This window comes from Lethenteron reissneri, chromosome 58 (genome assembly GCF_015708825.2).
Source record: "Lethenteron reissneri isolate LAM-NWPU_2019-01 chromosome 58, ASM1570882v1, whole genome shotgun sequence".
Taxonomy (NCBI): Eukaryota; Metazoa; Chordata; class Hyperoartia; order Petromyzontiformes; family Petromyzontidae; genus Lethenteron; species Lethenteron reissneri.
In genome coordinates this window covers 8,093,777-8,215,672 of record NC_083836.1, presented here as the reverse complement: position 1 = coordinate 8,215,672, position 121,896 = coordinate 8,093,777, and the positions used below count along the sequence as shown (strand labels likewise).

General features: G+C 51.8%; 2 protein-coding genes across 4 annotated transcripts in view; both read right to left on the bottom strand.

Annotated features, from left to right (window-relative positions):
• Positions 1-946: 946 nt before the first annotated feature.
• KLHL24 (kelch like family member 24) lies at positions 947-61,939 on the bottom strand. Of its 3 annotated transcripts, none has more exons than XM_061575660.1 (10): positions 61,915-61,939; positions 44,290-44,572; positions 40,612-40,869; positions 39,533-39,784; positions 38,270-38,496; positions 20,202-20,386; positions 11,519-11,637; positions 3,920-4,108; positions 2,886-3,074; positions 947-2,704 (listed from the first exon to the last, which is right to left on the bottom strand). In XM_061575660.1, exons 2-10 carry the CDS (start codon positions 44,488-44,490, stop codon positions 2,516-2,518), a joined length of 1,809 nt encoding a protein of 602 aa, XP_061431644.1. In that variant the 5' UTR covers positions 44,491-44,572; positions 61,915-61,939; the 3' UTR covers positions 947-2,515. The 3 variants fall into 3 exon arrangements, with proteins under 3 accessions (XP_061431644.1, XP_061431642.1, XP_061431643.1); XM_061575658.1 differs by lacking the exon at positions 61,915-61,939 and adding an exon at positions 61,409-61,872; XM_061575659.1 differs by lacking the exon at positions 61,915-61,939 and adding an exon at positions 57,806-57,855.
• Positions 61,940-77,436: 15,497 nt separating this feature from the next.
• LOC133357617 (schwannomin-interacting protein 1-like) overlaps positions 77,437-121,896 on the bottom strand; it is a 275,402-nt gene continuing 230,942 nt past the window's right edge. The window contains 6 exon segments of the mRNA XM_061575655.1: positions 77,437-77,703; positions 85,857-85,981; positions 90,286-90,409; positions 96,445-96,660; positions 102,901-103,021; positions 107,699-107,817. Of these exon segments, the coding sequence (XP_061431639.1) occupies positions 85,878-85,981; positions 90,286-90,409; positions 96,445-96,660; positions 102,901-103,021; positions 107,699-107,817 (684 nt within the window). The 3' untranslated portion in view covers positions 77,437-77,703; positions 85,857-85,877.

The following is a 121,896-nucleotide window of genomic DNA, read 5'->3' as shown; positions in this document are numbered from 1 at the left end:
TTGTCTCCCTGGTAGCGATGTTTATGCACCGGCTCCAGGTGCTCATTTGAGGCCGAGTCAACCGAGGGGAGGCCCAGGACCGGTTCAGATAATCATCACCGGTGTTGGCCGTGAGCGGGAATCGAACTCGGGTCCATAGCACAGCATGCTAACCACTGCACCACCGCTCCCCCCAGCTATACACAAACACAAGACAAAGATCCCCCGTATAGCCTGAACAGACTGTAGGGGCAAGTGCTGTTAGCGAGCACCTATGAAGACACACACAGACACACACACATTATAGCTTGTTATCGGTGACATTTGTCAGAGCGTGGCAATAGGAATCGCCGGGTTCGCAATGCAGTATGTGTGTATGTACACTGAACTTCTTTCGTGCCGTACGTAGCCAACCACACTAATCAGAGGTGCGGGGAAGGACCACAAAAACTTGACACAAAAAGCCGTTCTCAAGAAACTAGGTTTCAATAAAAAAATTCGATTTCAGTGCGCCAACTGCTCCCACGCCATCAAAATAGAATCCACTAATTGAATCAATCCTCTTCAACTATAAAAACAATGGGTTATTGTCGATGTTGAAAGGGGCCTTCGACCCCAGCACATGTCCGCTCAGAGAAGCCCACAGCGTACCTCGGACCAAGGGCGTACGTAACTGCTGCACGAGATCTCTCCGCGAGCACATCAACGGCCTCCGTTCTCATCCCCAGCGATAAATCTAAACCCTTTCCCGTTCCGAGAGGACTGCAAGTTGCAGGGTGGGGTGTCCCGTTCACCGTTGAATCTCGGAACACGCAAGCGGTTCAGCGTTTTAATTTTATTTAGAGCGGCGTAGCACCGTGGCTTTTAAAGAAATTTCACTCACCGCAGAGAACTGTCACGTCACGAACGCACTCTACGATAGCTGGTGCCAAACTCTGTCACACACCTTGTGGGAGCTTCGGTACCGATTATAGTATTTGTATGCATGTTGAACTAGTTTCGCACCGTACGTAGCAAACCGTGTTAATCATACGTCATCAGAACGGAATCAAAAGAAAAACTGATGACATACGTGGACGTACACGCACGTCATCGGAACGGGAAAGGGTTGATGGCCCATTGCCAGAAGCGATTTTTGAAAAATGCTGAACGCAGGCGATCAGAAAGAGCATTGCCTTCAAGTGCATCAAGTGACAGTAAAAGGCATGTTCGTGGATGGTATTGTTTTTGATCCGCTATCGTTGACTGCTTATTTAGTTCTTGGTGGTACATGTTAATACATACTTGGTGGTATATTTTTCTTTTCAAATATTTTTTTCAACAAATAGAAATGTTCAAGAATTCGGGTTTGTTTTGGGGTAGAAACTAAAATGAAAAAAATCTCCATATCGACCGTCGTTTTTCGAACGCAACATTTTCCCCAACTTAAATATACACAGGGATTTTTATATTATAAATGCGTTATAAATACGCATTTGACTAATGCCCACCCAAAAACCAGCCACAGAAACGATTCCCAGACCTAAGGCCACGCGCTAACGGGAGAACCTGACACGCACGCACACACAGCAGAGAGCTCGCAGCTCCTGCCACGTGGCGCTCACACGACCTGACAGCAGGATGCTAATGCCAGGCAATTAAGGCAGCCCCGCAGGGACGTGGCACAGCACCCCCCCACAGCGCCACTGGACTGCATAATCAGGTTAACGTGAGAGCGGCGCTCAGAGCTGCCGTCAAACGCAACGGCCACGGTTCACAGACTCGCAGGGGAGAGAGAGAGAGCCTGGCTCTCCGGCGTCGCCCGACACGTGCGTAATTGTCCGTGCCAAAACAACAGCACGGCATCTCCACGTGCAGCCGAGTTTTGTTTGTTTGTTTGCGTGGTCTAGGCGTTAAGTTACCGGTGCGGCCGCCGCAGCGCTCGCTCAGTGACGATCGTCTCCAGGCGCGCGCGTGTCGTGTGTGCGCGGTGTGTTTTTTTAATCGGGCTGCTTCTCCATTGAGTGTGCCGCCCATTGATGGACTTCGCCTCGGCAGCGTCCGCTCGGTGTGCGCGCAGCTTGGCCTCACTTGGCTGACCGATGAGCGGATGCGACAAGTTGCGCGGAAGAACTTCGCCCTTGCTGCCCTGGTCCTCCAAATGGAGCCGCGCCAATGACGTGCACGGCTTGAGGCCGCGCGTAGAAGGCGTGGCGACGCTGCGTTTGATTTATACCAACTCGAGTCACGTGCAACGGGGGGGTCATTAACCCCGCACCTGGCCCTGCTTACCCCCCCCCTCCCCCGAGTCAGTCCCACGAGGGCTCCGTGCAGTACCCCCTGCTCGGATGCACCAGCGGAAGAGGGGCGCTCGTAAGCGGCCGCACACTGAGATCGACGGCCGTTGGGTCGCGACGCGCGGTGACGCTGGCGGCGCCGGATAGAGGAGAGGGGCGGCAGCAGGGGCTGCGGTGATGGGGCCGGGCGGCAGCAGCCACGCGTCGGGAAGGCGAGGGAGGGCGGGGGGGCGGGGGGCGGGGCGTGTGGGGTGGGGGCCTCAGTGCTTATGGTGGCGGTGGATGGAGACGCAACCGTGGTAGCAGATGGGCCGCGGCATGGCGGCCACGCCGGTCAGGATGCCCGAGCCGGGGTCGTAGCACAGCACCGTGTCCATGGCCTCCCCGCTCTCGCTCTTCCCGCCCAGGATGAAGATCTTGCCGTTGCACACCGTCATGCCGCAGCTCTCCTGTGGGTGGGGCGGGGAGCAGGGAGGGAGGGAGGCGACTCGTGTCAGAGCCATCCCCTGTAGCAGGCCCGCGGGTGAACAAAAATGAGAACGCCAACCGTTCCGTCCTGCGCGGGATCGAGCGTTTCCCCCTCTTCTGGGCGCTCCGGGTTAGGCGGGGGTGGGGGGGGGGTCACCCTACCTGCTTGCTGAAGGTGGTGGCCACGTTCATCCAGTAGTCCTCCAGGGGGTCGTAGCAGAAGATGTTGTTGGTGAGCCCTCCGGAGACGTAGATGAGGTTGTTGAGGCACACGGCGCTGATGCAGCGCTTGGCGATGGGGATGGAGGAGCGCAGTAGCCAGGTATTGGTCGCCGGGTCGTAGCACTGCACCTAGATTTAACAGCGAGGAGGAGGAGACGGGTGATGCAGGTGATGCGCCGTGCTGGGGCCGCGGAACATCAGGAGGAGCGAGCCGGCTTCACTTTGTATCCGTACACGTGTTGCCTACTACGGTGCAGTGAAATTCAAGGGGAGTTTATGGGTCTCTCTGTAAACCTATGGGTCTCTATAGGAGTCTAGAGGTTTCTGTGTGAGTCTATGGGGTCTGTGCAAGTCTATGGGTCTCAATACGAGTCTCCGGGTTCTCTCTGCACGAGTCAAAAATTGGCAAACCATTAGGATAGCATTTGCATTAACTTTATGTGTCTCTCTCTCACTCTCGTGTTCGCGTGGATTTTTCTCCGGGTCCTCCGGTTTTTACCTCCACATTTAGAATCAACATCACACGTTTAGAGTATTTTGCTGCTATACAATTCCACGCGAAAAGCCACTTAGTAGAAATATCATTTGCCAGGTCACTTATGAAAAATACCTATATATAAGTCGTGGCAGTCCGTGTGCAAACAAAACTATTTTTATTTTACCAGGTAAGATCCACTGAGCTGTATAGCTCTTTTTAAGAAGCGACCTGGCCACAAATAATAGCTCAACGAAGTGGCTTATCACGTGAAAATTTAGAGCAGCAAAATTATCTAAACAATCAATATGCATTTTTCCTAAATGTGTAGGGAAAAATCCCCTCCACCATGGTGAGAGAAGACACTGCAAACTCCAAATATACAGCAGGCGTCAGGGTCGGGACCGAACCCACGACCTCCTGCACACCTAGGAGAGGTAGGTCACGTCTCCTAGCCACCGCGGCACAAAACGCACGCCCGCGGCGTTCGGCGGCCCACCTTGTCGGAGCAGGTGTTGTCGTCGGGGCCTCCGCCGATGACGTAGAGGCGGTTAGAGCAGCTGGCCACGGCCGGCGAGCTCACGGCCTCCTTGAGCGGCGCCACGTCCGTCCAGCGGTTGGCGAACGAGTCGTAGCACTCGACGCTGCTCAGGCGCGTCTGCCCGTCGTAGCCGCCCACGGCGTACACCTGCAAGCGTGTGAGCGCAAGTCAAACACAACGGGTCGCTGACCCCGCAGTCGCCTTCTAACAGGCTGCTGGGAAGCGTGCCGAGTAGCGCCGGCGAGTAGCGCGGTTGGATACGTACGGTGTGAAAGAAGTCCAATATACATACGCACACATACATCACACGAACTCCAGTCATGCTCGGTAGCGGCTTTTGGCTGGCCATCGAACAAAGGCGGTCACCGGCATTGCGCGTGTTCAGATGCGTCACTGCGGCCGTCTGGAACGCTCTTCTTTCCGCTAATAGGAAGCCACTGGAGCTATGCCAACTCCATCTTTCCACTGTTAAGGCTAGTCATTTGTTGAGGCTAGTTATATGTTGAGGCTAGTTATATGTTGAGGATAGTCATCTGTTGATGCTAGTTATAAAATGAATGCGATTGCAGGGCTAAACCTTTACCTTTTACACAAAAGGGGAATTCCAACGCTCGGTTTCGGGGTTTTGCAAATATCAAGCACTTGACCAATGCAGGCTTTGATGCAAAAACACACACAATTCCGGATTCTTCCGGAGCACCTCAGATAACGATCGATCAGGGTTGCGCCACCGTGCCAACAACAAACGCGTGGCAGGAGTGAGAGTGGCGCGTGCCCGCCGGTATTCGGCGTGTCCGGTGATGCCACGGGCATCCACGCCGCATGAGGCTCGAGGCGCTCGTTTGTTTGCTTGGTGCGACCGCGACCTCCTGTCATCCTCCGTGCCTTCACTCAAATATCCTCTCACAGCAGCCACCTGTGAGAATTCCTTTATGCGAATTATTATTCGAAGTAATATCCTGGATGATCAAACTCAAAATATCCACCCCTACTCCCGTACTTAACCCTTTCCCGTTTCGGAGACGTCTGCAAGTTGCAGGGTGGTGGGTCCCGTTCACCGCTGAATCTCGGGAAGCGCGAGCGCTTACGGTTAATTTTATTTATATAAGCGTAGCGCCGCTGTTTCTAAGAACATTGTACTGTGCTCGCCGCAGAGAATCGTAGTGCCACGGCCACACTCTACTATAGCTGGCGGCCAAACTGTGCCACACGTTCGCCTTCCCGCATGGCCTTTTACTAACCATACCGTTTGAGAATCGTACGTGACGTACACGTCCGATGACGTAGGTACACGTACGTCATCGGTACGGAATCGGAAGAAGAATCTATGACGTACACGTAAATACGTCATCAGAACGGGAAAGGGGTTAAGTTCTTCTTCCCTCACCTTCCCCTTCCCACATCAAAGTCCACACACCCCGCTCGCGGTCCCCACTCAGCGGGGCAGCAGTGAGCTCCTCTAAACTCACGTGCACATCGTTCGGGACCGATGTCCTGCGGAGTTTCTGTACCCCACCCCTACGTCGCGGTTTGTGCTCTGTACTGGGCTCCGACTGAAATATAATAAAAACATGAAAAAAACAGAACTCAAAATATTAATTCACGTTGTTGTGGAGAATGAGAAATAACAAAGCAGATGAGAAGACATCTCCTTCCTATGTTTATCTCTCCACGTAAAAAAAAATGGTCTGTAAACAACGGCCTTCCAGGAGTGGGCAATTTCAGCAAGCATTGATTCAAGTACAAGCAAATTTTGGATTGCTTGACACAGAGTGTCTCATCAGCCTTGCTTGACCGATATGTTCATGGCAAGGACCCTCAAATGTGAAACTAATTTGGTGGCAGACCCTATCACAATCTGAAAGAGTAGTGGCGGTGCCGAGGGGAGAGGTCAGCACTGCACAGCCCACACCGTGGCTGTCGCGAGTGATCTCCCTGCGCTGACCGATGTCCGTACCCACACGGACGACGCCGTCTCATCGCGACCTCGGGCACGCCGCCACGTGCCGGAGGCAGCGCAAGTCGTGGCACGAATTCAGACCCAGGACGCGCCATCGCCTCGAGTGGTCTCCTGGCCGCTGACAACCCTGACGGCGCCCACAATAAGTCCCGTGCCCCGGCTGGCCAGCCTCGTTGTTTGCGAGCATTTTTTTACGGGCGTCTCAAGCGGACTGAGCCGTGGGGTCCATTCCTGAAATTCCCCGTTAAGTTTAACGGTGGCGCGCAGCGCTACAAGACGCTGACGCGGTTTAACGGTCTGCACGCTGAGCTTGCAACCCGGAGGTTGCCGGTTCTTTACCGTCCCTCGCCGCGGCAGTCGAAGCAACGCGAGTTTCTTGAACCCCCCCCCCCGCCTCTGTCCATCAGAACTGTATAAGTTAGATGATTGATAAGGCACGCTGTGGTCGGCTAAAGTGTAGGTGTCCCACCTCTAATAAGGACATCTGGCCAGCGTGGATGCATCGTCCGAAATACCACCTGGAGCGGTGGTTCTCAAGAGAGTAGTAGTCCTGGACCACCAGGTGGTGAACCCCAGGTGGGTCCACGGGCTGTGATGTCAATGCAGGCCGATCCGGACAATAATGACAACGCTTGTACCTCTCGTTATGGACATTAATTAATATTTTATGTCGTGATATTTAATTTAAAGACTAAGTTAGGTAAACTACCCTGATGAGACTACCCTAATCATTTTAATAACGTAGATATTTGGGTTAGGTCGCATAAATATGAATGCGTCGTTAAAACCACCACCACCCGACACAGCCCATCAGTAAGGTCTGTCACGTACACAGAACGTGCCAATCCGTTACTAGCACAGCACATCGATGTGTAGAGAGAGAAGTGAATGATTTTCATCACCAGGGCGGTTGGTGGGTGGGCTGGGTGGTCCGTGGAAATGTTTACATCGGCCGAATGGGTCCGCGGGCCCAAACAAGTTTGAGAATCACCGCTGTAGAGGGACGCTCTCTCAAAGCTCCAGTCCCGTCCGTCAGCGGTGGCGTGGCCAAGCAAATTCAAGGGCTGCACCTTCACGTTTTAAATCCCCACAAATAAAGCTGCAGCATCAGAGCTTATCCCAGGCAGCCCGAAAAATTCCCGGACAATAAAAAAAAACTAAAAAAAAATAATAATTCCACGGCCGTGCAAATTTATTTTGGGAAACAACAGCCGGGCGGGTGGTGACAGCGGTGAGGGGGAGGAGAGTGGGAAAAAGGCCGTCGCGCGACGTGGCTGGGGAGGCGTTTGCTGCGTCGCTACCAGCACCGCCGGCTTGGCAAACATCTGCCAAACGCGAGCGTCGTTCGGCTGCACAAGCCGCCACTTGTTCGTTGGGGAAAAAAATTAATGAAATAAAGAGCGATTGCGTGAGATCGCACGCAGGGAGCTTGTCTGCGACGCGGCCGAATCCCCATGCCAACGAATGAGTGCGGCACTACCACCACCGTTAGCCGCTCGTCGCGCTTGCAAGCCCGAGCCCCCGAAATCCGCACGCTCGAATGTCCGTGGTCACCGAAATTTTAGTTCCTTGCAGACTTTAGTAAAAAAAAAAAATCCTCACGTGTCTTCTCGATTGCGCTATTAACGTCACGTTACGAGAGGAGGAACCCGATTTCTCGCAGAACGGCCGCAACCCTTCCCCTCTTGCAGAGCGGTCCACGGAAATGGATATCACTCAACTACTTCAGCGATTGCCCTTGAATAACCTCTAGTGCCCACAGTAGGGGGCAGCACTTTCTTTGGCGTTTGTTGCCGTGGGAGGGGGGAACAGAAAATCCGCAAGAATTCAGATTTGGCTTGACGAGACTGGACGTAGTGGCAGGGGGGGGGGTGTGGGGCCCACAGCCCCAGCCAATGTACATGGGTTGAGGGGGAAAAGGGGGGTGGTGGGGAGGGGGGCAAGATAACTAACACACTAAGGGGAAACAGCCTGACGCGTGGACTTTAAAGCGGTGAACTGGAGCCGCGGCAAGTTTTCAAACGGCCCCGGAGGCACCTCGGGGGAGACGCCGACGCTGCGTCCAGCTGATGTCTGTGGAGCGGGCTTCTCTGCCGGGAGTTTAGGAGTTTTTCCACGCGCGCTGCGAGGAGCCGGCTCCGCGCTCTATCGCACGCGGGCTACCGGCTGCGGGGCTCGTTGGACATATCACGATGGGCACGTGACCCCCGCGCGTGCTGGCGTGTGCGTGCGTGCAGCGCGTGAGCTCCTCTGCGACAACAGGATGCGCGTAATCGGCGTGCGAGTGGGAGAGAGTGGGTGTCAGAAAATGCGTGTATTTTTACATTTGACGGACTGTGCGTGCGTAGGTACATATATATGCATGTCTTTTGAAAAAAATAAATCAGATGTGTCCTTGGTTTACGTCGTTTTTAAAATGAAGACGCCGCCGTTTAACGCTCAGCGGCGCCCTGGACTTGCAATCCGGAGGTCGCCGGTTAAATTCAATCTCCCGGCGCGGCACTTCTACAACAACAGGGGACGACTTATATTAAACCCCTCCCGCCCATGCCTCCGTTCACCCAGCATGATGAATGGGTTCACCACAATCGACGGATCGGCAGGTCCCGTGTGGTGGGGGAAAGTGTGGGTACTTGCGCCTGTTTCAAGATTTCCGGCCAGCGAGGAAGAGTAGGCCAAAAACACCCTCGAGCGGGCAGGGGGGGGGGCTCTTTAGAGCTCCCTCTGGTGGAGGCCCTTACACTGAAAGTGGTGTGAGGACGCAATCGCAGGGCTGCGCCTTTAACCTATATTTACACTTGCCGGAGTGTGCGCACGCAAGTGTGTGTGTGTGTCTTTTTTTAGATTAGGTTTTAAAATAACTGTTAGAGCCACCCCTACCGCTCAATCTCCCCCTTTCCCCTCTCCTGCTCTCCGCAATCTTTAGTCCTACAGATCCAGTTTCCATATTCAATCCACCTGTACACGAAACAGTCTAACCGTGGCATTGCCTAATTCTTCTTCTTCTTCTTGCTGCTGATGTAGACGTAGAGCAGCAACTACAATGTCACATTCAGGTGGTCAGGCCCACATAACGGCGTCAGGGGCATCGCTGCGATGTCTCCTTCTGGTTTGTGGATCGGCGGGCATTGCGTCGTTATATACGCTGTACTGCGCGGTGTGTTTTTGGTGACCACAGTTGCACATTGCTGGAAAGTTAAACATTTTACATCAGGTAGCTGCATCATCTGCTGTGGATGCGGTTGAGGGTGGACCATGAGCTTCTGCGTTGGGTATTTTACAAGGTGTTTGTTTTCGAGTTCTTTTGAACTCCATTCAGCTCTCGAAGCAATTGACAGGGTGTTAAAATATGCTGCTTTCGCCTGAGGTCCACACATGCCAACGATAACATCCACTCGCAATGCTCAACTTTGAAACCAAATGCTTGCTATTAAAGTGTGAGGTGCATCTTGGCTCATCTTACTGGTGACGCTGTATGCCGCTGTGCCCCGCTGTGTGGCTCTGTGTCGCCCTGTCTCCCCGTGTGTCCCCGTGTGTCTCACTGTGTTCCCCTGTGTCCTGCTGTGTCTCCATGTCCCACTGTGTCCCGCTGTGCAATAGACAAGGAACGATTCACCGCTCATTCCGATTCAATGCATTGTGGGATATTATCCGGCATCCACGGGGAATAGGGGGTGTCAAACATTCCGGTTATCTGAGAGTTATACTGAGAGTTCACCACATTCTCCGAGCACATACAACTTTTCGAGAAATAAACTTAAGCCTACATTTTAACTAAGATATACGAAACGATCTACAAAAAAATGTGGGATTTTTGTTTTTACTAAATTTCCCTGTACAAGATTACGGGTAAACCATATGGGTTGACAGATATGGGATAACAACAGAGCTTTTTTCTGTCAAAATATATTTTATGTTCTGAATGCCTCGACTTGTGTGACACAAATACACGAAGCAGATACCAAGGGCAGAATCGATTCCCACGCGAGGCATTCGATGCACGCATCGCGAGCGTACGAATCCATGTTATTCGATTAATTGCCGCACCACTGCAATGCTTTTGCTGGCCCACAAACGCATACCGTGTCAACCCATACAGTTTACCCCGTATTCCTGTACAGGGAAATTGAGTTTTAAAGTCAATACAGCGTACAGCCGTTTCGATACGGGCAAAAAAAAATTGTGTCTATTAGTTTGTGTGTCTCCCTTGCGATGGGACTTTGTAGGATGAACGTTGAAATGTATAAGGGGCACGGGGTGACCAACAAGAGTTGATTTGGTCTGTATTAAGGTAGGGCACTGATCAGGGGTTCACAGGGATGACAACGCTACGGCCGGGTTCATGCAGAATGGCTTTACGTGCATGATGAAATGTCATGGCCGCCCACAGCAACGATCGAGAGACTGTACGTGCGGAGTGGGCGCTGACGTGCAGCTACGTTCGCGAGGTCGCTCCTTCTCCTCCGAATCCGAATATGTAGATATACTGGAGGAATCGGATGAGCGATAAAGCTCTATTTTTTTTTACAGATGTCCATTAGTTTTCACTGACGTCCAGTATTTTTCACAGATGTCCCCGATAGCCTGGATCTGCCTTCCCCCCAGCCGTCTGTGCTGTCAACTCGTTGCCTCTGATCAAGTCTGGGCTCAAGTCGTCCTCAATTCCACTGCCTATGGGACCAGCTTCCTCGTTCTCGATACAAAATAAATGTGCCCCCATAAATGTGTTTTTGCCGCACGTGTCTTCAGATCCGTACTCTTAGGTTTTTTCGGTAAAGTCACGTAGGTAAAAAATAAAATTAAAAGTCAATAATGGAAATAAAATAAAACAATAAATCACGACGTTTCGGAGGCAACACAAGTCTCCGTCATCAGGTGGGACCGTCACAGCTAAAATTACTTCTGTGACGGTCCCACCTGATGATGGAGACTTGTGTTGCCTCCGAAACGTCGTGATTTATTATTTTATTTTATTTCCATTATTCACTTTTAATTTTATTTTTTACCTACGTGACTTTACCGAAAAAACCTAAGAGTATGAATCCTTGCAGTCACGAAAACTTCAAATCTAGAATCTTCAGATCCGGTCTCATCGTATTGCAAATAGATAAATGAGCAAGACAAAATGCTTCTTTCCCATATCTGTCTCCTCTCACGTAAAAAAATATTAATGTTTGACATAACCCATTGGAACATACAGCCTTTGGGGGGGGGGGGGGGGGCGCGTAATTTCAACAGCGTGGTTCAGCACAAGCAAGACTCTGGACCGGTTTCACCAGCAGAGCCAGGCTCGCTTGAACCAGCGGTGGCAAACTGCCAGACGTTCATCGGCAAGGAGCCCTTTCTTGTTAAGACACGGGCCCCAATTCAACACAAAACCGACAGAATATACGTAACACACAACAATCATTGGCGCCGCCTCGGAGACTTTACAGGAGGCATAATGGCTGCTCATTTGTTCTCTTGCCTACGTCATCACAGACGACTCGGCGGAGGCCTTCATCCAGCAGCGGGACGATCACTGGCCGATCAATCCACCGCTGGATGAGGAACTACGATTCCAAACGGCGTCGCGACGATCGCGGAGAGCAGCTCACCTTTCCGTGCAGCACGGCCATCTTGTGCCGCCACCTTCCCTTTGCGAGCGACGCCACGCGCACCCACACGTTGAGCTGCGAGTTGTACATCCAGACGTCGCGGCTGTTGATTCGTCCACCTGCACAGAGGCATGGGGGGGGGGGGGGCGAGGGGGGGGAGCAGGAGCAACACACGAGGGACAGTCACACGGAATTCAAGCAGAATACGGGGCCCACCTTGGGGGCGACCGGAGCATCGAGCGGCAATGTACAGACCAGGACACCCACCTGCAAAGGAGAATCGGGAGGAATCCGATGAGCTATGAAGCTATTTTTCACAGATGTCAAGTTCAAGTTAATTTATTAGGTATAGCCCTGTGAGCCATTCGGCTCTTGAATCGGGTGCAACCGCAACAAACAAAAAAACATGAACAAAAACATCTTAAAGTGAATATGTAACTGAGTGCAAACAGAAAATCCAAGAAAAGACAGCAAAATATTTCAGAAAAAAGCACCGTACACCAACGCTGTGTGCAAAAATCCCAGTGGGATGCAAGTCAAACAACCAACAACAACCACAAGACAACTTAGATTAAGGCCATCAGTCTAACTCTGTACTACAACAAACATGGCTAAACCAATACACTTTTAGAAATCACCAAAATAAAGCCATGCCACCAATGAAACAGTGATCATAGGAACTGTGACGGAATTTTCACAATAAATGGCATAAACAACATGTACTACCAAAACCCTGCAGCCATAGCTGTCTGCATGAGTCACTCCACAACAGTAGGAGCATCACGTTACAACAACAAACAGTACAACACACGATAGGAGTGCAAAGTATAGGAAATGTACATTTCATGTTATATATATTTTTGGTATATTACCAGGTAAAGCCCACTGAGCTACGAAATTATTTAACTATTGAGTTCCGGATGCGATTCGCGAACAGCCAAAATTGCGGATAGCAAGTTCGTGAATAGTGAGGGAATTGTGTCGAGCGATGGATTGAATCCCTCTGTGCAGAGCTTGCAGTGTGACCCCCTCTGCGGACTTTCTCTGCACTCCGGTTTCCTCTCACATGCCTGACATTCAACAATGAGCATGCTCCATCATCTCAATGGGGAACCCTCCCGCTGAGAAGAGTCCCGGACAAACCAGTGGTAGCCTCATTGGAGAGGCGGTAGACACAGAGAGAGACAGAGAAGAGGAGACAGAGGAAGACACAGAGAGAGACATAGACACAGAGGGAGACAAAATGAGACAGAGAGAGAGAGCTAGACACTGAGAGACAGAGAAGAGGAAACAGAGGAAGACACAGAGAGACCATGGGAGACGAGAGACACTGAGAAACAGCGAAATGGAGAGTGTCTTTCGATATAACGGGTTTTACCATTCCCGGCAATAAAACTGGTGTCAAGATGCCAAACAGAATCCTTATTCAAAGAGTCCTGGTCTGCATTAACCACACACAGTACTTGTGGTGAACATGCAAACAAAAAACATGCTCTGGTAGTATATGATGATGCATTGTCTTTGAAACCGATTGATTATCAGGGCATGCTTTTTTGTTTGTATGTTTGCCACAAGTACGTAATGCAGACCGGACTCCTTGAATAAGGATTCTGTTTTGGTGTTTTAACATCTGGACACAATTGTTTTATTGCTGGAAAGGGTAAAACCTGTTGTTATATTTTAACGCTGGCAAGAAAGGTCAGCATATTGTCTGTCGAGTTTACCCAAAATATCATCTCAAAATATACGTTATCATTAGATTTGGCCAAATAATGAAATAGGCTTCCGATATTCGGAACAGGAATGACATTTTATTAACGTACCCCCCCTCCCCCTCATAACCATGACAAAAAAAACCCCTCTCTCATTCCACTTATTCACGTTGACAACAACAAAAACCCCCCGCTCGCTTTTCCTCCAGTCACGGTCTCGAATGGTCCGTTGCCAGGCAACGCAGAGCGAGGCGCAACTGAGAGGCTGGGGGGGAACGTGAATAATGCACGCGGGGACGCGTGCCTTGCGCCCGGCGGTCAAGCGATGCCGGGGCGTGCAAAACGATTAACCCTCTCCCCATTGCGATGACACACGCGTACGACGCGTACATCGCACGTGTGTACGTCATCGTACACGTCCACGTACGCGTACGTTATCGGAACCGAATCGGAAGTAAAAGGCTACGCGGGAGGGCGCGTGGCGCAGTTTGGCGCCGGCCATCGTAGAGTGCGGTCGTGCCGCTGCGGTTCCCTGCGGCGAGTACGGCGTCCTTAAAACAGCAGCGCTACGACGCCTCGCTGAATCAAATTAAAGCCGCGCCGCTCGCGCGTTCTGAGATTCGGCGGTGAACGGGACACCCCCACGCTGCAACTTGAAAGACGTACTCGGAACGGGAAAGGAGTCAGCGATCGATGTTTTTCACACTCCTGGTTTAGGAGCGGCAAAAACAACAGTTTCCTATTTAAGAAAGGGTTACGAGGTGGCTGATAGCCGGGGATGCCGCAGCACCATGACAAGATCCCGTGAGTCGCCGGCTCGGGAGCCGGCACGGTGGCTAGGAGATGTTAACTACCTCGCCTGGTATGCAGGAGGTCGTGGGTTCGATCCCGACCCTGACGCCTGCTGCTGTATACTTGGAGTTTGCGTGTCTCTCTCGCCGTGGTGGTGTGGATTTTTCTCCGGTTCCTCTGGTTTAAGAGTATTTGGCTGCTAGAAATGTCCACGTGATAAGCCACTTCGTTGAGTTACCTTATGTGGCCAGGTTGCTCCTGAAAAAAATATACGCATAGCTCAGTGGGTCCTACCTGGTAAAATAAAAATTTGTTTAGTTTATGAGGAACCCTCCAGCGGACCGCGCACGAAACAAAACCTGCACCCCGAAGGCTGAGCGGTCAAATCCTAACTTGGGGGGCGGGGGGTGGGGGGGTTGACTCGGCTCGCCATGGACAAAACCAGAACCACGTTGTGAGCAAGTCGACAGTGGGTGCACTAATCATGCTGCCAATAAAAAGGCTGTTACTGGTGTATGGGTTGTGTGTTAAAAAAAAATGTTTTACATGGAAACTATGGGAGAGGGGTGGCGTTGTTATTCACCTACTTCTCTCAATAGGTCAACATGTCAATAAACACAGTCCCTGCTGGATCGATAGGCGACGTATGTATGTTGTATGTTGAACTTCTTTCGCACCGTGCGCAATTAACCGTGCTAATCGGAGGTGCCGGTGGGGGGGGGGGGGGGGGAGGACAACAAACTAAACACAAAAAAATAGAAAGAAATAAAATTTTCAATCGAGATGATTTAAAAGTGCACAGATCCATTGGCTTTCAAATATCGGAAGGAAGGTGCGTTCCAGACGGTCGTAGAAGTGCGTCCGAAAGCGTCGCGATGCGGTGACCGCCGCCTTTGTTCGATGACGAGCAGCCGAAAGCCGCTGCTGCAGGGGCCGCTGCCGCCACGAGAACGACCGGAGTCCGCGTGGCGATGGTTTACGCTCCTCGCCGAGATCGGCACGACCGCTTCGCAGCCTTCACACAAAGCACAGCGGCGCGTGCCCATGCTCCGCGCACGCTGCTAAATAGGGCTTCATTATACAGCAATAATTGGGCTCCGGCAAACACAACAATTTATAGCAGCAGTGGCGGAAGGCTCGGGGGGGGGGGGGGGAAGGGTCGGAGAGAAATGGGGCGAGCGAATTGAACGCTCCGAAAGTTGCCGGTCACGACGCCTCCTCGCGGCTCGGCTCAGTAACGGGGGGGGGGGGGGGGTGAGCAGCAGCAGCACGCACGACGACTACACACGGCTCGAGCGATTGACCCATTTCTCCTTGTCCCCGCTGCGATCAGCAGGGCTCGTGCGTACGCGTCGCGGTTGCAGAGCGAGCCGGAGGACGGCCTAGGGGGCGGTAGCCTCGTGGGTGAAAGCGACCGCTGGCAAACGATCGCAGTGGCACTTGCGCCGGGCTAGGTGCAACTGCGTGGCCACGTCAAGCGTCGAGGGCTCCCTGGCGGGGGGTCACGGGACAGATTGTTGGGGCGAGTGCTGTTAGCAAGCACCTATGAAGGCCGACACGGCACATTGAGGGGGTGAGTGGCCACAGCACCACGCCTACCGCAACGGGTACTCATAATTTGGGGCCGAGTCGACCTAGGGGAGGCCCAGGACCGGCTCAGATATTTGTTACTGGTGTTGGCCGTGAGCGGGAATCGAACTCGGGCCGCCGGGTTCGTAGCGTGAACCGCTACACCACCGCTTTGGCAGCAAACACACACGCACGCACACGCACGCGCACACACGCACAACGCACACGACACGCCGCCATGAAAGCGGGCAGGGGAAGGCGGCCAAGCTTCATCGCGGCCGGATCAGGAGCAGCCAATTATTCCTCTGCACGCATTTGCATCGAGTATGCAGCGCGCGGCATACTCCATGCAGATACGTAAGCGCGGCACGGCACGAGCAGCGCGAGCAGCGTGGCAGAGGTCTACCGGCGGTGGCTGCGGCCGCACGTGCGGAACTCTGGGCCTCCTGGCGGACCGAGATAAGGACGCTGACAAAAGAGGCCTTGCAGACGCAGCTGGTGCGGGCATGATAGCGGCAGCAGTCACGGCCTCAACGCGCCCCTTTCCGACTCTGCTGCAAGAGGAACCCTCAGCCAGGGATGGGGGCGGGGGGAGGAATGTAATCAGCTACACAGTCCAGAAAAATAATTACGCTGGGTTCTTATTCTGTTGCAAAAATAAATAAAAATTTCAACGTATTGTGTTGGCAGTGGGAGCAAATCCATGGTGGAACAAAAGCCAAAAGGTAACAGTGCAGCTCTGAAACTTCCTGCTCATGCCACTGCAGGCAGAAGGGCCTCCATGAGAGGGGGAGGGGCTCGTAAAGAGCCCCTCGAGAGGGTGGATCGAGGAACACTTTGATAAGAGAACGCACGCAGGTTGACGGTGGTAAGATGTTAACTCCTTCGCCTGGCATGCAGGAGGTCGTGGGTTCAATCCTAACCCTGACGCCTGCTGTACATTTGCGCGTTCTCCCCGTGGATTTTTTTTGTTATCCAGGTCCTCTGGATTGTCCCTCCACATTCAGAAACATGCGTTTGGAGTATTTGGTTTCTATGAATTTCCACATAAGCCACTTCATTGAGCTGTCATTTGTGGCCACGTCGCTTCTGAAAAACAGCTCCATGGCTGAGTGGGCCTAGCCTGGTAAAATAAAACCTAGTTCATGGATTAGTTTCTATTTCAGCCACGGTCTCGGTCTGACCGACGACCACTGTCGAATTCCGGTTCAGTCCGTTTCTGTGGATTTCATGTGGTCATTCTCCTCGTCTGATCGACTGAAGCAGTCAGACATTTAGTCACGCCCCCTTAGTTATTCAATATCATCAGGTCAGCCAATTGGTGAACCCAGTGCATCTTTTTATAGCCAATGATGGTTGCTATAATTGGTCTTGGTCGACACCCCTGCTGTCAGACAGTTATGTTAAGTGGGTTTGGGCAGGACAAGTCTCTAGCTCTAGATGGCACGAGAGCAGATGTCGATAATAATTACAGAGGCAGTTAAGGAGCAGAACGCGTCCGAGAGCGATGAGATCAGTTTGTGTGCACGGTCGCTACGTGGGACAATGCAACGCAGGAACACGAGAGTTGGTGGCAGTTTTGTGGGAGAGGGAGGGATGGAGGCCTTCATCCAGCAGTGGATTGACCACGGCGCGTCAAACCGTGCATCCAAGAAGACCCGATCGTTCACCAATCATGCCAATTTGGCGCCCCATGTTACATTGCGATGACAAAAGTCCATTCGGGAATAGACTCTACCTCCCCCTGCCCCCGAACGCAGGATCGCGACCAGCTGCCGGGGAACGGCGTGGCGAGTGAGCACGGGGCCGGCAGTTGCACGGCCACTGACCATCGCCTTCACTGCGGCCGATGCCCGGCCACTCCGGTCAGGCGACGCTCGCGCTCTGTTGGAGTCGCCGGAGCTGGCCGAGCGGGCGTCCGCCACCACGGACTAGCGCGTAGATCTCATTCACTGAAGCTCTCAGTTTGCAACAGTCGGGCCCCCCCCCCCTTTGTCTCTTCTGCTTAAAGAAGGGCCATCCCCCCCCCTTCAGTTGCATGCGTTTTTGGTCCCGCCCTGGAACGAACAAAAACTGCACGCGTGTAATAACAGAATTCGGGGAAATGATGGTGCGCAATCATCATCGGCCACGATCAAACCGCTGCCGCATCAGAATGTTTTTTATCGACCGGAGGAATACGATGAGCTCACGACACTCGTTTCCACAGACGCCTCCACGATGCGACGATCCCGTCCGGCGCCGAGCCACGGCGTACGAGCCGATCTGACCGCTCCATCTCCGCGGTGGACGCAGCTTTCCCTTCGACTGCCATTCAGTAGTTACTCTCGCCCGCATCGGTCGCTCTTCTCTGGTGGTGTTGTTGTTGTTGTTTTGTTGCTCGTCGGATTTTCTCATTCTCCAGCGTTCGGAGCCACACATCAGTGTCGGCACAACTGCAGTTTCATTACAGCATCACTTTTGTTTTTGTCTAAAAACAAGTGCCATATAAATTTATAAATTCCTCACTTCATCCTCGGTCGTATACATTTTTAGCCACGTGTTCAAGTGCGATTGCTTTCATGACAAATCACAACACAATTGCACATTCATTCATCACCGCCAGGATCTTTAAAAACAATGGAGGGATGGATGTACGCGACAGCTAAAAATAAAAACCGCGCTCTTATTCCGCATCCAGGTTCCACGCTGGCCTCGCCCGCGCGATCCATCATCGATCGCTCCCCGCTCGCGACGCCGCAGGGAGCGCCTCTCTCCCCGCGGAGCCGTCGCGCTCGCTGCGCTGTCCTCGGTGACACAGATCGACAATTTGCATCACGCCTCGGCAAGCACCGACGCCACCACCACCACCACCCTAATCCCACTCCCGGCTCTCACGGCCACTGCACCCGGCCCCCACCACCACCCCCACACCCCGCAGGGCTAAGAGCTGCTCCCCCCACCGCGGCCAGACAGATGCGAATTATGGCCCCAGTGCCCCCTGGGTAACGAGGAGCCGTGTTATGGAAATTGTCAGCAAGTCGCTCGCGGCCGGCGTTTTTTGAGTTCTGCCACGCGTCGTTCGGCGCGATGTCCGATGATTCGCTCCACATGCCGGGAGCTTCTTAGACAAAACTGAATTCAAGAACCGACTGGGTTCCATTTTGCGCCAAATTATGTCCCTTCCGCTATTTAAGTCCCAGTTAAAAAAAAAACCTTTGATGACTACGGCTTTTGAGTCAGACCTTGGTTTTGAGTGTGCTATGTGTCTTGCGAGGGGCAATAGAGATATTGTTGGCTGTTGTCTTGTACAGCGTTGTGAGATGCAGTCTTGCAACGACGCTATGAGCGGCACGACCAGAAAACACGCCGGAGAGTTAAGAATAAAATAATTATTAATAATTGGGGCCACTGCCGTGCCTGCCAGCTGTGCCCCAAACCGAACGTTGATAGAAAAGATGAATCTGGGTATCAGATCTATTGTCATTTAGGAAATATTGTGCACATTCTAAATTGCATTAGCATCACTATTGTCATTCTCACCGAATTTTTTTCTGGGTCGCTGGTGAACCGGAGAAGGGCACGTGGTGACTCATAGCCACAGCCATAGTGAGATGCATACTGCATGTGGTGTGTGTCGGGTGCAGACATATATTCCGGGCCACTGACCCGGGACCGATCCGACTGCAATTAAGCCCAGGATGCATCTCATTATAACAAACGGACACAAAACGCTTCAACGTAGAGGGGCGTTTGATCATTTTTTCACGTGGGCCACATGACTGTACGCTTAATCGCACGTCGGAAATCGCCAAACGCGCGCGATCCAGGCGTTCGCCTTCAATCGGCGCCCCTGCACGGACATTAATCTGCACAGATAGGCCGGGGGTCAGCCGGGGTCGTTTAAAACACCCCGCGGAAATCATTTACGCCCCAACGCCCGCCTGCCCGCTCGCTCGCTGCCTGCCGTGTCCCACCCACCGCCCTGGGACGGCGCGGCGAGCCGGCTACAGCAGCAGCAACGACAACAACAGCCTGCGGCAAAGCGGTAGCCAGATGGGTGGCAGCAGGACCACCGCCGCCGCCGCTACCGCCGCCGCCGCGGGTAACAATCGGCAGATGGGATGCACAGATCCCACGTGACACTCGGCCCCTGGGGGCACTGGAACTGCGCCAGGCTCGAGGGGGCCTCTTTTAAAGAGGTCGTCCGTGCACGTTTAACTTATTTTGCACCTACGGTTTAGCATGGTTGGTTGCGTACGGCGCGAAAAGAAGTTCCAACATACGCACGCACATATGCGGCCAACTGTACTAATCGGAGGTGCGGACGATCACGACAATGATAATGATGAGAGATAACGATTCACAGCGCTGTGTCTAGCCACTCAAAAGAAAGGAAAAGGTGCAGCCCTGCAAGGGCTTGCACACATCACTGCTGGCAGTGGCGTGACACATGTGAGAGCACCCACATTTTACCCCACCACCACCACCACCCACGCTTTACCCCAACACCACACGCGCTGCCATTCCCGATCACAACCACCACGCCCGTCATCAGCATCACCGCCAACACCACCACCACCACCCCCAACATCACCACCACCAACACTGCCGCCACCATCGCCACGTACCGGAGACGAGGATGTCGTTACGGAGTGCGCACACGGCGTACTCGGACTTGGTGAACTCGGGCAGCTTGGAGAGCGACGTCCACTCCCCGGTGATGGGGTCGTAGCACTCCGTGTAGGGCAGGTTGAAGCCACCCACCCGCTCGCAGCCGCCCACGATCACGATCACCTCCGAGCAGCCCGTCGACCTGCGGCATGCGCGTGGCAAACACGGTCAAGGCGGGCGCGTGCGACGGCCAAACTAAATCTAAACTATTTTTAGTTTCAGTTTAGTTTTTAGTTTTTCCGCAGCAACGTTATGCATGTGTGTTGAACTTCTTTCGCACCGTAGAAACAGCGGGGCGCCGACGAAAACCAATGATAGCAACTGTCATTGGCTACGTGTTGGTTATAAAAAGATGTCCTGGGCTCACCGATTGGCGGCCCTGATGATATTGGATAACTAGGAGCGTGTGAAATGTCTAACTGCTTTAGTCGATCAGACAAGGAGAAGGACCACATGAAATCCACAGGCACAGACTTGACCTGGAAGTCGACATCTGTCGTCGATCAGATCGGGACCGAGGCTTAAATAGAAACGAAAATGAATTTTAATTTTACCAGGTCAGGCCCACGAAGCTCTATGGTTCCGTTTCAGAAGAGACCTGACCATCACAAATGAAAGTTCAACGAAATGGCTTACCATCATCGCGTCGAAATGTACAGCAGCTGCCAAACACCTAACGCGTGATCTTGATTATAAAGTGGAGGGGGAAAAACCGGAGGAACCGGAGAAAAATTCCACGTGACCACGGAGGGAGAGATTTGGAGAACAAATCCCGCGGCTGTGGATTTTAGTGAAGCCATCATGGAGGTGGCTCAGTGGCTCAGATACCCAATTTTCCACTCGCACCAAGCCAAGCCGGTGCAGGGCTAGCATGGTACGGGTGGTTTTCCACTGGCTATTTGCGGAGCCGAACTGGAAGCAAACCGTGCTTCGTTGGCATCATAAAACACCTGAATCTGGCTTGGTGCGATTCATCACTTGAGCTCTCGTCACTTTATTTCTCTCACTCTCTCTCAATGCAGTCGTGTAGAATTCCCAATGCGATTCATGGATAGCCAAGAACGCGGATGGGCAAGTTCGTGAATAACGAGGAATACCATATACATGTCGATAAACGCGTATGCACGTGTGTTTGTTGAACTTCACACCGTATGTAGCCAACCGCCCTAATCGCAAGCGCGGGAGAAGGACAACAAACTAAACACCAAAAACTTTTAAAGATATGAGTTTCCATTCCAGATGATTTTAAAGTGCATAGCTGCAGTGGCTTCCTATTATCGGAAGGAAGAGCGTTCCAGACGGCCGCAGAAGTGCATCCGAAAGCCCGCGATGCGGCGACCGCCTTTGTTCGATGCAGAGCCAATAGCCGTTGCTGCACGGTAACTGGAGTTTGCATGACGGTTTATGCTCCGTGATGAGATCAGCTATCTTGAACCTATATCCCTGCACTGTGAAGTGCCAGAAGTTCCATGATGGACATTCTAATAATTATAATCATTTTAGTAGATTTGGTATTCGCAGCATTATTTTGGCGCAAGGTGCTGATCAAAATGGGTCGTGTCTGCCAATCGGGGTCATTGGCTCGGCTACATTACCAAAGTAAGCAATTTGCACCCATCCACACTTGGCAAATTTGGACCGTGACTCCTGCACACACGTCCGGCTCCGTGCGAAACAAGATCGCGGAGATCTTCAAACGTCCGCCATGAAGCAGACGGCGCGTAATCACGGGCAACGAGCCGCATGGTATTAACCGGGGTGGCGGCTGGGACCGAAACCGAGAACCCCTGCAACAATTAGAAAATTGCGCTCCAATTCGGACCCATTGCCCCACACGCCACCTATGCCCTGACACGCGTTCCACACACGTGTGACCCTCACGGGGTCACCTCCATCGACACGACGAGGCGGAGTCCCCCACGTCCCATGGGGAGTCGCTCACTGAGAGCTGCTGCGACGATTGAGCAACAAAAAATATTTATATGATAAACCGGCCAACGTGGAGCTGAAACCTCTGCCCTTTGACACTGCCCTGCGCAGCGATAAATTACTGATAACGCACACCGGCCACGTCCCCAGGGCATCTCACTGGCTCTGACACTCTCAGTGCCTGGCTCTGGCTTGACGGACACGTTCGACGAAATTCTAAACTAAACTAAAACAATTTATTTTGTATTTATTTTATTTTACCAGGTAAGGCCCCCTGAGCTACATTGCTCTTTTCAGAAGCGACCTGGCCAAAATGAGAGTCCAATGAAGTGGCTTATCATGTGGACATTTATAGCAGCCAAATACTCTAAGCGCATGATGTTGATTATAAATGGAAGGAAAAACCGCAGGACCCAAAGAAAATCCACGCGACTACGGGGAGAGAGAGAGAAAAAACATGCAAACTAAAATATACAGCAGGTGTCAGGGTCGGGATGGAACCCACGACCTCCTGCATACCGGGCGATGTAGTCAACATATCCTAGCCACCGTGGTGGCCCGTTCGAAACGAATCGGCCACTGCGTGCCGACGTCACAGTCCAAATTTTTACCACATTCTAAAATTACTCCGCACACTACTTGATCGGGGTCACAAACAGTGATCACCGCCCCCCCCCCCCCATACTGGCAGACTTAACGCCCGGCTGCGGGCCAAGTGTTGAATCAACTTTGTTGCCGCACTGGGACAGCTGCCAATGGGTGTGCCCTCTGATGAGATGTTTAGGATGAGATACGGTGTCCGTCGCTCATCACGTCCAGGGCATTGTCGAGACGCCCGGGCGGAAAGGAGGGCGCGCGCTCTTATCAAAAAACTAAATGACGATCATTACCATCGTCGTCGTTAATGACAAAACTTTAATTTTATACTTAGCGTCATTCATGCCAACAGCATCCCACAACGCTATACATATATACAGTGAGGGAAAAGAGTATTTGATCCCCTGCTGATTTTGTACGTTTGCCCACTGACAAAAAAATGATCAGTCTATAATTTTAATGGTAGGTTTATTTGAACAGTGAGAGACAGAATATCAACAACAAAATCCAGAAAAACGCATGTCAAAAATGTTATAAATTGATTTGCATTTTAAGGAGGGAAATAAGCATTTGATCCCCTCTCAATCAGAAAGATTTCTGGCTCCCAGGTGTCTTTTATACAGGTAACCAGCTGAGATTATGAGCACACTCTTAAAGGGAGTGCTCCTAATCTAAGCTTGTTACCTGTATAAAAGACACCTGTTCACAGAAGCAATCAATCAATCAGATTCCAAACTCTCCACCATGACCAAGACCAAAGAGCTCTCCAAGGATGTCAGGGACAAGATTGTAGACTTACACAAGGCTGGAATGGGCTACAAGACCATCGCCAAGCAGCTTGGTGAAAAGGTGACAACAGTTGGTGCGATTATTCGCAAATGGAAGAAACACAAAAGAACTGTCAATCTCCCTCGGCCTGGGGCTCCATGCAAGATCTCACCTCGTGGAGTTGCAATGATCATGAGAACGGTGAGGAATCAGCCCAGAACTACACGGGAGGATCTTGTCAATGATCTCAAGGCAGCTGGGACCATAGTCACCAAGAAAACAGTTGGTAACGCACTACGCCGTGAAGGACTGAAATCCTGCAGCACCCGCAAGGTCCCCCTGCTCAAGAAAGCACATATACATGCCCGTCTGAAGTTTGCCAATGGACATTTGAATGATTCAGAGGACAACTGGGTGAAAGTGTTGTGGTTAGATGAGACCAAAATGGAGCTCTTTGGCATCAACTCAACTCGCCGTGTTTGGAGGAGGAGAAATGCTGCCTATGACCCCAAGAACACCATTCCCACCGTCAAACATGGAGGTGGAAACATTATGCTTTGGGGGTGTTTTCTGCTAAGGGGACAGGACAACTTCACTGCATCAAAGGGACGATGGACGGGGCCATGTACCGTCAAATCTTGGGTGAGAACCTCCTTCCCTCTGCCAGGGCATTGAAAATGGGTCGTGGATGGGTATTCCAGCATGACAATGACCCAAAACACACGGCCAAGGCAACAAAGGAGTGGCTCAAGAAGAAGCACATTAAGGTCCTGGAGTGGCCTAGCCAGTCTCCAGACCTTAATCCCATAGAAAATCTGTGGAGGGAGCGGAAGGTTCGAGTTGCCAAACGTCAGCCTCGAAACCTTAATGACTTGGAGAAGATCTGCAAAGAGGAGTGGGACAAAATCCCTCCTGAGATGTGTGCAAACCTGGTGGCCAACTACAAGAAACGTCTGACCTCTGTGATTGCCAACAAGGGTTTTGCCACCAAGTACTAAGTCATGTTTTGCAGAGGGGTCAAATACTTTTTTCCCTCATTAAAATGCAAATAAATTTCTAACATTTTTGACATGCGTTTTTGTGGATTTTGTTGTTGTTATTCTGTCTCTCACTGTTCAAATAAACCTACCATTAAAATTATAGACTGATCATTTCTTTGTCAGTGGGCAAACGTACAAAATCAGCAGGGGATCAAATACTTTTTTCCCTCACTGTATATAAAGGAAATTTGTGAATATGTGTGTCTGTTTGAAATGTTCAGCATACTTCCCAACATGCAACAAACTTGAAATTTGGCATGTGGGTTGCTTCCAGACTGTACACAATGCAAAAAGTATAAAAATAGACTTTTGGGGGGGCGGGGGGTGGAATAATGGATATAATAAAGTGAGCGGTGACGTCACATTTGTGATGTCATCTGCATGCGGCAGCGTCACGCAGCGTGCCTGCTGACGTCACGCATCCCCCCCACCCTCCGCCTACGCCGTGTATTCATCCAAGACAAGAATCCAAGTCTCGGGTGAAGCTAAGCTAGTTAATTATACGTACAAGGACCAAATCCCATATACGTGGTTGGTTATGCATGGCGCGAAAGAAGCCCAACACACACACATACACACCAAGCATTTGGAAACCCTACTACCAAAACTAAATAAATAAATATAAGAAATGGTATTGTGGTCTATGCAAACATGACTCCAGATAAAAGGGTAAACAACTAATTATCATAATTTTTACTGGCAAATGAGGTTCCAATGGTGTAAATGCTTACCCCGAGCTCTCATACTCTGATGGTGCATTGTCTTTGAGTTGTGCGCCTTTTGGCGTCATCTGGTCCAACACCATGTGAGACTAGGCTCTAAGGAAAGCTGTCTCGGGTGTGGACCAATCAACTTCAAGGACAGTGCATACATTATCAGAGTTATGTTTTTTGTTTGCATTATGACTGCAGGTATTGTGGTCTATGCAAACATGACTCCTCGTAAAAAAAAGGTGTCAGTTTTGTTGCCAGATAAAAGGGTAAAAAAACAATTATCATATTTTTTACTGGCAAATGAGGTTCCAATGGGACAAAAAAGTTATCAAAACGAGTCCATGGGGTCGACTACACATCCCAGAAAACAAACATCCCAACCAAGCCAGCAAACCATTACCTGCCGTAAGAGGGTCACGAGAGTCCCTCCTCCCCCCCCTCCTCCTTCCACCGAGGTTCTACAACAATGACGACGGCTCTACAGATTGGTTCTGCAACAATGACGACGACTCTACCGATTGGCAAATACTACGAGCTCCCCGCCATTCACAATGCGCACCGACCGCGTCTCCACAATCCATCGGCGGCTGCATCCAATTACCGCAAGTTTGCAATGAATTCAGTAATTCCTGAGAAATGCAATCATGCAATCCATCAGCCGAGGCCGGCGCCTTCTGAAGCAACGTGCATTTCAGCAGCAATTTGCTTAAATGGGCAAACTCTGGGAATGTTTGCGACTTTCCGAAGCACTTACTCAACTTTGTGCCGCTGCATTGGCTCGGCTGCATATTTTTACAACTCGTGACAAACGCTGCGAATGGTTTTCCATCGGAGGTTGAAAGTCTTTAAGTTTCAGCTACGTCCGTCCGTCCGTCGGTCTGTAACAGGAGGGGGCACGACAGTTCTCGTAGAGACGACGCAATACAAACCGAGCCGCCGTCTAAAGCCGCGCCGCTATTAGGAAGAGACCCTGGAAAAAACCGGGCACGTTGATAAAAGTTCTCACGTCCGCAACACAAGCCGGAACGATGTACGCGCGTACGCACGTCGAACTCCTTTGGAAACGTACGTAGCCAGACCATTGTTAATTGTACAGGAGGCGCGGGCTCGTTTATAAACGCGCGCGCAAATTGTTGCCCTCGACAGCGACGCGGCAGCTCCCCGTGGCTGCGAACGAATCGAATCGCTTCCCGGAGAAGACCGAAGGGGGCAGAAAGAGCTCATTAGAGAGCCCCCCTCGTGTGGGTGCATGGCGCCTTCAAACGTTCACATACTGAGAGGTCTGGGGGCATGGAGGTCGAACGCATTTAATTATTTTAATATATTTTCTCCACGATTATCATTTTCTTCTCATGCGCATTTTTTCTCTCGTTGTTGTTCACGTATTCATCTTTTAGTTTTGTATTTGTCAAGTGGCGTTTTTTTTTTTGTATCTGCGTAAGGGACTAGTTCACTGATGTGCAGCGTTGTGGGATGCGTTTGCATGAATGACGTGATATAAAATTAAATTATTACAACGGCAGCTCGGGCACGAAGCAACGTGACCGGCCGCGCCCCCCCCCCCCCCACTAATGGCCCCGCGGAAAAACCACAAAACAGATTTGGAGCCACACGCGCCCGAGCCCGCTCTCTCCAAGACGCGTTCCTGCGATGGGCCCGCTCGGCCTTCCTTGGCAACCGCATTTATTTGTTGGCTGTCCAAACGTTGCTGCCCCCCAAACAGATCTGACAAGAGCCAAACCCGTGGCAGCGGGCCCGATCGGGGCTTTTCTTTGCTGGTATATTCCAAAACAACGCCAACAATGTCATCTTCTCATGTTTTTTTTTAACTGCTGCTGACAAGGGCTGGGTTAATTTGGCACCCACCCACTCCCCCCACCTCCCCCCGCTTATGCCATGCCTGATGGGGGTTTAGGAGGCAAGCGAGGGGGTAGAACTGTACAGCGCTAGGGACCCGAAGCCCAGCGGGACCCCACAACACACGTTTTGGGATTTATTTAAAGTGACATTTTTGGTGATCTAGCACTGCCTAATTCACCACGGCCACTCGCTCACTCACCAGCGGTCAGTCCCCTCCCTATCACTCCTCTACCGCTACTACTACTAATGCTACCATGGCCACTGTGCCTGTGAACTTCACTCCTTGATCCCTCCACTCATGCTGAGGACTCGGTCTCTACCAGACACTCACCGTTTCGTCTCATCCATCACACTGTGTTCAATCACCACAACAACACGCACCAATTCACTCACCCATTAACTCACCAACTCGCCACATTGCATGTCACAACACTCATCTTTCTGCTTATTCCCGAAGCAAACTTTTTCTTTTATCTATGACAACTTAGATTGTGGCCGTTTGTTGCTGGCACACTTTGCATTTTGGGTGATTGGGCTTGTGCTCGGAAACTGTGTTCAGAACAAAACGTGGTCATTTCACGGGTAAATACGGCGTCGGTGTGAACTACACAGCAGGACCTCTTGAAACTGGTTTTGAAAATGTAGTCATACACTAAGAGACCCCTTTGCCAACAACCGTGTTACATTCATTTTAGCTCGAGTCAAGCTGACTAAAACTGTGATGATATATGTATGTATGTTGAACTTCTTTCGCACCGTACGTAGTCAACTGTGCTATTCAGAGGGGCGGGAGAAGGACAAGAAACTTAACACAAAAAGCAGTTATAAAGAAATCAGTTTTCAATCTAAATTTTAAAGTGTATATAGCTCCGGTGGCTTCCTAATATCGGAAGGAAAAGCGTTCCAGACGGCCACAGAAGCGTGTCTAAAAGCTCGCGATGTGGTGACCGTCTTTGTTTGACGGTTAGCCAGAAGCCGCTGCTGCTGCGAGGTTGACTGGAGTTTGCGTGACGGTTTACGCTGCTTGACGAGATCTTTGGTGAGCGGTGCACAATGTTTCCCCTCCACAGAAGGTTATCCGGTCAGCCAATCGGCGAGCTAGATCAATCATTTGGCATGCATTAAAGCAACCAATCACCATGTTCGGTCCTCCGGGGTGCACTGCTGCCTCGTACCATCACGTGACGAGACGACCTTAAGACTGTGTCTCCATTGGGACTCGACTCCTTAGTTTCGTCTCAGCCACGTTCTGGTCACAGGTGGGCACGGAGGGCCATCGGCGTAGCCATCGCCTCTCGCTCGAAGACTGTCATTAGCACGGTTGGGCTACTTACGGTGCGAAAAAAATTCCAACATGCATGCGTAAATACATTTTAAAAAAACCCACTCTGTCGACGAATATTTTAGTCATCGTGAACACAATGCTGCAAATCCCCCCGCCCCGTGTACAGTTTTACACTGGGGCACCCCACCAAACCTCTCTCTCTCTCGACGGGGACATTCCCTGATCAGCGACGGGCATGGCGGATTGCGAGCGCGTGCCACGGGCGAGCGCTCCGATTTGGCGCGTCGCTGTGTTAACCACGCGGGGCCGGCTCAACAAGGCCCGCGGGCAGAGACGAAACGGGGCAGAGACGACACGCGGCGCTCTCGGCAAACGCAACGTCGCTGCGTCGCGTGGATTTTTCTCCACTGGTGGCGAGATGTTAACTACCTCGCCTGGTGTGTAGGAGGTTGCGAGTTCAACCCCGACCCCGACGCCTGTCCTATATTTGGACATTGCATGTGTGTCTCTCTCTCTCTCTCTGTGGTCGCGTGGATTTTTCTCCACACTTACAATCAATGCCACGTGTTGGAAGCATGTGGCTGCTGCTATACATTTCTACGTTGAGCTGTCACTCGTGACAGCCAGGTTGCTGTAGCTAAGGGTGGCCTTTTCATGCTAAAATAACAAATAGTTTAGCTTTGAGTTTATACTGGTAAGAACCTCCTGGTTCCACCAGCCCACAGGGGATTATTGTGTCCGTCCATCCTGCATTCAAAAATGGGAGGGGTTGGGTGGAGAGGGGAGGGTGGGGAGGGGCTGGGTGGGGAGGGCTGGGTGGGGAGGGCTGGGTAGGGAGGGGCTGGGTGGAGAGGGTGGGGCTGGGTGGGGAGGAGAGGGTGGGGAGGGGCTGGGTGGGGAGGATGGGGCTGGGTTGGGGGTGGAGGGTGGAAGGGGTGGGGCTGGGTGGGGAGGGGCTGGTCACCCCGTGGTGCCCTTATAAAACTCAATGTTTAACCTACTCACGCCGGCTTGTGCCCGCCCTCACAGTCGGCCATATTTGCGGAATACACCACGCCGCCGTTGACCCTGGCCATTGACCAAGCAACTCAACGTTCCTACCAGCTCCCTCCACAGGAATGTGTTTGCCAGCGAGAATGAGCATTTTCACAAACTGCTCATCCTGGCACACACTGGGCAGGACAAACAAAGAAGGGCAATCACGTGCGTGGTCATGGAATTTGGAACGCTCTGCAGCATGCGTTCATCATCGGAAATAATTCATCAGCAGCAGCAGCATTGGCAGCCGTGATCAATCCACCGCTGGATGAAGGCCTCCTTCCGCAAGCTGCAGTCTCCCACGATCCCGCAATGCAATGATCCATCCCACCAGCGGCACACGAGATGATCTCATCGCACCGCCTCTTAGGTGGATGCCCCCTCGGTACTTCCAGTCGCGTAAGAATACGGCACTGCGATGATCAATTCCATAATACTGAGAATGCAGTCGACTGTCAATTATCCGCACTAATGAGGTGGAGATGCCCGCGGATAATTAAAACTCGCGGATAATCCAAAAATAGAACCATTTTCCACGGATCTCTATGCCAAAAACCACTAATATAGGTACAGATTATAAATTAAGAAAATTGAGTTGCTGAGTGATAACACTTTCCTGCTCCCGCGAAGAAGACTGGGCCCACTAAGTGGACAGCAGAGCCACGCCAATCAACATCAACCAAACTCCGCCCACTGCTGTGAAGATATGCAACTACTGTGCTGTAGAGGCGATCACGTGGATTTCGGATTAACCGGAGCATATATTTGTTTTGTTTCAGCACGTGACATTTCCAAGAACAACAATGCATAACTGTTTTTAGATTATTGATTTGGGCTTCAGAGAAAATCCATGAGTTATTCATTTATGTAAAAATATCAGGTGCGCGGTTAATCCGCAAATCGGATAAACCGCATGCGGATAATTAATCGAGTCTACTGTAACATTCTTCAATTGCTTCGCAAAAATGCACCAAATAAAAGCACAGATAAATTTGATAATGGTTCAACTCTTTTAATTTTACCAGGTAAGGTCCACTGAGCTGTATAGTTCTTTTTCAGAAGCAACCTGGCCATAAATTATAGCTCAACGAAGTGGCTTATCACGTGGACGTTAATAGCAGTAAAATACTCTAAAGGCACGTTTCTAAATGTGGAGGGGAAAAAGCGGAGGACCCGGAGAAAAATCCACGCGACCATGGGGAGAGAGAGACAAGCAAACTCCAAACACACACAGGTGTCAGAGTCGGGATCGAGGTAGTTAACATCTCCTAGTCACAGTGGCGCCCCTCTCTGGTATCCGCGCCATTCTGATGGTGCGAGCGTATCACGTGGGAAGGTGCGAGCGTATCACGTGGGAAGGCGTTATGTTCGACGGCCTTGAGGCTGTTTCGCAGCACGAGGCGGCGTTGCGATCCGTCATCCCTGCGGAGCAATGCGAGGGATGATATTCAAATTTGGACAAGGTCGATGGGAAAGGAGTGGGAAGAGGAGGAGGCGGGTACGGTCGTGTGGCTACATTATTAAATCTCTATTTGGAAAACTAATTTCTTTAAAATAGATTTTTTTCCTGTTTATTTTGTTGTCCTTCCCCCGCACCACCAATCGGCATGGGCACACACGTACATCCATCTCTCCTTCTCTCTCTAAATACCGCACCACCGAGCGAGGGCGCCTGTCGAATGCTTTACTCGTTATCGGGAAAAATAAACCTCCCCGGGTCTTGATCACGATCCAGGTGGGCTGGTCAGGGGGAGGTGGTCAACAACCATCCACCCTGACCACGTGGTGACCAGGGGGTGGGGGGGTTGTTTGTACCGACCACCAGCTCCCATGCGGCTCTGACAATGTCCTGCCTGACTGAGCCGGGCACACGTGTTTCAGATTACGCTGCCCGTTGTAAACAATCCGCGTGGCACGCGGGGTGCTTGAGTTACGACGCTAACTCCTCCTCGCGCCCTTGTTGGGTTCCGCGTGCGCACCGATGGGGAGCGGTGGCGCGGCGGTCGGCGCTGTGCTGCGCTACGAACCCAGGCGACGACGAGTTCGATTCCCGCTCATGGCCACCAACACCGGTGACGATTATCTGAACCGGTCCTGGGACTCCACGAGGTCGACTCGGCCTCAAATGAGTACCCGGTGCGGTGTGTAGTAGAACGTCGCCACTTAAGGAGACAAAGGCGGCCGGGCGTGGTGCTGGCCGACCAAACCCTCGTGTGCCGTGACGGCCGTCGCAGGTGCCGCTCGCTAACAGCACTTGCCCCGACAGGCTGTCACAGGCTACACGGGGTGGGGGGGATCTTTGTCTTTGTGTGCCTCTGAGAGGGGGAGGGATGGGGAGGAGGATTGTTTTGAACGTTTAAAAGGATTTTAAAAACGTGTTGTCAATAAGCGGCGGCGCTCGCTGAGCGAGGACCGCAAACGCACGAGAGGCTGAACACAAACTGCGCTCTTCTTTAGCCCGCTTGACGTTGTGTTTACATTTTCAGGGGTGCCGGAGGGGTTGACCTGATTGTAAACGGTCCCCCCGCCCCCCTGCGCATCGCTGGAAATCAAAACCGAGAGCGCCGAACGCACGGCCTAATTTTCTCAAAGAGCATTCTCCGGGTCGAGGGTCGACTGGAGTGAGTGGCCCGCGACTGCTCGTAGCCGCAGCCGCAGCGAGATGTGTACTGGACGTGGTGCGCTGGGGTGTGCAAATGTTTTTTTCCGGAGCCATCGACCCAGACAGAACCAAGCTCAGAATAATCTCCGATGTCGCGCTTTCACGCTGTGAACACAAACAGTGGCGGGGGGGGGGGGGGGCATGGCGATCGCGCTCCCGTCTCTCTCTCTCTGGCTCTCTCTCTCTCTCTCTGGTTCGCTCCTCGTGCCGCGTTGCTATAGGCTCCTGAAACGCAATGGCGGAACGTGACTCCTGGGAAGACAAAGGCGGCCGGGCGCCGTGCTGGCCACACCCAGTCTCAATAGGTGCTCACCAACAGGCCCTTACTTGCCAGCAGTCTGTTGCGGCTACGGGGGGGGGGGGGGGGTAGAATCTTTGTTTTTCACGGTCGTGCCGAGAGCTCAGCTGTGCGGTTTCCTTCGCAGCAATGATATCAGCGTGAAAGTATTGGCATGGGGGGAGTTAGCAAAAAAAAATCAGACCTTGGCAAAACAACATTCTTTCGTGCGTTCATTTCCTCTATCTACAAAGCAATACGTTCATTTCCTCTATATACAAAGCAATACGTGCAAATGCACGACATTATCACGGGTATGGAAAGGCCTAACGTGTAAAGGATGCAGCCCCAGCAATTTCTTACTGCTCGCAGCGCCGTTGGTGGAAGGGTCTCCACGAAGAGGGAGCGCTAAGGCGGGCCCCCCCTGTAGTGGGGCGGTCTTGCCGGCTCTTCCAGGCTGGGCAGACGTGGACGTCTGTGGATAGAGAGCTGCTTCATAGCTCGTCGAATTCCACCAGCCTAAAATAAAGATTCTGACGTCTCGGGAAGAGGTTGGTACAACCCACAGCTGTTACGTATGTGCAGTATGTACGTTGAACTTCTTTCACACAGTACATAGCCAACCGGGTGAGGCCTACCATCCCTCCCCCCCGCAGCGCATCTATGCAAGTGCTGCAAATTATTTCACGCCGTCTAAACTTCTGTCGACTAAAAGGCAATGGGGTGTTCACTCGAAGTGTAAACACACGGTCGGGAAAACTCACGTCCCGTGGCTAGGAAAACAATTTGCCCCCCTAGGAAAACAATTTGCCCCCCTAGGAAAACAATTTGCCCCCCTAGGAAAACAATTTGCCCCCCCTCCCCCTTTGAAGGCGTGCAAGTCGGGTGCTCCCCCCCACCCACCATCGCATGGGAGACGCGCGCATGTGTGCTTGTGCACGTGTGTGCGTGCGTGCGTGTGTGTGTGCGTGTGATCCCGCAGCACCCCAACCGAGTTTACAAACACAAAGTGGCAGCCAGCAAAGCGGGCACATTTGGGTTATTTGTTTACAAGCGCTCCATCCTCCTCCCCGCGGCAAGCGCGCGCTGGCAAACTGCGAGCGGTAAACAACGAGCTGTGTGATCCTCCCAGTTTGAGGCAGCAAACGGCCTCCCATTTTGTAGCTGCTCACCCCGAGCTATAAATGTCCTGATAGTGGCATTGTCTTTGCGGGACAACCAATGCATGTTCACCGTCCCTCGCCACGGTGGGGAGATGTTAACTACCTCGCCTGGTATGCAGGAGGTCAGGGGTTCGACCCCTACCCTGACGCGTGGTCACGTTGATTTTTCTCCGGGTCCTCCAGTTTTTCCCTCAAAATTTATAAACATTCTTGATTTGAAGCTTTCGTGACTGCAGGAATCCATACTCTTTGGTTTTTTCGGTAAAGTCACGTAGGTAGAAAATAAAATAAATCACGACATTTCTGCCTCAAAGAGTAGTTATAAACATGCGTTTAGAGTATTTGGCTGCTATACATTTCCACGTGATAAGCCAGTTATATAGCTCAGTGGGCCTTACCTGGAAAAAAAAATAGTTGAACAATTATAAATTGTATCTGTCGTTTTATTTGGTGGATTTTTGCGAAGCAATTGAAGAATGTTACATTAGACTCTCGATTAGATTTCCGCATGCGGTTTATCCGATTTGCACCTAATATTTTTACATAAATTAATAACTCATGGATTTTCCCTTAAGCCCAAATCAGTAATCTAAAAACAGTTATGCATTGTTATTCTTGGAAATGTTTATTACAAGTCACGTGCTGAAACCGAACAAATATGTGCTCCGGTTAATCCGAAATCCACGTGATCGCCTCTACAGCACAGTAGTTGCATATCTTTACAGCAGTGGGCGGAGTTTGGTTGATGTTGATTGGCGTGGCTCTGCTGTCCACTTAGTGGGCCGAGTCTTCGTCGCGGGAGCAGGAAAGTGTTATCACTCAGCAACTCAATTTTCTTAACTTAATTTATAATTTGTACCTATATTAGTGGTTTTTGGCATAAAGATCCGTGGAAAATAGTTCTATTTTTGGATTATCCGCGAGTTTTAATTATCCACGGTCTCGGTCTGATCAACGACAGCTGTCGAATTCCGGTAAAGTCCATTTCTGTGGATTTCATGTGGTCATTCTCCTCGTCTGATCGACTGAAGCAGTCAGACATTTAGTCACACCCCCCGACTTATTCAATACCATCAGGTCAGCCAATCGGTGAACCCAGTGCATCTTTTTATAGCCAATGATGGTTGCTGTCATTGGTCTTCGTCGGCGCCGCTGCTGTCTCTAAATAACGTCGATAAATGATCCCAAGTCTGCATCTTCGTTCGGTCTCGATAATCTCCCGCCGTCACGGCGAGTGGCGCGCCGTGGCCTGTGGCCGTCATCACGCGCCCCACGATTCTCATCCCACTCGTCGTCACTGTCGACGATGCGCTTTTAAATCGAGATTGAAAACTAATTCCTTTAGAACTGCTTTTTGTGTATAGTTTGTCGTCGTTCCCCGCAACTCCGATTAGCACGGTTGGCAACATACATGAAACTAAAATTAAATACAACTTTTTTTTAGATGTTTCCCCATCGCTCACAGCCTCAACCCAATAACCGTACGTGACTGCAAGATCCAGAAGGGTCAGAGTGTTATTCTGGCCGGGTGTGCTCCAGAAGCGGATCTGCGAGCTTCCCATGAGATAGAGAAACTAACGAAATATTTTTTTAACCAGTTAAGGCCCGCTGAGCTATATAGCTGTTTTTTCAAAAGCAACCTGGCTATCACAAATGATAGCTCAAGGAAGGGAAATACTCTGAACAAACGTCGATTGTAAATGCAGAGGGGAAAAAATGGTGACACAATTCACCGGGCACGGTAGAACTGAGACGTGAAACTAATTCTCGAATCGAATCTCAACTCCCAAACTTGACAATTCCACCACTCGTGGGGTTCGGTGGGAAAATTGTCATCGATGGAAGAAACGAAAACTAAACAATGTTATTAATTTCACCAGGTAAGGCCCACTGAGTTATATAGCTTCCTCAAAAGCGACCTGGCCACAAATAATAGCTCAACCAAGTGGAAATTTGTAGCAGCCAAATACCCTAAATGCGTGGTGGTGTTGATTCTAAATGTGGAGGGAAAAACCGGAGGACCCGGAGAAAAATCTGCGCGAGCACGGGGACAGAGACCACGCAAACTCCAAATATAGAGCAGGCGTCAGGGTCGGTAAGAACCCACGAACACCAGGTGAGAGAATTAACATCTTGCCACCGTGGCGAAGGTGGGAGGAGGGGGCTGTTGTAAAATTTCATGCGTTTTAAATCGGGCCCCACAGCAGGGCCAGCGCAAGGTGGGGGGGAGGGGGTGCTTGGGGTGGGCCTGCACCACCAAACGTCCCATTGGTACACCCGAGTTGATCTCCTTGGTGACGATTCACTGTTGTGGTGCCCCCCCACCCGATCCCCCAATCAATAGGAGCCTCAGCCAGCTCTGCCTTACATGAATACAAATACACATTCAATGTCCTTCCACAGCGAGATATCAATGACGTTATCATTTTTGGGGCATCAAGGGGATGCGACGGGGTTGATGTCCGCCTTGCCCTCCCTCCCCCGCGCTCCTGGCTTCGGCTCTCTACCGCCGTCGGCGTTATTCGAACGTCCCGGCTCACCAGGCTCTGCCGGGGGGGTGGCGGCCGGCCACCCCCGTCCGTTCGGCGGCTCCGTGGATTCCCCCCGCCGGTCACGGCCGGCGCCTCTGCCACCACAGCCACGTCCAGGTTCAAGTTTCACGAGAGAGCGGGAGGGGGGGGCAAGGGCTAGGCGTGGGAGAGGGGACGTGCGCTCAAGGCGAGCGCCGTAAAAATCAACAACGGGAAACAAAAAAAATGCCGTTGTGCATTCGCCCGCCGCAGGTTTTTTCGCGGTTGCGCCGCGGTGGCTCGGCACGGTGTCCCGACGTTTCTCTCCGCGTGCCAGGAGCCTTTTTAAGGAACAGAATATGAACGGACAGCGCTTGCGGCAGAGTGGTTCGTCGCTCGCAAGCCGGGGAACGCTGGCCGATGTGAAGCGAGGAGGCCTCTGTGCGATGGAAATGTTGGTCGTGCTGATACAGGTCCGAATCAGAATCTCAATTCATACCGGAGGAATCTGATGAGCTGTAAAGCTCTTTTGCACAGATGTCCAGTCGAAAAGGTGCAGCCTTGCAAATTGCTTTAATTTGCTCCACCTGCCGTTGGAAGGGCCACCACTATAGAGAGAGCTCCAGAGAGACCCTCTGGAGATGAATGCGGCCTACTCTTCCACGTAGGCCACGCTTTATCCCACCCACACGCTACCTTGCCCACCGACTAACTGTGGCGTAACCATCCACACCGAGGTGGTGATGCGGCCATGAACACAAGCTGTGCTACTGTTTCAACCGCCACGCCGGCGACCTCTGGATTGCAAGTCCGTCACACCACGGCGGCGTCCGGCGCCTTGGCTCGCGTAAAACAAAAACGTTCCCGCGAGCATTACGCAACTTGCTCGCAAAGTTGTCTCCCACCCCCCCCTGATCTCCCTTGCAATCGAGACGTCGCAGCCTCACCGGGTTTCACCGGGCCGTTTTTCTTCGTTTTCTTTACTACACAACCCAGCGCCAACCCAGTACAAAGCACCGGCCATGACGAGAGAGCGGAGGAGCAACAGAAACGTCCGCGGACAAAAGCTCCGGGTCGGCGGTGCTCCAGGGTTTAAAAGAGGAGGGCCGGGAGGGGGGGGGGCAACACCGGGCCCTTCTGATGTGACTCTGCCACCGACATTCCCGTCGTCGCACCAGCGAACGGTGCTGCCGGCTTTTGTTTCGCGTGTGAGCTCAGCAGAGATACAAGTCAGAAGCCAAACGAAAACCAGCAAGCATCCCCCTCTCTCTCTCTCTGCTTGTTGGAGTAAAGGGGACGGGGCGAAGCTCCGGAAAGATAGATTCTCACAAAACGACGGACTGCACGACAAACGGCGGACGTCTATTCATTTAATGGATGGCGTGCGGGGGGGGGGGGGGGGTGGAGAGCTGCCACCTTGCGATACGTCAGCAGTGATTGTTCATTGGGATAACTGACCCCCGGCATAGGAATATGGAATTTCCACCACCGGCTCGGGGCTGTAAACAAACGAGAGATGGGTGCTTCTTTGCGAAGGCAGCCACACGGACTTTGAGATGTCGAAATAGAGGTGTGCAAGAATAAATGTGTGCATTCATATTAATACACGTAGCTATTTAAATAAGAGGGCAGTCGGGCATGAAGACTGAACGTGCGTGCGACGCTCTGACAGCCGCAGAGTCGCGTGGAAATGCAACCAAAATGACAGCCGAACCGGGACTTTTGATAAAACACATTTGGTGGGGCCACACATCGACACGCACCTTGGCGTTGTCCGACAACGAGGCGAAGGATCACGTGTAATGACCACGTTGACAGAGGCCCTTGACAGAAGTGAGTGAACGCGCTAACAGTAGGCACACAGTGTCACCAGGTCGAAGTATCCCCCACCACGTGCCCGATGAGCACGGCCAAGACGCTTGCGGTGAGTGATGAATAGATATATATAATTTGCGGCCCATTGCTAAGTGGTCGGCTTCACGAGGTAGTGTCAGGGGTAAGGTCACAAGTAGGGTCAGGGTCAGGGGTAGGATCAGGGCCAGAGTCATAGATGGGAGAGGATGAGAGAGATCAGGAGAGGAGGGAAGATATAAGGAGAGGGAGGGAGAAATCAAGATAGCACGAGAGAGATCAGGAGATGGAGGGAGAGATCAGGAGAGGATGGGGTTGGGGGGGCCACCGACCTGCGTGGCCGCGTGCGTGACGAGCACATCTCGTTGCCGAGCACGTGGAAGCGCCGCGCCTCGTGCAGCAGGCCGTAGCACTCGGGCGCCGAGCGCACCATCTCCTCGCCCTCCACCGTCTGCACGAAGTAGTCGGGCTGAAGCAGCGGCAGGCGCACGTTGTCGAGGACGTCGCGCAGGGCGCTGCGCCGTTCCACCGCGTTGTGTTGCACCCAGCGCATCACCGCCTGCGCGAGCGAGCGTGCGGGAGCGCGAGCGAGCGGAGGGGGCGACGTCACGACGGGTAGGGACAGAAGAGCGATAGTCAGCGGGCGCGGTCCGCGTGGTTATCGGCACCCTCACCGTTTGTTATCATCATCATTATCATCATTTCTTTAGAACTGCTTTTTGCGTGTTAGTTTGTTGTCCTTCCCCCGCACCACCGATTAGCACGGTTGGCTACGTACGGTACAAAAGAAGTTCAACGTACGTACGTACACACACGTTTGCCAAATTTGGCTACATTGCACCGCAAATTACGCAACTGGAATTGCATTCGGCAGCCATCGCCGCGACTCCTAAAACCTGGCAGGATCCCTCCTGTAAAAGAATTACGTGACTCTGTGTGAGGCTTTCCTGGGTCGATGAGCGGAATAAATAAATAAGAATAAATAAACAACACGTGGATTGACCACGGCTGACGGCGGCGGATGGCATACAGAGCCAACGCTGACCCGCCCCTACTGGGCATCTGTGTAAAAGAGCTTCATAGCTCCTCGGATTCCTCCAGATTCTGATTCTGATCATTTGTGATAGCGTGTGCATTTGTGCGGGTGGTGGGGAGCGGTGGCGCAGCGGTTAGCACGCCGCGCTTTGAACCTGGAGGGCCGAGTTCCATTCATGGCCAACACCAGTGATGGTCATCTGAACTGGTCATGGGCCTACCCTAGATCAACTCAGCCTTAAAATGAGGTCTGGGCATGATGTTGGCTACCCACCCACTAATGTACCATTTCGGCCTTCATAGGTGCTACTCGCTAACAGCAGTTGCCGCAACAGTCTGTGATAGTGTGCGTATTTGTGATGATAGTATGCGTTTTGTGTTTTGGGTGTGTGTATTTGTGATCATAGTGTGCGTATTTGTGATCATAGTGTGTGTATTTGTGATCATAGCCTGTGTATTTGTGATGATAGCGTGCGTATTTTCGATCATCGCGTGTGTTTTTGTTGCGTGCGATGGGTGCCGGGGAACGGCGGCGCAGTGGGCCAAGCGGCGAGCGTCACCTCGAAGACGGTCTCCTCCTTGTCCACGACCAGCTCGTCGTTGGAGACGTAGTCTACGAGCTCGTCCTTGGGCAGCTCGAGGAACTCCTGGTGCTGCACCACCTCGCAGAAGCGTTGCAGCGCAAACGCCGCGCACTTGCTGTGCAGCGACTGCAGGGAGTGCGCGTCGGCAAACCGCTGCAGTCCCAGCACGTTGCACGGGTCCAGCTGCTCCTCCAGGAACTTGGCGCAGGCGGAGCGCAGCGCGTGGATCTGCCACGAGCGAGGAGCCGGCCGGCCATCAATAATTCGTCACTCGTTTTATTTTTTTTCCACTGGCGCAAACAGAGCCGTGCCGAGCCACCGGCCCACGTCGTTTTTTTTCCCCGCCGTGGAAGCCGCCCTGCCGCTCTGTCGCCGAGCGCGGTGAACGATGCCAGACGCGGCTAGTGATGCAGCGACGCTGCAAGGCATTTACAAACTGGTGGTCGGAAAATAATTTGCTCCCCTTATCTGGGTGCACCCACTGGTTATAAAAATACTAAAAATAATAACTTTTAGCATTTGGTGTTAGCGCCGATCTTGTAGCGGCATGGCCGTCACGAAGGCGAAACGTTTCAAAGCCATCGACATAGCTCAGTGGGCCTTACCTGGTAAAGTAAAAACTAGTTTTTTATATAATTGGTTTATATTAATATTATTTTATTATTTCCCTTCTACGTGACTTTACCGAAAGAACCAAGAATATGAATCCGTGCAGTCACGAAAGCTTTAAATAATTTATTTTTTACTTTAGTTGCACAGGAGGAGATGATGTTTCTGTGTGTGTAATCCACACAGTGTAGTTTGCGGTGTCATTTATCGGAATTTGCACAAATGTTGACGATGTACGTATGCACGTTGAACTTCTCTTGTCGCGGTAATCGAAGGTGCGGGGGGGTGGGAGGGAAGGACAACAAACCAAACACAACACCTCAGTTGTAAACAAATGAGCTTTCAAGTTAAATAACCGTGCCACGGCCGCTGCCGTTCTGCGGGGGTTAACGCGCCAGCCTGGGGGGGAAGGGGGGCAGGCGGGGTGGGAGGGGCGCCACCTGCACCTGGAAGAGGCTGGCGGTCTCGAAGAGGTACTGCACGTTGTCGGTGGTGATGCGTGCGCGGCCCGTGTACATGTACTGCAGCAGCTGCTCCATGGCGGACGCCTGGATGCCGTTGATCTCGACGATGGTGGCGCGGCTCTCGCGGTGGTCGTTGCAGAACATGGCGCGGAAGTATGCGGAGCAGGCGGAGAGGACGGCGCGGTGGCACGGGAACTCGCAGCCCTCAACCGCCACCATCACGTCAGTGAATATGCGATCCTACGGGCGGCGCAGGGAGGGCAGGGGCGGAGGGGGTCAGCACCGCTGTTATCTCGACGACGATGAGGCAAGTAAGCCGCCAGCGAAAAATAAAACAGAACTTTCGTTTTCTTTTCACGTTAAGTTTATTTTACGTTTTGCATGTATGTACGAAGAACTTTGGAACATAAGAATAACGTTTTACCCTTTCACCAATAGAAACCTTTTGCCAGGAACAAGTTCGCATTAACCAAACGTAGTTGTGGTGAACACCTGTATAATTGCCATAAAGGGTAAAACCTATTCTTACTTTTCAAACCTTGATACTGGCAAAAAGGTCCCATGATAGGTTGAACTTTGTTCACACCATACGTTGTATTTACTATATAGTATGTATTACAGTATTACATGCAAATGTTCAATATTTCTTCTTATTTACGATTTTCAACTAGAACCAAAAAACCTTTTTTATTTTTATTTGACCAGGTAAGGCCCACTGGGCGACGTAGCCTTTTCAGAAGTGTCAAAAGATAGCTCAACGAAGTGGCTCATACCACGTGGAAATTTATAGCAGCCAAATACTCTGAACGCATGACGTTGATTCTAAATGCGGAGGGGAAAAAAAACCGGAGGACCATCGAAGAGGGGTCCCTCTTAGTCACATTCGCTTCACCGTCGTAGTCATCGTAGTCGGCCATGATCAATCCACTGCTGGTGAAGGCGTTCCCCAAGCCATCGCCAATTCACGACGGTCCCACGGCGCAGCCTTCCACTCATCTCCATCGATTTGATCGCTCCATCTCTCACCCCCCTACCGCTCCCCGGCGGACGTTCCCTCGGGCAAGTTGCTCCGCTGCGCTTTACCCTGGCCGTGTCAGGATCCTGCAACGCCCGTTGCCTCACAGCAGGGCGACCAAAAGGTCCGGTGAGTGGGCCTCGTGTGCCGACGTCACGGCCCAAATCATGTGCAGGTTATTTCATTGGGTAACGCCAAATAACAACATCAGCCCCCCCCGCCCCCCCTACCGGGAACATACTGCGGACGACACCCGTCGGCGGAACACAGCGCCTTCGCGTGAAGACAGCCTTTGCGCTACGATAACGGCGCGTGGGATCGTAGCCATTGGGGACGTGTGGGCTGCGTGGTTGCTCCGAACCACGCGACCCAGAGAGACCCGGGTTGCCAGGCTATGAAGGGGATTAAGGAAGGCGTGTGGGTGGGGGACAAGCCCTGGTGGTTGACCAGGGGGGGCGGGGGGGGGGGCCCGGGCAGTGCCGACTTTAGACCTCGGCAACGTAGGCATTTGCCGAGGGCGGTGACAGATTGCCGGGACTCTGGAGGGGGCGGCGGGTGTCGGGTTCTGCGGCCGGGCGGCCGTGATCGGTGGGTGTGCGAACCGCTGATGCCTCGGCCACATCGCTGGAGATGCCCGTGCGCGTGCGAGCGTGTGAAACGCGCTATCGGCCGGAGGGGGGGGACAAAACACAGTGCCCCCCTCGCCCCCCCCCCCCCCCATTTCATTCCTTGCACCAGGTCCCCATGCCAACCGCACTACGCTCTGCCACTGCTGCGCTTCAGCCACGGGTGCTTGGCTACAACCACGGGACAATTTACCGGGGCCGAGATATCTCGATGTCGCACGGTGGCTAGGAGATGTTAACTGCCTCGCCTGGTATGCAGGAGGTCGTGGGTTCGATGCCGACCCTGACGCCTGCTGCCGTATATTTGGAGTTTGCGTGTTTGCCCCCTTGTGGTCGCGTGGATTTTTCTCCGGTTTCTCTGGTTTTTCCTTCCACATTTAGAACCAACACGTGTTCAGAGTATTTGGCTGCTTTACATTTACACGTGATAAGCCACTTCGTTGAGCTATCATTTGTGGCCAGGTCGCTTCTGAAAAAAAATTACATAGCTCAGTGGGTCTTAGCTGGTAAAAGAAAAACTTGGCGAGTTTTAGATTCTTCCATCGATTCTGACACGCACGTTCAGATGCATGCATCGTGAGCGTGCTAATCGATTGCAATCAACAAAGTGGAGGACACATACTCCCGCACAGAGCCCACTGATGACCCCCCTGGTTAACCACTGACATTAACCCATGACCTCCCAAGCCATAATCTTGGTACACAGCATGCTGGGACATAGTGGTGGCTCTAAGCAAAATAATAAATTCACCCCCCCTGCCTCCTCTCTCTCCCACCCTCCACCTTTCAATTCGTAAATTCATAGTGAGATGACACACGAGAGATGCAGACGAGAGATGTAGGGAGAGGAGGAAAAGAAGACAAACACAAAGACGGAGTGAGATGAGAGGAATAGTGTAGATCGGGCAGACGTGAAAGATGTTGTTTACGAGCGTTAGCTTGTTGTGTGTGTTAGGGTTTGAACTACGGCTGATATTTGTATGCACCCCTATTCTTGCATGAATCCTGGGACCCGCGAATGGCCCATCCGTTGCCCTGAGCTCTTGCTTGGTTTGCTTGTGCTTAGCGCTGCCGCTTGTGCATTACAGAACCTTTCAGACAAACAGAAGACCACGGCCATGAACCTACACATACAGATTGAATTAGCCTTATAAGTGACCAAGTAGGAGCCAATACTATCAGTGTATAGTACAACCATATAATCCATAACGGTCAAAGGTTAAGCTGCGTGCCCTTAAGCATGCAGCTCACTGATTTACGCACACATAAAGCGCCCAAATGCTCCAAAGCCAACTCCAGTCCTTGCGACCCATCATCTGTGCCCGATGTTGTATCAGCGCTTGAACGTGTGGGTTATTTTTTTATTCATTTGAAAATAGGGCCTAAATATATTAATTTTGAATGATATGAAACCCCCCCCTCCCTTGGATTTGGTTTTATTTGCGAAGTGATGTCACAGGAAGCGACAGGGGCGCCACGATGGCTAGGAGATGTTAACTACCTCGCCTGTATATTTGGAGTCTTCCTGTCTCTCTCTCTCTTCCCGTGGTCGCGTAAATTTTCTCCGGGTCCTTCGGTTTTCCCCTCCACATTTAGAATCGACGTGCGTTCATAAAGTATTTGGCCGCTATACAATTCCACGTGATAAGCCACTTTGCCGAGCTATCAACTGTGATTCTAGATTTGAAGCTTTCGTGACTGCAAGGGTTCATATTCTTAGGTTTTTTCGGTAAAGTTACGTAGGTACAAAATTTAATAAAAATTAATAAAATTAATAAAAGTAAAATAAAAATAATCATTTTACTTTTATTAACTTAAATTTAAAAAATGTACCTATCAACTGTGGCCAGTTCGCCTCTAAAAAAAAGAGCAATATAGCTCAGTGGAGCCTTACCTGGCAAAATAAAAATAGTTTAGTTTACGTTTCATTAAGGCCATGACAGGAAGTGACGTCGCCCACGGCGTATCCCCGCGGCAGGAAGTGAGGTCGACGCTCGACACGAGGACGGCGGCGCTCACCTTCAGGCGGAACTCATTGAGGGCGGCGAGAACTCCCTCGGCGTGGGGGCTTCCGGCGGAGAATTCGAGCAGCTCGCTGGCGGCCGTGCCGCCGGGCGTCTTCGACTCGAGGTTGAGCACCTTGCGCTTGCTGGCGGGGGACTCGCGCACGCTCTCGCCCGCCCCGGCGCGCGCGTTGCGCCGGCCCAGGATGAGCACCATCGTCGCGGCCACTGGCGAGTGTCGCCGTCGGACGTCGCACAGGATCGAGCGCGCAGTCGTAGTGGTGGCGGTGGCCTTCTCCCTGAGGGTGGACAGCGAGGCACGCACGTGGCTCACGTGTTGCACGTGCACAGCACGCGTTCAATGTCACGCATGTATCTACGTGCCATTGTCGTGTGTATGGGCAGTCCCCGAGATACGGACATCCGACTTACGACATCTGCACTTGTGAACCAAGTGCCCTAAGATGATATTTTTTAACCATCCGACTTGTGAACATTCGGTCGTACGAACTGCGGAACTATTTTGTTTGGCGGAACAATTCTCCGTGAGATGTAATTAGTCCCATCATCCTGTGTAATGAGTTCCAGTGTAAGCCAGCATCAGGACTTTATTTAATGTTTTACTTACGAGACAGTATTTTCTACAGTACTGCATGAAAATGTAAAATATTTCGTCTTATTTATGAGTTTAACAAAGCTTTTCTTCTTTGTTGAACCGTAACACATTTTATATATATAAATACAATTGATGATTGAGTTCTGAGATACAAACAAATCGACTTACGAATGGGTCTCAGGTAATCCGTTCACAAGTGGAGGACTGCCCATAAAAAAAGATCCCCTGTATAGCCTTATAAGACTGTTGGGGCAAGTGCTGTTCACCAGCACCTATGAAGGCCGACACTGCACACGAGGGGGTGGGTGGCCAGCACCATGCCCGGCCACCTTTGTCTCCCGAGTGGCGATATTTACACACAGCACCAGGTACTCATTTGATGCCGAGTCGACCTAGGGGAGGCCCAGGACCGGTTTCAGATAATCGTTACTGGTGTCGACTGTGAGCGGGAATGGAACTCGGGTCGCCAGGTTCGTAGCGCAGCGTGCCAACCGCTACACTACCGCTCCCCACGTATAAAACTACACACACGCACACACACACGGTGACGTGCAGATTATATCGAGCGATCCTCGCGCCTCTGCACCCCCCACGTGACCGTCACGGCGTTGGCGTCGCGCGTCGCGGCGTCGGTCGCAGCGTCGGTCACAGCGAGATGGATGAGGAGGGCCCCGGGTGTTCACCACCATCTTGGCTGCCATGGCCTCAACAGCTTCAAGATTTTTTCGACGATTATGAATATTTTTCTTCTCCAAAACCCTTTGTCTTTAACATGACAGTATTTTGCATTTCTTTGGAAGAGCGGTAATTTTTTTGTCTCTCTTTTTGCTCTGTTATTGCCGTACTTTGTATCGTGTTATTGCGGCGGTTGCTGCACTGGTGGGTGACCCCAGGTCACCCGCCCTGGCAAATGAGACCCATCCTGGTACCTTGCGTTCTCACTTGGTTCAATCAGAATATGCCCGAAACGTAACCCCAATATTCCACCACGTCATTCAAAACCATGGTGCTGTCGAGTTGAATTTTTTTTAAGAATGCATGTCCTGGAAATACTGGGCGAATAAAGGGATGGGACACCCCAGTCTATCCGTTTTCCGTGCAAAACCCTCATTATTTCCATGCAGACCATAATTAAGCCATATATAGTACCATTTTTTTTTTACTATAAAAATGAATCTATTTAAAAAACCAACCAACCAAAACAAAAAAACACAACTGAATTCTGGAAGGACGAATCCACTTTTGCATTCGTCACTGCGCAGTCCAGGACTAAACTGGGACGACGCTGGCGCGTGATGTTTCTGCGCCGCTTGGAGACACGGCAAACAGCACCGACAGCTTTGCTTTGGCACGCGCGACCGTATTTTTAGAAAAGGCACAGAAAGACGCGCAAAAAACCACTCGGGCCCCTGTGCACTACGCCAAAAAAAACCCATCGGCATTTCCTGAAGAACTGCATTGTGGTCCTCTTGTCCGAGGTCAACATCAAATACTATTTGAGCGATTGAGACCGACGGACAGGCAGCAGTGATATGGCGAAGGACAACTGTGGACCGTTTTGTCCTCATCGGCGCGGAATAGTCACCAGTGCCCACTGCTGGAAAGTCTGCCTGTGGGAACCATACATAATAATAATAATTAACATTTATTTGTAGGACGCCTTCCACTAATATCCCAATGTGCTCGTGGGCCTATGACGCTTTTCCTTCTGTAGAATAATTTTAAGGATATTTTTTCTCTTTATTTTTTCAATGATGCCTCTTCCCACCCTGAGAAACCCCATTATATTAGGGGGGGCACGGTAGACCCCACACGAACGATATTCCGAGGACCCTCAATACCTTAACGGGCACCGCCGTATATAACGATGCCCATTGTCGCACGAACAACGCGTGGAGGGACGCCCCACCCCCCCGCATGAAGCGAGCCAAGCGGCTGATAACGCAGCGCATTCTCACGCGGGTATTTCAAGAGTCGTTAATAAGTCAGACGCCGACAACACTCTGTAACGCCTCGCTGTCAGCTGGCGGCGTGGGTGACTCGCATTAAATGCCGCGAGTCCCCCGAGGGAGGCATGGCCGACAACACCTGGGAATGACAGTGACCGCCTCGGGCTGAAATTCACGATGCGGTGATGCGCATTACATCACCCCCCCCACCGCCGTGGCGACTTCGGCAAAGCGGCTGCCGAACTACTGACTGCGCGCAATCACCATGCGCTCGCTGCCGTGCACAACGAAGCCACAGCGTCGTTGTACACACAACCTCCGATGGGCCACGGTTGCCTACGTACGGTGCGAAAGAAGTTCAACGTACGTACGTACAGGGCCGCATTAGAATGTTTACAGTGGAGGAATCCAATGAGCTATAAAGCTCTTTTTCACAGAAGTGCCATTAACGGCTGGGTCAATGCCGACCGAACCGCCGAGTATCAGGTACAGGGCGGCACGTTTATAGAGACCCCCACTGCTGCAGGGAAAACGACGCTGTAGTTTAAAAAGCCTCTCCCCCTTTCTCCCACCAATCTCTATGCACGTGAACACTACCCCCTTGTGCAGAGGTCACCCTATCAAGCGCTCTCCAGGCTCTACCCTGCTGACTTCGAGAAATACGATGACACCTGGGCGATTTGGTCAGCATTGTGATCGGCGCCCGAAAACACGACAAGAGCATTTCAAGTCCTGACTCCTGTGTCCCAGCCCGCAGGTAAAACAAAACACACAAAAAGTCCCCTTCTGATACGGAGGCGTGAACCCACACCCGACGGCGTGGAGGCGTCGTGAGCACAAAACCAGCGAGCCTCCGGCGTCACGCTCGGCTGGAAGCCGACTTTCCGGGAACCGTCCCGGAAGACGGGCCGACAAAGTGAACTCGAGGACGAGCGGCGTCCCGCGACGTCGCCGGTGCGAGGCGGCGAGCGACCGCTCCGGTCGTCCGGAGGGCGACCGACCGTCCCACCACCCCGCCGCCGCTTCTCGCTCGCGGTGTTGCGCGGCGTTGCGCTCGGCAAGGGGAATGTAAACGTGGAAGGAAAAACCCGGAGGAAAATCCACGCGACCATAGGGATGGAAATTAACCCACAACCTCCTGTACACCAGGCGAGGTAGTTAACATCTCGCCACCGTGGCACCCTCTAAACAGTCTTGACCGCCCCCCCACCCCCAGCAACTCTCCTGAAATCCCGCCACCCTTTCTTTTAAATCTAGATCGATAACTAATTTCTTTACAAATGCTTTTCGTGTTTAGCTTGTTGTCTCTCCACCGCACCTCCGATTCGCACGCTTGGCTGCATGCCGTGCCAATTAAGTTGAACGTACGTACAAGAGAGCAGAACAAATGATGGGAGCACACGGGCAGCTGCTGCCTGTCCAGTGAGGCTGTTTAGCGGTGGCAGCACCACAGAAATCCACCAGCTCACAGCCAGCATGCCCTTGAACGGCTTAAAGAACCCGGGCAATGATTTCTAACTTTAGTTGCCATTGCGAAACTAAGTTGCTTATCTCTGCAACGTATCATACGAGTGGAGAAAAGGGTGACGTGCCTTCCAGAACATATAGGTCAATAGTAAAAACGAAAGTCAAGGCAATAATATTTTGTCTGTATCGTTCATGAATAAAATGCGACTGTGTAAGGTTGTCGCGGTTGTGCTGTAGAGATGCTTGCGGCTTGCACGCCGCGTTGTCAGGAATGATGTCCGGCGTGTCGATCCACGCTCTGGAAGCTTCTTCGGGAACTTGACCACCACAACGAGACGTCGGTAACGAGACGGATACCTCTCGGCGGCCGATCAAACCGCTCGCACGCGACCGTTGTCCTTCCCCCGCGCCTCCGATCGGCACGGTTGGCTACGTGTGGCGTGAAAAAAGTTCAACGTGCATCGAGTGGCAGCGTCGCTGTTCTCGTCAAGGTGCACGAACTATCATCACGAGGACGCTGGTCATCCTCGCAAGCAGCGGCTTCTGGCTGGCCGTCGAACAAAGACGGTCACCGCATCGCTCACTTTCAGACGCGCTTCTGCGGCCGTCTGGAACGCTCTTCCTTCCGAATATTAGGAAGCCACTGGGAGCTATGCACTTTGAAATATCTGCTTTTAGGGTTTTTTGTTGTTGTTGTCTTTCCCCCCGTGCCTCCGATTAGCACGGTTGGCTACGTACGGCGGTGCGAAAGAAGTTCACTGTACACACACATACAGAGGTTGGGAATTCTATCCCGGCAGAAGCGGGCCTCCCTTGGGCTGCATGTACTGTCCAAGTCTCAGGCGTTCATCGGCTTCCAGTTGGGGAAATATTAAGAGGATGCTGCGTCTTTTGGTTGTGGTGTAGGGTTCAGAGTTATGGGTCAGGATTAGTTGGGGATTAGGGTTAGGAATTAGGGATTATGGTAGGCGTTTATGATTAGGGTTTAGTTTTAGGGGGTAGGGTTTAGGATTTGGTTTAGTGTTAGGGATTAGGGTTGGTGTTATCTTGTTAGGAACAGTAGAAACCTAAGACTTTCTCTCCGATGACTTTGGTTTTCGGGTCGCACACTGCACGCTCATTGTTCGGCATGATGTCCGATGTTTCGTTCAATGTGCCGGGAGCTTTTTCAGGAAAGCATCGGAGAACGCCAACACATCAAAACACCTGTGCAATCGTCGCTGGCACGGGGCGAAGCATTCGTCTCGGTCAAAATCTCAGAAGCTCGTGCATGCATGAACGAACGTACACACGCACGCACGCTCACACGCTCACACGCTCACACGCACTGACGCGCACCTGACCGGTCCGAAGCACCGGCGAGCGGCCGCTCCTCTCTCACTTCAACAAAGCGGCACGTACGGCGTCCGTGGCCACAGCCAATGAACAACGAATTCGCTCGCGTCGCGTCTGGAGCGTCTCCAAGATGCCAAAAGGAGAGCCCCCCTGGTGCTCTAAGCCGAAGGCCACGGTGTCCCTTCATAGACAACGAGAGACGGCAGAAACGCAGCACAGCGCTTCGAAGGTTTGAATCCGCAAAGTGCGTAACGCTGTGGCGCGCGTCGGTGCAGGCGGACTACAGCAACGAGAGGCGGCACCGACGACGTCCGGGCAACGTTCGCGTCACACCACGTTCGTCAGGCCGGAGCCGATATCACGATGGACACGAAAACCCAAATTCTATCCAACGCTATTATTTTTAAAACCGCACCGTAACGTGGAAGGTAAAGGCGCAGCCCTGCAACTGCTTGCCCTCGCCGCCGCTGGCAGCACCGCCCTCCGCGAGAAACAGAGGGGTATTGGGACCACTCTTCCACACTGGCCCAGATCTCTTGGAGGATTGGAAGTACCCACACTTGACCCCACCACATGTAACCTGCCGCACGCAATTACACCGCTGACAGACGCCGGGTGCTGTTGGATGGGCGAGGTGAGCGTGGTGGATTTTAGAAAATCCTGACACCAAATTCCGCTCTGGGAGATGGAGCCTGCGACCTCTGGCTTGCAAGTCCAGTGCCGCATCCGTTCCCGTAGATGTGCAAATGCCTTGTACCAGAGGTGGGACAAAGTCATTGTTATGCAAGTCCAAGTCGAGTCTGAAGTCATCAAATTCATGACTCGAGTCTGACTCGAGTCCAAGTCACATGACTCGAGTCCACACCAGCTCAGAGGTGGGACAAAGTCATTGTTATGCAAGTCCAAGTCGAGTCTGAAGTCATCAAATTCATGACTCGAGTCTGACTCGAGTCCAAGTCACATGACTCGAGTCCACAGTCATTGTTATGCAAGTCCAAGTCGAGTCTGAAGTCATCAAATTCATGACTCGAGTCTGACTCGAGTCCAAGTCACATGACTCGAGTCCACACCTCTGCCTTGTACACCTACAAATATTATTGCCGATGTGCAAATACTACTGGACATCTGTGAAGCTACCGGGCATCTGCGAAATTTGAGCTTCATAGCTCATCAGATTCCAACGAGTATATATGTAAAAAAATCCTATTCTGAATAACACGGTTTTACTTTCATTATTTAATCTTGATAACGTCCTTTCATTACTTTGTCTTGACTTCGTCCGTCACACACCTGCTTGTAAAAACGGAGGGGAATTTTTGTTATTGTTTAAACAGTTCCAGTAAACGCCCCCTCCTCTGGAGGAATTGACCTGGTTAGGAATTGCGCAACATACATTCAAAGACGGATATATTTTTAGCCAAAATGGTAAGTAACCTTTCCTCAGTGCGACATACACTACACGCACGTAACACTAGAAGTCGAAGATCCCTCGTGTAGCCTTTAACAGATTGTTAGGGCAAGTGCTGTTCGCAGCACCTTTGAAGGCCGGCACGGCACGTGAAGGGGTGGGTGGCCAACACCACGCCCGGCCGCCTTTGTCTCCCCAGTGGCGATGTTTACACACACCGCACCGGCTACTCATTTGAGGCTGAGCCGACGTTCCTGCACACACAGCTTGCGGGTCGTGGGGGGTCGTGGGGGGTCATTTGCCCACGATTCTTCACCTTTGGTCGATGCGTGTTGGTAAAGGTGCGCGGGGCGGGGGGGCACAAACGCTGGGAGCGTAGTGCAGTACAACAACGGACTCTGCTGTGCTACTCGCTGCTGACAACGCCGTCTCGCTGCAGTCGATAGCAACCTGCGTTGGCGCATGGCGGTCCCCCACCGTCCCAGCGCTGCCCGGGCTCAAACCGGCATAGTTTCGGAAACTTGACGAGATAAAATGGCATTCCCGGGGCGATTTGGATCCATACGGCGTAAAGTACCGAACTCTCATCTCCCCCGTTACCCGTGGCCCTCTTCTCAACCGTCGCATCCGGCGTCATCTGGACAAAGTTCCCGAAGTTCCGATTTAAATTTTGATTTAAAGCTTTCGTGACTGCAGGGATTCATCTTCTTGGTTCTTTCGGTAAAGTCACGTAGAATGCAAATAATAAAATAATACAAATTAAAAATAATAAAATAATTCTCACGACGTTTCGGCCACAACGCAAGTATCCGTCCTCAGGAGTCAGACTCTGTCTCCTCGACAGCCCTGTTCTCCACCTGAGGACGGGTACTTGCGTTGTGGCCGAAACGTCGTGAGAATTATTTTATTATGTTTTCTTTTTATTATTTTATTATTTCCATTCTACGTGACTTTCCCGAAGTTCGTTGGCGCAGCGGAGTCCAACGACCCACGGTTTCATGTTCACAGACGAGTGGAGTCGCGCGCGGCATTATAATTGTCTGCGGACTTCGATCCTTCCCACCCCCCCTCGTGGATTTGGTGGAGTCAAATTTGAAGATAACCCCAGCAGATAATAGGACCTGTGATATTGAGTCCCCCCGTGATTAATGGCCGATACGAGTTCTCCTGCGTTACTGTTGCATCCACGAGGTACGAGTGCAAGTCAGTCACAACGCCAGACTTCCACCGGATGATTCATACAAAAACAGTCGAGCCGAACATTTCTCGACACTGATCTCTTGTTTTCCATCATTCGTGGAAAAAATATAAAGTGCGCATTTATTTCATTATTTTGTGCACCGTTTTTTTTTTATTACAACATCGCCATTCATAAGGGGCTCTCATTCGAGAGTCAAACATCGGGCACCTCGTGGCTTTGGCATTCCTCGAAGACGCTGGTGGAAGGATCAACCGCAGCAGAACGCCAACGGGCCGATGTGCGCATCGCCTTCACGACAGAGGTCGCAAACAGGTTTTGATTCCTTACCCTTACCCGGCCGCACCAGGGTCGCAAATGGGTACCCGTACCCGGCCGGGTACGGGTAGCTGGGTATCGGGTAGGGTACGGGTATCAGGTACCCGGTTGCGACCTCTGCTTCATGAACGCAAATAAAGTAAGGGCACGAGCCACAGCGGTGCGATTGTGGCCATGCACCCCAAACTACGGGGCCATACAGTAAACCACCATAGTTTCGTGAAACTACATCCCAACGCTCCCCTGAAGTCCTGTGGTAGCTACCAGACGTCGACTGTAAATTAGCGCCTGAACACGTTGCCATCGCACGCAAGGATCGAATAAGGGCTTGTTGGAACCATCAAAGACAAGGATCCCCCGTCCAGCCTTAACAGACTCGAGGGGGACGAGTGCTGTTAGCGAGGAGCACCTCTGGAATTGTGACACGGAGGCTTTCGCGACCAATGTTACTCACAATATGAGTGATTTTGGGTTAGATCGGGTAAAAGTAAATGCGTCGTTAACCAACCACCACCACCAATCAATGAGGTTTGTCGCGTAAACTAAAACGTGCCAATTAGTTACACGACTTCAGCACACCGGTGTGTTGGAGAGTGAACCTACAACGTGTTAAATGAGAGTACCGCGACATTTCGCCGGTGATTACAGCAACAACCAGTTTCATCAGGCGGCTTGTCAGAATTGTGAAGAAGACTTCCTGCTTCCGGCCTCAATTTAAATGCAAGAACATCTGCACTTTTTGTCACGTGAACAAAACGCGTCAGTTAGTTACTACTTCAGCACACCTCTGGAACCACCGCCTCAACAGACTGTTGTGGAAAGTGCTGTTAGCGAGTAGCACCTATAAGGGCCAGCACGGCACACGAGGGGGTGGGTGGCCAACACCACGTCCGGCCGCCTTTGTCTCCCCAGTGGCGATGTTTACACACCGCACCAGGTACTCATTTGAGGCCGAGTCGACCTAGGAGAAGGCCCAGGACTGGTTCAGATAATCGTCACTGAAGTTGGCGGTGAGCGGGAATCGAACGCGGGACGCCAGGTTCGTAGCACAGCGTGCTAACTGCTACACTCCCGCTCCCCACACCACCATCACACACACACACACGTGCGCAACCATCACGGCATTGGGAATCACGCACGCGTCAGCAGCAGCAGCACCAAAACACTGCCTCGCTTCGAGACGGGAAAGGTCACGGTAATTTACGCGGGGGACCATAACTCAACCAGGCAGGGGACGCCCCGCTTAGTGCATTTCGCGCAGCGTTCAAAAGTTATCCGCGCAAGCGTCGCTCCATCCGTCCGTCTGTGAGACTGTCGAGGAGTGACATGGCAATTCGCCCGACGGGGTTGCCAACGTAGCGGCGTACATTCCTGCAACAGCAACAAAAAATCTCGTCGCTGCACTGCAACGACGGCGACAACAACAACAGAACCTCCGATTCGCCCACGGTTGGCTACGTGCGGTGTGAAAGAAGTTCAACGTACGCGCGACAACTTTGTTAATTTATACGGCGTGTGAATGCCATCTCGCCTGGAGACGCTTCAGGAGACAATCACTGCGCTCGGGGAGGTAGCAACAAGATGAAAAAGCGGACAATTTGCCTCTTTTTACATATACGCCGCCTCCACGTAAAGGATACTAAGTGCAGGCGGTCCCCCTGCTTTTACACGCAACGTGTTTCCTGGAAACCCGATCGTAAATAGGATCGACATAAATCAGAGCCGATTTTCCCACAGGCAGTAGATAGAGTAGACACATCACTTGCCGATGTGGCTTTTCTTTTAATCGGCCGTATTTAACAGGGTTTATAATAGGCAAGAATACAAATAAAACATTCGAGAAAAACAAAAGTTCCACGCCAGGTCACATCGGAAACCGGACCGACTGTTCAAATGTGTTCGGAGTCGTGTTTGGAAGATGCGCCGTGAAATCAAAGTTTCTGTATGGTAAATCGATCCACTGTGGCATTATTTAAACGTCGTAAATGTGGATTTAGTCACTCGGACCGTCGCAAACCGTAGACCGTCCGTACTATTTGACACAACCCATCAGCCACAGGGCCTTCTGGGAGCGCTTCTTATCTGCAACGTGAGCAAAACTCTGGATCGGTTTCAGCATTCAGGGTCTCATCAAGAGAGCCATGCTTGCTTGAGCCAATGCTGGTGAACTGTCGAACGTTTACAGGCAAGGACACTGTCGGCCAGATATCTAAAGCTGTGGGTCCTAGGTTGACGCAAAGGTCGTAAAACTATCCGAATCTGAAAATGTATTCATACTGGAGGAATCCGATGAGCTACAACAAATCTCCTTTTTTACAGATCTCCCGTAGAAATGATAACTATAACAAAGAACAAACTACAACAAAGAACACAAATAATCATGGGAATCCTAGTGGAGGGTGGTCAGGGCAAGAAAACACAGCACGCGAAGCAGCAACCAGGGCCCGGCACCAACAACAACAACGAGCCCCAGGGGCAACCAGGGCAGCTGTGACAGCCGCAGCAGAACCAACGATCCCCAGGGGTAGCCAGGGACAGACAGGGCGGCTGGGACCAAGACAAAAGATCCCCCGTATTGCCTACAGCGGACTGTTGGGGCAAGCGCTGTTGGCGAGCCCGCACCTATGAAGGCCGACACGGCACACGAGAGCGGCGGTGGGTGGACAGCACCAGGCACGGCAGCTGGGACAGCCGTGGCAGCACCAACAAGGCCCAAGGGCACCTCAGGCATCCTCCCAGTACTGTTGGGAAATCAGTCGCTTCTAAAAATGAAGACCTCCACCCCCCAATGTATTGTACCCTACAATTATCACACAAGCAGTGGGGCTTATAAACATGTCCGCCGCCACGGTATTTATATCGCTGGGCTCTTAAATAATGAAGCACTCCGCTGATGGACAAACGGATTGGATGACCTTTCCTGATCGCCAGCCAATAACTCACTGGGTTATTGGCTGGCTTAGTTCGTTGTTCTACCCCCGCACCTCCGACTTGCGCGGTTGACTACGTGCGATAGAAGTTCAACATACATACATATAGTGTTTAGCACTGTCTAGCGAACTCGAGTAAGATTCCCAGCCACAGCTAACACCAGCGGTGAGCGACATCTGGACTAGTTCAGGGCCTCCATCTTCATCAAATCGCACTGAACGGCGTGGTGAGGTCTGCCTATGCAACCTCCCATGGCCGACACAGTCTGGGGAGAGAGGCCCTCATCCAGCAGTGGGCCGACAAACGGCTGTAACTATTCATACTCTTTGGTTCTTTCGTTAAGTCACGTAGGTGAAAAATAAAATAAAAAAAATAAAAAAATTCTAGCTGTGATTTCCATACATGATGATGATTGCTTGTGTTGCAATCGAAACGTCGTGATTTAATTGAGTTATTTCTATTTTTTATTTTATTTTTTATTTCATTCTTATTTTTATTTTATTTTTTCTTTTATTCTTGATTTTCTTTTTTTTTATTCTTGTTTTTATTTTTATTTTTCTACCTACGTGACTTTACCGAAATAACCAAAGAGTATGGATCCTTGCAGTCACGAAAACTTCAAATCGAGAATGGCCGTAACTATTGTTATTATGAACAACTTACTGGGGGGAGCATTGGCGCAGTGCTCAGCGCAAATGCGCGTCCAGCACGACCGAGTTCGATTCCCGGGCCCCCCCGGCTAACATCAGTGGCGAGTGAAATCCGAACCCCCACCCGCCCCGCGCGCCCTACACCCCGTCTGTTCCAGCCACTTCACCGTTGTGCGCGGAGACAAAGCGTAGCGAAGCCAGGTCAAAGACAACCCCTCCCCAGGGACCACACAGGCGCAGCATGCGGATCGACAGAGGGGGGCTTGTTAATTAATTATCGAAGAACTCATCCGGACAAGGAGTCTCTTAAGCTTTACGAGCAACGCCGACCCCCCCCCCCCCGTCCCATCGAGGGATGGAAGTGACTGCGTTAGTGGGGACAGAGCGCTGGATAGCAGTTGTTCACGATGTCAACGGCACGGGGGGTGGTGGAGGGGGGAACGAATGAAAAATATCCACAGACTTTTGTTTATTTTACGAGCGGAGAAAATTTTGCCAAGCATTGCCACGGCCACGTCTACCCACCAACGGTCGGAGATTCCACCGCCCAAGAAACGCCAAAAGACCCGAGTCTGGATGGAGATGTAGACTTAAGATGATTTGGCGACGACGTTATTTGAGACCGCAGTGGACCGAGGAAGACCAAATTATTCACGAACTTGGCTGTCTGCGATTTTCGGCTATCCGCGAATCGCATCTGAAACTCTACACAAATTCTGCATCGAGAGAGAAAGAAAGCGATGAGATGAGAGATAAAGTGATATATTCATTTAGGTAATTCGATAAAAAGATATGCTTTCAGAGGCCAAAATCATTATTCACAAACTTTGTCAATCACGAGCATCTCCAGAATGTATCTCTCGCGAATAACGAGGCAATGCTGCATATGAACATTTACCGAGTTCACAGATTGGACGACGTGAAAAGGTTAAGGGTTGGGGCGAGAGGAATTGCAAACCCCACACACCAACGTTTAATCACCAAAAGTGTTGAAATCCTGTAGCCGACTAAACCAACAGAATGATTGCCTACATGACATCTGCAGGCTTGACCAGAATTCCACTGGTCGTCATCGACTCCACTAAGACTACGATGAACGTAAGAAAAATGCACTAAATTTAAAACCGCTCACAACAACAGCCCGCCTTTCGCCACCGAGAGATGGTGACATCACCCGCAGCGGCACATGTGCCAGGCAAGGTGCAACCCCGAGGCCACGTGAAGTGTCGAAGGAGGGCCGTCGCTGGCAGGTCATGGGGAAAAGACGTCGGTTATCGTCGACCGAACTAAAATCTTCCCACAAAATGAGCAACGCTGGATAAATTTCGATTTAAAGTTTTCGTGACTGCAGGGATTCATCTTCTTGGTTCTTTCGGTAAAGTCACGTAGAATGGAAATGATAAAATAATAAAATTAAACCTAAAATTATGTTATATTTCTATAAATGTATTATTTATAAAACATGTTTTATGTTTATTATTTTATTATTTCCATTCTACGTGACTTTACCGAATAACATTACATAATATCATGCTTTATTATTATTTTATTATTTCCATTCTACGTGACTTTACCGAAAGAACCAAGAAGATGAACGCTGGCTAAATTAACACTGGGCGTACGTTTTGTGTGCGACCGCGCGTCTCACCAAACCGCTCACCGTCAAGCGGGCTGGGAACACCGCTCGTAACGGAGCGCGCTGCGCAGGGCACTGCGCCCGCCACAAGCCTGGTGAACAATGGGGAAGAAAATGGGTCACCGAGAGAAAAAAAAAATTCGCGTCGGTCTAAAAATACACTTGGAGACCGACTCCACGAATTCTCAACCAATGACCGCCAGGGTCCATCTGTGGATGTACCTTAGACGGGGCAAGGGGCTTGTGGGGGAAACAAAAAGGGCCGGAATCAGGGGGCGAAGATTCCTCCCGGGTAGCCGGCCGGTTGTACGTTGAACTTCTTTTGCGCCGTACGTAGCCAACCACGCGAATCGCAGGCGCGTACAGTGCAGACAGCGCAGCCAAGCCAGCGACCGCACATTCGTCATGCACTCGGATCACGCAGGACAGGAGTTACGCGTGGTACATACATGGGGTGGAGCGGTGGCGCAGCGGTTAACACGACGCACCGTCAACTCGGGAGCGCCGAGTTCGAATCCACGGCCAGCATCAGTGGGGTCTGAATAGGTCCTGGGCACCACCGCCTTCGCTATGTTAATGCACAGTGGGCTGTTCAGTGTGGGCTGTGCATTATTTATAGACATACTCGCTGTGTGCAATCCGCCACCGCTCTAGGATATGGGAAGTTGGTGGTAGCTAAAGAGAAAAAAACAGTGCACTTTGTTTTGCCGTGTAACAGTCTTGAGAACAACACTGTACAGGCTTCCTTAAAATACAGCCCTTGTGCTCGGCTCATCATCACTCAGGCGGTCTATAAAATGAGTTCCACTGTGTGGCAAATGACGTATGTGGTTCTATAAGAATACTGGCAGCACCATAGGACGTGGAATTTGCAATGCTGGTTCATCTACTCATTTTTGTAAGGAGATCATTGTTAGACACGCTGTGAGATAATGGTTCAGAAACGTGGTCTTTGATAGAAGCCAGGGGGTGGGGGGGGGGAGACCCTGAAAAATCCCCAAAGCAAGGAGTCATCACACGGTGCAGGTCAGAGCACGGTGCCTCAACCACTGCTCCACCAGCTGCCGGAGGAGTGACAATGATGATGACCCGTTATAAACATCATTATCGGCCATGATCGATCCACCGCTGGGTGAACGCCTCCTCCCACGAGCTCGCAATGCCACAATCCACCCAGCACCTGCACACGAGTCGATCCCGTCGCTCCGTCTCCTACGGCGGACACTCTCTCTGGTGGGGTCCGGCATTTCGCTGCTACTCGGTAGATCATCTCGACCACTGCCCATAATTAGTAGGGCAGCACCCGACTTATGAACACAATTCGTTCCCAGGACTCGTTCGTAAGTGGATGACTGTACGCAGTTTCTCTACATAACATGGAGGGGCCCCCCTTCTCAAATCTACCAACCTATGGACCATGCATAGCAAAGAAGAACAGCAAAACGACACCAACTCTCTCTCTCTGCTGAAGCCTTCTCATCGTGGCCAGCAGCAGCAGCAGACCTCAACACTGACATCGAGATGCTGAAGATATTGATGCCGCTGCCATAATTTTGCGTGTTTAGTTTGTTGTCCTTCCCCACGGCACCTCCGGCTAGCAACGGTTGGCTACTACGTACGGTGCGAAGGAAGTTCAACATGCGGTACATTCTCAAGAACGGAGAATTGCAAGAGCACAACAGAGGGGGGCCCTTGAGTCGGATTGTCAGTATCATGGACAAGCCCCGGCTTTTCCACGTACTGAAGATTTTTAATTGGCAACTCACAGCACTGGCACATAGCAGAATCCTCCATGCAGTGCGTGCCCGGGATTCATTGCCCTCTATATATAACCCTTGGACTCACACCCCTAAGTGGTGATCGCGTATGCACGGGACAAGCCCACACGCACAGAGCACAAACGTGCACTTTTGGTCACATGTACGTGCACGCACGACGAGGCTGTACAAGCCACCGGTAGTTCCACATACGTGTATTTGAACCGTGGCATGTGGCCGTGCGCATGGGAAGTATTTGGCTGCAATGAATTGCCACCTGATCAGCCCCTTCTGGACAAGAGCTATGCAGCTCAAGTCGGGCCTTACCTGGTCAAATAAAAATTGATGTGCAAATACGATTCCGCATATAGCCTTCAACGGTAGGGACAAGCGCTGTGAACGAATAGCCTTCATGCCAGCACGGGTTGCTGCGGCAAACACCGTTCTCGGCCGCCTTTGTCTTCCCAGGGCCTGGCTGGTTTATATGCCGCGCCACGGACTCATTTGAGGCCGAGTCGACATAGGGGATGCCCGGCACAGGTTCGGATACGGCTCGCCACTGGTGTAGGCCGGGAGTTCCATCGAGGAGTGCGCTAACCACTGCGCCACCGCTCCACGCCACACCAGACGCACAGAGCAGCTTTGTTGGACACGCAGACTGCTCTGTGTCCATGCCGAATACCAAAACCTTTCACAAAGCCGCACTGCGACCGGCGTGGTGAAGTATGGTCAAATGATGATGCCGATAACCCGACAACAGTGTGTGGGGGGAGGGGGGAGACCTCATCCAGCAGTAGATTGATAAAGGACTGTGAATGATTAATTGTATCACGACAGCAGAGCATCGTATTACAATCACTCAGCTACTGGACGAGTGTTAACAGTATGTGTGTAAGTTGGTGCGTGTGTGTGGCATGTGTATGGGTATATATACTGTGTGTGTGGCATGTGTGGCATGTGTATATATACTGTGTGTGTGCAAGTTGGTACGTCTATGGCATGTGTATGGATATACTGTATGTGTGGCATGTGTGTGGGTGCAAGTTGGCCTGTGTATGGGGTATATTTACCGTGTGTGTGCAAGTTGGTGCGTGTGTGGCATGTGTATATTTACTGTGTGTGTGTGGCATGTGTGGCATGTATGGGGGTATATATACTGTGTGTGTGGCATGTGTGTGGGTGCAAGTTGGCCTGTGTATGGGGTATATTTACCGTGTGTGTGCAAGTTGGTGCGTGTGTGGCATGTGTATATTTACTGTGTGTGTGTGGCATGTGTGGCATGTATGGGGGTATATATACTGTGTGTGTGGCATGTGTGTGGGTGCAAGTTGGCCTGTGTATGGGGTATATTTACCGTGTGTGTGCAAGTTGGTGCGTGTGTGGCATGTGTATATTTACTGTGTGTGTGGCATGTGCATGGGGGTATATATACTGTGTGTGTGTGCAAGTTGGCATGTGTATGGAGTATATATACACTGTGTGTGTGTGTTAAAGGCCCCATCTCTGTCTGGACATGTCACCCGTGTGACACATGGCATGCAGCAGTACCCATCGCTATAGACTGCAGCACTGGAGTGTGTGGGTGAGTGTGGGGGGGGCGTTTATTAAAGGGTACAAACACAGCAGTGCCTCAATTGATGTGACACATTGACCAGCGTGGTGAAGTATGGTCAAACAACTCCCCCACGGGCAGGGAGGCTACACGTGAACTCCTCCGGTACTTCACTTGGGCATGTAAAAGGATGGCTGAATATCGCTGTGAATGATAACCCCACCAGCACCAACACGCGATCAGGGTGTAGGAGGAATGTCGTCTCAACAACACGCACGGTGATGGCCCCGTTTGGCAGCAACAACCACCACCACTAACCTTCGGTGTCGAGCGGGCGATTGGTCTCCTGCTGCTGTTGTTGTTGATGCTGTTGTTGTTATTGTTGTTGTTGTGTATCCGCAACACCGACGACGAGAGAGACACACACACACAGAAGAAGATCGTTCTCCCCGTCACGGCGAGCCGGGCTCGGTGCGTCTCGCTTAGTCGGAGTCGTCAATGCGTCTCTCTGTGGCGGTGGTGGTGGTGTTGGTGGTTGTCTTCAACTCTTCTCTTGTCGATCAGTCAGACCTCCCCCTCTTCACACACGAGGCGGTGGCATCGTGCGTGAGCCACTCTGCCCCTAACGCTCCCCCCCCTCTAGACTCGGGAGCGATCACTCTACACGCCGCGGTAGAGCAACATCACCATCTCTGTCTGTCTGTCTCTCTGTGCGCGTCGGTGTGGTCCTTACGAAAGCTGATGACGATGATGATGATAACAATGGGGGGGGGGGGTGGGGCACACACACACAACACGTGTTGTGTGTGTGTGTAAGGAGGCACCTTAATCACGGTCACGCGCTCGGCATTGTCTTCGCTGGAGGGGCTGGAGGAGGGGGCTGCAGGCGGGGGGTAAACAAAGGGAGACGCGCGTGGAGCCAGAGAAGACGCTGATGATGGTGATGATGATGGTGGTGGTGATGATGGTGGGGATGGTGATGATGATGATGATGGTGGTGGTGATGATGGTGGTGGCGATGGTGGTGGGGATGGTGATGATGGTGGTGGTGATGGGGATGGTGGTGGTAATGGTGGGGATGATGGTGATGATGGTGGGAATAATAATAATAATGCTGCTGATGGTGATGATGGTGGTGATGATGGTGGTGATGCTCGCCGCTGATACTGTTGCTGATGCTACTGCTGATGGTGATGATGCTCGCCGCTGCTGATGCTACTGCTGATGAAAGTGGTGGTGCTGCTCGCCGCTGCTACTGCTGATGGTGGTGATGAAGGTGGTGATGATGCTGCTGCTACTGCTGATGGTGATGATGGTGGTGGTGATGCTCGCCTCTCTCTGCTATTGTATCCGCGGGCCAGGCACGGCGCGCCAGATGTAAACACGGCAGCCCCCAACAACTCGCTTCCCTCCACCTCCTCCGCCGACGCTCGGCTCCTCCTTAATCACATGTCCGAACAAACGCTAATTCATTAATATTATTCATAGTATAACACTGTATTTGTGTGTTTCTCTCTCTCTCGCTCTGGTTATAACACCGCATACCGGCTATAGGGGGGTCCATGGTTCGATCTCTGGGACGTGGCATTTGATTCTCGCTCGTCTCATCCCCCCCCCCCCCTCTCTGCTCACCGCACAAAGTCGCCTGTTGTTGTGGGGGTTACACCACCACCACCAACACCACCACAGTAGCAAGTAGCGACAGGTCCCGTGTGATGGGGAAACTCTCGCCGCTTCCGAGACGGCCGGTCAGTGTGGAAGAGTAGGCCAATTACCCTCTTCTGGAGGGGGCTCTCTCTCTTTCTCTAGAGCTCCCTCTCGTGGCACACCGCCCCCATAACTCCAGCAGTGGCGTCAGCAATTTAAAAAACTAAGTAGAGTTTTGCACTTAACTTGAAGCCACGTGTGGTTATGAGGATCACTCAACTGAGAGAAGAACTACGGGGGGGTTTGGGGGCAGCGCCTGATTATCCTCGTACCAAAAATAGCTACATAAGTAGTAGCTGCTACACGTGTAGTAGTATCTGCTACTACTGCACGTGTAGTAGTAGCTGCTACCACACGTGTAGTAGTAGCTGCTACCACACGTGTAGTAGTATCTGCTACTACTGCACGTGTAGTAGTAGCTACTACCACACGTGTAGTAGTAGCTGCTACACAAGTAGTAGAATCTGCTACTACTGCACGTGCAGTAGTAGCTACTACCACACGTGTAGTAGTAGCTGCTACACATGTAGTAGAATCTGCTACTACTGCACGTGCAGTAGCAGCTACTACCACACGTGTAGTAGTAGCTACACGTGTAGTAGCAGCTACTACGGGCCCCGCACTTTCAAGGGACCCGCGCTAAATGCTTTCAAGCTATGAACACCGCTTCAGTGATTCTGCACTTGCTCTATTACTATAGTATTATACCACCTGCTACTTTTACGAACGACCGGATGTTTAAGGTTAGCGATTTGTCGTATTATCTGTCCGTATAGCAAATGAAAAAGTACAATGACTTTACTGTGCAAGTTAAAAATGTGTGTGTTTTAATGTTTATGTGTGTTTTTTATGACATATGCTACAGGCCCCGCAATAGCTTATTCCAGTTGGCTATCATCATCAAGATGAAAACAGCCTTTGGTTGTCGAGTTTTATTTACAGAGGCGATTGAGAGGAAGGGACCCTTTTGAAACGTTGCCTTTAATAAATACCGTGACCAATACAAGCTCATGATCGATATTTTTCCCCCGGGTTTACATACTACTGCAGTCACAGCAGAGGAGTTGGACTTCATAGCTGTCAACCCACACGGCTTAAACCCCCGTAATATTCTTGTACAGGGGAAATTTATATTCTTTGGTCTTTCGGGAAAGTCACGTAGATGGTTAAAAACAATAACAACAAAAACTACGACGTTACGATCACAACACAAGCGATCGTCATCAAGAGGAAAGGGGAAATTGGGTTGTCAGGTCAATACGGCGTAAATCCGTTTCAAAATCTACACGTGTTTGTCTATTTGGTCGTGTTTCTCCGTTGTGATGGGATTTTGTAGGATGACCAAGGGCACGGCGTAATAAGGTTAGGCACCGTTAAGGGGGTTGATTGACTTACACCGTACAGCCCTTTTGACGATCCACCCGCTGGATGGAGGATCTCTACACCCAAGGGCCCTGGCGGTCGTGGAAGTTACTTGGCCGTAACCTTGAGCCACGTTGCGTGGCTGGTTGTGTATTGGCACTGTCAGCGACCATCGGAGCAGTACAACAGGCGGTGCCGGATGAAGCTGGTGCGGGGCGTGTAGCGTATGCTATAAAGGGGCCCTAAATTTGAAAAAAAAAACACAAATATTAAAACACATACATTTTTAACTTGTATAGTAAAGTAATTGTATTTTTTTTATTTGCTATACAGCCGGATAATACGATGAATCGCTAACCTTAAACACCAAGTCGTTCATAAAAGTCGAAGGCGGTATAGTACTATAGTAATAGAGCAAGTGCAGAATCGCTGAACCGGAATTTATATCTTGAAAGTGCGGGGCCCGTAGCTATTACATATGTAGCTGCTTCTGCTACAAGGATAATCCGGCACTGACTACAGTCCAACAATAGATCGCGCTGCGCCAAAACCTCTGCTCCCCACAACGTAATAACCGCAGAGGACTGCCTCGATCACCCATTGTCACACTTTGCCAGGCTCAAACCTGCTTAGCCATGCGCGTGTCTGATTAGCTGGGACTGAATATTGGTAGACTGGGGTAGACCGAGAGACACGTGACTACTGTAAATGCCACAACTAGAACGATATTACTTGTAGGAACCTGGTTACACATGGGATTATTGTGTCCGTCCGTCCGTCGTGCAGGGAGGGGCTAGGTGGGGAGGGGCTGGTCACTTCGTGGTGCCCTTATAAAACTCAACGTTTAACCTACTCACGCCGGCTTGTGTCCTCCCTCACAGTCGGGCATATTTGCGGAATACACCACGCCGCCGTTGACCCTGGCCATTGACCGAGCAACCCAACAGGAATGTGTTTCATACTGATTGTGGTGTGCCGTGTACAAAGCATGGTTTCATTTCAGCCCAGATGCTACTATGTTTTCATTTTTCTCTTCTTCCAACATAGATGAAAACTAATATCAGATATACTCATTCTTACTCTCTAGATTTAATTTGTTTTGTGTAAGTTATTTTTTTTTCAATAACGTGTTTCTTATTGGTAGCTTTAGGCTACCGATAATGTGTTTATACATGATCGGGTGTTGCCTGCTGTTGCATAAGCTGCGTGTTGGTACGGTTATTATGAATCAAGTAGCACAGAGGTAACTTGCCTCGGTTACAGGCTTGACTTTACGTATTAGAGTTGTGTAATGGCTGCATGAATCAAAATCGCTTTAAAACAAAAAACAACAACTTTCGACCGTGGCTGAATGCTCGGTTTGTGTTAAATAAAAACACAGCTTGCACGTCATGGGTCAGGAAGAAACGTCTACACGATGTCGTAACGAACTGGTGTTGGGCCAATTATCCCAATGTTGAAAATTACCGCGAAAAATAAAATAAAACCATGGCAGGACCCTCGTGAAACAAAAGCCGTGAGACTCAGAGAGGCTTTGCTGATGTGAAGTAGATAAAATAAATGCACCAGCATTGAATAGCAATCGGATTTGTATTCTATTTTCCATCAGTGGCTACAGACATGCGCACTGTTATGGTACCCCAGAGAGCCTGGATTCGTCGATTCCTATGCAGCTTGTCTGTGATTAAAAAGTGTTCTCAAGTCCAGTGAGTTGATCGATCGATAACTGTACAAAAAAACAACCTCATCACATGTAATTTGGGTTTACACTTGATTTGGCAACATTCCGGCCGTGACAATTAATGAACATTTTTCTCGGTGGCACGGCCGATGGGAACGTGCTGCCCCCTACCGCTGTGTGAAAAAAGTCTCATGAAGACATCTCAACGGTAGCTCTGTGATATCCACCACCGCGGGCCGTTCTCTAGAACGATGGGTTTGCACCGCTCTCTGTAAGAGATGAGAATATGCAGCCTTTCCTCAATTAGTCTCGCGAATCTTGGCTTATTTGACTATACTTCGCCACAATAGTCAGTGCGGGGTTGGCGAAGGCTCTGTGCATATTAGTAGAGTACAACATTGAATGTTGCTGCACTGTATACGATGTAATCCCCCCTCCCACAACCACCCCCGCGATCCCAAAATGGAATGGCTGCGTGTCTTGTGTGACTTTACTTTGGCCAACAATGTTGTTTTGCTCTTGTGGATGTGAAGTGACAACATCAATAAGCATGGGGAAGTTGGGCCAACTGCTTGTTTCCTTTAGTTTGCTGCCCACTCCCCCATCCCCCGCAGCGGCGATTAGCACGGTTGGCTAGGTACGGTGCGAAAGAAGTTCATCGTACTACACACAACCGACGTTGGTTTAACGCAGGGGTCACATGGAGCTCTTTAAGGTTCGCTGCTTCATGAGAAGTTCTTTATTCGGGACCGCCCGTCTCGTATTCACGTGCATTGCGGCTCTGGAATTTTTTTTAGCGAATTAGAAAGAAAGAAAAAAAAACTATGGCCCCTGTTAATTCTATTGCCGGCCCCTGTTAATTCTATTGCCAACCCCTGGGTCGAACGGTTTACAACCCGTGGCACGCCAACGTTGGCACAATGTTGGCCTATTACCGGGAATGCCAATTGAGGTTCAATATCGCGCAGTGCCATCACTTCCTGGTGGTGTCGGAAGTCAAAGCACAAGCCAGGAAGGGGAACAACAACAACAACAAAAATGGCAATCAACTTCACCAAATGTGCGTACAAAAGTGCCGCACTGTACATCGGGACCAATTGTTTTGGTATTGAGACGAACGCGTGAAGAGTTTAGAGTTTTAGTCCCTGGCAAGGCGCGGCAGCGCCACCTCGCGGCCCGCGAGCATCGGGAGCAGTCGAGTGGCTAAAATTGAGTAATTCAAAGCGTGTTCATGTACCTGTCAATCCCTTATCAGTGCCCCTACCCTATTACAGACCCATTCAGACCTTATTGGTCACCCCGTGCCCCTTATAAATCTCAACGTTCATCCTACAAAGTCCCATCACAAGGGAGAAACACAAACAAATAGTACTCTCTGGTTCTACGTGACTTTACCGAAAGAACCAAAGAGTATGGATTCCTGCAGTCACGAAAGCTTCAAATCAAGAACAAATAGACACTTTTTTTTGGCCCGTATTGAAACGGCTGTATGCTGTGTGGACCTGAAAACTAAAATTTCTCTGTACAAGAACACGGGGTTAGCCGTGTGGGTTGACTGCTGTGTTAACACGTAATTTTATAGTTTCGCGTCGAACCATGATGCACATCTCACAGCGAGGTTAGCCCTTGCCGATCATCATCTGGCAGTTCAGCAACATTGCTTCAAGCAGCTGCTGGAGCGACACTGGATTTCAAAAGCCTGTCCAGAGTAATGCTTGTACAGTTCTGAATCAATGCTGCTGAAATTACGCACTCCCACACAGTAATGCTGGGTGACTGATGGCGTTTGTAAAAAAACATTGTTACTTGTACTTTGAATGTGGATAAACATATGTAGAAGGCGGCATTTGTCTGCTTGCTTATTTTATTCCAAAGCATATACAAGAGTTAATCTATTGGCCCAATCTAAGTGAAGCGAGGCATTAACTACCTTACCTAGTATGTAGGAGGTTCGATCCCGACCCTCACGTGTGTATATTTGGAGTTTTCTCTCTCCCCGAGGTCGCGTGGATTTATCTCCGGGTCTTGCAGTTTTTCCCCTCCACGTTTAGAATCAACATCAGGCGTTTAAGAGTATGTGGCTGCTATAAATGTCCACATGGTGAGCCACTTCGTTGAGCTATCATCTGTGGCTTGGTTGTTTCTGAAAAAGAGCTATATAGCTCAGTGGGCCTTAGCCGGTAAAATAAAAAGTTTTTAGTTTAATAGCTTTTCAGTTTAAAGCGCTCTACATCGTTTGGGAAGCAACTGTTTATTTCGCCCGGACGTCTTGCGCCATTCGCCTACCCCCCCGCCCCCCACAATGCTGATGACAGCAGAGTCGCGGCACGTAACTAAAATAGTTGATGTCTGGAATTCAGACGAGAGGGTTGAAAACACGACAGTATTGATCGCTCTGTTCGAGTGATGTAATTGGCTGTGTTTACGCCAGTGTGTGAGCACCTGCTTCTGAAAACGAATGGCAGTGTCAACGCTACGCTAGGTGGTGCCATTGCTTCAAAAAGGAATGGTATTTATAATGTGGTGGTAGCTGTTGTGGTGATAATTTTTTTTAAATAAAATTATAGGGCAGTGTCGATAAGAACAATAATTATTTAGGACACTAAACATGAAAACAAAATACAAATGTTAATTAGTATGAGGCTGCATAGCAGCATACCAACATTGTAATTGATGTATTTGAGAACATGCCAACAGCAATTTATATTTACGAGATAATGCAGGAAAGGGTCCATTTATAGATACCCCACTAAACCAATCTGGAGAAATGATTTTAAACATTACATTTTTGCACATTCCTCCCCCCTCCCCCCACACATTTCGTGGGATGTAAATCCATCAATTTGACAAGGCTGTACAGTATTCAATCGCCTGTTGAGGTGAAAGTAAGCGGGTCATTAGACATCAGTTGGGGGTGTCTATGAATGTGATCGCTCTGAATGCAAACCACACTCACCAGCCTTTGACGAGCAAAAAACAAACTCGCGAACCCAATCGACGGCTTACGGCAGGGCCTTTGATTATTATTAAATAAATACCTCGTGTATTTAGTCAAAGAGCAGTACATGTTGTTCCGGAAAAATGTGCAACATTAATGCATTCATGATAACGACAACAATAACGGCAACCGCGTGATGTGGACCACACAGTCCGACTGGCTTCAGTACACAACCTACAACACGCAAACGGGCATCCTGACAGCGCACGATGAAACGCCACCCACTGTTTCCACGCACGGCTTGTATGTGCCACTAAGGGAGCCTCAAATGGTGAACCTCATTGGACATACATACAGCAAGCCTGATGCACTTCCTTGCCATGGCAGCCAACATTTAGACGGTGTTCAATTCCATGGCCGTAACCTTCAATTGTCAAGATGGATTGAGACCGCATTTAGAGCGATAGATTTAGCGGTGCTTTTGCATGCACGTTCTGATGAGCTGTTTTCAGCTCATGTTCATGAATGTTGTTGTTATCTTGGGCGTAACTCTCTATCAACATTCTGCGAGATCATGAAAAGGCCACACGCACAATATAATCTTGCAATGGAATTAATGCATCGATATTGAATTCACAGCCCCTTATCGATCTTTTGAAGGCCTTCCTACACCGTGTCAGTTATGGGGTATGTTTGACCATACTTCACCACGCTGGTCAGTTCAGGTTGGTGAAGGGTGTTGCCCATGCCTAGTTCAGATATCACTCACCACTCATTTTAGCCGTGACCGGAAATTTAACTCTGTTCGCCACGTTCATAGGGAATTCAAATTGATATTACGGGTCATTAAATGAGTTTGAAAAATAACCACCGGGTCTATGCATTATTAATGTAGTGGCGGTGCGCGCCGACAAGGTGGGGGCGTGGGTGTGCGCGCGCCGGGCGTGGCTACATCGAGTGTGGGGCGTGTTGACGCACACTGACAGTGATGGATCACGGGGCGGCGCTGGGTGCGTGGTTGTGCACGCAGACACGATATGGGAAAGAGGATCGTAGAGAGAGCGCTGGGTGATTGGTCAACTTGGCTGGGTGCTCTCAGCGACGTCCGCATGGAGGACTATAAAGGGGGACGCGCGAGAGCACTCGGGGAGTTATTACCAGCTGAAGATCGAAGACGGAGTTGAAGAGATAGGGCCCTGAGACCCCTAGCCCCGCTGTCCTTGTAAGGGCCGGGACCCTGTGCGGCTCAGAGGCGAGGCTGTGGGACCCAGAGTCGAGACTAATAACCCAGCCGGGTGTGTTCCAAGAAGCTACGGGGCGTGAGAGCCCGTGTGGGTGTAGCTCAGGGGAACCTCGTGGGTTATGTGGCAGTTGCCACCCGTGTAACAGTTTGGTGTTAATAAAAAGGTGTGCTACCCGTCAAAGTCGTCTCCCGCCAAGTGACTACTTTACATTAACATCGGATTCCTAAAATTCCATGGGTGACCATTTCATCAAATATGCATTCACTCGTTACGAATAAATGACTGTTAAATCAACAAATCCATTAATGATCGGGTTTCAAGAAGCCCTCTTAGCCACAGGTTAACGGTGGCCACGTGGTTTACTGACACGTGCGTGTTCGAGGCAACGCGATTCTCGCCTGCGCGTGGTCATTGTCCTCGAAGAGAACCGGGGACCAAGACTCGATCGAGCTGCGCGTTGCGGCTTCCAAACCCGGCGGCAGTTTCTCAGCAAAGCGAAACAGCAGGGATTGTGTACGTGGACACAGCGAGACGGACACACGTCTTGACGTACGCACATGGGGGTCTCTCAGCGTGATGTCCAGTCAAGACGCGGGTTTTTTTTCTTCCTTTCTCCAAATTGCCGGTGTGTGGAGGGATGGCCGTCCCTGTCGGGCACGAGTTCAGATGGCAGGCAATAATGTCAAGATTTTGTTTGTAACACTTTTGCGTGAATTTAAGCAGCTGAGAACATCGGGATGCACACCATGCACTTGCTGCCGTGTATGTCTTCGCGGTCGTGCTGTATAGCGCTCCAAAAGCGTTTCCAGGTTATTCCGCATGCCCTACGGATTGCTCAGATGAAGCTCTTCAGAAGCTCCCCAGCACGTGGCGCAAAACGTCGGACATCGTGCCCAACAACACGCGGTCGAACCCTTAAAACGTCCCGGTGAACTATTACAAACGTCGTTTAAATCGCAACATCAGTGGGTGAAAATAAGTGAATCGGCATGATTTTGTGATAAACCAAGTGGTTTCGATTTAAAGCTTTCGTGACTGCAGGCATTCATCTTCTTGGTTCTTTCGGTAAAGTCACGTAGAAGGGAAATAATAAAATAATAAAAATAAAACATAATAAAATAATTCTCACGACGTTTCGGCCAAAACGCAAGCAGCCGTCCTCAGGTGAAGAATGATGACGGCTGCTTGCGTTGTGGCCGAAACGTCGTGATAATTATTTTATTATGTTTTATTTTTATTATTTTATTTATTTCCCTTCTACGTGACTTTACCGAAAGAACCAAGAAGATAAAAACCAAGTGGTGTTACGACTCGTGCATTCCAACAACATCTACAATTGCGTTTTCCATCACCCACAGAATGAAACGTTTGATAACCTCCGGGCCCGAACGTGGTGGGGTAACCCATCGCTGACTGCTGCCGCCTTTGGGCTCGAGCAGTGTGGGCTGGCATGTTTCGAGGTTTGCGGTCGGCCGGAATTCTCCACATGGGTTGCAATGATGCGGGTCCGTTACCAGGCGACGGCAAATGGCAGATGAGATGATACGGACCGTTGCTAGGGAACAAGGAGCCTCGCCTGCAAATGATTCCGCCGTGTGTGTGTGGGAGAGCAGGCGCGCCGGGGGAAGTTTTGCGACTTAATTTAGTAGGACACGTTTTTATTTTTTGGTTAACGGAATTAAGTTAACGTATTATTTAATTTCTACGTATCTTAAAAAAAACGAATTTCTGTTAATGCAATTGTATGTTATCTATTCGTTTAATACATCACTTGTTGATTTAACAGACTGCGAAACGCTGCCCTAATGTCAAAACACATTTGCTTAGTTATGAGACGAAATTACATTGAACAATAGAGAATATGGAATTACAGAGCTTGTGAATTGGATATTTTATAAATCCGTGTGATCTTCAACCAAGCAGACACCTCATGTATGAAGGCAACAGGAACAAGCAACAAAACAATGGAACATTTCATCTCACGTCAAAGTCTGTTGTTACCTTTTTATATATATAAAACGTCCAGCACAGAACAACATGGTCATACACGAGCATCCTTTTTTCATGATTAAATTTCGCTTTATTTACGTATACTCTTCCCCCCCCCACCCCACTCAAATAGCGATTTACAAGTATTGAAAACTGCACGACAAAAGCACACAATGGTAGTGCCGTACCAAGAGTCATTGCCACATGCACACTGTGAATGGTGGACGCTGGTGGTGAAAGGCGCAGCCCTGCAATGTCCCGCTGAGCGCGCCTGCCAAGAGGAAGTGCCTTTCGCTGGAGAAAGGCTGGAGTGGAGAGCCCCTCTCTGGGGTGTGTTTTGGCCTACTCTTCCACTCAGGCCAGACGTCCTGGGAAATGTGGGAGTAGCCACAATTTACTTCAACCACGGCCGCATCCTGCGGATGATCTATTTACGGTGAACCCATTTATATTGCTGGGTGGACAGAGGCAGTGAGGGGGGGGGGTAGTGGATTTGAGATGCGATGTAGCGTGCAGTTCAAACGCAACGTCAACAACGAGAAGACTTCAACTCTGAATCCGACGGCTCCTCTAAATGCCACCACGCGGTGACACGAATACCAGACGCGACACGCCACTCTTATGTGCGTGACGGGGGGGTTTTGAGACAACTTTGTAAATATAACGTCTGTGTATAGATATAGAAGAGGGGCGGGAATCTGGCGAAATGACCGCAGGCTTTGAAATTGCCAGAATGTTTTCTTTTGGGCCCTATGGACACCACAACACTGTGCAGCTGTTTGCGGGCGTTGCCACACAGCTCTCCGCGTGCTTTTCGATTTGTTCCAGCGCGTTTCCTCGGCACTCTGTCCCGACGTTCCTCCTCCACGTGCCCGCACCTCCTTGAGGAATATTGCGTGCCCGAAGAAGAAAGTAGTTTTCCAGCACGTGGGCGAAACGTCGGAACGTCACGCCGAGCGAATAACACGCGTTGCAAACAGAAATAAAATCCAGCTTGCGGCATTTAACCATTTCCCAACCCACCCCCAACGTTGGAGCATCTCGCGGTGCCACGTCTTGGTGGAAATAACCGCGGCTATGGACGTGCATTATGGACACGTTGGCAGTGTTTGGATCGCGTGTTAATCTGCGGTGGTGGGGGCTCCCCGTCGGCACGCGTGTTCTCAGGACACGACAAAATGTGTGTTTACCGCACGAAGCCCTCTGTCCATAGCGGAGGGCGCGAGGGGCTCGAACGTGTGGCACAGCGTAGCTTATCAACAACGACGACAACGACAAACATCTCCCGGTTGTTTGCTGGTGCGGTGCCAGCAAATTCCAGTTTCGCATCGTTGGGACACTCGATTGTGCCCGACACGGACGCAAAGTAAGTGTGTGTGTGCGTTGCAAGAGAAGTAAAAAACACATCACAGCTTGGGTGTGGATATTGATTTTTTTTAAATTAGCAGTGTGCTTATATATACACACACACAATATGATCATCATCATAATCATCAGCGATCATTCTACTGCTGGACAAAGGTCTAATCCACCCCCCCCCCCCCACCAAAGCCACCATCTCTCACGGTCCTGCGATTTCACAATCCACCTAACACCGACTCGCAAACCGATCGATCGCTCCATCTCCTTCGGCGGAAGTCTCCACCCGACGCGCGTTCCACGACCTCCTCTGCCACTCGGCCCCACCGATTCCCTGCCGTCGGTCATCGTCCCTTCGGGGTGGCCAACATCTCCTGCCCAAGCCCCGCTTTCTTACTTTTGTCAGCAACTCGAACGATGCCTTTGACCCGCGCGTGCTCTCTGAAGACACGTCGGGCGTGTTTATACAAAGCGGAATTGCCACATGTCGCCGGGGGGGTGGGGGGAAGATTTGATCCTGATTATTTTACTTGACAAAGTTCTGCCTCTCATCGCTGAAGAAGCCAATTTTAGAACGCCAAGTGAACGCGCGATTTTTAAAGCATTTTCGATTTTCTTCCAGCCGCACGCGAACCGCAGCTTCCTATTTTGGCAGTTGAAGGGGGCCCGCTGGAATTACATACGAAGCTCACTGCGGCGTTTGTGTTCGATAAAGGCGCCACCTTGTTCCCACGGCATGTGCTGCAATGTTGCTTTTAGTGCCATGCCCTGCCACGCGCGCTTCAGCTCCACGGAGGGAGAAGACGCGCGGCTGAGCGCGGGACTTGTGGGAAATCACTACGACGCCCTTCGCAGTTCATCTCCCACCGGAAGCATTCATCTAAACTAAAAACGAAACAATATTTTTTTAAAATTTGACCAGGTAACAGACGACTGAGCGATGCAGCTCTTTTTTTCAGAAGTGACCCGGCCACAAATGACGACTCGCACAAAAGTGGCTTATCACCAATCACGTGGCAACTTTATAGCAGCCCAAAGAAAGTCTTAAAACGCATGCTCAAGATCTGCCATCGACGCAAGGCTGCTCTGTGACAATAACAAGCAGTGGAGTAGCAATCGAGTGGGTCGGCAGTGCCAACTGCACTAGGGCCTATGGGCTTATGGGACTGGGACAGGGGGCCTCTATTTCAATCCTTGTACCAGTGCCCGTGTGACGCACGCTACGCCGCCAGTAAACAAGGCTATAGGCTATGTTCCCTGGCCCGCCCTCGCTCTGCAGTGTGAACCCAATGTTGTTCTGGGGCTGCTATAAGGTGCGACGGGCAGCGCACGTGGCAATCCACCAATGGCTGCAGTCACGAGCTGCACGTATCTGCTATGTGAGTGTATATCCATGAAGGTTCGTTTTTGGGTTAGATCGCGTGAATATGAATGTGTCGTTAAACCCGCCACCGTCCGATACAGCTGATTAGTAAGGGTTGTCACGTAAAGAATATTTGGCAATTACTTACTTCAGCACAACTAATTGGCACGTTTTGTTGAAGCGACAAACCTCACTATTTACGTGATCTAACCCCCCCCCCTCCCCCCCAAAAAAAACTTCGCTATGGATAGTATTGGTCGCGAAAAGCCTACGTGTTAAACTGACTATATCGGTCGATTATTCTCCTCTGCTGTCCACATTGGCTGGAGCTCCCAACCCCCCAGACGTCCGTGCTGGCGACTCCCTGCTCCCCCCCTGCCCCATTCAAGCCCAGGCTCAAGGCCTTCCTCCCTTCCTCTTTGCCTCGGCCCACCACTGACTGCCTCTCACGAATAAATGTGCAGTGAAATGGCGCGGTCACATTTCGACGCTACAGAAATCCACATTGCATTGTGTATTTTTTTCTTCGAACTATAACTTCTTATACTTGAACGTGTTTTTGTTGTTGAAAATGTACACATGTATCATTCACACATACATGAACATTTCCATTTAAATACGAATAATACTAATAATGCCTTGATTTCACGGGACGCGCAACGCGCACGTTTAATTTTCGTTTTAACGGTGGCAACGATTATTGCTGCGGCGCATGTGGCTTCAGAGGGGGCTTTAAAAAGCAGGGGCTGTATTCAGCACCTCTCGGTGAACGTACGGAGAGAGATTTATGGAATTTTACGTGATGCCAGTCAAATTGAAAAGGAAATGATATGAGGCAGTGATATGACCGCTTGAGAGAGAGGGCACTAAGGAAGATAGGAAGAAGAGGCTTCGAAGGACAGAGATGGGAATACCGAGATAGCTGTTGGGAAACTTTTGAAGAGAAAGGAGGCGGAATGAAGGAGTTAGAACCTCAGCGGAAGGTTCTAGAGAACGAATGGGGGGGGGGGGGGGGGGTCAAGACTTAGATGGTTTGGCCGTGTGTTGAAAAGAGACAAAGAAGATGCAATGGGAAGGGCTATGCAGAATATAAGCCCGTAGCCTCACACAGAATCCCACAGCCTCACACAGAAACCCAAAGAATCACACGGAAATCCAGATTTACACACAAACCCATCGTGTCACAAAGAAACCCACAGCCTCACACAGAAACCAAAAGAATCACAGAAATCCAGATTTACACACAAACCCATAGTGTCACGTAGAAATCCATTGACTCACTCAGAAGCGCATACTCACAGAGAAACCCAAAGACTCGCACATAAACCCGTCGACTTGCACAAACCCACAGACACACACACAAACCCATAGACTCGCACAGAAACCCATTGACTCACAGAGATGCGTCGGCTACCGATGCAGGACTGCAAGAGCCAGCAGGAAACCGAGGGGCGAGACGGGGGGATGCGGTGCAGCGAAACACGAGGAGGGCGGAGTTGACTGGAGAAGAGGTGCAGAGGAGAAGCGTGCGGATAGGGAGGCCCCGAGCAGTGACCCCGTGTGACAGGAAGGGGAAGTATGGCACAGAAGTGGTGTGGATATGGCACAGAAGCCATCAAACAAAGACGGTAACTGCGTCGTGCGCTTCCGGACGCACTTCTGTGGCCGTCTGGAACGCTCTTCCTTCCCACATTAGGAAGCCACCGGAGCTATGCACTTTGAAAACGTCCAGATTGAAAACTCATTTATTTTGAACCACGTTTTGTGTTTAGTTTGTTGTCCTTCCTGTGCACCTCCGATTAGCATGGTTGGCTACGTACGGTGCGAAAGAAGTAAAACATACAGAAGAGGTTTGGATATGTACCATAAAACAACAACAATGACATTCCTCAAAAATATCTTTACGAAAGAAAATCAATTGATTCCGACTATAGTAGTATTTATCATACAATTACATGTTTAAGAATCCTTCACCAATACATTTTTGTTAATAAATTGTAACGTTTTTATCGCGATACTTTAAAAGCAAAACAGATGGTTTTCTTATAAGTTGTTACATAAACCAGGCCACACATGTCGTGTACGTGTACGTGTGCGCGTGGGTGTCATGTGCCACGCGTATGCCGCGCGACACAACTGCACGGGTAATGGCGCAGCCCTGCAATTTCCTCGCCCACGCCGCTGCTGCCGGAAGGTGCCTCCACCAGAGGGCGCTCCAGCAGGGAGCACCACCTGGAGGGTGTTTCGGCCGACGCTCTTCTTCCACGCTTGCCAGGCGTCTTCGGAGAAGAGGTTGGGAGCACCCACGCCTCACCCCTCGCCGGCGCGACTAAACTGCCACTCACCACCACATTCATACGGCTCGGTGGACGGCTGAGGCGGCGGTGGCAGCGGAGGGGATTTACGAAATTAGCCACTGGCGTCTCAACCGTCGCGTCGGATCGAAAAGCGGTGGACTGCTGGGGTTTCGAACGACGACCGCGTGGTGAACGTTGGTCGGGGCGGGGAGGGGCCGGGTGGAAAAAAAATAAGTATCTGTGACGTCGACGCGTCGCGGGGGCGAATGCGGATCCGAGCGAGGCTCGGTAACGCGTTTCTCGCTCCGCGGGACGAGCGCCGAATGCTCCGACGGACGACCCCCCCGGTGCGAGGTGCCCCCCCCTGCCCCCGCCCCCCTCTCCCCCCCGCCCCCCCCTCGCCCCCCCCACCCCTTTCGATGGCCAACGACAGCGTACCGCGACGACGATGACGCAACGGACGCGCCGAATGCCGCGCGCAAACGCGCTGGACGGTGCAATTACGCGATCGTTAATTCGTGACCTTTCATGATGAATATTCGTTTTTCTCTTGTCGCTAGATCTAAGTGTTAGGGCTTTCCCGTAACCCGTGCCTAGGTAAGGACGTCACGCCACGGTTCACCTTCCACATGCTATTTACATGCCTCGCTCCTCCTGCCCGCCGCCGTCGTGCCTGCAACGAGACACAAAAGAAACACGGGCACCTCCGATTAGTACGGTTGGCTACGCACGGCGCGAAATAAGTTCAACATACATACTGCTCATAGACTCAGCACTGCCCATAGACTCAGCACTGCCCATAGACTCAACACTGCCCATAGACTCAACACTGCCGATAGACTCAACACTGCCATAGACTCAGCACTGCCATGGACTCAGCACTGCCCATAGACTCAGCACTGCACCATAGACTCAACACTGCCCATAGACTCAGCAATTCCCATAGACTTAGCACTGCCCATAGACTCAACACTGCCCATCGACTCAGCACTGCCCATAGACTCAACACTGCCATAAACTCAGCACTGCCATAGACTGAGCACTGCCCATAGACTCAACACTGCCCATAGACTCAGCACTGCCCATAGACTCAGCACTTCCCATAGACTCAGCACTGCCCATAGACTCAACACTGCCCATAGACTCAACACTGCGCATAGACTCAGCACTGCCCATAGACTCAGCACTTCCCATAGACTCAGCACTGCCCATAGACTCAACACTGCCCATAGACTCAGCACTTCCCATAGACTCAGCACTGCCCATAGACTCAACACTGCCCATAGACTCAGCACTGCACCATAGACTCAACACTGCCCATTGACTCAGCAATTCCCATAGACTCAGCACTGCCCATAGACTCAACACTGCCCATCGACTCAGCACTGCTCATAGACTCAACACTGCCATAAACTCAGCACTGCCATAGACTGAGCACTGCCCATAGACTCAGCACTGCACCATAGACTCAACACTGCCCATAGACTCAGCACTTCCCATAGACTCAACACTGCCCATAGACTCAACACTGCCCATAGACTCAGCACTGCCCATAGACTCAGCACTTCCCGTAGACTCAGCACTGCCCATAGACTCAATACTGCCCATAGACTCAGCACTTCCCATAGACTCAACACTGCCCATAGACTTAACACTGCCCATAGACTCAGCACTGCCCATAGACTTAACACTGCCCATAGACTCAGCACTGCCCATAGACTCAGCACTTCCCATAGACTCAGCACTGCCCATAGACTTAACACTGCCCATAGACTCAGCACTGCCCATAGACTCAGCACATCCCATAGACTCAACACTGCCCATAGACTCAGCACTGCCCATAGACTCAACGCTGCTCATAGACTAAACATTGCCCATAGACTAAACACTGCCCATAGAGTCAGCACTGCCCATAGACTCAGCACTTCCCATAGACTCAGCACTGCCCATAGACTCAACACTGCCCATAGGCTCAACACTGCCCATAGACTCAGCACTTCCCATAGACTCAGCACTTCCCATAGACTCACCACTGCCCATAGACTCAACACTGCACCTTCGATTAGCATGTTTGGATACGTGCGGTGCGAAAGAATTTCAACAAACACACGTGCGTACGTGTTTATCGCCATGTACGGTATTCCCTCGTTATTCACGAACTTGCCACCCATCCGCAAATCGCATGGGGAGTTCTACACTACTGCATCGAAAGTGATGAGATCGAGTGATGGGAGATAAAGTGTTGAGAGAGAATGTGATGTGAGAAAATTATGAGACAAAGTGAAGAAAGAGAATGTGATGTGAGAAAATTATGAGCTAAAGTGATGGGATAAAGTGATGAGAGAGAAAGCTTATTTACATATTCATTTAAGGTAATGCGTGAAAAAGGCCAATTTCATTATCGGCGAAATTTTCTATTCGCGAGCATCTCCAGAAACATATTCCGTCACAATAATAATAATGCAATTTATAACGCGAAAATTTGCGGACCTAACGGCCGCAACTCAGAAGTGCGGAGCCAAGCTCAGAGTCGCTCGAAAGCACGCGGTTATAGAGGTGAGTTTTTAAGTGTCTCTTGAAGGAGGCAATTGAGGTGATGCTGCGAATGTGCAGAGGGGTGATGGCGTTCCAGACTGTTGGTGCTGCCACCGAGAAGCGGCGCAATAGACGTGACCGTCCTGGATATTGGTATCAAGAGGAGGTCGTGAGTCATGCTACGCAGGCATCTCCCTCGAGTTATTGAACGTGAGGGCCGAGAGAACAACCCACGGGGGTGAAGGCGAGATACATCGTGCACACCGACCGCAAAAGTAAACGGGCCTGGGCAAGGACTGCTCGCCGAGGTCGACGGGCGACGGTCAGATTGGTCCCGTCGCGGAAACTGTGAGAAATGGCGATGGCTTGGGGAGAGGCCTTTTGTCCAGCAGTGGATCGATCATGGCCGATTATGATGGCAAATTATTCTCGTTCGTGTACGGCCATTGTTGTCGATCCACTGCCGGATGAGGGACTCCTCCCCACCCTGTGCGGGTCGTGCGAGACATTTGCCCATACTTTACCACACTGGCCAGCGCGGGATGGCCAAGGTAGGGAGCACAGACGTGGGAGCGTAGAAGTACGGTACAACTGTGCATTGTACTGCAATGGCCCCTGTTGCCTATGGCACGTGTTTCATGCAACGGTGGTCGCCGACCCATAAAACAATCCAGGCTCAACCCTGCTCAGCTGCTAAGACGTGACGAGACTTGGGCGCGTTCCGGATGATTTGGTCAGGGGCCGGGTAATTTACCTTCACGTACAAATGATTACGCGGGTCAATATTCACGCGGAGCATTATAATAATAATAGTAATTAAAAATGGATTAAGACGTGGAATTTAAAATCAATCGCAGCGGCCGCCAAGTTGCTTGCTCGGTCGATCGCGTCAACTGGAAATCCAATTTCTTCTGCCAATCCTGCATACCCCGGTGCGTGCAGGCATGGCGTTTCACGGGCTAATGTTGGGTAATTGATCTGCTATCAAAATCCCGCGCGGTGGACATTAAAACGGACCGCATCTATTCTTCAGGGCCAATGGGAATCTGCTCACGACCTTAAGTAACGTTTGTCTGCCTGCGCTAACAAGGCGCTGCGGCGGCGAGATGTTAACCGCCTCGCTTGGTATGCAGGAAGTCGTGTGCTCGCTCCTGACCCCTGTTTATTTGGAGTTTGCATGTCTCTCTCTCTCTCCGTGGTCGTATGGATTTTTCTCCGGGTGCCCCGATTTTTCCCTCAACGTTCAGAATCAACATCACGCATTTAAGGGTATTTGGCTGCTATATATTTCCACGTGATGGGCCACTTCGTTCAGCTATCATGACAGCCAAGTCGCTTCTGAAAAAGAGCTGTACAGCTCAGTGTGGTCTTACCTGGTTAAATACAAATAGTTACATTTCTTGTTTAGATGAGTGGATCTATAAACATCCCAAGGGGGAGGCTGAACAGCCCCAAAGTGCAATTCTATTTAAATAGGGCCCTGCATGAAAGATAATCAATTTTAAAAAACGTTCCAAGTATTTCCTCTGGTATAAATCAATAAAATAGGCGGGGGGAGCTAGAGCCCACATCGCTCCCTCCTGGTATCCGCCACGGCGTCGGTGTGTCGCCACCAGATGGCGATACTATGATACCACGATGCCACGAAATATCGCACACCGCGATATGGAATCAACATCACACGGTGATTTTCGTTGCTCGTTACATTTTTCTAAGATGTCGACTTCCTGGTGAAATATATTTACGAAAACAGACCACCGTGCCATCAATTACTCCGGGAATCAGTTTGCCAAAGCAGCCGTTCAATGAGCAGCTATACATTTTCAGCTTTAACAGCCGAGTCCGTTGCTTCGTGAATATTTTGTCAGAAAAGTAAATATGCGGGAAAGAGAAAATGAGCAGCGGTAATTGGCGACACGGCGATACTCCGCAAAACGGACGGTTCCATTTTCTGTGCGTCTTACATCGATCCCATAAGCACGCACGTGTGTGGTCGCGCGACGCTGTCACGGAGGTGCTGTGCGCCGCCGACGAGTATCGCCTGCAGTCGTGACGCAGCAAGCGCGAGGGCTGGGTGATGTCGCCGCTTAGCTTCACCCAAATTTGTCACCTTGCGAGCGATTTGACCATTTGGCAAAACTGGGACCGTGACGCCAGCAAACGTGGCCTCTTATTTTTCTTCTTCTATCGAATCTAATTGTATATTTACAAAGAGTGCTTTCACTCAAGGCGCTTGACATAGCTTACAAAACGATGACACACGATAGCATGATTTAGATGGCAGTTGGGGAGGGGGTGCAAGGATTGAGTGACAGCGATAAAGGGGTACTTATGGATCACTAAAGTGAAGGGGAGGGATGGGAAGGAGTGGAGGGAAGAGGAAGGGAATGGGCAGTAGATAAGAGGCGAGGCTTTGAGAGAGGAATGGAAGGCGGTTAAGGAGGGAGACTGCTTCATGCACAAGGGAAGTTTATAACATCGTGGGATCTCCACTCCTCACCAAGATATAATAATATTTTACCAAATAGACAAGGGGATTATCATTGACCTTATATCGCACGATATATCATGGCACCGCCATATCACGACAACCCTACAAAAAAACACACACAGCCTTGCGAGCTATCCAGCCGTGGCCCTGCCAAATCCCAAGGCAAATCTTGCAGCCCTCTCGTGCAAGTGTGGCTGTGCGTGCGTCACTGAGCGGCCAGTTGAGCTTCATCAATCAATGGGCACCTCTTCTCAGCGATGTTCAACTCGTGTGCCACGTCCGAGTTGGCGACAAATGAAACACATCAGCGGTGATTTGGGGGTAACACATTTATCTCGTGCTGCCAAACCCCCGATAGCTCAAGGATGCCTCCCGCAGGGGTTTTTAGGGTCGAGTTCAAAAATCGAACCTGTAAATGACAACGAAAACCCATCAGCGTTGAGCCTTGGTGACGATGCCGCGCTCATGAGTCCGAATTAGGGTGAAACTGGTCCACAGTTGACCTGTCACCGCATCACTGCTGCCTGTCAGTTGGTCACATTTGCTCCAATTTATTTTGATGGTGATCTAAGACAAGCAGACAACAATGCAGCAGCACCTGCGGGAAACGCCGATGGACTTTCAGTTTTTGCATAAAGCACAGGGGGGTCCAAGTGTGTTTTTGTTTATACGCGAGCGAGGGCCCGGTTTGAAACGCAACATCAAGACGAGAACCAAAGGGAGCCTCACGCGCCCTCTAGGCCACCTGGCCAAGCCTCGGAATCACAACAGAGCACGAAGCTGATTTTCTTTCCGTAATTGGCAATCCATTGCCAACGGGGTGAAGCCATTAGTTATTCCCAATTGCAGTTTATGTTATTAGAAATTGAGGCAATTGTCAGTCGGGAGCCTTGTTCTTTAATTCTAATGGCCAAACGTCTGGAGTATGGGCATCGTTATATGCACAGCGGAGTGCCAGAGACTTGCAGGTGGTAAAAATTTAGGAATGCATTTTGAGATTGGTGCCAGAACGATGTGGCACTACTTGTGCGTATTGGCACAAGACAGAGGAGAGGAAAGTGGAAACAAATGACGAAATGTGCAGTGCACACCTGGATTGTGATGATGATGATGATTCATTTAATGTATATGCATCTAAAACTGTACTTAAATGTGCAACAGCTACGAAAACGTTCCTAGCAGTGAGCAGACAAAGAGAATCGTCATACGAGTGACACAAGTGTGCAGAGTATAAGGTAAAGGTGCAGCCCTGAAATTGCCTACTCATGCCACTGCTTGCGGAAGGGCCTCCCCCAATATCGAGAGCTCCAGAGAGCTCCTCCCGAGGGTGTTTTGGCCTACTCTTCCACACTGGCCAGAAATTTTGGAAGCGGAGGGGAGTACCCAAAACACTTTACCCCACCGCACCACACGTGGATCTCCCGATCAGCTGACTGTGTTGTGCCGATTTATACCGCTGGACGGACAGAGGCAAAGACGGCGATTCAAGAAACCTGCCCCACCGTATCGATTGGCGCACAGGAGATGGAACCGAAGTCGCGGAACCCCCGCATTGCAAGTCCAGCGTGCTGACCGTTACACCAGGGGCAGCGTCCTCGAATATATAACTGTGCTCAAATGTGCAATGGCTAAGATACTATGCCCTGGAGGTGAGCAGGTACCGCATGTAATGAATGAGGCCAGAATGGAGAGCATATGAAACAAAAAATATTTCGCATGGCGAATGTGATGATGGGAATTATAAATACGAGCTATTATTAAATCACTTAATTGCCTTTCCTAAGCAGTTGCAAAGGGAAAACAGTGTTGGTGCTGAGCTGGTGAGAATCCCTTTGAGCCAACACTGCCCAGGGGGCAAATGCAGCATTGATAATTATGTAAATGTGACATATACACAAACTCACAGCCTTTGATGGACTGTTGGGGCCAGTGCAGTGAACATGTGCCTATGAAGGCCGGCACAGCACACGAGGGGGTGGTGTGGCCGGTACTGTGATGCTGTAATGTTGGCTCCCGAGCGCTGATGTTTACACAGGCCCAGGACCGGCGGAGATAATTGTTACTGATGTTAGCGACGAGCAGGAATCGAACTCAGGTTGCCAGGTTCAGAGCTCAGCACGGTAACCACTGCTGTCAGCAATCACCTATGGAGGTCGGAGGTGGGCGCCCAACACCTCGCCCGGCCGCCTTTGTCTCCCTAGTGGCGATGTTTACACACCGCACCAGGTACTCGCTTGAGGCTGAGTAGATTGAGAGGAGGCCCAGGACCGATTCAGATAATCCGTCACTGGTGTTGGCCGCGAGCGGGAATCGAACTCGGGTGGCCGGGTTTGTAGCGCAGTGCGCTAACCGCTACAACACCGCTCCACGCACATACGCACGTGCACACTCGCGCGCAGATTCAGCGAGATGTCATTTGTGACTCCTATTCATCTTGGCGGACGTCACCTCAATTAGCCAAATGAGCCAGCCTCGGGTTTCCAGACTAATGACGGTCACCCGTGGGGAGTGCTCGACAGGCCCACGTCGCGTGACATGGGAAGATTGTCGTTCACTCAGCCTTAACGTCTCACGCCCCCCCCCCCACGCACGCGCAAAACCTGCACGCCGCCTGAGACGAGGCACTGGGACGCTGTAATAAATCTAAACGATTATTAGAAAATGATGTTCATTGCATAACAAGGCACGGTAACAAAACTGGCTGCTGCGTGGAATGCATGAAAAGGTTGTTGTTGTTTTTGTTTCTTTTCTGCAACAAAAGCCACCTTGAGAAAGAAACACTTTTATCCCATTCTCATGCCAATGACGTGCGCGTGTGTACGTCATCGGCTTTCCTTCCGATTCCGCTCCGATGAATCGGAAGAAAAACTAGAATAAAACAACTTCATCGGCACATCTTCAGGTCGCAAGAAGTACCGAGGCTCCCACAAAGGGCAATGTAGGAGAGCGGAAAAGAGATGAATTATCTGTCCTGGCCGCAGGCAACAAGGAAGGAGGCCACCATGAGACTGAGACATTTTACTGGACATCTGTGCAAACGAGCTTTATAGCGCATCGGATTCCTGCAGTATAAATAAATATCCTGATTCTGATTCGTTGGCCAAGTTGGGGATTCTGCCATCGTGTCGCCCCGAACGAGTTGCATTGGGCGACTTACGAGTGGAGCGTCTCACCCTCCTGGTCGACCATCAGGGTCGAGGGTTCCAGCCGGTTTTTGAGAATCGACAATTACGTTACGTTTCAGTGAATGGTAAACACCCAGAGCTTGATCTCTCACTGACAAAACAAGAGTTTGGGCCGCAAGTATGCCTCGAGACAGGACGGCAGATGGGAAACACGAGGCCTCAGTTAGGTGCAACGCTGTGCAGTAGGGGGGGGGGGGAGGGGAAAAATATTTTCGGGGTCGCTGATCTCCGGGCAGACCCGGCTTGAAGCTAATCCCCGGTTGTACCTCGAGGTTACCGGCCGCGGTGGTGGCATGAACCGATCACGTACAACACGACACGGTCAGATTCTTACCCGACTCAACGCACGCGCCCGCGACGTTAACAACCGCGACACTCTTTGTGCAGCGGCAGGGGGCCTAGCGATCTCGGCACGAACCTCGGCCGCGAGGAATGAAAGAGAGGGGGGGGGGGGGGTGGGTCCCCGGGGGCGGTGGGATGGGTCCCCGGGGGCGGTGGGACCCCTACGCTTTGGTGGGGCCCCTCCGGGAACCGCCTGCACGCTCAATCGCCGCTACGTCGCCCCCCCTCCCCCCCGGCGGGCAGCCGCGTGGGCGAGGAGAAGCGGTGGGTTACCGGTTGCGGCCGCGGCGACGGTCACACCGCCCTGGTGAGGTCCTCGATGTCCACCAGCATGGCATCCTGCTCCATGTGCAACTCATCCCTCACCAGCAGCAGCTGCACCAGCTCCTCGTTCAGGCCTGGAGCGTGACAAACACGCACCGCACGCGACACGCACACATACACACGTGACACACACGCACGCGACACACACACACACACACGACACACACGCACGCGCCCGCGCACGCACCCTCTTTTTCCCACAGCGCAACCAGGCCAGCCCGGCGTGGCCCTGGGTTGTTTTTTTTCCACTACAGAAGCCGAGCCGCACCGCTGACGGACGCGGTGACGCGGCGACGCCGCGGTCCTCACGGCGTGCCGACGGACGTCACGCACACGCGTCGGACGCGTCATTAGCCCCCCCCCACCCCTCCAAGCCAGATTCAGATGTCTCACGGAGGCGAGCGCGTCACGGCGTTTCGTTTGCGGCCGCTCGGCACGGCCGAGACCAAGCTCTGGCTGTGACTCGGCGTTCAAAAACCAACGGCGCGATCCGGCGGCTGGGCTCGCACACTCTACTCTCGCGACCCGACCAACCACTGCGCCCACGACACCAAACAAAAAGTGAGCACAGCAGCAGAGTCAATAGAGCTCACGAGGCAGAGAGGGAGGGGTGGGGGAGCAGTGTCGCTGCATTCGTGATCCACGGCGATGAAGAGCGCCGTGTATTTTTTCCAACGTTCCTCCTTCGCGAAGGCCTGGCCGTGGCCATGATGATGGAAGCGCTGTGTCGTGCTGCTGGGCCTTTGGGAAATTGGCGGCTCTCAAATCCAGGCCCACAGCGCACGCTTTTAAATATTTTATTCAGAAAGAATAAGTAGGAAGGTGCGGCCCTGGGATTAATTGCTCATACTGCCACCACTGGGGGAAGGGACTCCCGGAGAGGCAGATCCCGTGAGCTCTCTCTAGAGGGTATTTTGCCTACTCTACCATGCTGGCGAGATAACTATAATTGTAATATTTAGTTTTTATATCGTGTTATTTATGCACCCGCATCACGCAACGCTGCACAATCAGCTAATTGAGGGGCACTCACACAGGTTGGGGGAAACGGGGAGTTCCACGGAGAAAACTCACACATGCAAAGGAGCAACGCTCTATCCCATACACACTCTGCTGTACCCCTTCCTCCTCGACGGCCACGTAGGCCTCGGCAAGGTAAGGTAAAAGTTAAAAGGTAAAAACATCGAGCCTACCTTTACCCTACCTTTTACCATACCACAATACAATCGCTCTACCCTACCTTTTACCCTTTAGCAGGTAAGGTAAAAGGTAAAAAGCAACGAGCCTACCTTTACCCTACCTTTTACCCTTACCCCATAAAAATTACCCGATTACAGGGTAATTACTGGGGTACTACTACACATGACAAAGGTTTATAACGGTAAATGCTAGGTAGAGCGTTTTATTCACATAGAACACTCTCGATGATTCCAATTTTACACGCTTGTTGTCATCGTTGTTGTTGTCGTTGTTGTCATTGTTGTTGTTACGGAACAAGGATGTTCCATAACATTTGTGCGATCCACCAACCATCCACAATGCTAGGTTACAGGCCACGTGCTTATCCATCACCTTTTCCATATATTGGTGCCTCGGAGGCGAGATGTTACTACCTCGCCTGGCATGCAGGAGGTCGTGTGTTCGATCCCGACCCCGACACCTGCATATTTGGAGTTTGCGTGTTCTCCCCGTGGTTGCGTGGATTTTTCTCAGGATCTTCTGGTTTTTCCCTATCCACATTCAGAATCAACATGCCTTTATCGTATTTGGCTGCTACAAATATCCACACGATGATAAGCCACTTTGTTAAGCGTTCATGTGGCCAGCCAGGTGACTTCTTTAAAAAAAAGGTTTATAGTTTCTATTATTACGTTGCTTGCTTGCAAAGGGAAGCCTCGCCGAGACTCTGGACTCTTCACCTAGGGGGGTTCCGCAGCCGTGGGCAGCGGATGCCGATGTGGAATCTCAATTGCGTTGCCTTGCGGGTTTTTTTTTTCTTCTTCAACATTGGGATATTTTGACCAACTCCAGTAACACGCATGCTTTATTATTCATTATCGTTTTTATCATATATTTATTTGCTTTAAAGCTATCGCGAGGAAAATGGAGAACCCAGAAGAAAGCCGTGCAGGACGGGGGGAGAACTTACAAACCGCACGCAGAGAGGCAGCGCCTGAGTCGGGAATCGAACCCCGGCCGTCCCTCGCCATGAGCTGGGAGCGTTGCGACAGGGCGTGACCCTGCCACCGAGACTGTTTGCCAGTCTAAACGACGGAATCACCGACAGGCATGGGCAGCCTCTTGAGATTTACCGGGCGTCCGCCACCTCATTGCAGGCAACGGCGGACGTTTTATGTCACCGGTGCGTCCGTTAAATCTGTCAAATCTGTCCGTCCGTGTGCTCACAGAAATTCCCAGGTTTAATGGCGACAATAAATTGCAAGTGGCTGAAACCAATGGAGCTGCAATTCTTGCCTTTAATGGTGAGGGAGGAGGGGGGAGGGACCGATTGTTGGTTACAGAATGAAAAAATAAAATAACAGATGCTCTGAAGTAAAAAGAGAAATAAAATAATAAATTTTGATATTTAAGCGTGGCGCTAAAATGTTTGAATTATTAATCACGAGCAATGGGCGCAATATTGCGCAAAGTTGCGGGGCATGTATTTTACGCTTAATTAACAACATTGAAGCAGTGCCCGATGATAACACTAACAAAAGCGTTCTACGTTAACGAGATTATTATTAAGAATTTGGAAACAGTTATAAGAACACACAAATTCATTTGGACGACAATTACGGCTTTTGCCACGGTAAAAAATGAAAAAGAAATCCAATTACGCTTCGGGTTCAAACGGAAGTGAAATTCAGAGAGCGCGTTTGGGCGCCACAATAGGAGCGCCCCACATCCCCCCTCCACGATTGGCGAAATGGACTTAATGACCCTGCAATTGCTGATGAACAGGGGCACTTCCACTCCCACTCCGCACCATAATAGCACGAGCGTGGCAAAAAAAGAAAACCAAACGTCCGTCGTTTATTTTGCCTTTGCACTCCGACCCCCTAAGCTAAACGTTTCACTTCACCAGGTAAAGGCCCATTGAGCTCCGTGGCTCTCTCTTTCAGAAGTGACCTGGCTTATCACAAATGATAGCTCAACGAAGTGGCTTATCATCGCGCGGAAATTTATAGCGGCCAAATACTCCGCGGACGTTGATTCTAAATGTGGGAGGGAAAAACCGGAGGATACGAGACCACGGGCATAGAGGCACCAAATATACAGCAGGCGTCAGGGTCGGGCATCGAATCCACGACCGCCTGAATACCAGGCGAGGTTGTTAACATCTCGCCACCGTGGCGCCCTTTGTCACTGATGCGCACGCATGTGTCGCTGCTTCTGTCTCCCACAGCCTGGAATCGCACTTCAGACTCGAGACTTCATTTCAGCCGCCAAGGCCCATTGAGCTAATCATCTCCTTTAGAACGACGACCAGCGGGCCTGCATTATAATTACGCTACTTGTAAAATGAAATGAGCGCGCCTGTATGATTGTAAATGAACTCGGTGTGTGCTTCTGCAGAGCAGTATGGGTAAAGAGCCAATGTGAGCAGATCTCCGGCTCTGGGTGTCGACATAAACAATTTTTTGTGCATCAATGCTATTCAGTAGCATTCGTTCGAGCAAGAAAGATTTTAACCAGTCTTGGTCTCATCCGCAGAGTCAGGCTGCTTGCTTAACTAATGTTTGGAAAGACAATTTGTCTGATGGACGAAAGAAATCCGTTTGTTTACAAGTAGAGGCGCAGAATGGAGTTCTGCCCAGATACGCTTTGACCGCTGCTATAATTCAGAGCTTAAAGGTGAACTTACACCATCGAGATGTCTGACCCACAATAAGACCTTTCCCCCCTGCTATAATACATTAACTTCACCTTGGCCCTGACAATGCCTTCATTGGAATTACATTGCCCATTAAAGGCCCCTTAATGATCGCACGAACACCCGTAGAAGTGAAGGAGCAACAGCAGGAGGTGGATCCGAGGAACGCCGACGGCAACGGCGTGGTCGTGGCGGCGAGGTGCCACCAAACAGCGTTGCGGCAAGGAGCAGCGGCAGCGCGAGAGGAAGGCAAAGAGAGACAGAGGATGAGCGCGGCAGAGTTGGACAGATGGAATGGAGGAGGAGGAGACGGCACGAGAGCGGAGAGTGTTGGCAGTGAAGCATCAGCAGCAGATGTGATACGATGATGACGACGGTGATGACGATGACGACGATTACAAACAGTGGTGGACTTCTACTGCTGCAGCCCCCACCCTCGGAGCCACAGCCCCCCCGCCCCCCGAGTCCCCGTGGGCGTCGCTGCCCAGCGAGCGACCTTACTCTCGATCTGGGAGTGCAGATCGTTGACGATGACCTGCAGCTGGCCCAGGGTCATCTCCTGCATGTCGGCCGGCTTGAGGCTCCTCTTCATCAGGCTCTCGCTGATGTGCGGCAAGTGTGGCAGCTGCAGGACACGCAGACACGCATGCACACGCAGACACGCACACACACGCAGACACGCATGCAGACACACACGCACACGACACGCACGGACATGCAGACACGCACGCACACGCAGACACGCACGCACACGACACACACGCACACGCAGACGACACACACGCACACACGCATGCACTCAATAGATGACGACCCAGCGTCCAAACGATAAGACGTTCGAACGGCTAACGCCTTTCCCGTGTTATAACCGGAATTGTGAATACTAAAACGTGGCGGAGGGCAAAGGTGAAGGCTCGCAATGTCTGGCTTCATAAAGTCAAGCGACTATTTTTATTTTGCCAGTTAAGGCCCACTGAGCTATGCAGCTCTTTTTCAGAAGCGACCTGGCCACGAATATGATAGCTCGACGAAGTGGCTTATCACGTGGGCATTCATAGCAGCCAAACACTCGAAATTCATCTTCATTCTGGGTTATCATTGCGCGCGAATTTAAACCAACGCATGTTTCGAAATTTGGAGGGAATAACCGGAGTACCCAGAGAAAAATCCACGCGACCACGAGGAGAGAGAAACACGCAAACTCCAAATGAACAGCAGGTGTCAGGATCGAAGCCACGACTTCCTGCATACCAGGCGAGGTAGTTAACATCTTGCCACCGTAGCTCACACCGTCGCTGCTGAAAGAGCCTCCACTGGGGGAGCTCTACAGAGCCCCCTCTACGCGGGGGGGGGGGGGGGGGCAGTTCGGCCTTGTCGTCGCAGGCTGGCCACATGTCCCGTTGTTTCGGGAGATCAAATCGAATCGATCTCCTCCGGGTTGCGAGTCCGGCGCACCGTGCACCGTTACGCCACGACAGCATCCCTCCCAGTCGAGCGATTTGCATCGGAACACAATGAGAAGGAAAACTGGAATGAAAATCAATTGATAGGCACGTCTTCAGGTCGGAAGACGTGCCGAGACTCCCACGAGACCCCTTCTAGCCTGCCCATCGCAGAATCCTCTTCACCGCCGTTCAAAAGGACAGGTTTATGGAGTGAAGAAATAAACATCAAGGGAGAGGCGTCACATCGACGCCGCTGGTGCTGCTGCTGTTAAAGCGGCAGAAATCAAGCGGAACTGGGCAGGTCACGTCAATGGCAACCACTGACGAGAGATGAACGGCGAACCCGACTCCGGCAGCGGAGACCCAAGGGTCTTCTGAAGGGACGAGAAGCCGAGGAAGACAGCGAGATTCAAATCGCACAGTCCCGAGGCCACGACTGGATACAATTGAAGAAGGGAAGGAACAACAGTGGCACGCGGCTGGTTCGTATTTAAGGTGGTGGCAGGCGGAATCCATCCAGAGGCATTCGTACAATGGTGGTCGTGTCGCTACAATGGTGGTCGTGTCACTACAGTGGTGGTCGTGTCGCTACAATGGTGGTCATTCATAATAAAAGTTTTTGGGTTTAGATCGCGTTATTTATAAACGTGTCGCAACCCTCCACCACCCGACACGGCCAATCAGTAAAAAATGTGTCACGTTGACAAAACATAAATAGTTCACCACTATAGCCCACTGGTGTGTTGAAGAGTGAATCCACAACATTTACAATTTGAGTAGTACGACGTTTCGCTGGCATATTCGGGCGAATTGCCAGAATAGTGAAGCCATCCACCTGCTTCTGGTCTTAAATAGTGCGGGATGACGTCATCATTGTTGAACCCCATCAGGATTCGAGATCAACGGCGGAGGTGGGGGTGAATGCAATTATGTAATAGATCAGTTATCAGCCACTTAGCATGTGACTCACCTGTAAGGAATTGCAATATGTGTTGTCTTAATTATACGCTTCCAGGCTGCGGAACGTCGCATTAGAATAAGACTAAAAGAACACAAAAGGAACATTAACTTCTCCCAATGTCAGCTGTCAGCAGTGGTAGAGCATGCTTGCCAGCAAGGACATTCAATTGGTTTTGATAACGTTGAAGTGTTATGCAGAACTAATTATTACTGGCTAACATTAGTTAGAGAATCAATTGAAATTGAGAAGAATTCAAATAATTTCAACCGCTGTGATAGCTATAGACTCAGCACAGCCTTGAAGCGTATTATTAAGTAATATACAGCACATATTGCAATTCCTTACAGGTGAGTCACATGCTAAGTGGCTGATAACTGATCTATTACATAATTGCATACACCCACACCACCACCTCTGATCTCGAAACGTGATGGGGTTCAACAATGATGACGTCATCCTGTACTATTTAAGACCAGCAGCAGGTGGATGGCTTCACTATTCTGGCAAATCGCCAGAAGATGCTGGATGTAATTTCCAGCGAAACGTCGTACTACTCAAATTGTAATTGTTGTGGATTCACTCTTCAACACACTGGTGGGATAAAGTAGCAAACTATTTTTATTTTGTCAACATGACACATTTTTTACTGATTGGCCATGTCGGGTGGTGGAGGGTTGCGACACATTTATAAATAACGCGATCAAATCCAAATCCTTTATTCCTAATAATACTGGCCGCGAAAGCCTACGTGTTAAATGGTGGTCGTGTCTCCACAATGGTGGTCGTGCCACTACCGTTCTCAGAGATGCTCTCTCTTTTTAGCGCGGCGATCGCGTTCAGCGAGTGAAATTTAGCCTCCGCCAGTGGTGCTGGCGGTTGCGGTGGCAGCGGTGGTGGTGGCGGTGTTCGAAAGCGGCACTCGGCAACGCATCGCCGGCCGAGAGTAAAATTGTCACCCCCCCGGCGATAAAAACAAGCGACCAAATAAACAGAACGGGCGCTCTGCAGCGGCGATGCGCCAATTAGGTGCCAAGTGGCGGGCGGCCCCGTTTGCCGGCTGATTCACGCCCGCGCCGCTATCTCCGCGGCGGCTTGCGGTAATCTACGAGGACGACGACGGCGGGGGTTGCCCGGTGGCCGTGCCCGTCGACGAGAACCAGGGGAGCACCGTGTCCATTGTGGGCTAGGGGCAGCGGGGGGGCTAGGGGCAGCGGGGGGGGGGGGGGCTAGGGGGGGCTAGGGGCAGCGGGGGGGCTAGGGGCAGCGGGGGGGGGGGGGCTAGGGGGGGCTAGGGGCAGCGGGGGGGCTAGGGGCAGCGGGGGGGCTTGGGGCAGCGGGGGGGCTAGGGGCGGCGGGGGGGGGGGCTAGGGGGTATCGGGGGGGGGCTAGGGGGTATCGGGTGGGGGCTAGGGGCAGCGGGGGGGCTAGGGGCAGCGGGGGGCTAGGGGCAACGGGGGGGGGGGCTAGGGGGTATTGGGGGAGGGGGCTTGGAGGTCTGGGGGGGCAACTGTTGTTAGTGAGCACCGATGAAGGTCGGCACGGCCCACGAGAGGTTGGGTGGCCACCACCACGCCCGGCCACCTTTGTCTCCCCATTGACGACAATTTCCACACAGCAACAGGTACTCATTCGAAGCCGAGTCGAACCTAGCGGAGGCCCAGGACCAGTTCAGATGATCGTACGGTGCGAAAGAAGTCCAACGCACACAAACTAATCCGGAGAGGCGTTCTGGCGGGGTATCTACAAATGGATCACCTTGTCCCGACCGGCACCGGCCGTGCTCCCGTTGACCACCTGCGAGCCTTGCAAGGGCACGGCGCCAGCGAGCTCAAGAGCTCAAGATCCCACGGCGCCGCCAAACGACGCGAGCGCCGTGGTCCCTCGGGGGCCGTTCGTTCCCCTTGCGCTCCGTTTACGCCCGGCCCCCTCATTTTCAACGAACGGAATCGTCGGGCCGTCCGTCCACCGGCGTCGTTATCTGCGAGAGCCCCGCGCGGCGTGCGCGATCGTTTATTCGGCTCGTATATTACGCCGCATTTATACGCCGCGAGACGCCGCAGAGTAATGGTTTAATCTGATCACCGGATGTGCTCCGGTGGGTTTTCGACGTAATGACTGCCTGGACCTTGCCCCCGTGCAAGCGCATTATGCACTCCCGTAAATTGGCCTTCTGCAACCAAATGGGTCCGCGTAATAAATAGTAGCCCCAACGGCTCACTGTTGCCTTTGTGTCATCGTTCCGGATTCATTAGGGCTCGCCGAGCAGCACGCTCGAGTGTGAGCGCTCGGCCTCATAATCCCCTTTCAGTGACCCCCGGAAACCCGCGCGTTCACGCACGGTCGTTGCGCCAGACTTTGAAAGGTTGCACGAGTACTCGTACCTACCGCAAAGCACCAAGGCGACGGGTCTGCATTAGCTCTGACATCCCCTTTCCGAGCACAGGAACCGATGCTACAACACAGCCATGCTCAGAGCAGCACGAGCAATTGCTGACAGGATCTGGACGAACACTGCCAGCCTGGTCCTCAGTGCGTGGCTAAGATTGCTTCTGGGTTGGGTTAAGAGCAGTGCTATCTTGTACGCGTGCTTGTTGAACTTCTTTCGTACCGTACGTAGCCAACCGCGCTAATCTGAGGTACAGGGGAAGGAAAGAAATGAGTTTTCAATCTAGATGATGATTTAAAAGTGCATAGCTTCCAGTGGCTTCTTAATGTTTTCTGTTTGTTTGTTGCGGTTGCACCCGATTCAAGAGCCGAATGGCTCGCAGGGCTATACCTAATAATTAAAACTGAAAACTGAAACTAATATCGGAAGGAAGAGCATTCGAGACAGCCGCGGAAGCACATGACACGGTGACCGTCTTTGTTCGATGGCTAAGCTAGTGGTGGGGTAGTGCCCATGTGGTGGGCACGGTGTGGTTGGCATGGGCCCTAAAAGCATGGAAAGCATTTGGAGTTCCTCAATCTTTAGCCCAGACACCTGGGCTCCCCCCATTCTGTGCAGTTGCACTGCCTGCACATTGAATATATACAGGGTGCTTAAAAAATGTTACCACTTAAATGGGACTCATCTTCTTGGTTCTTTCGGTAAAGTCACGTAGAAGGGAAATAATAAAATAATATAAATTAAACATAACAAAATAAAACATAATACAATACAATTATCACGACGTTTCGGCTACAACGCAAGCAGCCGTCCTCAGGTGAAGAACAGGTCTGTCCCTTCTATGTGACTTTACCGAATGAACCAAGAAGATGAATCCCTGCAGTCACGAAAGCTTTAAATCGAAAATTAAACGGGACTATCGTTTTTAATGGGTGCTTAGAAAAATGTTAACACTTAAATGGGACTCGTTTTTATTGGAAAAAGAACGGATACTACACTGTAACATAATAACAAATGTACGTTAATAGGTTAATAAAGTCAAAGGGTCACCACTTGTTATCCATCATTGTCAACACGTGCCTGGAATCTTCTCCAGGTGGTCTCCAGAGCCTGGAGGCAGCAGATTTCTTGCGGAATTGTTGCAAATTCTCACAAGTGTGAACATTTTTTTTAAGCGCCCTGTATATGCCACTGGTCGCATCTGGCAGTCGGCTTTGGCTCGTCGCAGTGCTGTCTGATAGCAAAGCGAGCAGTGTGGTTTGGCTCGGAGGAGTGTTATCCTATGGCCAATTAAGTGTTGGCTTTGAGCTCATGGCAATTGCTGTTGCACCACTTCATAGCTATACCACTAGTGCCATGGTTATGTTAGGGTTGTGTGGTTAGGCTCGGAACAATTCTGTTCCATTTTTAATCTAGCATTGGGGATGGGGGGCTAGGTATCAGTGTCATCCTTTGGCTACTCTATCTTTGGGTTGGGCCAGGTCAAGTGTTGTCCTTGCGCCTAATCTGGCATTCTGGTGGGGGGTGGGGGGGGTCACAGGCAGCGCTGTTCCATAGCTCAGCACGTGTTGAGGATGAGCGAGGTCAGGGGTCGGCAAGCTGAGGCAGTGGAGCCGCACGTGACTCATTCGCGTGCATTGCGGCTCTTTAAATATCGAGTTGTTTTTGTTGTTGTCTGTTACCGAATTCGAAAAAAACAAACCAGGCTCTTCTGTTACTTTGGTTTGTCGAACCCTGGGCTAGGTACGATGTCTCCCCCCTGGCCAAGCCAGTGTTGTGGCCAGCCCCAGGGGGGACAGCCGTTACCCCCTCCACCGAGGGTTGCGGTGGTGCCGCGCTGGCGCTCGCTCGCTCGCTCGCTCACTCACCAGGTCGGCGACGGGCGACTTCTTGCGGTTCTGCTTCTCCACCTCCACCTGCATGCGCGCCATCGGCCGTGCCATGGCGAGCGCCAGCTTGGCCTCGGCCTGCAGCTTGCGCTGGCACGCCGAGAAGTCGAGCCCATCGAGGGACTCGGACTCCGAGTCCGTGCCAGCCTCCGAGTCGGCAGAGTCGCGCTCTGAATACGACGAGCTCTGCTTGCTCTGCGCGGGAAACACCAGAAGCGGGGGGGGGGGGGGGGGGGGGAGCGATGGTGTAGCGGTTAGCGCTACACTGCGCAATGAACCCGGGTTAAATTCCCGCTCACGGCCATCACCGGTGGCGATTATCTGAACCGGTCCTGGGCCTCCCCTAGGTCGACTCGGCCTCAAATGAGTACCTGATGCGGTGTGTAAACGTCGCCACTAGGGAGACAAATGCGGTTGGGCGTGGTGCTGGCCACCCACCCCCTCGTGTACCGTTCTGGCTTTCATAGGTGCTCACTAACAGCACTTTCGCCTACAGTATGTTAAAGCTATATGGGGGATCTTTGTCTTTGGTCGTGGTGAGCGTGGTGGTAATGTGGCGGTAGGATAACACGTGATGATGATGATGCTGCAAAAAAAACACTTTAAGGTCAGCGTGGCACTTGGTTTGGCTAAATTCCAGCTCTGAAATTAAAGGATATTCTTCTCATTGCCACTCCGGTTAGCACGGTTTGCTACGTGCAGTGTGAAAGAAGTTCAACATACTGCACACACATACATACTGTACATGCAATGACCATTTCTCAGAGGAGTAGGGCATGTTAAAAAGTGCACCTCTCGGGTTCAGAAAAACAGAATCCACTTGATTTGAAGCTTTCGTGACTGCAGGAATCCACACTTCTTTCGGTATAGTCATGTCGGCGATGTCTCCTGCGAGCAGCAGACATCGCGGCCATCGCGATTTTCACCTGAAGACGGGCGCTTGTGTTGCGCCCGAAAGAACGTGATTTATTTAGTTTTATTTCTACCTACATGACTTTACCGAAAGAACCGAAGAGTAAAGGATCCACTTGACGAGATGTCGGAGGTAGTTCTGTGATGTCCCTTCTCCAACACGTGCGGTGAGCTGTGCTGTGAGAGTTCCGAATCGCGACGTTCAGAATCAGGATATTTAGACTGGAGGAATCCGTTCTAGATTTGAAGCTTTCGTGACTGCAAGGATTCATACTCTTAGGTTTTTTCGGTAAAGTCACGTAGGTAAAAAAAAAATATTTCTATCTTTCTAATAATATTTAATAATATTAATTATTTCTATAATTATTATTATTTAAATTTTTATTCTTTATTTTAATTTTTTACCTACGTGACTTTACCGACAAAACCTAAGAGTATGGAGGAATCCGATCAGCCACGAAGCTCTTTGCCACGGGAACCGTCTGACGTTGGCTCGCGAGACGGCGCTGCCATGAAGTTGGCAACAACAACAAAAATCGTCATTCGGTGTCAAGATCCTCGGTCACCAGGCTTTTGCTTTCCAGTGTTTAATCCTTCACCGTTCCGAGACGTCTGCAAGTTGCAGGGTGTGGGGGTTCCAGTTCACCGCTGAATCTCGAAACGCGTGAGCGGTTCAGCGTTAATTTTATTTAGAGAGGCGAAGCAGCGCCGTTGTTTTTAAAGACATTGTACTCACCGCAAAGAACTGTAGCGACACGACCGCACTATGATAGCTGGCGCCTAACTGCGCCACACGCCCTCCCGCACGGCCTTGTGGGAGCCTCGGCACATCTTCAGGTCAGAAGACGTACCGATAAAGTTATTTTATTTTTTCCGTTCCAATGACGTACGTACGTGTACATCATCGGAAAGGGTTAATCCTCCCAGAAGATGGACTCGTCGGAGGCAATGCCTGGAGAATAGCCCGTGCAAGTTAGGTCGAGAAAACCTCACCAAGCAGTGATTGTTAAAACATCTAAAATGTTTTAATTGATTGTTAAAATGTCACGACGTCAGGGGCCCGTGATGTATAGTGCAGTCTCCAACGGTTATTTACGCAATCCCTGTGGCCTGTATCTCTCTGCTACTCCGTCGCCCGCGGCGTTGCCTCTTGAGTTTTGTTTCCCTCTTCACGGCAGTGCCAACTGACGACCGTGTTTGGTGTTTGCGTTGGCCGTGCTTGTGCACCGCTACCAACGCAGCGGTCGCGGCGGCGGCGTTCGTTTCGTCATCGTCTGTGCCGTGCTGTTTGTGGCAGCTCTACATCCGCGCAACTTTTTAAAGTCGTGTTCATCGGTTGACCAAGAGCCCTCAGTCAAATTTTCACTGAAATAATTTCACTCACTCACTCACGGTTTCAACTGTCGGCTGCGACCGGCTCGTGCACGACGGCCTGCCCAGCCCCGTATCCTTCCGTCGCGCTCCGCCGTGATTAGCGACCGCCGCGTTGCGATGACGAACGTGGTAAACGACGAACCATTTTTTTTGCGCGCCGATCGTGTCAGCTCGACTCACGACTACCGCCCTGCAAGATTAAAAACCCTACGTGAGATCGCCCTCCCCTCCTCCCAGCCCCCCCCTCGCCACCCACCCCCCTCCCCCACCGAGACCAACCAGTTAGCGGCCACGACAAAACGACACGGACCGCATTCTAACTCGGAACGACGGCTGCAGAGGGCCCAAAGCGGCATGAAATGCCCGTCGGCCGCTTGCTTTGAACAACATCGAGTGCGCAGACTCCAAGGTCTAGCCGGTGACAAAATTTGAAAAACTACTCCAACGCCACACAGTCCGTGCCAGGTTTTTGTGAAATCCTTTTCACGCGTTTAATGGTGATGAAGCCAACGGGCGTCCGTCAGCAAGGGGCCAGGAACCTACCGGCTGTGGCGACGACGTTCAGAGAGCATAGTCAAGGGTGCAACGAAATAATAATAAGAAAAATATTTAGAATATTCACAAGAACATTTGTAACTTGAGACACCACCGATAATCTCTCGGGCTCAGCGTGGGATTTCTTTGAGACGTCAGTTGTGATGCGAACACGCACAGCAAGTAGTAACGGGTAAGTAAAGAAAGGTAAAGGCGCCGCCCTGCAATTGCCTGCTCACTCCTCTGCTGGCTTGAGAGGGCCTGTATTAGAGAGCGCTCTTCCGCGCCGGCCAAACGTCCTGAAAGAGGCGAGTGTACCCACACTTTACCCCACCACAGGCCACCAGCCAATCGACTGTGGTGAACCCGTTCATGATGCTCGGTGGACAAAGGCAGGTGGGGATCGGGGGGGAGTAGTGTGGATTTAAGCAACCTGCAACCGTAGCCTCAAGCGCCGCGCCGGGAGATCCAATCGAGCTGGCGACCTCCGGATTGCGAGCCGGAACGGAGCGCTGTAGTGGGCCCCCCGTCTAGCGAGTCTTTTGGCCGAGCCTCCGACCCTGGCCGGACCTCTTCTAAGAGGTGAGGGCACCCACCGCCTCTCTCAGCCGCACGCGACCTGCCACACCCCGACTAACTCATTTACGTTGCTAGGTGGACAGATGCAACGATGATATTCAAGCGCCGCTAGGGGAAGATCGAACTGGCTACCTGTGGACTGTAAGCGCGGTGCGCTGACCATCACACCGCTTTGTTGATAATAATAAAAGCAAGCGCCCCCCCGCCCCCCCCATAATCTCCGTGGCTCATGGTGGGATTCATTTTAAGATGTCGCTTGCGATGCGGCGCACGCGTACACGCACCGCAAGGGAGGCGACGGCGTGAATCCCATTAGCGCGTCACTTTTCCCTCGCCCCCCACCACAGCCGCCCGCGTCCATCAGAGCGAGCGAGCGAGCGGCCCGCCACTTCAATCGGCCCCCCACGCCGCCGAGTCACGACGCGGAACGCTTCAAACGAGCGGCAGATTAATGAGCGACGGGGACGCGACATCGCGCCACAAACAGACACCGCCGCCGCCGTCGTGCCCGTTTGGATTTTATTTTTCCCGCAATTCGACCCCCGCAAACCTCTCCCTTCTTTCTCCCTGCCTGCCGTGCGGTCGCTCCGTGGGCGTGGGCGGTGGCAACCGTCATCGACATTGCTGCTGGGTGGACGGGAGGTTGTGGGGGGGTGTGGGGGGAAATTGAAGAAAGTTGCTCCGTTGACACCCGGCTCAGCCTCGCAAATGAGATTCTCCCCGTCTCTTTGAAATTCTCACCCGGTGAAATGAAACTCGATTGCAACCGCCGCACGGAGAGACCCGAGCCGGCGACCGCTGGGCGGGCCGCGAGCCGTCGTTGCATCCTGTCGCCGTCGGCCGGCGGTGGAGCGGTGGCGCAGTGGTTAGCGCACTGCGATAACGAACCTGGTGACCTCGGTTTGACTCTCAGCCACACGGCTAACATCGGCGATGAGTAACGTCCGATTCCCCGCTGGGCTCCTTACCTCTCCGCCCATCACCAATTCACTTGACCCAGTATGGTGAAGTATGGTCAAGCAACACCCATGACTGATATGGTGTGGGGCAGTCTTCATCCAGCTGTGGATTGACCGTAAATGGCTGTAAAGTAATTATTTTAACGAACGCATTTTCACACCTACTTCGCCGCCTGCATTCAAATCTAGACGAGGGCTTGGCGAGTTAATTTTTGTTTTTCGCAAAGGGAATTCCAGCCACGATTGGCGACAAATAATACCAGGATAATGTATGCACGGCAACAACAATATTGCGAGGCAGACACAGACGCGCACGCACACACTCACGTCCCGGTGGCGTTTAACACACGGTAATAAAACAAAGCATTCGAATAATGGCACTGATTAAACGCAGGGTCCCGTGACATACGGTCCGATTATGCGGCCGTTATTGACGATGCCTTCTACCCTCGGCTCGCCACCCCCCTCCCATACCCCCCCCACCCCCTCCCCCCACGCCGCGCGCGTCGTCCCGAGCCGCATCGCTCCGGGCGGGCGAGCACGACGGAGCGTGCCACCGCAACCGCCGTCTGTGACGTTGCACTCTCGTAGTTCGGTGACAATGCCGGTCGCCGTTTGATATTCCACGTTCCAGGAGGCGTCGTCGTGAGAGCGAACCGGGCTCCGTCCTTGCCGCCCGCGGTTCGGACGAAGGCTGCGGAGGCTTGGCGAGCCGTGGCGGTGGGCGACGGTAATCTCGACCGGGCGATGGGTTTATTCTGAGTCTCCATCCTCGGGCCTGGTCAGACGAGACCGACCCGCTGGGGGGTCTTTGGTCTGATCCCTCACCGCTGGTGGATTTTTGCCCAGACGTCGCTCTTCGGGCCTTAGTCGACTAAAGCCGGCAGACATGGGACCCCACTCTGAAGTTATTGTCGGCGTTTGGGGTGGCTCAATCCGCACCACCTTCCACCAATATCATCACGTCAGTCAATCCGTGAACTCGGCCAATATTTCTACGTGTGTATATATACGTGTGTATAGATATATAACCAATGTTTGCTTCAGTGTGCCACTGTGTATGTATGTTTGTTGAACTTTTTTCGCACCACCGCACGTAGCCAACCGTGCTGATCGGAGGTGCGGAGGAAGGACAACAAACCAAACACTAAATGCAGTTCTAAAGAAATGAGTTTTCGTTCTCGATTTTAAAGTGCATAGCTGCAATGGCTTCTTAATATCAGAAGAGCGTTCCAGACGGCCGCAGAAGCGCGTCTGAAAGTGCGCGATGCGGTGACCGTCTTTGTTCGACGGCCAGCCAGAAGCCGCTGCCTGCGAAGGATGACCAGCGTCCTCGTGATGATGGTTCGTGCACCTTGACGAGAACAGCAACGCTGCCACTCGAACATTTGCATAATATTCCGCCGGGCAATTTTTTTCCTCAATGCACGTTTAACTTTTTCCACGCCACACGTAGCCAACCGTGCCGATCGGAGGCACGGGGGAAGGACAACATTCGCGTGCGAGCGGTTTGATCGGCCGCCGAGAGGTATCCGTCTCGTTACCGACGTCTCGTTGTGGTGGTCAAGTTCCCGAAGAAGCTTCCAGAGCGTGGAGCGACACGCCGGACATCATTCCTGACAACGCAGGGCGCAAGCCGCAAGCATCTCTACAGCACAACCGCGAAAACCTACGCAGCCACATTCATTTAGTCTCATTATTATCATTTAGATTCATAATCGCTTCCTTTCGCGTTATGTCGAGTAGAAATGTGCATCGTACCCCAAAATAAACGAATGATGAATCATAATAATGGTCGTTAAAGCCTGCGTGTAGAATAATTATTCAGCTTAACTCGCTTTTCACCGCTACTGCCGTTGAACTGATAATTTTGGAATAATCTTACGCGGAAGAAGAAATACGACGCCTTTACGGCCGCTAGGTTGCGCGTAACCTAAACCTCACGAGACAACGCCGTCCGCGCGTGTGTGCGCGCGTGCGCGTGTTTAGCGAAACGGAGGAACCGTGCCAAACCCGAGTGACCCCACCCCGAAAGCGACAATAGTCTGTCCCACGTGTGCGCGCAACGGGGACGTACCACCGGGGAGAGGGGGGTGTCGGGGCTCGCGTCGGTCTTGCTGCTGTCATCGGCGTCGCTGTCCTTGTCACTGCCGCTGTCGTTGACGAAGCAGATCTGCAGGTTCATGCCGCTCTGCAGCCTGCGGCACAGCAGCGCACCGGACCGTCGTCAGCATGTCTGTCTGTTCGTTTGTTAGTTTGTTCCTCTGCCTGTCCGTTAGTTTGTTCCTATGTTTGTGTGTCAATGTTTATTGTCTGTTCATATTTATGTTTAATTCGTAGTTTCGTGGTAATAAATTGAGGGTGGAGGGGTTACCGGCCCCTCGCACCCGTCCAGAGCCCCCCGTTTAGTGACTGTGGTTGGCACAGTAGGGGGCACAGGTGGTGCATCAGCCAGTCGTCTCGGTCATCTCAATCAGTCGACCCGTGGCACCTGCTGGGTCTGCCCCGTGACCTCCTGCCAGCGGGCGTTCGACACTTCACGTGGCCTCAACGTGCACCTAGCCTGGCACAGGCGTCGTGGTGACGTCACCGCCACTTAGTGGCGAATGGAGGTTGTTGTTGTTGTTATTGTCTGTTCATTCGTCTGTCCATCTGGTGCAAGGTATTCAATGGGGGGGGGGGGGGGGGCATCGGTTGCGTTGGCCGGCATGCGGCTCCCTCCCGACCCGTGGGGCCCCCGTGCAGTTGCACCGCCTGCACTCGCGACAGCGACACCACAGGGCAGCGTGTTCTCTTGGGGGCCGCACCGTGGCGAGGAGGTTCAGTGAGAGCCAACGTCAGTCAGAGGTTCGCGTTTTGGGTGCGACTTCTTAATTTGTTTATTCATTTTGCTTGGTGTGTGTGTGTCTGTCTGTGTGCTGGGCTTCTTTCGCGCCGTGCGTAGCCAGCCGCGTAGATGGGATTTGCCCCTTGCGTACAATTGATGTGCAGCGTTCTGGGATACTGTTGGCATGAATGACGCTGTTTAAAATGAAAGTATTATTAACACTACGCATCAATGTCAGTCTGTGCGCAACTGCAGCTGTATCCTCTCTCTCTCTGTCCATGTGCGGCATGCTGCGTGCGTCAGCCGTGCCAAAGTCTACGCCTCCCTCCCTCCCTCTGTCTGCCGGTCTCCTGCGCGTCTGCCAATGCACTTCTCTTTATAGGCATCCCTCCGCGAGGCCCTCGATCTGCCACGCGTGACGGAGATGCGCAGCCACTCGCTCCGCCGTGGTGCCACCGCCGCGCTCGCGCCGACCGGCGCCGCAGCGTGGTCTGCACGGGGTCCTGCTGCGTGGAATTAACCCCCCCCCCCCCCCCCACACGGTTGAGCCGTTTTATTTTATTTAAGAGAGGCGTGGTCGCGCCGTTGCTTTAAAAGGCATTGTGCTCGCCCGCGGAGAACCGCACTCTACGATTGGTGGCGTCAAACCGTGCCACACGCCATCCCGCGTGGCCTTGTGGGAGCACGAAGGCAGAATCCCCAACTTGGCCAACGAATGTCTCCGTCTCGTGGCGGCCTCCTTACTCGCTGCCTCCGACCGGAAGACGTACCGGTAAATGTATTTTATTTTAGTTTATCTTCCGATTCATCGGGACGGAAATCGGAAGATAAACTGATGCTATTGGCCTATAAAGCTTTAAAAGGGCTTACCGCAGATTACCTGCAGGAACTGATACATTTATATATTCCATCATCAAGGTCCTTAAGATCTTCTGATCTACAACTGCTCAGCACTTTTGGTGATCGGGCTTTTGTTAGCGTGGCACCCAAACTGTGAAACGCCTTGCCACTTGAAATCAGGCAATTGGAATCGGTATCAATAAAGCTACCTTGTCTGTCGCACCACACGTAGCTTCGGGTCTTCTCGGCCACAATCTGCCCTCCCTACTCTTTACTTGCGAAACGTTGACCTCCCCCCCCCTAATGGAACATCTTCACCGTTGAGAAACATTTAGGCCGGTCTACTACACACACCGCACACACACCACACACACACGCCACACACACACACCACACACACCACACACACACCACACACACACCGCACACACACACACCACACGCCACACTCACCACACACCGCATACACCACACACACACACCACTCACACACACCGCACACACACACACACCACACACACACACCGCACACACCACACACCGCACACACACCACGCACACACACCACACACACCACACACCGCACACACCGCACACCATACACATACCACACACACACCACACACACCACACGCACCACACACACGCCACACACACACGTACCACACACACCACACACACACCACACCACACACACCGCAAACACCACACACCACACACACACCACACACACCACACTACACACACCACACACACACCCACAACACCACACACACACACCACACACACACACACCACACACACACCACACACACACACTACACCACACACACCACACACACACACCACACACACACACTACACCACACACACCACACCACACACACCACACACACACACCGCACACACACACCAAATACACCACACCACACACGCACACCACACACACACCACACAACACACACCATACACACACCACACTACACACACCACACACACCACACACACAACACACACACACCACACACTACACACACCACACACACACCACACACACCGCACACACACCCACACACCACACACACACCACACACACACCACACACACACACCAAACACACACACCACACACACACACCAAACACACACACCACACACACACACCACACACACCACACACACACACCGCACAACACTACACACACACACACACACACCACACACACACCACACACACACACTACACACACACACCCCACAAACACCACACACACCACACACACCATACACACACCACACACACACACCCCACACACACCACACACACACCACACACCACACACACACCACACACACATACACCCCACAAACACCACACACACACACCACGCACACACCACACACTACACACACCAAACACCACACACACACACCACACCACACACACACACCACACACACACCACACACACACACTACACCACACACACCACACACACACCGCACCACACACACACACCACACACACACCACACACACTACACCACACACACACACCACACCACACACACACACCACACACACACCACACACACACTACACCACACACACCACACACACACACCGCACCACACACACACACCACACTACACACCACACACACCGCACACACACACACCACACACACACCAAACACACACACCACACACACACACCAAACACACACACCACACACACACACCACACACACCACACACACACACCGCACAACACTACACACACACACACCACACACACACCACACACACACACCACGCACACACACCCCACAAACACCACACACACACACCATACACACACCACACACACACACCCCACAAACACTACACACACCACACACACCATACACACACCACACACACACACCCCACACACACCACACACACACCACACACACACCACACACACATACACCCCACAAACACCACACACACACACCACGCACACACCACACACTACACACACCAAACACCACACACACACACCACACCACACACACACCACACACACACCACACACACACACTACACCACACACACCGCACACACACACCGCACCACACACACACACCACACACACACCACACACACTACACCACACACACACACCACACCACACACCACACACACACCACACACACACACTACACCACACACACCACACACAACAACAACAACCGCCATTCGCCACTAAGTGGCGGTGACGTCACCACGATGCTTGTGCCAGGCCAAGTGCACCTTGAGGCCACGTGAAGTGTCGAAAGCCCGCTGGCAGGAGGTCACGGGGCAGACCCAGGTGCCACGGGTCGACTGACCGAGATGACCGAGATGACTGGCTGATGCACCACCTGTGTCCCCTACTGTGCCAACTTGCTGTGCTTTAGCCACCCGGCGCTCCGCTCGTTGTTGTGAGCGTCGCTCCTCCGCCCTCCGTTGTTGTTGGAGGGCGACTGCCTCCAACTGCCCAGTAGCGTCCTTCACGAGCCTCCTCCACTGAGGCCGATCTTGACACCGCTGGTACCAGTCATCGGCAAGTCCACTCAGCTCCACGTCCTCCTGTACCACATCACTCCATCTCTTCTCCAGCCCGTGCCGCGCCCGTCTAGCCCCCTCGATCCGGCCGAACAAAAGCTGTTTAGGCATGCGGTGGCTGGGCATGCGGGCTACATGACCCAGCCAACGCAGCCTTGCCTGCCGGAGGAGCTCACTGATGGGACTTTGCCCACACACACACACCACACCACACACACACACCACACACACACCACACACACACACCGCACCACACACACACCACACACACTACACCACACACACACACCACACACACACACCACACACACACCACACACACACACCACACACACACACACCGCACAACACACACACCACACACTACACGCACACACACCACACACACCACACACACCACACACGCACCACACACACACACTACACCACACACCCCACACACACACACCAAACACCACACACACACCCCACAAACACCACACACACACACCACACACACACACCACACAACACACACACCGCACACACACACACCAAACACCACACACACACACACACCCCACACACCACAACACACCACACCCCACACCGCACAACACACAGGTGGATGTCCCATCACCTGGACGAGAGGCTGGGCTTGCCGCTCTTGCTGCAGTTCGTGTAGATGCCGGGCCCATCGTCGAAAAAGCCTCCCAGGGCGAGCTTCTGGCGGATGCACTCGCGCTCGTTCCTCTGCGCCTGTCAAGAGGCAAGGCCGGGGGGGTGGGGGGGGGCGTGGAGGAGCAATGAGGGGGGGGCGGCGGTTAAACTCCTCGGCGGGTTATTGACAACGGGATTCAACGTCCACGGCCAAGCATAGGGGCATCTGGGGACAAGCCGCCACGTGGGGCTGCTGCTGTCACACGAGCCCTCCCCCCGCGCTCCCCCCTCCCTCGCCCCCCCCCCGAGTGCCGGGAATCGTGAACGTGCGCCCCGGGTGGGGGGGGGGGCAGGTCACGCGAATCGTCAAATTTGCATACATTCAGCGAAATCTTGGGAGATGGCTGCAGATGCTTAATGTGTTCTGTGCGGTGCTTTGCTCTGTGTCATTGCAAAAATACGATACATTGGGGGAGGCGAGAGGGGGGGGGGGGCGATGGGACACCCACCACTTTATTCCGTGAGCTCACCGTTAATGATTGGGGTTTTTTTTTTTACCCGAACCTCTGCTGTTGAATTTTATGAAAAGAATCACCGTGGCCAAAAATCGTTAAAACCTTGCACTTAATTGACACGGGTGTGTGTGTGTGTACAGAGTGCGGGGAGTGATGGGAGCAGTGCTTAGCGCACCAAAGCCTGCAAGTGATATATAAACTGGTTCTGGGCTTCCCCTAGGTTGACTCAGCCTGATAAAGATTTAAATGCCTGGTGCTCATAGTTTCCGCCCTTCATTGGAGCTCCATGAGGCTACACGGGCATATGTCAGTCCGTGTGCATTATGCAAGTTTACACCGGTACTGTCATTTAATCGAGATTCCTACAATATTACATTCTGAATTATGAATATAAAGTTACTCTGTTGTTTTTATCAAATAAAGTTGCTTTGCCATCTGGGATTCTCCCACGAGGAAAAAAAAGAGGCACATTTATCAAAGGTTTGGTTGTGGCCCAAGCCTTAGAGACACAAACCAGGGCAAAATGGAAATGTGAAAATATTCACGTGTTTTGCCCTGACTGCTTCCCTGACAATTCACACACCCGGAGGACACGTGCACGTCAGGATGTGTTACACAATACGCTGTTGCGTCTGCATTTCTCTCCGAATAATTGTATTTCAACAGCAACCAATTTTCTTGTTTTTTCTTTTCTCGACGCAATCGCCGACGTTTCGGGCAATGGCCCTGCTTCAGAACACACAAATGCAAACGTCGCCTATTTTACACAAATATATTTTTTCTATTATTTTACTTGAAAGGCCACGCACAGTGTGACCGACACACGTGCCGAGGTCACGTGCTTTGCTGTTTGTGCTTGTGCACCGCCACAAACGCCGCAGCGGCAGCAGCAGCGGCAGCATCGCCAAATAATGTTTAACATTTTTTTTTTTTTACGGAGAAATACACACGACGCACAAATAAAGTAAGGTCCACTGACCTATATGAGTTCTCATTAAATACATATTACCATCAAATGGTTTAGTAATCTCTCTTCATAATGGCAGCACAGCAAAGTACAAAAAATGCTTTGCTGCGGGTATTTTTTTTTTACTACAGCCACTAAGCTCTTGTTCAGAAGCTACCTGGCCACAAATGATAGCTCAACAACAAAGTGGCTTATCATAATGTGGAAATATTTATATCAGTAGCCAAACACTCTGAACGCACGTTTCTAAATGTGGAGGGAAAAACCGGAGGACTCGGAGAAAAAATCCACGCGACCACGGGGCGAGAGACACCGCAAACTCCAAATATACAGCAGCAGGCGTCAGGGTCGGGATCGAACCCACGACCTCCTGTAGACGAGGCGAGGTAGTTAACATCTCTTAGCCACCATGATGATGATGAGAGAGAGAGACACGCAAACTCCAAATACACAGCAGGCGTCAGGGTCGGGATCGAACCCACGACCTCCTGCCGTTAACATCTCGCCACGGCGGCGCCCGGAACCTGAACGACGCACCGCTGCGACGAGAGCAACCTTGCGGACGGCGAGCGGGCGCCGCACACAATTCTGCCGCCATCATCGCTCGTGAGCCTAATGGGTAATTTCGTAATGGATTTTTGCGTCAGAAAAACCAATGAGAGGGTCTATAGCAAAGAACGCGTTTTGTTATTAATGGCGAAGTGAGTCGGCGGCAACTGGAAAGGAAGACGCGAGAGAAGTAACTTTGCGATCGACGTTTTAACACCTTCCCCCCCCCCAACAACACAAAACAATAAACACGCTCGATATCCGGTGAAGGCGCGGGGCTGCAATCGCTCGCTCGCTCGCCACTGCCGGCAGAAACGCCACCGCTCCAGGCAGGCTACTGAGCCTCCTCTTCCACTACTGGCCAGGCGTCTTGGAAGAGATGGGCAGTGCCCACACTTTGCCCCACCGCACTCTCCCTGCCGATCGACTGACCACGGTTGTACCGATCTATACTGCTGGGTGGACACAGGTGGTGGGTCGGGGGTGGGGGAGGTAGGATTTTAGGGAGTAGCCCACCGTGTCAATCTGCCGCGCCAAGAGATCGACGGGAACCGCAGACCTCTGGATCGCAGGTCCGGTGTGCGTGGACCCGTTACGCCGCGGCAGTACGTTACGTGCGTAATCGGAGGAGCACGCACGCCAATGCATTATTATTATTGCACTTAAAATACGGAGCAGAACCCGGATTTCCACACGGTCTTATTCATAAAAAGCACATCGTACGTTTGCCGCGCGACACATTCGCCCATCGCAATTCCCGAGGCCTCGTGAGCGAACAGGTAAAACGATGGGCCACGCTCCCAACGGCGGCGGGGAGAGGCGAGAGAGGAAGCGATGAACGCGGAGGGCTTTTTCTTTCGACGCTCCACATTCAAAATCTGCACGTGGTCACCCCCCCCCTCACAACCCCCTCTACAAAAAGCCCCACTGCGGCAACGCGTCGGCGACACCAGCATTAATCACCGCGCTTCGCCATCCCTCCTTACCTTGTAGTAGGTCATATCTCTACTCTAGCGGGTTGGGGGGGGGGGGGTGGAAACGTTTGCGGATGAATGCAATCGGAAAGAGAAGGGAGCGCAGGGCCCTGGGGGATCCCGCTCCACGCCTCGAGCGCGGAGGATTAAGAAACGGCCGGTGACGGCTCGAAGCGGGTCGAGTCTCCGGTGAAGCTGAGAGTGCGAGGCCCGGTGATGCGGTTGAAGGAAGGGGGAGGGCCGTGGGACGGACGGGCGGGGGGGGGGGGGGTTTGGGGGGGGGGACACGTCAGCAGAGTATTCCTAGGGCCCTGTCCGCGGGTCACGCAGCTGTTTCCCTCCATCACGGCAAGGCCGCCGCAAGTGCCGCCCCGTGCCGGATCGCTGGAAAAAATTACTGGGGGCGGGAGGAGGGGGGGGGCGGCGTGGGGCAATCGGAGGAAGCCAGGAGGGAAGATGAGATGGAGACTATGGCCTCGTCACTGTCGCCGAGGGCTGCCACTGTCGTGGCTTTCCCACGATTGTCCTCTCGTCGATGTCGCCGTCCAAGTCATGCTGGGACATGAACGTATGAACGACCCGGTTCGGTATGGCTTTGCGGGATAAATGCACCGCTCAAGCCGATGCATTTACTTGAAAGTCCTCCCGGTAGTGTTAGCTTGTCGTCCTTCCCGCACCTCCGATGAGTAGGCGCGGGAAGGCTTCTGATGCTGTGAAAAAATAGTTCAACGTACGTATGTTCGTACCTCGGAGGTGGCCACCCCTACCGCCGCCTCCTGCTGCAGCTGCCTCTTTACGCAGCGGGGAACCTACGGCCTGCGAGCCAGATACCACCCACAACTCCGTTTGGCATGGCCCGAGATTTGAATTCGTACGGAGAGGGTTCCCCACCTCTGCTTTGCAATGCGCCGCTCCCGTAAGAGTGCAACGGTGGTGGAACCGCTGGGGGCATCATTGGTGTCTCAGATGACCCACAGTCGCTCCGTTTAACAACGCCTGGCCACTCGACATCAGAACCCTTCCCCCCCCCCCCCCCCCCCGAGTGAAATGGTGCCCTTCCCCTCTACATTCCCTCCCCCCCGCTGCTGTCTGATAAATCTCCCGCGTAATCCACCTTGTGCCTCACAGCATTAAACATAATAATATTAACAATTAAGCGACGCCTCGGTCTCCGCAGCCCCGTTAGTTGAGCAGGTCCCTCGTACCCAGCGAGGAGCACTCGCTCCGCCTCTGCCCGCCGGCCCCGACGCCTGCTTCTCGCTGATGCAGGGTGGCCTCGTCCCACAGGACTCCCCTCAAGGCCGCGGAGGCCCTTGCCGCCGCCACCGCTACCGCCGGTTTGAGGTCGCGCTAACTGCGCACAAAGCACTCGCCTCACCCAAGCGAACCGCAGTGGCTCGCCGATCTCACCGAGGAGCGTGAACCACCATGGGGCCGTCCATAAATGACGTCACGCGATTTTGGACGATTTTTGACCCCCCCCCCTCAAATATGACGTCACAAAGCTCTGCCCGCCCCCCCCCCCAATTTTTTTTTTAAACATGCTTCAAATCGCTTTCAACTATTGTCATTGTAGTGCGTATTTAATGTGGCGCTGCACTCTGATTTTGTAGGAGAAAACATGTATTAAAAAGTCTATTTAATTAAGTAGAACGTGTTGTCTATATTTATTTAAAATTGCGCATTTTGATGTGACATCACATTTCTCAAACCCCTCTCCCCCCTCGTCACACATCGTCACAAATGTCTGACCCCCCCCCCCTAGGTGCGTGACGTCATTTATGGACGGCCCCTATCCCGAGAACGCCGGCCAACCTCGCTGTCGCAGCGGCTTGTGGTTGACCGTCGTCCGTCGTACAAAGGCGGTGCTCACCGCGTCGTGCGCTTGCAGACGCGCTTCTGTGGCCGTCTGGAACGCTCTTCCTTCCGATATTAGGAAGCCACTGGAGCTACGCACTTTTAGGTCGTCTAAATTAAAAACTCATTCATTTCGTATTGCTTTTTCTGTTTAGTGTATTGTCCTCCCCCCGCACCGGTTGGCTACGTGCGGTGGTACAAAAAAGTTCAACAAACATACATACACAGTGGCACAATGAAGCAAACAGTGGCTATATATATACACGTATCGAAAAATATTGGCCGAGTTCACGGATTGGCTGACCTGATGATATTGGTGGAAGGTGGCGTGGATTGCGCCACCCCTAACGCCGACAATAACTTCAGAGTGGGGGTCCAATGTCTGACGGCTTTAGTCGACTCAGGCCCGAAGAGCGGCGCCTGCGCAAAAATCCACCACACTCCCTCGGCGCGACGTGTCTGGCGTGATCCGCGGTCCGTACGGCGCTCCCCCCAGGGCCCCCTCGTCGTCGCCGTCAGTGCCGCCGAGGTCGCGACGATCCGCGCGACGGCGGAGTAAGTTCAGACTCAAAACTAAACTATTTTTTTATTTTAACAGCACGGGGTAACTTAAAGACAATGTGCTCTTGGCGGGAATCACTTTAGCATCTGATTTTGGTTGACTTTCAAGGTAATTTCTCGACGATGCTCAAAGGCTGTATTTAATGAGTTCCGGAAATTTCTAAATAAAAGCAGCTCTCCGTCGCTCCCACTCTATCGGTCTCTCTCCTTCATCGCCCCCGCTGCCCCCCACCCTCGTCCCGTTATATTGAACCAATTTTTTTAAAATTATTTTTCCAGGTAAGGCCCACTTGGCTATACAGCTCTTTTTTAGAAGCGACACGGCCACAAATGATGTCTCAATCAAGGAAATGTATGTAAGCCGAACACCCTAAACGCGTGTTTCTCAATGCGGAGGGAAAAACCGGAGAATCTGGAGAAGAATCCACGCGACCACGGGGAGAGAGACACGCAAACTCCAAATACACAGCAGCAGGTGTCAGGGTCGGGATCGAACCCACGACCTCCTGTACACCAGGCGAGGTAGTCAACATCTCCTAGCCACCGTGATGATGATGAGAGAGACACGCAAACTCCAAATATACGGCACCAGGCGTCAGGGTCGGGATCAAACCCACGACCTCCTGTATACCAGGCGAGGTGGTCAACATCTCGCCACCGTGGCGCCCTCTGCCCACCTGCCCACCCAGCAGCAATACAACGTGTGCGGTGGGGTAAAGTGCGGGCGGTCCCACAAGTTGATGTCAGAGGCCCTCTGACCCGCGGCACGGAGGGCCTCTGGGCGAGGCTGCGGGGGTCCTTGTACCATCCCTCGATTTGTTTACACCCCCCCCCCCCCGACTGTGTAAACAAAGCAGCGGGCAAGGAGAGCGCGAGAGGCTCCCGATAGCCCTCCCCGCTCATTATCTCATCTCCTGCAGGGCATCTTTGATGTACGCACACGTTTAAGCAGATGGTTCTTAATTAGGCCGGTCCAAAACTGTAGCTTCCTTCCCGTTCCACCGCTGCCATTCACTCGCCCCGCCCCCCACGTCTCCTGCTACGGGGCAAGGCACACGGCATCTGTGGGAAGTTACGCGTGGCGCGTTTTGTCGTTTTGACGATTATTGTTATTTCTCCTGCCGCTACTTTTTAATGGATTTAATTCGTGCTGAAAACGTGCCCCAGCCACCAATTCGCGCGCACTTAAAGGAAAAGCTTGCGGAATTAATAAGTTTCGTTATCGCTATCATTCGGGTTGTGCCGTGGTGTTGTTCAGCACGATGTCCGACGTTTCGCTGCACGTACCGGCAGCCTCTGGTACACCGCGAGCTTCACTAGCGACGGAAACTCACGGTAGGGTATTTTTTTTTCCTCACCGGCTATTTGCCGGAGCCGAGCCAAACCCAATTTGTGATCCTGATGACCTCACAAGAAGACATCTAAAACTAAACTATTGTTTTTCCATACCAGGTGTGAGGTCCACTGAGCTATGTAACTCAATCACAAACGATAGCTCGACGAAGCGGCTCATCCATCGTGCGAAAATTGAAAGCAGCATTCGATTTAAACTAAACTAAGACACAAAAAAACCTAATTGTATTTTACCAGGGAAGACTCACTAAGCTATATATATAGCTCACTTAAGGCTTTCGTGACCTCAGGCATTCACACTCTTTGGGTCTTTTGGTAAAAAAATATAAACGAAAGACCCAAAGAATACGATATATAGCTCTTTGTCAGAAGCGAGCTGGCCATAAATGATAGCGAAGAAGCTTATGTGGATATGTACAGCAGCCAAATATTCTTAAACCCATGATATTAATTCTAAATGTGGAGGAAAAAACCAGAGGACCTGCAGGAAAAACACACGCGACCACGGGGAGACAGAGAGAGACACGCAAACTCCAAATATACAGCAGCTGATTCTGGTCATGCACGAGACTCCGACTCGGTCGTCGCGCGCGACTTCCGCGGATCTTCATTGAGCGGCAGCAGCTGCAGCACCGCCGCTTTGTGGCCATGTGGAACGCTCTTCCTTCCGTTACGGTGTTAGGAAGCCACTGGCAGCTACGCACTTTTAAATAATCAAGAATGAAAACTCATTTCTTGAGCACTGCTTTTCGTGTTTAGTCTGCTGTCCTTCCCACCCCGCACCTCCGATTGGCATGATTGGCGCAACACAAGTTCAACAAACGTACGGTTGTAGGCGGCCCTGCACTCGGACATAAGCCCTAACCTCTTCTGTCTATCGATTTAAAGCTTTCGTGACTGCAGGGATTCATCTTCTTGGTTCTTTTGGTAAAGTCACGTAGAAGGGAAATAATAAAATAATAAAAATAAAACATAATAAAATACAATTCTCACGACGTTTCGGCCACAACGCGAGCAGCCGTCCTCAGGTGAAGAACAGGTCTGTTGGAAAGACAAAGACAGAGACTCTTCTGTCTTGCCACAAAACTCCTGGTGTCCATCTTGGGCACGGCTCGGCTTCCGCAGTGGAAAAATCCACCGAGCTCCTTTCGAGCTTCGCGGGGGGTTGCAACGCTCGGCCTGGCGTCAACAACTCAAATTGGTCGCGCGGTGCAAAGGAGGCGACGTTCATTAATTTTTCCCCGGGAGAGAATTTTATTTTTTTACCTACTTATTTTTTTGTTATCCTTAAAAGTTAGCGCAGCCACGGGAGAACGCAGCCAAGCGCTAAATAATTCACGGCCGCGTGTATCGGTCGAGGCGGCAATTACCAATAAAAACGGTTTGGTCTGCCGCCAAGGCAGCTGGCAAATTCGGAGCCGTAAAAAATAAATGCATCAGGTGCCACCGCCACGCTGGAGCAAGCCACCGCTTTTTCGTAGAGGCAGCGGTGAGACGTTTTTTTTTATAAATACGGCAATTACCGTAGAGAAAAACGAGGACTGTACAGACTACCGTACAGACAAACGGGTCGAGGTGCAGCCCTGCGATCGACCGCTCGCTCACGCCACTGCTGGCGGAAGGGAGTCCTCCCCCGGGACCTGACGGGAGAACCCCTTGTTGGAGGAGTGCTTTGGCCTACTTTTCCACACTGTCCAGAAATCTTGGATGAAGTGGGATTACCCACACTTTACCCCACCGCGCACTTCGTATTGCTTGGTGGACAGGTGGGGGAAGCGTGCCACGGTAGTGAAATGTTAACTACCTCGCCTGGTATACAGGAGTTCGTGGATTCGATCCAGACCCTGACGCCTGCTGCTGTATATTTGGAGTTTGCGCATCTCTCTCTCTCTCTCTCTCCCCGCAGTCTCGTGGATTTTTCTCCGGGTCCTCCGGTTTATCCCTCCACAAAAGCTTCTTCACTGAGCTATCATTTGTGGCCAGGTCGCTTCTGAAACAGAGCTATACACAGCTCAGCGGGTCTTACCTGGTAAAATACAAATATTTATTGTTTGTTATATTTTTGTTTCACTCGAATGAAAGCAGTCGTCCCTCGGCTCGTTTAGTGCTCAAACCATGAACACCACCACCACAGCGGCAGCATTCCGTCTGGGTGATGATACGTAATATACCTGCAAGACACCTACAAAATACAACGATACTTTCACTCCCCCCTTGTATAAACTGCTCCCGATCGTGACCCCGTACCGAGGGAGGGCAGCGAGCCCGGACGCCCCACCTCCACCCCACCTCCACCCCACCCCATTCGAACCCTAATTCTGAGAATGTAAATTTTACAATGTAAATGTTGTGGCTTGGCTCTCCAACACACCGGTGTGCTGTACTAGTGACGAATTGGCACGTTCTGTTACGTGACAACCCTTACTAGTTGGCTGTGTCGGGTGGTGGCGGGTTTTAACGACACATTTATATATTTACGCGATCTAACCCAAAAAACCTCTTATGGATGATATTGGTGGCGAAAGCCTACATGTTAAACCAAAAAAAATGCTCGTATATCAAAAAACACAACTACTAACAACCTTATTATACCTTTCCAGGCACACCTATCATCGTTATCAACGATACCACGTTACGTCCATCGCATCGTCCCAGCGGAGCCATCTCAACCCTTTGCCCAGGCCCAGAACACCGCTCCAGCATCCCGCTCAGATTTATGCTTCCCCCCCCCCACGACCGCCCTCCGTAAAAAATAAAAAAAAATTCCGTTAACATTTCCGGCAAACTCGACGTCACCTTGCGATGATTGACGGACAGCCTCGCCTTGAGAGCACCCTCCGTTTTATGGCCCACCATCTCCTCGCCGGCGCTCCGCTCCATCAGCAGCCGTATCCGGCTCTAGCGCGCGACCAGCGGCGCCAGCGTCCCGCCGCGGCACAACATTTGTCACGGCGGTCCCCCCCCGCATCCCCCTCCCCACCCGCACGTACGTACGTTGAACGTGTTCCGCACCACCGTACGTAGCCAACCGTGCTAGTCGGAGGTGCGGACTTGGGGGGGGGGATGACAACAAAACTCAACACAAAAAGCAGTTCTAGAAACAATGAGTTTTCAATTTGGATCTAAAAGCTCCCAGTGGATTCCGAAATACCATAAGGACGGCCACAGGAGCAGCGCATCCGAAAGCACGCCCGCGATGCAACGACCGACCACGGCCCTGTCGCGCGATGAGTCGGCGCCGCCGGAGCCGTCGAACGACCCTGCCCCGCCAAGACGGACTCGCCCGCACGGTGGTGGCGCGACAACACGGGGGCTGGGGGAAGGGGATGCACGCGGAGCGGCGGGGGCGGTCACGAGCTCGTGTAGCGGTCGCAACGCGCTTGAAATAACGGGCAAGCCGTGCCAGCGATGGGCGATAGGGAGGTGCGAGGTGACGGAGTGCTGGGATGATGCTCTATTTACTCTTTACAACTATTTTTTCTAAAGTTTATTTTACCGGGTAAGGTCCCACTGACAAATGGCTTATCGCCGTGTGGAAATGTACAACAGCCAAGTAAATCGAAACGCACGTCGAGTCTAAATGTGGACGGGAGGACACGGTGAAAAATGCACCCGACCACGGGGAGAGAGACACACAAACTTCAAATATACGGGCGTCGTCAGGGTCGCGATTGACCTCCACGACCTCCTGTATACCAGGAGAGGTAGTTAACATCTCGCCACCGTGGCGCCCTGGCTGCTGCTTCTGCCCTGCCAAGTGCCCCTTGGCGGGCACGTGTCTCCAGAAACTAGCAAACAACATCAAATATTTAGAATGTTCTCCCCCCGCGAAGATGAAACGGAACCACGCCGCATTGAACAACGACCGAGAGGTTAATTTAATTTCCACCGTTTGAGACGTTGTTGGTAGTTATTGTTATCATCTTTCATTACCTTTCATTACCCAAGCCAGCTGGTGTTTTATAGCAAATCGTTCCACTCCGTTCACTCCGAGAGAAGAGAAATTTTAAACTGAGAAGGGGAGCAAGTCTGAGTTGACAATTTGTATGTAAATGTATATCTCGTCGCCATGGTTATTCTACTGCGATGGACTAACAGCGATGGGGGTGGCGATTACCGTGATGATGATGATGATGTGGGCAAAAAAAAACGATGCGTCCATTCACCGATTAAATTCGGTTTTTTACACTCTCCATACGCGTGTCCAACTGCTCGCGTGGCCAAAATTTTATGTTAGAATAAGTCGCGCCTGCAATGCAAACCGCGAACGATTTTACTTCCAAATTTTATTTCGACGTACTTTTGTCATGCTAATTTAGTGATAAAAAGCTTTGCTGGCTGGATTCCTGCCTGGATTACCTCCTGGGTTGCTGCGCGTCCCAGTGCGCCCAGCTGCCTCTCCTCCTCAACCATGTCGGGCGGGCGGACAGACGACGTTCACGTCCAAAGGGCGTGCGTGGCTGCTAGTTTAGTGGAAAATAGAGATTATTTTAACTTTTAAGATTTGCGCGTGACGTCTAAAAACGGCAACACGTTTTACGCCATTTGCGTCTGAGCAAATGTCGCGATCGCGTAATCCGCAAAATGATTTATTTTGCCGCGAGCCACGATGTCGTGCTTCCGCCGAATTCCGCCACTTTTGAGGGATTAATGGATTTGCGCGGATCGTTCCTCCAATAATCCGCGGCACATACCGTGATCGGCGCAGATATTAATTTTTCCGCGGATCACAAAAATAACCTCCACGTTGGTGTAATGAGGATCGCACAGAACCCGCGTTGGTTCCCAATATCGCCGTGGGCTACCGGAGTTCCGCCGTACGACTCTCGATTTGATCGCCTGCAAATGCAGCGGCGGTCCCGACAGTAGGGGGGGGGGGGGGGTCACGCGCGTCATTCTCAAACAAATATTTTAAACGATCATTTCCACGTATCACGTTGCGGAAAGTTTGATTTAAAGCTTTCGTGACTGCGGGGATTCCTATTCTTGGTTCTTTCGGTAAAGTCACGTAGAAGGGAAATAATAAAATAATTTTAATATAAAAATATTAAACAATAAAAATTCTCACGACGTTTCGACTGCAACACAAGCAATCATCATCAGGTGTGAAATCCACAGCAAGAAATGTTTCTTTATATTTATATTATTTTATTATTTCCCTTCTACGTGACTTTACCGAAAGAACCAAGAATACGTTGCAGAAAGTTTACTACTGAGCTCATCCCTACGACCTCTGCAACCTTGCTCGTCATCACCGATGCCAGTGCCCCCCCCACCACCAACGAGTTTGTCCTCCCGTGGTGGCGCCGAGCGTTGAGAGCCGTGTCACGTACGCTGGACGCACGCGGGGTGAAGCGGCGGTGGGTGGGTGGTGGGGTGGTGGGTCTTGTGTCATGGTGACAAGTGAGGACCTGTCGCGGCGGCCAAGGCGGCGCAGATTTGTGGCGACGGTTGCGATGCTCCCCGTTCCAGTGCTTCAATCTCGCACCACTCTATTCCCTGCCGAGGTTAAAACGCAGAGCTACCGCGAGACGCAGGGGGTGGGGGGCTGGGGGAAGGGGGGCGCGAGGAGTAGGAAGGGAACACTGAACACCGAAGAGGGAGTGGCCACCCATTCACCAGCTCGTTGTGAGGCCGGACTCGCTGCGGCTCTGTCTGACGCTGTGTCTCTGAAGACCTCTGTACGCAAAGCGCACGCCGTGACATTAATTTAGCAGATTTTGGCATCCGTGCCGTTGGTGTAAGCGCTGCATTTTGCAGACGAGTACAGCCTGGCAGTGGAGTGGGGGGCGATGCTGCGGTGTGGTTTCAACCCCATTAAATCATTTGTGGGGATTTTAGGAAATTCGGGAAAGTTTAGAACCGTGACGCCAGCACGCGGCGAGGGGGGGGGGGGCTACTCTTGTTCAAAGTTTGCCGTCCGCCGTGAAGCACATGGCGCCGCCTGATTACGGTTAACACGTCCCGCACCATTAACCGGGTGGGGGGGGGGGGGGCTGGCCGCTGGACTTGAACCGCAAGTTCATGCAACGACCACTGGGTTGCGTCGCCCTGTGGCTGTATGGCCGAGCGGTGGGCGGCCACAACGGGCGTGCAGAGAGGGCGGCCCGGGCAGTACGACGGTGCGGCGGCAGGCGCCCCTGACGTGGCACGGCTGTGGCCACACACACAACAATACGAACCGCGCAGTGGTGTTGGTTTCTAAACTAAGCCATTTTTTATTTTACCAGGTAAGGCCCCACTGAGCGATATTTGCTCTTTTTCAGAAGCGACCTGGCCACAAATGATAGCTCAACGCAATGGCTTATCATCACGTCGAAATGCAGAGCAGCAGCCAAACACTCTCAACGCACGTTGATTCTCAATGTGGAGAGAAAAAGCGGAGGACCCGGGTCAAAATCCACGCGACGACGGGGAGAACACGCAAACTCCAAGTACACAGCAGGCGTCAGGGTCGGGATCGAACCCACGACCTCCCGTATACCAGGCGAGGTAGTTAACATCTCTCCATCACTGCAACATCCTAGGGCTGGTGGTGGACAGCCATCGTGAAGCCAAACGGAACATGTCTCTCTCTCGATTGCATCTCTACCGCAGCAGCCTGCGCGGCTCAAGCGAGCACCTCGGGAGCTCCACTGACGATCCGCGCAGCCAGCTGCCAGCGCACGACCAAACAGAGCCTATTGGGAGGCGATGCCAATTCAATTACAGGGACCCCGGGACCCGATGGAACTCATGAGCAGGCGGAGGACGCGGCGGGAGGCACTGGCAAAGCTTGCGAGGTGGTCGAGGGCTATGCCAAGGCAGATTTCGGACTCGTAAAACTCCGCGCCGTTTCGCGGGATTTCACCGCGCAAGGGACGCGCGAGGGTCTAGGCGGTGAGGCCTGGTGGCTCGGCCCAGCGCTGGGGGGGGGGGGGGGGGGTGGCGGGGGGGTTGTTGTTTCGCAAGCGCGTGGCCGCAGGCGCTGAGCTCTCGGCGGCCGCGTCGTGCACGGTTCCCACCAGCGCGCGCATCCAATGACGCGATTCACGTTTTTTTACGTCGCACACGCAAACAGCGAACGTCGAGAGGTGCCCCACGTGACCACGGTAAACTCGACGGTGTTGCGGCGGGGGGGGAGGTCGTCGTGCCGGGCACGGCGCTCGTCGGGCTACAGTCACCACTCGTGCCGTTTATCGCCGTTGGGAACAAAGTTTTACATACATTTTTGTTTCGTCATTCAAGAACCAGAATACAAAGTAGATTACAAAAAGGGGGAAGGGAAAAAGAAACGGCAGGTATGACGCGCGACAAAGATCGGCGCAATCCGCCGTGAAAGCGAGGGGTCGACCGGTAGGCGTCCGGAGTCGCTGCCCTACCGCGGGAAGGGGTAACCATCGGGAGCGGTGCATTTAAGAAA

Coding starts and splice junctions, on each gene's coding strand:
- KLHL24 (XM_061575660.1), bottom strand. CDS start 44,490: ATGGTGCTCATCCTGGGCCGGCGCAACGCGCGCGCCGGGGCGGGCGAG. Junction 39,785..40,611: donor AGACCGCCAGCCTCTTCCAG/GTGCAGGTGGCG, acceptor CGCTCGTGGCAG/ATCCACGCGCTGCGCTCCGC. Junction 11,638..20,201: donor TAACGACATCCTCGTCTCCG/GTACGTGGCGAT, acceptor GCCTCTGTGCAG/GTGGACGAATCAACAGCCGC.